General features: G+C 45.4%; 1 pseudogene; it reads left to right on the top strand.

Annotated features, from left to right (window-relative positions):
• Positions 1-7,861: 7,861 nt before the first annotated feature.
• Positions 7,862-66,530, top strand: LOC121005309 (annotated as a pseudogene).
• Positions 66,531-144,179: the final 77,649 nt, after the last annotated feature.

The raw sequence follows: 144,179 nt of genomic DNA on the forward strand, positions 1-144,179 counted from the left end.
GATCACTCTTCATAACATTCTGGAGTATATGCAAATTGGTGAGGCTGCCCCAGAAGCTAATAAGTCCTTCATCTTGAATCCAAAGGTCCTTAGAGCCTGAATAAATGGCTGTTGTCCTTTGTGTCCATATCCTATCTGTTTCCCTTGAGTTGCCTTTGTAACATCCTGAAGTATGTCACTAAAACTTCTGATCCCTGCTACAATAATGTCAGGTGAATATGTGTATTTCCATCTAGTGTAATCTAACTGTGCATTGCCATGATATGTATTTCCAGGTCTGTATTATATATTTGCTGTAATTTCAATGTACACCAGCAGGTGGCAGCAGTATGTAACAGGATCTTAGCCAGTTTAGTATTGCTAGATTGGAATAGTTCATTCCAACCTAGCTCCCCCCTCTTTGAGGAGGAGTGGAATGTTCCCACATCCTGCCTCATGGGGAGGAAGGAAAGTTCTAGTTAGAGTGTAACCAGCCCCCCTGCTGGGGAAGGCTGTGTTAGTAGGAGCTCCCAGAAACAGGGATCCCAACCCTAGGATCCAAGCCTCGGCTGAGGCCCAAGTTCAACTTTCCCAGCCTGAGTCCCTTACCTCAGCTGGTGGAAAAAGAAAGCAGCCATATACAGCACTATAGATCTCCAGGAAGACAACACCATTCCCTGCGAGCAGTTCTGTAAGTACAGATCCTAAGACAAAGAGAAGATAAGTACCTCTTCAGCTAGTCAGACCCATATTAAGCAGACTAAAGACAGAGCAGAAGATAGATACCTGCCAGATTCTACTAGGCGTATGTACAAGAAGCAGAATATATATAAATTCCTGCCACATATTGCCACTACCTGCTGGGAATCTAGACTATTGCTGTACACTGTATGGATCAAAGCTGCATAACGCCAAGTAAAGACAAGTTGGACCCTATTATCTGTGTGGATTTCCATCATTCCTCAATTACTCCTATTAACAACACTCATTTTGTTGCATGTGAGCCGGGATACAGGAGTCCAGCTGTACCAAGGTAGGAGACACCGTTGACACTACCATATCTGCTAGACAGAGACATTATCCCCCTCCGGCATTCCTCACCTGGTACGTGAGTTATAACATCTTAAAGGGCCCTGCTACAGTACCTGCACAAGCTGCAACTGGCGTCACGAACTTATACACATATAAACTGACCCACTGCATAGCATCCCCACTGACCCAGTGTCCTGCTCATTGCACCTTGCATTAAAAACAGCTAACAGCTGCACTCACTCCTTCACCTCCTACTTCTCCTCTTAACTGACTCAATCCCTAACTAGGCCTGAACTGCCCTATTTATACTGTGGTGCTACTCCCACCTAGTGGTGTGATGTATGTGGTGCACCTGACAGCCTGGTAAAAAGGGATTTCACATGGTAATACAATGCAGCATGAAATCACAGAAGATGACAAAAAGCTTTTGCAGTTCCCACATAAGCTAGTGGGACGCTGCAGAACTATCAGGGCCAGTTCACATGACTGATTTTGAAAAACACACTTAAAGAATCAGTGTGGAATCCACATGTTTAGTTTTTTTTTCAGCACAAAAAATGTGGTTTTTGTGCATATTTTTCTGTGCTTTTGATGTGTTTTTTTTCTGCATCTTTTTTTTTAACCAATGGATGTTCACTTCAATTCAAAGCTGCATTTTCAGCTTGAGGTTTTTGACACGGATCTGCAACAAAAAACGCATGGACTTGGAGCTGTTTTTTTTCTGCTTCCTATTCCTGTACTTATTCTGCCCCAAGATAGGACATGCTGCTTCTTTTTTCCACCTTTTTTTTTAACAAGTGTAAAAAAAACAAAAAAACTAATGAAATGAAATGAATAGGAGGCTGTTGTAAGGCCTCTTTCACACGACCGTTTTTTTTTTTTCCGTTTATGGGACTTTTTTTGCGTTCCGTGTACGGAACCATTCATTTCAATGGTTCCTCAAAAAAAAACGGAATGTACTCCGTATGCATTTCGTTTCCGTATTTCTGTTCCGTTGAAAGATAGAACATATCCTATTATTGCCCGCAAATCAGGTTCAGTGGCTCCATTCATGTCAATGGGTCCGCAAAAAAAAGGAACACATACGGATTAGCATCCGTATGTCTTTCGTATCCGTTCCGCTTTTGCGGACCCATCTATTGAAAATTTTATGTCCAGCCCAGTTTTGTCTATGTAATTACTGTATACTGTATATGCCATATGGAAAAACGGAACGGAAAAACGGAACAGAAACGGAAACACAACAGAAACAAAAAACAAAACAACGGATCCATGAAAAATGGGGAGCAGTCTGTGTTACAGAGGAGGTATGGGGAGCAGTCTGTGTTACAGGAGGTATGGGGAGCAGTCTGTGTTACAGGAGGTATGGGGAGCAGTCCGTGTCACAGAGGAGGTAGGGGGAGCAGTCTGTGTTACAGGAGGTATGGGGAGCAGTCTGTGTCACAGAGGAGGTATGGGGAGCAGTCTGTGTTACAGGAGGTATGGGGAGCAGTCTGTGTCACAGAGGAGGTATGGGGAGCAGTCTGTGTTACAGAGGAGGTATAGGGAGCAGTCTGTGTTACAGAGGAGGTATGGGGAGCAGTTTGTGTCACAGGAGGTATGGGGAGCAGTCTGTGTCACAGGGGAGGTATGGGGAGCAGTCTGTGTTACAGAGGAGGTATGGGGAGCAGTCTGTGTCACAGGAGGTATGGGGAGCAGTCTGTGTCACAGGGGAGGTATGGAGAGCAGTCTGTGTCAAAGAGGAAGTATGGGGAGTGGTCTGTGAGAAAGACAGGGGCATAGAGAGCAGTCTGTTAACACAGGGGAACATGGGAACCAGTCATTAAAGTGGTTGTCTCACCTCAGACACTGGGGGCATATCACTAGGATATGTCCCCAATGTCTAATATGTGCAGATCCCAGAGGTGGGAACCTATCTTTAGAACAGAGCCTGCAATGTGAAGAAGGGCATACCACGCATACGTGGCTGCCCTCTATTAATTCCTAAGGGAGAGCCGCCAGCCCCATAGAAGTCAATGGAGTGGTGGGTGCGCTTGCCATTCATTTCAATGAGACTGCAGAAAATAGTCGAGCGCACCACTCAGCTATTTTCGGTGCTCCCATACGAAATAATGTAGGGCGGCCGCGCATGCATGGTGCACCATCCTTGACTTTGCGGGCTCCGTTCTAAAGATAGGTGTGGGTCCCAGAGGTAGGATCTGCACCTATCAAACATTGGGGGCATATCCTAGCGATATGTCCCCAATGTCTGAGGTGAGACTACCCCTCATGCACACGGCCGTTGTTTTTGTCCGCATCCGAGCCGTTTTGGCGGCTCGGATGTGGACCCATTCACTTCAATATGGCCGCAAAAGATGCGGACAGCACTCCGTGAGTGGGCCATATGTCCCGGAGCGGCATACATCGTGCGCACGGGAGCGCACAGCATCATAGGTTACTATGATACTGTGCACATCGGGCTGCCTGCGGGACTATTGTCCTGCACTCATATGATCTTATGAGTGCAAGACAGTAGTCCCGCAGGCGGCCCGATGCGCACAGTATCATAGTAACCTATGATGCTGTGCGCTCCCGTGCGCACGATGTATGCCGCTCCGGGACATATGGCTCGCTCATGGACCGTATGTCTTGGCAGGCATACGGTCATGTGCATGAGCCCTTATGGTAACACCCCTGGGGTTTAGGGCAGAGAAGAAATTTAAAGGGGTTGTCTCACTTCAGCAAATAGCATTATGTAGAGGAAGTTAATACAATTCACTTACTATTGTATTGTGATTGTCCATATTGCTTCCTTGCTGGCCTCTTTGGTGGCCAGGACATGGGAGTGCACGCTGGATTTCAGGGCAGTTGTAACCAGTGTATAATGTGATGGAAAAATGAATCCAGCCAGCAAAGGAGGCAATATGGACAATAACAATACATTAGTAAGGGGCTTGCATTAACTTTCTCTACATGATAAATGCGACTTGCTGAAGTGAGACAACCCCTTTAAAGATGCATTGAGTTTATCAAACATCCTGTGACATTGGATAAATTTGGCTACAGCTACATTGATTCCTACAAAAATTCCCTTCATGATAATGCATAAATTGCTGAGTCGATTGTAAAATCTGCTGAACTCATATTTATAGGAGCAGTACTGACATCTTCTGGGGAAATTCGATACTACTACATCCTGGTTCCGCGAAACTGAATAGGATCTATATACTAAACAATAACAAAAAACTTTTTGAACCTTCAAGGCTCCTGTACTTGTACTCCAGCTTTGTATCCACTTACTATAATCTATAATATAGGCCTCCATACACATAAGAGTATTGTTGGCTGAACTTGCTATTTTCAGCACAGTTTTGGTGGGGCTGGCTGACAATCTGTATGTGTATATGCAGCTGCTAGAGATGAGCGAATTTCATGTTGCGAATTTCATGTTTTGAACTTCGTTTGGTGGTAAAAGGTGAATTGCGTTATGGATGCCGTTACCACGGACCATAACGCAATTCTATGACGGAATGCATAACGGAATGCCTTTAGAGGCATTCCGTTATTCATTCCGTCATAATCAAAGTCTATGGGCTGCAAAACGGATCTGTCCCGTTTCCGTTATACAGGTAGCAGAAAACAGCACTGAATAAGCTAGCCAGGAAGAAAGCTTAAAGCTGACCTGAAGTACAAAAAAAAATTTAAAAAAAATTGCAGAATGGCTGTGCTTCTATGTACAATAATGACTGATAGTGTGAGATGGGTAAACATCTCTCATTGTGTAAACACTCTGTGTAAATGAAGTTGAATGATCTGGACTGACATTCTGCTGTTTGGTCACAAGATGCTGCTGTTTCCTAAGCATTTCATGTGATATTCAACACTCTCAAAGGTGGAGCTAAACAACAAACCTGGAAAGGAAGTGGATGATCCTCCATCTTAGAATGAAGCGGAGAGAGAGAGACTGAAGACCGACGTGAGGAGAGGATCCATCGACATCCAGGTGTGGGAACATCCTTCAGTGACCAGAGCTGCAGCCAAGAGAAGCTGATCGTGTACAAGACCCTGATCCTGTCCAGAGGAAGGAGGATCGCTGCCAGAAATGCCGATGAGACCTGAGGAGCAAAGCAACATACACTGCGGTACCGTATGCTTGTTGGAGAAGCCTTTGTTCGATTCACAGTCACCAGCTAATGCAGAGCAGACCCGGGTCAGTAAGACTGATCGTGCACACACCTCATTAAAGTGCTGGTGCCTAGAATACTAGAGACTGAGACCAGGCCTGTAGTTAGTTAGTTAGGGTTTCTGTTTGTGTCAGGCCACAAGGATTGTTAACCGTTCATTACAAGGACAGCACAATTAAAATTACAATTCATACCGGTTAGCTGATAAGCTTCACAACAAATTCAAGCCAGGCTGGCGTTTACTCAGAAGAAACACTAAGGCACGTGCTACATGACCAGTTATTGGAGGGGGAATACTATAGAGTATAACAAGATTGTAAGCTGTTGTGCTGTACCATAAGCTAGCCCGCACCATGCACCCAAACAGTTGTTCCTGATTTTTAGGGTAATAACAGGTAAGGCGTGGCTGTTTTAGTTGAGCCCGCCAGTAAGTAAATTACCGCTCTTACCTCCAGCATCCACCGGAGGGTGCTGCGCTGTGCAGCACAAGGGTCTCAGCCGTTTGGCTGGGTGTATGTAAATGTACTTGTGTGTTACCAGCATTTGTGGTTGTGCTCATTACTACGCTTAAGTAAAATACTGTTTTGGCAAAAGCTGGTTTGGAGTTGCTTTCCTCGTTTCTGACTTTGCTGTATCCTAGGGGGCCCACCCCGGTACACAGCTTACAAAGGAACAGGTCTTTTTTGGACTTCTATAATGTCTCTTTGAGCTATACTGTTGCCTGTTTCAGCTGCACAGCTAGATGCATTTCACTCAGAAGCAGGGGTGTATACCTTCTGTGAAATATGCTAGTACTGTTGTGCTGTGATGTCCTCTGCCTTACTTCACAGGACACATAAGAACGGAGGGATCACATTTACAGACACAAAGGCGGATCCTGTGATCTTCAAAAGTTGTGTAGAAGCAGTTTTTGTTATCAGGCTCAGGATCTCAGCTAGCTCTGACATGCTCCATTTCCTGTGAGCCATCTTCTTTGTCTTTGTTACTAGGAACAGATCTTGCCGGACAACAGGCAATGTACTGCAAATTAGGTGGAAGTGAGACACCTAGTGGCCATGACTTTATAGCTTTTTTCAGTGGATGTAGGCATATTTTTTAAATGAAGTGATATACAAATTTTCTGTGAAATGAAAGGAAATTGTGTGAAAGTACAGCGACTCTTTAAAACCAGCCAAAGTGGAGAAAAGAGTAGAAGATTGAGGAGCATTCTAGTGTTAAAGCGAACCTTTCACCTGGATTTCACTTATTAAACTATCACCAGTACCTTATAGATTATCCTCATTGTGTTTTCATACAGTCTTTTCCGGCTTTTCTGCGATGTATATTCATGAAAAAAACGACTTATAAAGTAATTTTCTCCAGCTCCAGAAGTCACGCTAGAAGTCACTAGGTGGCGTCTTCAGGGGAATGGAGCCACTGTACAACTGTACAGACCAAGAAGTGGCACCAATTATTTGGCTTAGTGGCCAATTATTTGGCTTAGATCAAAAAATGTTTAAAAACATGTGTAACATAAAAACATGATTTAAACAATGGGCCATTTTCTGATGACACTTTCCCTTTAAGAACATCTCAGCGATAGCCTCCCCCATAATCATGTTCAGAAAATAAAATAACCTGCAATCAGAAAATAAAAACTGATTCAAATTGCCTGCAGGGTCTTCTGGCAAGGAAGGCTGAGTAACACGTTAAGGCCTCATGCACATGACCGTTTTTCGGGTCCGCATCCGAGCCGCAGTTTTGGCGGCTCGGATGCGGACCCATTCACTTCAATGGGGCCGCAAAATATGCGGACAGCACTCCTTGTGCTGTCCGCATCCGTTGCTCCGTTCCGAGGCCCCGCAAAAAAAATATAGCATGTCCTATTCTTGTCCGTTTTGCGGACAAGAATAGGCATGTCTACAATGGGCCTTCCGTTCCGCAAATTGCGGAAGGCACACGGGCGGCTTCCGTTTTTTGCGGATCCGCGGTTTGCGGACCGCAAAAAAAAACGGCATGGTTGTTTGCATGAGGCCTGAGGCTACGTTTACACTAGCGGCAGCTGTTCACCCGCCGGATCCGTGCTGCCGCTAGTGCAGACGTGCCGCCGGAGGTCCGCTCCGGCCCCATTTACTATAGTCAATGGGGGCGCTGGCCGGAGTTCCGGCGGCAGCACGGCAAACATGCTGAGAGGCGTCCGGAATAAAACTACATATTATAGTCAATGGGGCTGGAGCGGACCTCCAGCAGCACGCGTGCACTAGCAGCAGCACGGATCCGGCAGGCTATTCACCCGCCGGAACAGCCTACCGGAGAAGGCTGCCGCTTAAAGTAGCCTTAGGGCGCTCTCATAAACACTTGGGTTTATTAAAAACTGTTGAAGGAGAGGATGTTCTTGACATATGGGGGGTGTGGGTGGGGGGGCTTAAATTTGACCAGAGTAGCATAGGAGGGGATATTTGACCTGGACTGGACTAATGGTGGGTGAGCTTAGCTGCAGATGTGTTCTGGTGGGATGTTAAGATAAAAGCTAAAAGTCACCATGCAATAAAATCATTATGTAGCTGAATGCAATCACAGCACAATCACAATGACTTTGCAGAAGTTTTTGCTGGTCAAAGGTGTGGTTTTCCTAGTGAAAATCTAAGATTACAGTTGAAAAGATCCAGCCCCTCACTCACCATTTGTTATCCTTTCTGCTAAGAATTTGAATGCCTGCAAAACAATGACATAACTAGCAAGAAGGGGCTGAGGCACACCCTAAATACAGAATATATAGGGAGCTGAACGAGAGTGTCTAAGACGTGCAACACCCAAGACAAAGATGGAGCTCCGACAAGATTCCTATGTCACACTCAATGATGGACATAAAATGCCAGTAGTTGGTTTTGGCACCTATGCCCCACAGAAGGTGAGTGAGGGTGGGACAAAGATATTGCATAGAGCTGAGCTGTGCATGTAAATGTTATGGAAGAAATGGTTAATTTAGCTGCTCCACTCACTGGCGTGACTAGGGTGTTTGGGACCTGGGGTGGGTCCTTTCTCTGGCACCCCCCCTAATACTTTACAAAAATGGTGCCACCTCACGATAGCATTGTCCTCATTGTATAACCTTCACAGTTGTTATATCCAGATATGTGCCCCCTAATAATATCCACATTGTGCTCCCTCATAGTAATGCCCATATTGTGCCCCCTTAAAGTACTTATACCTTCATTGTGCCCCTTTCACAGTAATAATGCCCTATCTGTGCCCCCTTCACAGTGGTAATACTGTCTCTGTGCCCCCTCACAGTAGTTGTGTCCTCTTTGTGCCTACTTCACAGTAGTAATGCACTCTGTGCCCCCCACACAGTAGTAATGCCCGTTTTGCCCCTTCACAGTAGTAATGCCCACTCTGTGTCACCATAATAGTTATGCCCCCTCACAGTAGTTATGCCCTCTCTGTGTACCCTTCACATTAGTAATGGACTCAGGCCCCCCTTAACAGTAGTAATGCCCATTGTGCCGCCTTCATAGTAGTAATGACACTGTGCCCCCTTCACAGTAGAAATGCCCATTGTACCCCCTTCACAGTAGTAATGCCCTCTGTGCCCCCTTCATAGTAGTAATGCTCTGTGCCCCTTCACAGTAATAATGCCTATTGTGCCCCTTCGTAGTAATAATGCCTATTGTGCCCCTTCATAATAGTAATCCCCACTGTGCCCCCTTCATAGTAGTAAAGCCCATTGTGCCCCCTTTATAGTAGTAATGCCATCTGTGCCACCTTTATGGTAGTAATGCCCTCTGTGACCCCTTTATGGTAGTAAAGCCCTATGTGCCCACTTTGTGGTAGTAATGCCCTCTGTGCCCCCTTTGTGGAAGTAATGCCCTCTGTGCCCCCTTTATGGTAGCAATGCCGCCTGTGCTCCCTCCATGGTAGAAATGCCCTCTGTGCCCCCTTTGTAGTAGTAATGCCCTCTGTGCCCCCTTTGTAGTAGTACATTCCCTCTGGGTCCCCTTTATGGTAGTAATGCCGCCTGTGTTCCCTCCATGGTAGAAATGCCCTCTGTGCTCCCTTTTTAGTAGTACATGCTCCCTCTATGTTAAAAAGAAAAAAACACAGTACCTACTGACCTTGTCCCATTCCTGAAGCTCTCATCCAGCTCTACGCTGCAGGCACAGATCGCTCTGCAGCATTGTGTGGGAGGAGCTTAGGCAGATTCCCTGGCTGCAGGGTCCTCCCACTCAAGCCGGCAGTGGGATCTGTGTCTGTAGGCTTAATGGTAGAGCAGGGAGAAGTCTTCCTGCTTCACCATTCAGCGCTGGAGAGACAGAGCGCGGGGAGCTGAGTGACAGGACCACAGCTAACAGCGCTCCAGCATTAAGCGCTCATTGCTTCTGGGCTCCGGCACCCCTTTCAGAGCGGGCACCCGGGGAGGACCACCACTTCTAAAACTAATTCCACTTCTAAAACCAAGAGCTTCACTGAGTACAGCTTCTGGAACATGATGGGCAATACACTGCGTGCAGAATTATTAGGCAAATTAGTATTTTGACCATATCATCCTCTTTATGCATGTTGTCTTACTCCAAGCTGTATAGGCTCGAAAGCCTACTACCAATTAAGCATATTAGGTGATGTGCATTTCTGTAATGAGAAGGGGTGTGGTCTAATGACATCAACACCCTATATTAGGTGTGCATAATTATTAGGCAACTTCCTTTCCTTTGGCAAAATGGGTCAAAAGAAGGACTTGACAGGCTCAGAAAAGTCAAAAATAGTGAGATATCTTGCAGAGGGATGCAGCACTCTTAAAATTGCAAAGCTTCTGAAGCGTGATCATCGAACAATCAAGCGTTTCATTCAAAATAGTCAACAGGGTCGCAAGAAGCGTGTGGAAAAACAAAGGCGCAAAATAACTGCCCATGAACTGAGAAAAGTCAAGCGTGCAGCTGCCAAGATGCCACTTGCCACCAGTTTGGCCATATTTCAGAGCTGCAACATCACTGGAGTGCCCAAAAGCACAAGGTGTGCAATACTTAGAGACATGGCCAAGGTAAGAAAGGCTGAAAGACGACCACCACTGAACAAGACACACAAGCTGAAACGTCAAGACTGGGCCAAGAAATATCTCAAGACTGATTTTTCTAAGGTTTTATGGACTGATGAAATGAGAGTGAGTCTTGATGGGCCAGATGGATGGGCCCGTGGCTGGATTGGTAAAGGGCAGAGAGCTCCAGTCCGACTCAGACGCCAGCAAGGTGGAGGTGGAGTACTGGTTTGGGCTGGTATCATCAAAGATGAGCTTGTGGGGCCTTTTCGGGTTGAGGATGGAGTCAAGCTCAACTCCCAGTCCTACTGCCAGTTTCTGGAAGACACCTTCTTCAAGCAGTGGTACAGGAAGAAGTCTGCATCCTTCAAGAAAAACATGATTTTCATGCAGGACAATGCTCCATTACACGCGTCCAAGTACTCCACAGCGTGGCTGGCAAGAAAGGGTATAAAAGAAGAAAATCTAATGACATGGCCTCCTTGTTCACCTGATCTGAACCCCATTGAGAACCTGTGGTCCATCATCAAATGTGAGATTTACAAGGAGGGAAAACAGTACACCTCTCTGAACAGTGTCTGGGAGGCTGTGGTTGCTGCTGCACGCAATGTTGATGGTGAACAGATCAAAACACTGACAGAATCCATGGATGGCAGGCTTTTGAGTGTCCTTGCAAAGAAAGGTGGCTATATTGGTCACTGATTTGTTTTTGTTTTGTTTTTGAATGTCAGAAATGTATATTTGTGAATGTTGAGATGTTATATTGGTTTCACTGGTAAAAATAAATAATTGAAATGGGTATATATTTGTTTTTTGTTAAGTTGCCTAATAATTATGCATTGTAATAGTCACCTGCACACACAGATATCCCCCTAAAATAGCTAAAACTAAAAACAAACTAAAAACTACTTCCAAAAATATTCAGCTTTGATATTAATGAGTTTTTTGGGTTCATTGAGAACATGGTTGTTGTTCAATAATAAAATTAATCCTCAAAAATACAACTTGCCTAATAATTCTGCACTCCCTGTAATGTCCTTTCAAATCTATGTCTGCTATGATGTCATCATGAACTGTGTGCAGTAGGTTGCTTTTTTTAAGTGGGCATTTATACAATAGCTTTCCCCATAGTACCCAGGACCTCCAGCAAAAACATACCGCATACAATGGTCTGAGATACATTTTGACATAAAGAGAATTCATATAATATTTATACAGCCTCACAAAGCCATCACTGTAACTATTTGCAGCTTAGGCTACTTTCTCACATATGCCTTTATGCTGTCCTGTTCTGAGATCTGGCAGGGTATCTCAAAACCACAGCAAAACACATCTGTTCAAATAATAAAATCGGCTGCATCCGTTCAGTATGGGTTTTTCGTGTTCATAAAAACCGTATCCAGCATCATTGACTTACATGCAGCCACCAGTTGAGTTTGCCTGACACAAGTACTACCTGTACTGTCCTAATGGCAGCACTGATGGTACCGGTCAGTTATGAGGGCTTCCAGCAGCAGGACCCTATAGGAACATCAAGAGGATGGGCGGTGGTTGTTTGAAATGAAAGTTGAGTTGCCACCCATTAACATACTTATCTTAGCAAAGACTTGTAGTCTTCAGAGTTTTAAAGTATAACGAAGGCCGTACATGAGCACTTCCGGCTGCTCAATCTACTGGATAGATATCAAGCTGACATATCACCTGTAGACATGCGGGATGGAGAATGTACTGGGCTCCTGGAGTGGGAGATTGAGACATTAAGGCCTCTTTCACACGAGCATGTCTGGATGCGTTGTGGAAAACCCGCGCGAGTAGGTACCCAATTGCAGTCAGTTTTGACTGCGATTGCGTTCCATTGTTCAGTTTTTATCGCACGGTTGCAATGTGTTTTGCACGCGCGTGATAAAAAACTGAATGTGGTACCCAGACTCGAACTTCTTCACAGAAGTTCTGGTTTGGGTTCAAGCTTGTGTAGATTGTATTATTTTCCCTTATAACATGGTTATAAGGGAAAATAATAGCATTCTGAATACAGAATGCATAGTACAATAGGGCTGGAGGGGTTAAAAAAATAATAATAATAATTTAACTCACCTTAATCCACTTGTTCGCGCAGCCGGCATCTTCTTTGAGGAATAGGACCTTTGATGACGTCACTGCGCTCATCACATGGCCCATCACATGATCTTTTACCATGGTGATGGATCATGTGATGGACCATGTGATGAGCACAGTGACGTCATCAAAGGTCCTATTCCTCAAAGAAGAAGACAGAAGAGATGCCGGCTGCGCGAACAAGTGGATTAAGGTGAGTTAAATTATTATTATTATTTTTTTAACCCCTCCAGCCCTATTGTACTATGCATTCTGTATTCAGAATGCTACTATTTTCCCTTATAACCATGTTATAAGGGAAAATAATAAAGATCGGGTCCCCATCCCGATCGTCTCCTAGCAACCGTGCGCGAAAATCGCACCGCATCCGCACTTGCTTGCGATTTTCACGCAGCCCCCTCACTTCTATGGGGCCTGCGTTGTGTGAAAAACGCACAATATAGAACATGCTGCGATTTTCACGTAACGCAAAAGTGATGTGTGAAAATCACCGCTCATGTGCATAGCCCCATAGAAATGAATGGGTCCGGATTCAGTGCGGGTGCAATGCGTTCACCTCACGCATTGCACCCGCGCGGAAATCTCGCCCGTGTGAAAGAGGCCTAAGTGTTAAGTATTTCTCCAGTGGAGTCATGTACAAGGTAAGAAGGGCAAAAAGCTTTTTTTAAAAACTGCCTCTTTAAAAAAAGCTATACATTTGATATCTTCCAGTATTTTCTGATCAATTCTATAAGGACGTTTATTGCACTTGAACATGGTTTGGATTCTATATAAAATTCTACCTAAAAAGCCTGAAGATTCAATCTTAAATATCATTAATGTATAACTGTTGGCTGAACCATTATAAAGAGGGGGAAGGAAAAAGATCCAAAAAAAGAGTGTTAATCAAAGAGTTATTTGGATGGAACTCCAAAAAGATCCTAGAGTAACGGCAGGGCGCCAAAGGAAGGAAAGATAATCACGATAGAAATGGGCGGTAGGAGGCTGCCGGTAGTGGCTATATATGTAGAGAACACTGCTACATACATAAACACAGTAACAGAAAAAGAAACCAAAAAGAAAAAACAGCCACAAGAGAAGGCGCCAACCCAATATTGGTAACTCTGATCGGTGGTTTGAAGTATGCGCATATGTATAATCATAAAATATATCGCCACCTCAAATAAATAGGAACATTTTTACATAATAAAATCAAAGTAATAAAAATGTTGTAAGAACTGACATTGTGAACAAATAACTCACTTCACCAGGGAGGTGGTTTGTGGGATAAACTCAAGACACCCACAAACTTGACCTCCCTCGCCTGGATCGCTTGTAGTATCTTTGGAAGAACGGCAGTCCCACTAACGCAAGTCCCCAAACCGGAAGTATGACAACGGAGCGAGGCGCAGACGTAGCGCAGTGGAAATTGACTGGAAGGGGGAAGTGTCCAGGCAGGTTAGGGTTAATGTGGTTAGGAAAGGGTGGAGTGTTTCTGGGGAGGGTCTGTGGGGGTGGCAGGGGGTTCGCGCGCCGTATATAGGCTAGGGTTAGGGGCGGGATCGGCATCAGTGTCCGTTGCGCCTAGGCGAGTTGTGTGCGGGATAGTGTAGCGTTATGGCGTCTCTGGAGGTTTTGATGGCGGCGGTGCGGGCAGCGGCCGAACAACATGGTTCGGCTTGGCTGGTGAGTAGTTTGCAGGCTGCAGCGAGGGCTCCTAGCGTGCCTCCAGTTGCGGCAGGGGGGAGGTTGAGGGCTAGGAGATCAGTGCCGCCTGAACGTCTGAGCCCGGAGGCGTTTTAGGAGCCCTCCTGGGGACCCTCCGCTGCGATCGGCTGGGGTGGCAAGTGTTTCTGCCAGCCGGCGCAGCGGGAGGAATTCTGCGCAGCGTAGTGCGCTTGCGGTGGAGGCGAGAGTCAGTGCCCAGCGGGTGTCCCGTTCCCGGCGGGGGGGGGAGGGCGCGGGGCGGTTCTGTGTCTCGGCGCGGTGTGCGGGGGGGCGGCCGGGCTGATATTGAGTCCGGTAGCGGCAGCGATGGAGGAGGCCGGCCTGATGCGGCTTCACTGGTGTCTGGTGGGGGCCTTGTGGTCGGCGGATCTGGCATGGAACAGCGGGCAGCGCAGCGGTCTGTAAGTGTGACCGGCGGCAGCAGCAGAGAGGGCAGACATGCGGACGCGGCCTCACTTACCTCCGGTGGTGGCCTGGCAGCTGGGGGCGATTCCAGGAGAAGGCGAGCAGCGTCACAGTCCAGGTCTGAGGGACGGCGGCAGTCTTCTGAAGTGCAGTCTCGTCTGGATGGTTCGGGATCGGCGCCACCTGCTGGTAGGTCTGTGGTATCATGCAGCAGTGAGGGGAATGAGGAGATGTTGCCACCTGCTGGTCGGTCCTCGACACCAGGCAGAGGGCTGAGGAGAGCTTCTATGTCGCCACCTGCTGGTCGATCCTTAGTACCAGGCAGTGGTCTAAGGAGTGATGCAATGCTGCCACCTGCTGGTCGGTCCTCTGTACCAGGCAGAAGTTTGCTGAGTGATGCGCTGGCCGGGGGACTGGACTTTGTTTCGCCCACGGTGCAGCAAGCTAACGATTTTTCCACAGGATCGCAAGTTGCGGCTCGCAGCGGACAGGCTGCGGAGCTTGGGCGGGATGTCCTGGGATCGAGAGTTTTGCAGCGGCCACTTGACGGTGGGTCGGCACGCAGGGAATTGGCGCCTACGCAGCCACGCCACGTGGATTCTGGCGGGGGTTTCTCGGCCGATCAGTCTTTGGAGGAAGGAGAAGTCAGCCAGGAAGCGTGGGAGATCGGAGGTCGGATGGATGATGCGGACGGCGCGGGTCCCTCGACGTCCAGGTCTTCGGCTGGGTCGTCGCAGAGAGGAACATCGGTGAGGTCGGCGGCTGCTGGGAGGATGCCCCAGGGACAGCCAGGTGAGAGGACGTCGTGTCAGGTTCCTGGTGGGGGGGTGGGACTTCGTTGCCAGGGGAGGAGGGGTTGGCTCACGAATTGTTGACGGGTATGTGGTTGTTATTGTCGCGGTGGAAGACCGGGGCGGTGTCGTCTCCAGCCGCCGTTTGGGCTGCTGCGCCGGCGGTTGGGGAGGGGGTGCGTTTAAGTGGGGCTGGAGTTGGTGACACCCCTGTCATGGGGGCAGAGTCGGCGGTGATTGAGGCCGCCGGGAGTGGAGGCGGTAAAGGGGCTGCCGTGGACGAGGTTCAGTTGGCGGATGCTGCAAAAGGGGAGGTATATGTGTGCTTTGAGGGGCCATTAGGGGCTCATTTGAAGAGTGAGGTCAGGGAGAAGATTTGGAAGGACGAATATGTCGAGATATTCTCGTTACTTCCGTTGGACAAATTTAATTTGGATAGGGGAAAGCCGGATGAGAGTAAAAAGGAGGAGGAGGAGAAGCGGAGGTACAGGTTGATTCCGCGTACTTTTTTAATTGGCTGCAGGCTTTTGCTATTTTCGCCAGTGTGGTGGGGGAAAAGGCGCCTGAACACTGTTCGGCCCTTTTTTGCTATATGGACGCCATAGGGGAGGCGTATCGGACATATGGTGGGGTGGCGTGGCTCAGGTACGATTAGCAGTTTCGCCAGAGGAAGGCGGTTAGGCCTAGTATTCGTTGGGACCATAAGGACATTGGTCTGTGGATGCGGTTGATGGCGGCGCCAAAAGGGGTTAGCCAGCCCTTTCGTGGAGCGGCCGGGGGTCCCTCGGCGTCCGATGCGGCTGGAGGGAGCAAAAGGGGATGTTGCTGGCAGTTCAATGAGGGACACTGCAAGTATCTTTCGGAGTGCCGTTTCAAGCATGAGTGTTCCGGTTGTGGGGGAGCCCATAGTTTTGCTCAGTGTTTCAAGCGCGGTAGGGGGAGGGGATTGGAGGTTACGCAGAAGAGGGGTGACCCCGGTGAGGGTGGACGTGATGGAGCCGTTTCTAGAGAACTATTCAAATAGGGAGGCGGCGGCAGTGTTATTGGCCGGTTTTCGGGACGGTTTTCGGATTCCGTGCACAGCAGTGGGTTCGGTGGTTGCGGCGCGTAATTTGGCTTCCGCGTTGCAGCGTCCTGAGGTTGTGTCTGATAAGATTGCGAAAGAGGTGGCTGCTGGTAGGGTGGTAGGCCCCTTTGCGGAGTGTCTATTGCCGGATTTGTGGGTTTCGCCTTTGGGATTAGTTCCTAAGAAGGAACCTAACAAATTTCGGCTCATTCACAACTTGTCTTACCCGGCTGGGGGTTCCGTGAATGACGGCATTGATGAGGTTTTGTGCTCCGTGTCGTATACGTCGTTTGACGAGGCGATTAGGTGGGTGCGGCGTTTTGGGCAAGGGACATTGTTAGCTAAGACGGATATTGAGGCAGCGTTTCGCCTGTTGCCAATTCATCCAGATAGTTTTCGTTTACTGGGTTTTAAGTGGGAAGGCGTTTTTTTGTGGATTGTTGCTTACCCATGGGGTGTGCGATTTCGTGTTCGTTGTTTGAAATGTTTAGTTCTTTTTTGGAGTGGGTAGTGCGGCGAGAGGCGGGATGGAGTTCTGTGTTGCATTACCTGGACGACTTTCTGTTTTTGGGCCCAGCTGGGTCAAGGGTGTGCTCAGTGTTGTTGCATACCATGGAGCGGGTGGCGGGGAGATTTGGGGTTCCGTTAGCGAAGGAGAAGACGGAGGGTCCATCTACAACTGTGAAGTTTTTGGGGATCGTGATTGATAGCGTGGCTATGGAGTGTAGGCTGCCCGAGGATAAGGTGGTTGATTTGTGTAGTGAGGTGGGTTTTTTGCGTAAGACGAGGAAGGTGCAGCTCAGGCGGGTACAGTCGGTTTTGGGTAAATTGAACTTTGCCTGTAGGATTTTGCCCATGGGGCGAGTTTTTTGTAGGCGTCTGTCCAGAGCCACGGCGGATGTGAAAGCTCCCTTTCATTTTGTGCGGTTGGGAGGTGAGGTGCGTGCGGATTTGGAAGTGTGGGAGCGTTTTTTGAAGGAATTTAATGGTCGTTCTGTTTGGATGGAGGCGCCCATTTCTAATGTAGATTTGGAATTGTTCACGGACGCGTCAGGGTCATGTGGTTATGGTGCTTTTTGTCAGGGGCAATGGAGTGCGGGGGCTTGGCCTGAGGAATGGAGGGTCGCTGGCTTGCTTGGGAACCTGGCTTTGTTGGAGTTGTTCCCTATAGTTTTGGCCACTGAGTTGTGGGGTGAGTTGTTGAGGAACAAACGGGTGCGTTTTTGTTGTGACAATTTGGGGGTGGTGCAGGCGGTGAATAGTCAGTCGGCCAATTCCCCACCAGTGGTGCGGTTGCTTCGGCACCTGGTTCTGAACGGTTTGAGGTTGAATGCGTGTTTTGTGGCTGTGCATGTTCCAGGTGTTGATAATTGCATAGCTGACGCTCTTTCTCGTTTCCAGTGGGATCGTTTTCGCAGTCTGGTTCCGGGCGCGGAAGTGACGGGTCTGCCGTGTCCTCAGTGGCTCTGGAGCGTGGCCTTGGGGTCTCGTTAGACCTGATTCAGCGGTCCGTGAGTAGCAGTACGTGGTCGGCTTATTCTTCTGTGTGGTCTCAGTGGGAACGTTTGATAGAGCAGGTGGGGGGGTGCGAAGGGGTTGAGGATTTTCATTCGTTGTTGGTGTATTTTGTGGGTGTGTCGTTTAGTGCAGGTTTGTCGTTCTCGGCGGCGGCAAAAAGGGTGGCGGCGGTGGCCTTTTGGTTAAAGTTGCGGGGTTTGGCGGATGTTTCCAGAAGTTTTTTGGTGCGGCAGGCTTTGAAGGGGTATCGTCGTAGTGGGGTTCGAAAAGATGTCCGTCGCCCGGTTTCTTTTCAGGTGTTGCAGTCGTTGTGGGACCGGGCGGAGGCGGTGTGCAAGTCCTGGTATGAGGTGTGTTTGTTTCGGGCGGCGTTTTCTTTGGCTTTCTTTGGGGCTTTTCGGGTCTCGGAGCTGGTGGCTAACAGTCGAGTGAGTGGCGGTGGTTTGCTGCGGGAGGATGTGAGTGTTGGTGAGGATGGATTGCGGTGTAGGTTGCGTAGGTCCAAGACGGACCAGGTGGGTAAAGGGGTGTGCGTTTGGTTGCGGCCTCTGCTGGGGTCAGTGTTGTGCCCTGTGCGGTGTTTGGAGGTTTTTCTGGCGGTCCGGCCGGAAGGGCCGGCTTCGTTGCTGGTTCATATGGACGGTTCGGCTTTGTCTCGTTATCAATTTGTTGCGGTTTTTCGGAAATGTTTGACAGCAGCGGGTTATGCGGCAAGTGAGTTTGCGTCTCATTCATTTCGTATTGGGGCGGCAACTGAAGCCGCCAGATGGGGTTTGGGGGACGAGGCCATTAGGAGGATTGGCAGGTGGGAGTCCGCTTGCTTTTGTTCCTATATTCGTCCTCATATGTTATAAGGTCGGTGGGTGGAGTGTGTATGTTAATTTTATTTAATTTATTATTGTAGGTTGGGGTGCTAATTTCTTTTGTTTGTTTTCAGGATCGCCTTCTTCTTGTTTGGCCTGGATTTTAGGCCATTCTTATGTGTATTGGGGAGCGTTGAGAGCAGACGTGCGGAGGAATGGACGGCAGTTAGGTTTCCGGCCGGAGGACTTGCAGGTCCGGTGGATTGGCGTGCGGGGTATGCTGTGGGGGCGTGTTTTACCTGTATTCCATGAATATGCTTCCCTGGACAGGTGTCCTGACATTGTGGTTCTGCATGTGGGCGGGAACGATTTGGGGGTTCGTCGCTCGAGGGATGTCATTCGTGATGTTAAGTTGGATTTGCTGCGTTTGACTGAGGAGTTCCCGGATTTGTTGGTAGTTTGGTCTGATGTGGTGGCGAGGAGTGCTTGGCGTTTTGCGAGGTCGGTAGAGCGTATCAACAAGGCACGTTGTGAAGGTGAACAAGGAGGTGGGGCGCTTTGTGCGGCGGCAGGGCGGTTTTGTGGTACGTCACCGGGAATTGGAGGTTGCGTCACCTCAATTCCTCAGGGCTGATGGGGTTCATCTTAACGAGATTGGGATGGACTTGTGGGCGCTGGGGCTTCAGGAGGGTTTGGAGACAGCGTTCAGGGTTTGGCGGGACGTCCATAGGTGAGGTGTCTCCTATGTGCGTCGATGGCAGGTTAACGGGGGGTCCTGGAAGGCAATTCTACGTTTTATTAGGTGCATGACACGTTGGAGTGTGCATCTTATGTGGTTTGGTAAGCTGAAAGCTGGGGGGCTCCTGTTGGGCTAAAAGGCCTACAGGGGTAGAGGAATATATGGATTCTGGAGGATTCGGTGCCCTTGGGTCGGAGAGTGCGGCCGAGGGTAAAAGGATAAGATGTGAGGAGTGAAGATAGCAGCTTGCTTGGGTTGCCTTCTAGGATCCTTCCGCAAAGTGATTGTTGGGACATTGTACTGTTGATGTTTGCATATATGTATATCTCATGTTTGCATTATAATAATGTTGGATAAAAATATTGTTATTTAATAAACGGCTGCTATGGCCTTTCCACCAAGAATTCAGGTTTTGTGTGCTTACTGGGGGTAGGGGGAAGTGGTTGGTGGGAAGGGTCTGGAAATGATCTTACCTCCTTAAGTCAGTGACATTTTTTCACTGTCCTTTTGAAGGAAAAGGCGGGAAAACATGCTCCTACCATTTAAAAACCCAATACACAATATGTACTTTTAGGATTCCATGATTTTACTATTTTTATTACTTCTATACAAGTTGTGATTTCTCCTGATGAAGGGGGTATGAGGCAACACCCCCGAAATGCGTTGAGCCGACTTGCGATATCAATAAAGGAATTTGCTAGAAGTTCCACTTGTGGGACTGCCGTTCTTCCTAAGATACTACAAGCGATCCAGGCGAGGGAGGCCAAGTTTGTGGGTGTCTTGAGTTTATCCCACAAACCACCTCCCTGGTGAAGTGAGTTATTTGTTCACAATTTCAGTTCTTACAACATTTTTATTACTTTGATTTTATTATGTAAATTATTAGTGTTGATCGAGCATGCTCGGCCGAACACCAGTTCGGCTCGAGCATCTCGATGCTCGGCACATGGCGTATTCGGCCGAACACGCATGTGCTCGAGCGCAATGCTCAAGTCTCCTCCCCGGATGTTTCTTTCCTGCTACGCAGTCACTGTCTGCCCTCACTGTAATGCCGAAGCCATGTTGGTTACTGGCATTACAGTGATTGGCTGGCCGGAACACGTCATCGGGTGCTATATAGCACCCAATGGCGCGTGTTCGGCTCAGGCTTAGTCATGGAGAGCTGTGCTGAGGATTGAGGAAGGGACAGACAGTGTAGGGAGTGATCCTGCGCTAAATTGCATGCAATAGTTAGGCTACTGCATTAGCTGCGCCACATTTCTTGTGTAAAGTGTGCGCATCCAAAATATATCTGTGACATACAGTGTACTTTTTCAATAGACTTTATCCGCTTCTGACAGTGACATTATCAGTGCCACATCTGTAGTGTAAGGTGTGCGCTGAAAAAATTTATCTGTAACATACAGTGTACTTTTTTTCGTAGATGCTGTGGACAGTGACATTACCGGTGGTACCTCTCCTGTATAACATTTCCTCATCCCAATTACCTGTGACATTCCCTGTAATTTTTTATTAGCCGCTGGTGACAGCATTGACATTATCTGCGGGATATCTCCTGTGTGACGTTTCCACATCCCAAATACCTTTTTACATTTGTTTGCGCATACACTTCCAAATCCTACGCTACTGTACGTGTGACAGACTTTCAAGCATATATAACATTTAATATGAAGAAGGCGAGCAGTAAGGGAAGGGGCAGTGGCCGTGATGCTGATGGTGCACGCAGAGGCCGTGGCCCTGGAGTGCGGTGAAACTGTGCCTGCTATCGGAGCACAATAAAAACAATCATCCACGATACCTAGATTCATGTCCCAGTTTGCAGGACACCACTTTTGAAGTCAGACCAGTGCGACCGGGTGGTTGGTTGGATTGCAGCAGATAATGCTTCCAGTCGCTTAAGCACCACCCTGTCTTCCACCAAGTCCAGTCTCAGTAGCCAAGTCTGCTCAACATAATCCTCACCCTGATCCTCCTTCCTCCCACCATGGAGAGTCTGGGCAAACAAGTTATCCCCCACTCGGATATTCCAAGGAGCTCTTTTCAGCGCCATTCCTTGTTTTGGCCCTCTCGCCAAGCACGCTTAAAAAGGGACAGATCTTGTGCCCTGATTCCCAAACTCTTGAGCATCCACAGTCACAAGAAGATGACAGTGGGGAACAGCAATTACTGTTTAATGAGGTGGATGATGATGAGACACAGTTGACAATAAGTTAACGGCAATCACTTTCTCAAGAAGTTGATGAAGAGGATGAGACACAGTTGTCAATCACTGAGGTTGTGGTTAGGTTAACAAGTCATGAGGATGAGCAGAGTGAGGAAGTGGAAGAGGAGGTGGTGGACGATGAAGTCACTGACCCAACCTGGGAAGGTGGAAAGCCGAGCGAGGACAGCAATACAGAGGGGGAGGGATATTCTGCACCGCAACAGGCTGGGAGAGGCAGTGGAGTGGCAAAAGGGAGAAGGCGGGCCACACCAAACAGGTCCGCAACTGTTCCCCGGAGCATCCCCTTGCGGAAATCTCCCTTGCCAAGAGGTAGATGTTCCACAGTATGGCACTTTTTGGAGGAAAGTGCGGACGACAAAAGAATAGTAGTTTGCAACCTGTGCCATACCAAAATGAGCCGGGGCGTGAACACTAGCAACCTCACCACTACCAGCATGATCCGCCACATGGCATCCAAGCACCGTTATAAGTGGGACAAATGCCTGGGTCCACAATCTGTGTCTGCGGTCCTTACCCCAGGCATTTGAACGCAAGCGCAAATACCCAGCAACCCACCCACAGGCCATAGCACTAAATGCGCAACTTTCCAAATTACTGGCCCTGGAAATGTTACCATTTAGGCTTGTGGACACTGAGGCTTTCCGCAGCCTGATGTCGGCAGCCGCCCCGCGTTACGCAGTCCCCAGCCGCCACTATTTTGCACGGTGTGCCGTGCCTGCCTTACACCAACATATGTCCCGTAACATCACACGTGCCCTGACCAACGCAGTTACTGTGAAGGTCCACTTAACCATGGACACATGGACAAGTGCATTCGGCCAGGGATGCTACTAGTGATGAGCGGCGTAGGCAATATTCAAATTCACGATATTTCACAAATTTTTGGCCGAGTATTCGCCATAAAGTCGCAAATTTGAGAATTTGTGATCTCGTCATTATTTACTTGATTGCAAAAATCGGCAATGTACTATATTCGTGATAAAAATTTGCGATTAGAATATTCGCGATCAACACTAAAGGGTAGGCAAATTTCTTATTGGTTGCTAGGGATGTTGCTAAGTGCTGATATTCTCGATAAATTCGCGATAAATTCACGATTAGAATATTCGCGATCAACACTATTCTTAAATACGAATATATTGCACTATATTCTAAATATTCGCTATTTCTCAAAGTGGAGATATTCACTATTAAAATTCGCGATTTGAATATTCACGCTCAACACTAGATGCTACATTTCCCTTATGGCACACTGGGTAAACGTTGTGGATGCTGGGAGCGAGTCATACCCTGGGATGACACAGGTGCTACCGACGCCAAAGATTGCGGGCCCTACGTCGATCAGGGTTTCCGCCAGCACCTACGTTAGTGGCTCCAACCCCCACTTCTCCTCTTCTGCCTCTTCCTCAACTTCCACCTCCGATATATCCGCGTGCAGCACCAGTCAGTCATCAGTCGGTAGCTGGAAGCAGTGTAGAACTGCAGTGGGGAAGCGGCAACAGGCCGTGCTGAAGCTGATATGCTTAGGGGGCAAACAACACACCGCCGCAGAGCTGTGGCAGGGGATAAGAGACCAGATTGAGCTGCCAATCCTAGAACTAGGCATGGTTGTGTCTGATAATGGCCGTAACTTGGTGGTGGCTTTGGAGCTTGGCAGGCTCAGACACATCACATGCCTAGCCCACGTCTTAAAGTTAGTGGTTCAGCGGTTTCTCAAAACCTACCCCAATTTGCCTGAGCTACTGGTGAAGGTGCGCCGCTTGTGTGCACATTTCCGCAAGTCATCGACAGCTTCAGCCGGTCTGTCAACGCTGCAGCAGCACTGGAAATTGCCAGCTCACAAGCTGCTGTGCGACGTGAGCACGCGCTGGAACTCGATGTTCCACATGTTGGCCAGGCTTTGTGAGCAGCAGAGGGCAGTAGTGGAAAACCAGCTGCAACATGGTCGTCGCCTTTCCAGTCAGGTTCCACTCTTCACAAGCGAGGAGTGGGCATGGATGTCTGACCTCTGTAAGGTTTTAGGAAACTTTGAGGAATCCACACAGATGGTGAGCGGTATTTTGGATGAGGAAACGTTATACAGGAGAGGCCCTGCTGCCGCTTTGTTGACTCTAGATAACTTCTGCCTCATCACACGTCCCCGTGACATCCACGATCCATTAAGATATCTTCCCTATCAACTTTCGATGTTCTTCTATGCACCTAACATGGTGACCACCGGTAACGGGGAATCATTGTTTGATTTCGGAGAGGGAGCCTGATAAACGGCTACTACTTCAAAGCAAAGCAGCATGAGTTGCGGGCCTGCATGTGAGCTGACCCTGTAAAAGATTTAATTTGTGGGCCTGCATGTGAGCTGAGCCAGTAAAAGATTTTAAGAAAGGCAGTTGTCGAGGCTCACCTGGTCCCAAGTTGCAATGGAAGCACGGATATTCGCCAGGAACTAAGCGATGGTAGAAATATAAATGAAGGAGATCCAGCTTCCAGACAACATGTAGATGCTTTAATAAAAAGGTGCTAAAATCCAGACATGTACATCAGGTCTTCGCATTTCAGATTAATAAATTCAGATCCTTACTCATGACAACAAGATAGTGTGAGACACTGGCCTTAAATAAGGGGCAGCTCAAACATATCAGGTGGACGCAATAAGCAGATAGCTCCACCTCTAAGACATAAAAGTATATACTAAAAAAGAAGAAAACTTCAAAGGAAACAATAAAGTACCAGGGTCAATAATGCAGTATGCGATCATGCCTGCGATTGACACCCATTGGTAAACAGGTATCCATGGTGAAGATCCAATAAGATTCTCTGTTTAAAAGCACTCTCCTATGATCACCTCCACGTTTAGAGAATTTGACTCGTTCCACCCCCTGCACAACAAGGCCACTAGTATCACCTGCATGACAAGCCGCATAATGTGAACTGACCGCAGAGACATTCCTGGTCAGCGCATGCGGAATGTCAAAAATATGCCTGCGAATCCTAGTTTTAAGGCTGTTAAAGATGTACAGCCTATATACTGTAGGCGGCATATCATGCAGGTGATACAATACGCCACAAAACTAGTATTACAGTTAATATACTGTTTCAAAGTGAAAGTTTTTTGGTTGGACACAGAGACAACAGTTTGGCCAGTTGATAAATGCTTGCAACAAGTGCAAATGCGATGTCCGCATTTGTAATTTCCTTTGAAACGTAACAAACTCTGCTGTGTCTGGGAATCGTCTAAGAACAAACTAGGCTGACACGTTAGCGCAAAGTGGGGGCTCGACGAGCAATACATTTGATATTAGAGCTGAGAACGTCAGACCACTGTCCATCCATGCGCAACAAGGACAGATGTTTTCTGATTATGTGGCAGATCTTGCTGTATTCGACACTGTAACTTGTGGAAAAAACTGGTTAGAATTAAAGCGTTTGCTGTACTTGTTTTTTGGAAAAACTAAGTCTGCCCGTGATTTGAGTTTGACTTGTGCCGCGGCCTGTGACAGACTGCTGTTGCTGTATCCACGGGCAACAAGACGCTCAGCAACTGAATTGAGCTCTTCCTTGAAGCTCGCATCACTGGAGCAATTCCGTCTGAGGAGTATGAATTCACCTTTGGGAATATTGCAAACAACATGGGCAGGATGACATGAGGACGCAAAGAGAGTGCTGTTTCCTGCAGTCTCCTTGCGGTAAGTGCGGGTGACTATATTGGATTCAGTGACATTACCCACCAAAGTCAAGTCCAAAAATGCGATGAATGTACAATTGAAATTGATAGTAAATTTCAGATTAAATGTGTTACTATTTAGGAACTCCTCAAACAGTGGTATGGCGGTATGGTCACCTGACCAGAGGAACAACAAGTCATCAATATAACGGCCATACCACTGTAATGAGGGGGCCCAAATATTGTGATCTGAAAAAAGATAACATTGTTCCCACCACGCCATGTAGATGTTGGCCATGGAGGGCGAAAATTTTGCCCCCATGGCAACGCCAGTGCGTTGTAGGAAAAAGTGGTGGTTAAACATGAATACATTATGTTTAAGCAGAAAATGGACAACATCACATATGTAGTCCTGAAATTCCACGCTGTAATTAGCATAAGTATTCAAGAACCATCGTAAAGAAGCAATGGCTGAAGCGTGAGGAATGACAGTATATAAAGATGCTACATCTGCAGTTATCCAGGCATACTCCGGCTTCCAAGGAAATTTATAAAAGGACTGGAGTACAGTTCTAGTATCTAAAAGGAAACCTGGAATAGTCTGGACAAGCGGCTTCAGCAAACTGTCAACCCACGCTGACAACCGCTCCGTAAACTATCCTATACTGGCCACAATGGGCCGCATGGATGGAGGGAAACCTGGCTTGTGGATCTTGGGTAAAGAGTGGAATATGGGAATAATAGGATGTAAGACATATATAAAATCAGCTTGTTTCTGATCCATGAAGCCACTCTTAACTGCCAAAGACAACAAGGAAAGTAGACCACTTTGAAACTGGGGGGTGGGGTCATGTGACATCTCCAGATATGTGTCCGAATCTCCTAACATGAGAAGATTTTGGGAAGCATATATGGAGCGGTCCATGACCACCACCGACCCCCCTTTATCCGCCTGTTTAATAATGATAACCATCATATTCTCAAGCTCTTTTAGAGCCGTTTTTTCAGCAATGGACAGATCTCGCTCCACTGATTCCTGAAAAAAGATAAAAGATTTTAGGTGCGGGCTTGCTGGTGAGCTGAGGTGGAATTGACAAACCCAACTTGATTTTGATGGCTGCATTAATCTGCAGGTGACCGTGATACAGCTCCACAGATTGTTTCCATCTGCATCTTTCTAAGCAATCTGTGCCCTTAGTCTTTTAACCAGACTCACTCATTGTGCCACTATGTGGCCTCCTCATGCTGCCATCTACACACCATGTCACCTTGCCACTCATTTTTACCACCATGCTGCTGCTGCTGATGCTGCTAAAAAGGCCTTAAACTGATCACCAGGCCCACAATTTAATTAAGGTTTTGTAATCGATAAACCCAACTTGCATTTGTGGGCTGCAGCAGTGGCATAGCTAGAAATGACTGGGCCCCACAGCAAATTTTTGAATGGGGCTCCATCCCACAGTAATTTTTTAGCGACCCCCTTCCTTTGGCTAGTAAAGATTGCTCTCTCAGACCAGGGCCGCCAGCTGTTCCATCAGTTTTATACACTGTCTATTCTGTCACTGTATATAATTTCATTGTGTAATACTGTTGAGGGGCCCCTGACCAAATCCTTTAGTCCTACTCCTCCTGGATGGGCCCCTTCTGGGTCAGGGCCCCAAAGCTGCAGGTGACCGCTTATACAGCTCCACAGATGGTTTCCATCTGCATCTTTCTAAACAATCTGTAGCCTCAGTCTTTGATCCAGACTCTGTTATTGTGCCACTATATGGCCTCCTCATGATACCATCTCCACGCCATGTCACCTTGCAACAGATTTTTATCACAATGCTGCTGATGCAGTTTAAAATGGCTTAAAGTGATCACCAGGCCCACAAATTTATTTTATAGGAAAAATTTATTGAAAACATTCTTTCCTGTATATTTACTTGTATATAACGTGCAAGCCCTGCCAAAAATTACAATGCAGAGGCATTCCGATACAACCTGTATATACATAAAGGAGGGCTTCATTCACATTGAGTTGCGGGCCTGCAGGTGAGCTGACCCTGTAAAAGATTATATTCGAGGGCCTGCTGCTGAGCTGACCCTGTAAAACATTAGGGGCGAGGGCCTGCTGGTGAGCTGACGCTCTAAAACATTATATGTAAGGGCCTGCTGCTGAGCTGACTCTCTAAAACATTAGGGACGAGGGCCTGCTGCTAAGCTGACCCTCTAAAACATTAGGGGGAGGGCCTGCTGCAATGCTGACCCTCTAAAAAAATTAGGGGCAAGGGCCTGCTGCTGAACTGACCCTCTAAAACATTAGGGGCGAGGGCCTGCTGCTGATCTGACCCTCTAAAACCTTATGGGCGAGGGCCTGCTGCTGAGCTGACCCTATAAAAAAAATGTGAGTTGAGGGCCTGCAGTTGAGCTGGAGGAGAGGATAAGATTCAACCATGGGAATACACTACAATAGATTGAGTACATTATGAGGCCTATTTCACACGAACGTGTGTGATCCGTGGCCGTATTGCGGCCCGCAAATTGCGGGCCGCAATACACGACCACAGTTCCGTGTGCATTCCGCATCACGGATGCGGACCCATTCACTTTAATGGGTCCGCAAATCCGGAATAGCGGAACGGCCGCACGGAACGGGAGCCCTCGGAAGCACTACGGAGTGCTTCCGTGGGGTTGCATCCCGTACTTCCGTTCCGCAAAAAGATAGAACATGTCCTATCTTTTTGCGGAACGGGCGGATCGCGGACCCATTAAAGTGAATGGGTCCGCGATCCGATGCGGCTGACCTACGGCCGGAGATCGTGCATTGCGGCCCGCAGCACGTGTGAACTCGGCCTAAATGATAGATTGAAATTGCCTTTATGCTCATCATCAGCTTAGGACTCCTCCGGAGTTGAGAAGTCAGGGGCAATCCAGGCCTTGTTCATTTTTATCTGGGTCAACCTGTCAGCATTGCCAGTGGACAAGTGGATACGCTTATCTGTTATAATGCCACCAGCAGCACTAAATACACGCTCAGACAAAACGCTGGCGGCAGGGCAGGCCAGCACCTCCAAGGCTTGGAGTGCAAGTTCGTGCCACGTGTCCAGCTTGGACACCCAGTAGTTGTAAGGCACTGAGGGATCATTTGGGATGCTGACATGGTCTGCTATGTATTCCTTCACCATCTTCCAAAACTATTCCCACCTTGTACCACTAGGCCGCGCTTCAGGGTGAGGTTGCTGGAGGGGTCTCATGAAAGTGTCCCATGCCTTGGAGAGTGTTGCCCTGCCTTTGTTGGAACTGCTGTGTGTTCCCCTTTTCTCCCTTCCTCGGTTGCCTAAGGAAGTACGTACTCCTGCCGCTGTCAGATGGAAAATTTTGGAGCAATTTTCCAACAAGGATCTTCTGGTATTGCACCATTTTGCTCGTCCTCTCCACGAGAGGTATGAGAGATGAGAAGTTCCCTTTGTAGCGGGGGTCGAGAAGGACACCCAATAATCCGTGTTATCTAAAATGTGTATAACGCGAGGGTCGCTGGAAAGGCAGTCTAACATGTAGTCAGCCATGTGTGCCAGAGTACCAACAGGCAAGACGTCAATGTCGACATCAGGATGACTCTCCATCTCCTCATCCTATTCTGCCCATCCACGCAGAACAGATGGAATTAAAGTTCCATGGGTACTACCCTCTGTAGAAGAGGCAACTGTCTCCAGATCCTCCTCCTCCTCATGGTCTAATTCGCACTGAGAAGACGAACTGAGGGTGGACTGGCTATCACCCTGTGCAATGTCCTCCCCATTTCCTCATCTGCCACATTCAGAGAGTCATCCTTAATTGTGAGCAGCGATTCGTTTGAGTAGACACAGCAGTGGGATGGTTACGCTGATAATAGCGTTATCGCCACTAACTATCTGTGTGGATTCATCAAAGTTTTTTTAAAACCTCACAGAGGTCTGACATCAATGCCCACTGCTCGCTTGTGAATAGTGGCAGTTGACTCGAAAGGCGATGACCGTGGTGCAGCTGGTATTCCACAACTGCCCTCTGCTGCTCACAAAGCCTGGCCAACATGTGGAACATAGAGTTGCAGCGCGTGCTCACATCGCACATAACAGTCGGTGAGCTGGAAGCCGCAGCGTTGACAGACCAGCTGAAGCTGTGGACGACTTGCGAAAATGGGCACACACGCGGCGCACCTTCACTAGTAGCTATGGAAAATTGGGGTAGGTTTTGATAAACTGCTGAACCACTAAGTTTAAGACGTGGGCTACGCATGGGATGTGTGTCAGGTTGCCGAGCTCGAAAGCTGCCACCAAGTTACGGCCATTGTCAGACACAACCATGCCTGGTTGTAGGTTGAGTAGCGAGAGCCACAGCTCGGTTTGGTCCCTTATACCCTGCCACAGCTCTGCGGCGGTGTGCTGTTTGTCCCCTAAACAGATCAACATCAGCACGTCCTGTTGACGCTTACCCACAGAAGTGCTACTTCCAGCTAGCGACTGATGGCTGACTGCTCCTGGAGGTGGAAGTGGAGGAGGCGGCGGAGGAGGAGAAGTGGGGGAAGTGGGGGTTGGAGACAGTAATATAGCTGCTGGCGGAGACCCTGATTGACGTAGGGCCTGCAATACTGGGTGTGGGTAGCATCTGTGCCATCCCAGGGTACGACTCACTCCCGGCCTCCACAGCATTCACCCAGTGTACGGTCAGGGAAATGTAGCGTCCCTGGCCACCAGCACTTGTCCATGTGTCCGTGGTTAAGTGGACGTTCCCAGTAACTGCGTTGGTCAGGGCACGGGTGATGTTCTGTGACACATGCTGGTGTAAGGCGGGCACGGCCCACTGTGAAAAATAGTGGCGGCTGGGGACTGTATACCGAGGGACGTCCGCCGACATCAGGCTGCGGAAGGCCTCAGTGTCCACAAGCCTAGATGGCAACATTTCAAGGGCCAGTAATTTCGAAAGTTGCACATTTAGTGCTATGGCCTGTTATATTTGCGCTTACGTTCAAATGACTGTGTTATGGACATTTGGACGCTGCGCTGGGACAGGGAAGTGGATGTTGTTGCTGATGGTTCATGCGAAGGTCCAGGTGCTGGGCGAGGAGCATCCGGGCCTGCGCCTTTGACAGGGGATTGGCCAGCAGTGCGTAACACAGGGGAAGAGGAGGCAGTGGTGTGACCCGGAGACCCAGATTGTGGACCGAGGTGTTCGACCCACTTGTTAGGGTGCTTGGATGCCATGTGGCAGATCATGCTGGTGGTGGTGAGGTTGCTAGTGTTCACGCCACGGCTCATTTTGGTACGGCACAGGTTGCAAACTACCACTCTTTTTTCGTCTGCACTTTCCTAAAAAAACTGCGGAACACCTACCCCTTGGCAAGGTAGATTTACACATGGGGATGCTCAGTGTAACGGTTGCGGGCCTGTTTGGTGTGGGCCGACTTCTCGCTTTTGCAACCCCACTGCCTCTTCCAGTCTGTTGCGGTGCTGCGGATCCCTCCCACTCTGTACTGCTGTCCTCGCTCGGCTTTTCACCTTCCCATGTTGGGTCAGTGACTTCATTGTCAACCACCTCCATTTCCACTTCCTGACTCTGCTCATCCTCCTGACTTGACCTAACCACAACCTCAGTGATTGGTAACTGTGTCTCATCATCATCCACCTCGTGAACGAATGATTGCCGTTCACCACCGTCATCTTCTTGAGACTGTGAAGACTCAAGAGGTTGGGAATCAGGGCACAATATCTCAGGTCCCTAATAGTGGCGCTGGATAGAGCTCCTCTAAATATCACTCGTTTGGCAAGCCTCTCCATGGTGGGAGGAAGGATGATCAGAGAGAGCATTCGGTTGACCAGACTCTTGGCTACAGAGACTGGACTTGGTGGAAGAGAGCGTGGTGCTTAACCGACTGGAAGCATTATCTTCAGCAATCCAACCGACCAACTGTTCGCACTGGTCCGACTTGGACAGTGTTGTCCTGCGCCACCCAGCTAAGTTGGACATGAAGCTGGGTACGGTGGATGTTTTTTTTCTTTCTGGTGCACTGGCAGCAGGCACAGTTTCACGGCCTCTGCGTGCACCATCAGCATCAAGCCCACTTCCCCGTCCCTTAGTGCAGCCAGCCAGAACCGCAGGGGCAACACGTGAGCTGCACGGTGGGCCGATCAGGGGCCAAATAACAACACAGTTCATCAGTTTACTCACGGTTAGCAAAAAGCCTCCCTGGGCTGGCAGCACAGTGTTGAGGATGATAGCACGGAATCCTCCAGGGCACGCTCTGTGGTAGGGAAGCATCAGCCAAGATGGAGGTTGAGGTGCCCTTGATGTCAGGGGTGCTTAGGGTGCTTGTTGCGGCTGAGTCCCTTGATGGTATTTGTCGTGACGCCAGTACCGTTAATGGTGGTACAACCAATGGTAAGAATGAAGTAGACAGTGGTAGGATACAACTCACAGCTTTTACTGATGTTGGTTCCAGTCGCAATAGGCACATCAAACCGAATACAGTCTTTTGCAGTTTAAAAGGAATCCTGTTAATCCACTGTTAATAGGTTTGGCTGGGTTTAGCTTAGCTTGAAGGTTCTGTATCAGTAGTTCTGGTAAGTGACTCTGCTTCAGGTCCCTTGTAAACCAGAGTAATTTGGTGAGGCTGCCGGTGGCTATAATACCCTTCACCTGGATTCCGAAAGGTCTTTAATGCCTAGATTGTGGCTTTTTATCCTTTGGATTTTTAAGTCCTTTCTTTCTTTTGTCCCCTTCTGGACTAGACTTTAGCGGAGCAGAAGTGCTAGATCTGCACTCTCTCAAACTCAGCAGACTGACTACTAATCAACAAACACTGAACTGACCTGTCTAATCTCTCTCATCTGACCCACTAGACCTGACCTAGGTATATACAGTACAGACCAAAAGTTTGGACACACCTTCTCATTCAAAGAGTTTTCTTTATTTTCATGACTATGAAGGCATCAAAACTATGAATTAACACATGTGGAATTATATACATAACAAACAAGTGTGAAACAACTGAAAATATGTCATATTCTAGGTTCTTCAAAGTAGCCACCTTTTGCTTTGATTACTGCTTTGCACACTCTTGGCATTCTCTTGATGAGCTTCAAGAGGTAGACCCCTGAAATGATTTTCACTTCACAGGTGTGCCCTGTCAGTTTTAATAAGTGGGATTTCTTGCCTTATAAATGGGGTTGGGACCATCAGTGGCGTTGAGGAGAAGTCAGGTGGATACACAGCTGATAGTCCTACTGAATAGACTGTTAGAATTTGTATTATGGCAAGAAAAAAGCAGCTAAGTAAAGAAAAACAAGTGGCCATCATTACTTTAAGAAATGAAGGTCAGTCAGTCAGCCGAAAAATTGGGAAAACTTTGAAAGTAAGGGCTATTTGAACATGAAGGAGAGTGATGGGGTACTGCCAGATGACCTGGCCTCCACAGTCACCGGACCTGAACCCAATCGAGATGGTTTGGGGTGAGCTGGACCGCTGAGTGAAGGCAAAAGGGCCAACAAGTGCTAAGCATCTCTGGGAACTCCTTCAAGACTGTTGGAAGACCATTTCAGGGGACTACCTCTTGAAGCTCATCAAGAGAATGCCAAGAGTGTGCAAAGCAGTAATCAAAGCAAAAGGTGGCTACTTTGAAGAACCTAGAATATGACATATTTTCAGTTGTTTCACACTTGTTTGTTATGTATATAATTCCACATGTGTTAATTCATAGTTTTGATGCCTTCATAGTCATGAAAATAAAGAAAACTCTTTGAATGAGAAGGTGTGTCCAAACTTTTGGTCTGTACTGTATATGACCTAAGTACTATCCCCATCTAGTGGTGGGATGTATAAATTACACCAGACCAGCCTATGAACAGGGACACAACAGGTGTTGCAATACAAAATGACATGCAGTAGGATAATGCAGTTTTAAAGCTATTTTGCAGTTCCCACGTGTCCTGAGTGAGACGCTGCATTAGTGCTCGCCTTCTTCATATTAATGGTTTTGTCACTAGATGTGGCGCAGATTGTTTTACAGTTCGCTAAAGACACAGTTTTCTGATGCAGGACAGTATATGTCACAGAAACACACATAACATGGACACTAGATTAGGCACAGATTATTGGAATTTGCCCTAAAAAAACTGTTTTTGGTTGCAGGACAGTACATGTCACAGAAACACACAGAATATGGACATTAGCTTAGGTTGAGATATTTGGAATTTGCAATAAAAACTCAGTTTTTGTATGCAGGACAGTATATGTCACAGAAAAAAAATACAAAAAAACTTTATCCAGCTCACCTTCCTGATTGGGCAATAGTCCCGACTCCAGAAACCTTAGGGGAGTGTCCCCACAGCAGGCTGCAAGTAATTTGGAAGGAAAGGTCTCGGAAGCATTGGAAATCCTCTTAAAAGCTTCTTCTTTTATTGAACATACAAAACAGCAGACATGGCCACTAGGTACACGGAATACAAAACGTTGACGCGTTTCGGGTGCTAGACCCTTAGTCGTAACGGTGTTTCATAGTGTGACCCCACAATTTAAAGGAGTATGATGTCCAACCCTCCAAAATTCTGAGAGACAAGACACCCGCTCCATTGGTTGTCCCACTATGTATCACACCTTTCTTACAACCTGCTAATCACATATAAGATGGGTTGCACACTGTGCGGGAGTGTTCCTTCTGAGTTAACCCTTATGGAACCAAATCCCATGTTCCAAACCCATACAGGGAAAGGACAAAAACCGCACAGTGTGAACAGCATACTCCATATAACAACTTGTAAAAACATATGAATAACAAAACCAATATGGCACTATGCACTGCCGTGGAGTGCAGATCCTGAAGATTACATACATGTACAGTTTATTACGCAAGAAAACAAAATAAAATAAAATAAAATACAAATGAAAAGTCAGTCAAAGGCAGACTCTGTTTTCTCAGCTGAGGATCTAGCTGGTTCCAGTGACCTGGATCTAAAAAGCAAAATGAATAGTCGGCTTCTGGGCCAGGAAACTCGTGTCTGGTGGGATTGCACCACACTTACCAAATATTTGGAAAAGAATATGATTCCACGTGGACTGCGGATTAAGAAGATACCCACTACAGTTTTTTCGGAGGACTTTGTTTGCAAATGGAATAGTATCCTGTCTGACTGTTCATTGAAATTAATGAAACTTATTATTGATTCTGAAAATGATAAATTATTTGGTCTGCAGCAGGACATTTTACTCTGCAAAGAATCGCTGGTAAAGTTCAGTACAAACACAGATTATGTATCCATGGAGGAACAAATGACGGCTTCTATCAACAAGTTAGAGGACACTATTATGGAGTATAAACATGTAAAATACCAGCGTGACCTGTATGATTATACTAATAACCAGGTTTATGAATGGGGGAGACGGGATAATATTTATTCCACGCCGAAGTCAATCCTCAAAAACCGCAAGAAAGCGAAATTGCATAAAAGAGTATCTAGGGTTAGCTTTTCCTCTGATACAGAGGTGTCTGATTATTCACATACAGCCGGGACGTTGGAGCTGGGGTCTGGTGCTTCCGCTCTGCCTCTCTCACCTGAAGAGGGGGGAATTAAAGCCTCCTACTATAAGAAATCCAAATCTGAGAAGGACAGGAGAGATGCGTCTAATATTACAAAAAACGCAGAGCTAGGGCCGGACGGAGGCACCGGACAGCAGCATCCAAGGTCCACACGGCTTCAGACAAAACGGAAGTAAGTAGTGACCAGCTAAATGTTGTGAATTTATCTAGTATTATGTTGAGCAAAGACCAAGAATATGTATTGTCCCTTGGCCTAAATTTTGCGCCTTCTACACATTTTGATATATTTTCAACCTTGCTAGATATTAACAAATTTGTGCGCAACATCACGGTATCTCTGCATTTCCAGGAGGTCCTGGAAAAGGAGTTAGGGAGAATTCTAAAAGACAGCAAGGACGCTAGAAGTCCTGATAATCCTACCCACTCTCAGGTCCGGGCCCTCCAGGAGCTGCACCAGTGCGACAATATTATTATCAAAATGGCGGACAAGGGGGGGCGGTGGTCATCATGGATAAGGAGGCATATGGTAACCAGATGCGGGATATGTTGGCCGACGCATCCACGTACAGGAGACTACAGAGAGACCCATTGAGGGAATATAAAGATGGCTATATGTCATTAATACAAAAAGGTAGAGATATGGGTATATTTAATGAAACGGAATATAGGTACCTGTGCGTGGATGCGCCTGTCACCCCTATTATGCATGCCCTACCTAAAATCCATAAGGGTGTCAACCCCCCCCCCTCCCCCTCCGCCCCATAGTCTCTGGTATAAGGTCCCTCACTGAGCGCCTGGGTAGTTGGCTGGACAACATCCTCCAGCCACTAGTCAGGCGGACACCGGGGTTCCTTAAGGATACAACGGTCGTTCTGCGCGCCATGTTCAGCTTCAAATGGGACATTAATTTTAAATGGATAGCGGCAGACGTCATTGCACTGTATCCTTCCATCCCCCATGGGGTCGCCCTGCTGGCTATGGAATATCATCTCCATAGGCACACGGGATTTAGTTCCAGCTATATTGATTATGCTTGTGAGGTCACTGCATATTTATTGACCCACAATTATTTTATGTTCGATTGTGTGCACTACTTGCAGACCCGTGGAGTGTCAATGGGGGCCAAATTCTCGCCTTCATTGGCGAATTTGACCATGGCATACTGGGAAGAGAAATACATTTACAGTCTGGACAATCCATTTGGGCCTGGATTGGTCTGGTACGGCAGATACATCGATGACCTGCTCATGATTTGGGCGGGCGATGTGTCTGCCGTCCCAGACCTCCAGGCCTATCTCAATGGTAATGATTATAATCTCCGCTTTAAGTGTACTGTGAATGAATCCCATATTAATTTTCTCGACTTGACACTCCACGGCAGTCCAGGGGAGGTGGTGCACACACGAACCTATCGAAAAGATATAGCTGGAAACTCGATCCTGAATGCTACAAGTCATCACCCCCTACATACCATCAGGGCGATTCCCGTGGGGGAATACATTCGGACTGCAAGAAATTGCAGTTCACCAGAGCTATTAGCAGAGGAATTCAGCAGGGTAGATAAAAGGCTCAAAGCTAGAAACTATCCTGACTGGATGTTACAAAGAGGCCAAAATATTGCACTACGCAAAAATAGACAAGAAATGCTTTTTGGAAAATCAAAGGATTGTAAGGTATCCAAAATTTCTGTGGGGAGTGGGAGGGTGCATGGAGACAGTGACCAGGACAACACCCCTACTTTATCTCTGACATATAGTAGAGAATTTAATCAAATCAGTTCTACAATTAAACGATGCCTCCCCATCCTATATGATGATGAGATTCTATATAAAGCTTTAAAATCAGGCTGTAGAATTGTTTCCAGGAGGGCTACCACGTTGTCCTGCTCGCTGTCTCCATCCCTCTTCTCTTCCAACAGAAAGGAAGCCAACATTAAATCCAGTTGGCTTATTTACAGGGGTTTCTCCAGATGTGGGGGCCACCCCTGTAAAAGCTGCAATTACGTGATCCCCTTACAGTCATTTGATAAATCTGACCATTCCTGCAGTTTTCCCATCCAAAGTTACATTAATTGCAACACTGAGGGAGTGGTCTATATCATAAGGTGCACTGATTGTGACTTGATGTATGTCGGGAGTACGATCCGTAAATTTAGGAATCGACTCCTGGAGCATCTCAATTACATCCAAAACCCGAATGCCCTAAATGTCTCCAATGCAGCGAGACATTTTATACAAATACATGCACGTCAGGTTAAAACATTCAAAGCCTTTGCAATTGAGAGGGTTTTTGCACCTAGGAGGGGGGGGGATCATTGTAAAAAACTTCGCCTACGAGAAGCCTTCTGGATTTTCAGACTCAATACCAGAGTTCCCAATGGCTTGAATCTGAAAAGAGAACTAATGTATGTATATCAGTAATTATGATAGATGCCAGAACCAGAATGACCAATGCTGCGAATGCAGCAATTTTCTGCTATTTAGTATATGCTATCCCCTTATATATGCAGTTTCTGGGGAGCGATGTGACCATCCTGGTTTTGCCATCTAGTAGTTTTCTCACTTAATATATATCATTTTATTTACATGCATGCTTCTAGTGCTAATGCGTAGTGCCTCATTCACACTGTGCGGTTACTCAGTCTTTTTTGCATATGCCTGGGAAGCCGGGAGCACGGTTCCCAAGGACTTAATTTTGATGGAGTTCCCACAGTGTGTATAACAAATCAGGTATGCATTCAACCAATACACATTCACCAACCACGCAAAACTAAATTACCCAGACAAATTATTTTCATTTGTATTTTATTTTATTTTATTTTGTTTTCTTGCGTAATAAACTGTACATGTATGTAATCTTCAGGATCTGCACTCCACGGCAGTGCATAGTGCCTTATTGGTTTTGTTATTCATATGTTTTTACAAGTTGTTATATGGAGTATGCTGTTCACACTGTGCGGTTTTTGTCCTTTCCCTGTATGGGTTTGGAACATGGGATTTGGTTCCATAAGGGTTAACTCAGAAGGAACACTCCCGCACAGTGTGCAACCCATCTTATATGTGATTAGCAGGTTGTAAGAAAGGTGTGATACATAGTGGGACAACCAATGGAGCGGGTGTCTTGTCTCTCAGAATTTTGGAGGGTTGGACATCATGCTCCTTTAAATTGTGGGGTAACACTATGAAACACCGTTACGACTAAGGGTCTAGCACCCGAAACGCGTCAACGTTTTGTATTCCGTGTACCTAGTGGCCATGTCTGCTGTTTTGTATGTGTTTTCTGTATTATAATTTTTTGCCTATATCTGGGCCTGACAACCACACAATGTATTGAGGCGCAGATCACACAATTCACGGATTACACTGTTGACAGCAAAAATGTGGATTATGGGAAATGTTTTTATTATTTTCACTAATATTCTTCCTATCTCTGACACACAGAAGGTATTCCTGCACAGATGTCACAAGTCACTGCAGACACCTTCTACATAGCAAAATAATCGCTATTTTGAAAAGTATAAAAAAATATTTGAGTACAACTTAGAAACATAGAAACATAGAATGTGTCGGCAGATAAGAACCATTTGGCCCATCTAGTCTTTCCAATATACTGAATACTATGGATAGTCCCTGGCCCTATCTTATATGAAGGATGGCCTTATGCCTATCCCATGCATGCTTAAACCCCTTCACTGTATTTGCAGGTACCACTTCTGCAGGAAGGCTATTCCATGCATCCACTACTCTCTCAGTAAAGTAATACTTCCTTATATTACTTTTAAACCTTTGCCCCTCTAATTTAAAACTGTGTCCTCTTGTGGTAGTTTTTCTTCTTTTAAATATGCTCTCTTCCTTTAACTTGTGGGTCTTTGAAACGTTTTTCTATCGAATATATTGTGATCACACTCTCTACACTATCTGTCCCTTCCTAACCGGCACCTCTCTCTGACTCGCAATGAGCCGAACCCACGTCATCGGGTGCTATATAGCACCCGATGACGCGTTCCGGTCAGCCAATCACTGTAATGACAGCAGCCAACATGGCTACTGGCATTACAGTGATGGCAGTATTTACCTGCACGTTTATTGGCTGCTTAGCAGCCGCGAAATGTGGGGGGAGGAGTCTCAAGCATGGCGCTCGAGCACATGTAGTACTCAGTCGAGTACCGCCATGTGCCGAGCATAGCGATGCTCGAGAAGAACAAGTATTCGGCCGAGCATGCTCGCTCATCACTATTTATTATGAATGATTAAAATCCATGACACAAGTATCACACACAGCGGGATTATGCGTTTATGCAAACAGTTTTGTCATGGGTTTTAATCATGTAATGGCAGCACTGATGGTACCGGTCAGTTCTGAGGGCTTCCAGCACCAGGACCCCATAGGAACATCAAGGGAATGGGCGGTGGTTGTTTGAAATGAAAGTTGAGTTGACTACCTATTTACATACTTATCTTAGCAAAGACTTGGCCGTACATGAGCACTTCCGGCTGCTCAATCTACTGGATAGATATCAAGCTGACATATCACCTGTAGACATGCGGGAAGGAGAATGTACCGGGCTCCCGGAGTGGGAGATTGAGACACTAAGTGTTAAGTATTTCTCCAGTGGAGTCATGTACGAGGTAAGAAGGGCAAATAGCTTATTTTTTTAGAAACTGCCTCTTCTTTAAAAAAATGGCCATACATTTGATATCTTCCAGTATTTTCTGATCAATTCTATAAGGATGTTTATTGCACTTGAACATGGTTTGGATTCTATATAAAATTCTACCTAAAAAACCTGAAGAGTCAATCTTAAATATCATTAATGTATAACTGCTGGCTGAACCATCAGCCATCTTTCTGTACTGTACCTCCTTCACTATCATGCCGCATCAACTTGATGAAATTGATGTGTTATTTCTACAGAAAGAGGGAGCTCAGTGTCCACAATCAGTAGTAGTCGGCAGACTCCACGCCAGCAGCAGCCTCACATGCACGGACCCTGGGAAGTCAGTACAAACAAATAGGCAAATAGATACCCAACAGCCAGTGAGTCCACAGTAAAATCTCAAAGCTTTATTATGAATGATTAAAATCCATGACACAAGTATCACACACAGCGGGATTTACACGTTTATGCAAACAGTTGTGTCATGGGTTTTAATCATTCATAGTAAAGCTTCAATATTTTACAGTGGACTCACTAGCTGCTGGATATTTAATTGCCTGTTTGGATCTCAGTGTCTGAAGGTTATAAAAATCCAACCTTTCCAATCCATTGCACTGAGCCCGTATACCAGGGGTGGGGAGCCTGTTTTGCTGCCGAGGGCCATTTGAATATTTATAACATCATTGGCGGGCCATACTAAATTCTCAACTTAAAAATTTGACTGCTATATTTGGTCAAACATATAATTGACTTAGGGGTAAGTTACAGAAATTGTGCTTCTGTTGAAAAAAATACAGAGAGCTGTATTCTTGCAGCACAAAATGGCACTTATATATATTTTTCATTTGGCATTAATGGAAGCCAAGCTCATCCCATAGAGGGGTTCACCCAGCTTCCACTCTCCCTACCTCTGCCTTCGCAACTGTCCCTGTCTCTGTCCCTTTCTCAATCTCAAATTAGCCCTGCCACCTCCATCAGCCTCATATCAGCCTCCCATTAGACCCCCAGCCTACATCAGCCTCAGATCAACCCCCATCAAACCCCTCCCCAGTCTCCATCAGCCTCACATCATTTCCTATCAGACTCCTTACCCCAACCTCCAATCAGCTCCCAGCATCCAATAAGACCCCCCAACCTGCACTATCTTCAGATCGGACCCCCATAATGGAAGTGGTCATTAGCATTCAGACTATATGCTCTGGCAGGGAGCCGGGGGCCACATGAAATGGATCCCGTGGGCTATAAACCTTCAGATGGTGTGTAGTCTTCCACCTTCCAATGTGTAACTACAATGAAGGGCATTTAATTTCCCTGCGGCCACCATATGTCTAAGGTTGATAAGTTTCAGACTCACTCTCAGTTTTCAGTTGAATGATTTGGTGGTGTAGATATTACCTAGGGTTGACTAAAGGAATGTTTATATACATTAAAATAAAGGACCATATCATTATCCTTAGTTTGACAAGAACTTGGCAGAAAATGGAGTAAAGGTGGCCCTGGAAGTTGGGTATCGTCACATTGACTCTGCTTTCATCTACGGGAATGAGGTTGAGGTTGGGCGAGCTATAAATGAGAAGATTTCAGATGGAACAGTGAAGAGAGAAGACATATTCTACACTGGGAAGGTAATGAAAAGCATCAACATACAAGTTGAAACTCCTTAATACAGTGCCCATATGGGTTGTTAGCTGGCTTTCCTTAAAACTGAAATCTCCATGGTTAGGTTAAACATAAATGGTTATATTTTGCATATATTACTATTACATATAAATTATATAAATTCATTCAACTTTACAATTTATCGTTCTGGGGAAGGTGAAACCTGCAGAAACCTCCTCCATCCTCAAAAAACTGATATGGAGTAACACAATAAGTAGGGAAGGGGGTGGGAGGGGGGTGGGAGGGATGTGGAACTGCAGCTTCTCAATGTTTTAGTGAAACAACCCAATGAGAGAGCTGTAAGTATTGTCTGACTTCTTTGTTCTCTTTCAGCTCTGGTCCTCTTTTCATGCCCCAGAGAGAGTTCGACCCGCTCTTGAGAAATCTCTAAAAGATCTTCAGCTGGATTACATAGATTTATTTATCATTCATATGCCCATCGAAGTCAAGGTAAGTTACCAGGGAAAGGATTCCAGAAAGAAAAATAGAACTAAGTACCATATTTCATCTAGTACAAATTTATCTAGTTCAAAAGTGTAGAGAGGAAAACTGCACCACTATGACTGCCGAGAAATGTAAACCTTTGCCCCAACCTAGCATACCGCAGCTAACTTGAGAGTTGGTCACAGCTTTATTTAACTATTGATTTTCAACACCAACTTTTCGATCTCCAAAATATATATAAAAAAACACGGAGTAACAAGAAGCAGTATGCCCCATGGAATCCCTCGGTGGGCAAGTCAGCCTTCTTCTCCATCTTCTTTTATTCGCACCGACCTCCACTGATGAGCCCGTGTACCCCTACACGGCACTCCGAACCCCACCCAACAAGAACAATGCTTGCGCCACACTATCTTGTAAACCTGACAATAAGATAGCTAGGCCGATATCATTCAGGTGTACACCATCCGGCCTCAAAAGCCGTATATTGTCACCTTCCAGCTGGCGATGCCGTACAACTACCCCCGCCCTGGAACCAATAAATCGGGAAATCCTGGCATTGAAAGTTCTCCTAGCGCTCTCTATTGCCTGCGAATCCCTAGCTCCTTGCCACGGGACTCTTGGAATAATTTCCGACCACACCATTACCACTTCATGAAAGAAAGCAGGGATGCGTTCTAAATCTGCTCTGATGAGGGTAATGAGCTTTGCTATTTTTTAATAGGCAAAGGTCATTACCCCCTACGTGAATGATCAAGATAATAGGGGAGCGAACTGTCCTACTGAGCTCCACTGCCTCTGGATGGACCTGTGACCAGCGCAGACCCCATACACCTCATTCCTGAAACTGAGGCTACGGCTGCCTGGCCTGCATTCCGCTCTTTGTCCTGCCCAGAAAATGTAGGAGTGTCCGATGAAGCAGATGGTGGGCTGGCTGTAATCTGAAATAAATTAAATCAATAAGTGTGGGCGGATATAGGAGGAAAAAAACACAGATCTCCATCTGCCAATACGTTGCACTTCTGATTCCTGCAAACTGGCCCTTGCTGCTTCTGTAGCCGCACCTATGCGGAAGGAATGTGTGCCAAACTCCGACACTGGGAGATCTAACGCCTAGAGACAGCGTGGAAAATTGCTTTGAATTGAAAACACGTTAGAATCTGTGTGTAGCAGGAAAGCACGGCTCGGAGCACGGATCCGCAACCACTCTGAATCCACCGCATGGGGGCAAATCGGGTCCTCCAATTTATGTAAAGGAAGCTAAGAGCCGTGTGCCAGTAAGTCTATCTTGGAGCGAGGTATGAATAGCCTGAGGGAGGATTCAGTGAGGAAAACATTGCCTGCACCTAAACCGCCTAAACGGGAGCAGGATGGGCAAACGAGTTCACCAATCCTAAGTGCAGCAAAAAATGCTAAACAAAACGCGCCCTTGAACAGTATGGTTTAATAAGCAGAAGAGCAAACGACGGGCAATACATTGCAAAGGCGTATTAAGAGGGAGTAAGATACTGGGCACCTGCGCTCACAACGCGTATGTTCTTTACGCCAGCCCTTAATGGCTTGACGAATTAAGAAATGTTTTGTAACATCATGCCAACTGCACAGCTTGAGGTAAAAACTTACTACTGCTAGCCAACGCTGCGCTACCACAGCGGAAACCCCTTGATCTCTTAACTGTAATAGGTAAGAGATCGTCACCTGCAAACTATCCGCCGGCAATGTACCTATGGTTGTAATCCTCGCCCGCGTACACCATTCAGCCCATGCCTTACCATGTCCTGATCAAGTCGCTGGCGTTACTGTCGCCCTCACCAGTGACATCAGATGTTCGTCAGCAAGTCCCATAGCAGCGGCGGACAGGTGAGGCCTTCCCTGATTTCTCCCAGTAAGATGCTCCGGAACTCCTGCCAGTGAAAATGGGAAAGTGCATCAGCGGCAGAATTATGTACGCCTGGTACATGGCGAGCACGGAACCAGATGTTTAGCTCTAAACAGCACAGGACGAAATGCCAGAGTAGTGCTTGTACAGGAGGGGAGGAAGAGGTTAGCTTATTTATACTAAAAACCACTGCCATGTTGTCTGTCCAAAAACATACGCACTGATTTGCGAATTTGTGTCACCATAAGTTGACTGCAACTATGATTGGAAACACTTCAAGGAGGGTAACATTGGAGCAGAACCCAGAGGCATGCCAATCCTCCGGCCACGGAGCAGAGCACTGGGGGGTTGGGCAGCAGCCCTATAGAAGAAGGGAGCACTACTTAACTGATCTATTCAGCAGAGGAGTGTTCACTATGGCGATTATCCATGCTGGCTGCAGAGAGCAGTTGCGCGCTGTGAAGGAGTTTGCGCTTCTCCTGTACAGCTGCGACAACTGCAGAGTTGAAAAAACTCAACCCATGGGCATAATTCTGCAAGCCAAAACTAGTAGGCCCAACAGGGTCTGCATTTGTCGCAACGTGACTGATTTTGAGGCGCGGAAACCTTGTATTAAGCCAACAAATTTTTTGCAATTTATCCTGAAGGAGACGAAAACCCTTTGAGATAGTATCAATTTTAATGCCTAGGAATGTAATAGTAGTCGTGGGTCCGCAAGTTTTTTCTTCCGATAGGGGTACACCAAACTTTGACATAAAGAAACGGAATATGTTGAGGAGGTATTGGCATTGGTTTGTATTACCCGGAGACACAAATAGAAAATCATCCAGGTAGTGTGTTATAGACAGCGAACCAGTCTCATAGTTAATAACCCATTCCAGAAAGGTACTAAATAGCTTAAAAAAAAATACATGAGATGGAGCAACCCATCGGCAGGCAAGTGTCGTAATAGTATACATTTTCTACCATGCAACCCAGTAGGTGATAACAGTCTGGGTGCACTGGGATTAAGCGAAACGCCGCCTCAATGTCTGCCTTTGCTAGAAGCGCCCCTTGGCCCGCACTTCTGACCAAAATCACCGCTCTATCGAAAGGCACATAGAACACGGAAGAATCATCCTTTGAAATGCCGTTGTTAACCGACATGCCCTTGGGGAAGGACAAGTGGTGGATCAGCCTGAATTTTCCTGGTTCTTTTTTTGGAATAAGGCCTAATGGTGAAATACGAATGTTATAAAAGGGGGGTGAGGAAAATGGTCCCACTATCCTGCCTAAGGAAACCTCCTTTAAAAAAAATCCGCAACAGGCGCGGATTGTCTAACGTTGACTTTAAATTATTAGAAAACGTAGGTAACCTCGAGTGGGTAAAGGGAATAAAAAACCCGAAACTAAAACCGAAACGGATTTGGGCCTCCGCTTCTTTAATGGGGTAACTATTTAGCCAATGTGACATCGCGGAGACGCTCACCAGGGTCTTTCCCGCCAGTGGCGGCTGTGGCTTTGAGAACAAGGGGGTTACGCAGGCAACGGGTGGCTGAGTGGGGTCCTCCACAAACTGAGCACTCATGCTTGTATCTGCACAAGGCAAAAAATTTACATTGCCCTTCATTATAAAGCCAACAGGCTCCGGGTCTGCAAACGGCCACTGGCCCCTGCACAGTTGCTGAGGAGCCAGCGGCTGCGGAAGCAAAGGGATGAGATTTCTGCGCCAGCATGAGACAAAGCCACAGGTCAGTAGATTTTACACCCCAACCTATCTCTGGGTGCAAAGCTAACTGTCGGCTGAACTCTTCATCTTAGCGCCACCATGCTGAACCTCCATGTGACTTGAATGTCCATATAGATGAAAAGCTCCGCCGACCGCTCAGGATGGCATAGAGCCATAGTGTAACCTAAAACAGAGAAGGCTTGTAGCCAATTACCTATAGTATGAGCCACTTTCGGTTTACGGTCTACAAAACGGTCTGAATTCAGTCTCCTTTCCCTATCTATTGTATGCTGGTCTATTGACACTAAGGACCATATATCAACATTTTGACCATATTTTAATTTTCGTCTCTTCCTCTAGGTGGGCACCTAACGGGCTAAGACCACAAAATAAAGATTCTTTATGGTCGCTACCTCGGGCCTTATCAGGTTGCACCACAGGGGGAGGGGGGAGATTCAAGAGCAGGAGTAGCCTCTAACTGTGCTAACAAAGCCCGCAGTGCTGGCACCAGGCCTTTACCTACCTTATCGGCGCCCCACGCCCCTGTGAAATTAAACTCCCCATGTGTAGATGACTATGAAGATGCAGCTTGAGCGACCTGAGGAACTGCACTCGGAACCGCGCTGGCTGGATCAGCTCCTTGGGACGACTGGCTGGCCGCCTTTCTATGATCACGCCTCCTACCGGTTCTTGACCTGCCGGAACTGGATCTGCAGGAGCTCAAATCCGATGAAGACGGCGACCTCCACCTAGAGGACCTGGAGCGGGTTGCTCTCCGACTCCGTCGGAATGCTCTGGACCCGTGGCGAGTACGGCGGTGATGACGTGATACCGACTTGCGCCTGTCTCGGCGGTCGGGGACTGCAACAGGTGACTGAGACCTAGCCGTAGAGCGGCAGGTAGGAGCTTGTAATGGTGGGTCAGAAGATGGCAGCTCTGATATATGAGCCTGGGGCTCGAGCACATTAAGCTGTGAGGAAGTGGAGGGGTTAATTTTGGGGGGGTCAGGTGCAGCGTACTCAAGTTAGGTGTAGAAATGTTCCTGGGTGTTGTAGTGCAATTGTGACACTTTTAGGGACACTTTTGGTATGTTTTTCAGTCCACAAAGTCCACTTTAATAAAACAGGCAATATGTCACTTTGGTCACAGGGCAACTGTATAAGGCACAAAGTTCACGCTTCTTGCACTGGAAAGTGTGCGTATCCTGTTCGTGACACCAAAAGAGAGGTGCAGCGTACTCAAGTTAGGTGTAGAAATGTTCCTGGGTGTTGTAGTGCAATTGTGACACTAACCTGAGACAGCTGACTCTCTGCAAGGGCAGGTGAGGATAAGTAATGTTCGTGACGCCAGTGCCAATTAAACGGTGGCACGCCGTTTGCTGATAGCAGGAATAACTGAGGAACCACGTGATGTTAAAACAGTACTCAAACTTTAGAGTCATCATGCATGGACATAGATGGAAGCGCAGTTCCTTTGCAGACAGTTGGTTGCAGTACATTTGATGCAGGCAATATATATAGCAAGGTGACTTCAGAGTGTTAAACACAGGACTTGCAGTACAGGCGGCTTGCACTCTATTCCCGACTGATCCTGGAACATAGAAACTCTTCTCCAAGGCCCAATACCCTAGCTCTGGCTTATATCCTTGGTTTTATAATTATCAAGTACCTCCTCTGTTGTCTTTAGTACCTCTTGCTTTCCTGGACTTGCCTCTGTCTCTCCCAGCACTGACTCTGGAAACTTCTGAACTCTCTTCCTAGGCTAGGCCCTAGCCTATTTATACTAACCAGGGGGCTCCCTCTGCTGGCTGAAATATGAATTGCCTGCTGCAGGCCTAACTTTCTTAAAGGGAAATACACGTTATGATATAGCAGTGTCGGGTAACCTACCCGTATGCTGCACACCCCCAGACTTTAACGTGAGTAAGGCCTCGTACTCACACACCTTCCTGAACCGGCATAAAATGGTACATAATTTAAGCATTACATCATAAATAGGATAAATAATTATTTAACATTTGTAACTCCATGAACAAATGACACAAGGGAAAGGGGCGTCTTCTTGCTTCTTAGGCACGGCCGCTGACCTGGCACAGCGGACTTAGGGTGAACCAGGTTAGTCCATTTTCTTTGGTGGCAGTATAATAACAGAACTACCCAGGGGTCTCCTGTGGGTGTATCACAGGCAAGGGCTCACGTGGAGGAGTCCATTCTTGCGCACAAATGTCAAGTAAAGTATTACCAGTAGCAACTGCTCGAGAGGAGACACCACCAGCATAGTCAAAGTCTCCTAAACGGACTGGCGGACGTCCCCTGGTCATCCGGGTAGACCTTCTCAACACAGGGGTCTCCTCCTCCCTTAGCAACGAGGTATTAGAGAGAGGAGCAACAGGAGGGTCTCCATCAGTGAGACCTTGGTCAGGAACAACAGGAACAACTAGATCCACTAGAGGGGAAACTGGATCCGGGGCATCTTGAACCGGCTCTTCTGGAGGTGAAGATACAGTAGGTGCCGGAGCAGGCACCAGCAAGTTCAACCATGGTGTCAGAAGCCAATGCATGGGATCAGCGTCATACCTTAGATTACTGACAGCCTGCATAGGATCCTCGGGCTGTATTGATGACTCTGACACAGGGGGTTCAGATCTAGAACTCTCGGCACTGGGTTCTGGTGTCAGGCAGAGTTTTAACCGGTTTCTGTGTACAATTTGGGATCCCTTGCCTTCCCGGGTGATCTCATAAGTATGAGTCCCAACATTTGGGATTGCAGTGACAACATAGGGACTTTGTTCCCATTTACTGTCCAGTTTACTTGTACGACGGTTATTTTTTAACCATACCACAGCCCCTATTGTCAAGGGTTCTGCATGGGCTGCTTGATCATAGTCTTTCTGCTGTCGGTCCCTAGCATAGTCCATACGTTCCTGAACAATGGCTTTGGCTGTATTCAATCGCCTTTGATGTTCAGCAACCCAGTCGGTGTTAGGTAATGGGTTAATGCAATCAGGTACGTGTATGTCCAATGAATGATCAGCAGGCAATGTCCCTTGGCGCCCAAACATCAAATAAAAGGGGGTATACCCGGTGGAACAATGTATGGTATGATTGTATGTGAACATAAGCTGTGGCAACAGATTAGGCCAATCTCCTCTGGTTTCAGGAGGCACGGCCCTCAGCATCTCTATCAAGGTCTGATTCATTTTTTCACATAATCCATTACCTTGAGGATGGTAGGCCGTTGTCCGGATCTTCTTACAGTTGTGTAAGCGGCACAGTTCATGGAACAGATGGGACTCAAAAGTAGGTCCTTGATCGGTGAGGATCTTTTCTGGACATCCGTAGGGCAGGAGGAAGTGCTTCCAGAACAGTTCGGCTGTAGTCTTGGCTGTCTGGTCTCTCACAGGCACCGCTACAACAAACTTAGTGAAATGGTCAATAACAGTCATGGCATAAGTATACCCTGAGCGACTAGGCTCCAGTTTCACATGGTCGATGGCGACAAGTTCAAGAGGACGAGTACTTACAATGGGTCTCAGTGGTGCCCTCTGATCATGGTGCTCACTTCGTTTTAAGGCACAGGCTACACACTCCCGACACCACTTATCAATGTCTTCTCTCATGCCCACCCAGTAAAACCGCTGGCGGATAGTAGCCTCAGTCTTTTGGACCCAGAAGTGACCGGATTGATTGTGGTACATCTCCAACACCATACCTGCATCTCGTCGGGGTATGAGAATCTGGTGCACTCTCTCGTTGGACACTGGGTCTAGGCTTCTCCGTAGCAATAGGCCCTTTTGTATGAAGAGTTGATGGCGCTGTCTCCACAGTTTGATGAGCTCAGGATCTGCACTCTTACGACGAATCCTCTCAGGGGCTCTGCCACTAGTAATGAAGTCCAACAACTCACCCAGCACTCTACTTTCAGACTGTAGTTTCACCCACCTTTCTTCTTTAGGATCAGGCCTACTGGAGGGTGAAGGAACTGCAGCTCTGTCATTGGTAGCTCGAGCCTGATCCTGTTAAGCAAATTTGTTATAGAAAGCCGGCATCTCTACATCTTCCCAAGCATCTCGCACATCATCAGGAGCTGTCTCTGTGGGAAGCCTGGATAAAGCATCAGCATTATCATTAGTACGTCCAGCACGATATTTTACAGAGAAATCATAGTTGGCGAGGCGAGAGGCCCATCTCTGCTCCAAGGCCCCTAATTTAGCTGTATTTAGATGTGCCAGAGGGTTATTGTCAGTGAATGCAATGAACGGGGTGGCGGCTAGATAATCTTTGAATTTTTCCGTCACTGCCCACACTAATGCCAGGAACTCTAGTTTGAAGGAACTATAATTCTGGTCATTTTTCTCAGCTCCTTTCAGGGAGCGGCTTGCATATGCTATCACTCTCTCTTTTCCCTCTTGGATTTGGGCTAACACAGCTCCCAGGCCTCGCTTGCTAGCATCGGTATAAAGATGGAAAGGCTTGCTATAATCTGGATAACCTAACACAGGAGGCTCGGTCAGTTTCTTTTTTAACACTTGGAACGCTATCTCTCTTTCCTCATTCCACTCAATGGGCACAGGAGTTCTAGGACTTTTCTTGGGTTGCCCCCTCAGGAGTTCCTGGATAGGATCAGCTATTTGAGCAAAATGGGGGATAAAACGTCTATAGTAGCCTGCAAAACCAAGGAAACCCCTCACTTCCTTGACGGTAGTAGGAACCGGCCAATTACGGACAGCCGCTAGCTTATCAGGGTCAGGTTGCACGCCCTCTCCGCTTACCACATGCCCCAGGTATTTTACTGCAGGTTTGAGCAAGTGACACTTGGATGGCTTTACCTTCAAGCCATATTTGATAAGGATTTCAAATACTTCTGCCAAATGTTTCAGATGGTCTTCATATGTTTTTGAGTACACAATGACGTCATCTAGATACAGCAGCACTGTTTCGAAGTTTTTGTGACCCAAACACCGCTCCATTAGTCTCTGGAAAGTTCCTGGGGCATTACATAACCCGAACGGCATACAATTGAATTCCAACAGGCCCATGGGAGTGGTGAAAGCAGTCTTTTCCCTATCTGCAGGGGCCATGGGTACTTGCCAGTAGCCACTGGTCAAGTCCAATGTGGAGAAATAGGCAGAGGAGCCCAGAGCAGTTAGTGACTCCTCAATGCGGGGCAGTGGGTATGCATCTTTGTGGGTTATTTGATTAATTTTCCTATAATCCACACAGAAACGGATACCACCATCCTTCTTCTTTACAAGGACCAGGGGTGCCGCCCACGGTCTACGACTGTCCCGGATTACATTAGAGTCTTTCATCTCTTGGATCATTTCTTTTACAGTCTGATATGAAGTAGGCGGTAAGGGTCTGTATCTCTCCTTGATAGGAGGATGAGAGCCAGTAGGTATGGTGTGTTGTATGGCACTAACCTCTCCATAATCAGTAGCATGTTTACTGAAGGCCTGGTGGTGCTCTTTGACAAGCTGTAGAATCCCTTCTTGTTGTTGTTGGGGGGTAGTCTCGTCCCCGACATGGAGCTCTTCCCACCAGGGCACCTGTGGCTGGGTCACCGGCGAACATCCACTGACTGCTGCTGGCGGCTTTTCTGTCACTGGAAGACGAATGATGTCTTGGAAGGACACCTGGGACAGCTGGGCAACACGGCAATGCTTAGTAAGCGCAACAGGGTGATCACTCAGGTTAATCAGACGGACAGGTACTTTACCTTGGGAGACGTTCACCAGGCACTTGGCAGCTCTCACATAAGGGTAATCCTCCATCTGGATTGGTTCCACCAGGGCTGGATAATCTCGGCCTTGGACTCCCAGGACAGCACGACACCATAAAAGAGTTTGAGAATTAGGAGGCAAAGTCACAGGCTTAATATCACTAATCCTGGCAGTACAAATTTCTCCTTTCCCATTAGCAAACCTCTGCTGGGCACTTAACACAGTAATAGTCTTTTGAATTACCCTCTTGGATGCAGAGGAAGCAGTGGGCAAAGTCTGATGTAATACGGCAAGTATTTCTGAATAACAGTTTTTGAAGACATTGGTGCCTAGAATGACAGGATGTCCTCCTCTGTCGCCGGCCTGTACTACTATCACCCCCTGTTGAGGCAAGGTTACTTCTCCCACCTGCAGGGTGGGTTCCCAGTATCCGTGAATCTTTACTGGTTTGCCATTGCTGGCGATAATCTCTACCCAGGATTCAGGCGGCTGGGTTAATTGGTCGGTGTCCCAGAACTTTTCAAATGCAGGCAGCTGAATGGTAGTGACCTGAGACCCAGTATCCTCTGGACCTAGTGTTCTACCTCCCGAGGGGTGGTCCTCAGCCTCAGGGGTTGCCCGTTTAACTGCCAGCACGTGGATTCTGTGTGTCCCAGCTTTTTGCAGTATGTACACACGGGCCTCTTGCGACTTCTATTACGCCTCCCAGGATCCCTGGGGTGAGTCTCTTGGTATGGAGGTGGGAACGGCCTAAGAGGTGACAGGAACTCTTCTTCTGACATTATGGGTTTTTCCCATTCCTCTATTTTTCTGCACACTCTCTCTAGACTTTTAGTGAGGTGATTTACTTGCTCTGTCAGCATGGCGATAGTATCGGTAGCTGAAGCTTGAACAGCTTGACCGGCCTGAGCTTGGTTAGTGATAAGCGGTTTTGGCCTGCAGGCTGGTGACTCAGGTAGGGTGCTCAACTCCGGAGATACTGCTGACCCCAGAATTTTTATAGCCAGTTCTTTAAAGTCCAGAAAGGTACTGTTAGGGTGCTGGGCGGACAGCATCTTTATTTGGGTCCTTATTTGCTCACTAGACACCCCGTTGATAAATTGTTCCCTCAAGGTCTGGTCCTGATTATCAGCCTCTCTGGGATCTATCTGAATTACAGCCCTTAAAGCCTCCTGAAGTGATAGGGCATAGTCACGGAGGGACTCACCGGGCTTCTGTTTCTTGCCAAAGAAGTGCATCTTTATCTCTGAGGCAGTCCTGGTTTCAAAAGTGGCCCTGAGGCGGGTGAATATCTGTTCTAGAGTACTCCGCTCAGTAGCAGGCCAGGATAATACCTCCCTGCGGGCAGCTCCCTCCAGTTGCGCTAGCAGGATTTCCATTTGCTGATCGGCATTTATGGGGTACAGTTTGAATAATGCCAGCAACTTTTCTTTAAAGTCTCTTAGGGTATGGGTCTCTCCTTTATAGCGGGGACACCATGGGGCCCCGAAATAGTAAGGCATGGTAAAGGGCATCATGCTGGGGGCTATAGGATGATTAGGAGCCGCAAGCTCTCCCGGGGCCGGCTGCTCGGGAACTCCCGGTTCTGACATGTTAGCTTATTACGATGTGGCCGCTGGCGACTAAAGGGGCCGGAACAATCCCCTTCCCTCCGGTTACAAGTTGCGCAGGCCAAGTCTCGAGAGATTCCGGACGTCCTGAGTACGCGATGACGTAGAAGAAACCGGGCCGCGGCGGTGCGATGATGACGAGGGGCGGGATTTTCTGTGTCTTTGAAGGGATCCGCCCACGAAGGTCCTCAGCAGCGCGGGAAACTTTACTCCAGGCGGCCGGTGGCCATCTTTTAGCAAGAAACGCTGTCTATTCACTGACAGCAAGCAGGATGGTAAAAAGTCCATAAAACCACACTCCGATGTGGCGATTTCTTTCCTCTTGATAGCGCAACACTGCACAGCGCTTTTTGAAGGTTTTAGGGACACTTTTGGTATGTTTTTCAGTCCACAAAGTCCACTTTAATAAAACAGGCAATATGTCACTTTGGTCACAGGGCAACTGTATAAGGCACAAAGTTCACGCTTCTTGCACTGGAAAGCGTGCGTATCCTGTTCGTGACGCCAAAAGAGAGGTGCAGCGTACTCAAGTTAGGTGTAGAAATGTTCCTGGGTGTTGTAGTGCAATTGTGACACTAACCTGAGACAGCTGACTCTCTGCAAGGGCAGGTGAGGATAAGTAATGTTCGTGACGCCAGTGCCAATTAAACGGTGGCACGCCGTTTGCTGATAGCAGGAATAACTGAGGAACCACATGATGTTAAAACAGTACTCAAACTTTAGTAGTCATCATGCATGGACATAGATGGAAGCGCAGTTCCTTTGCAGACAGTTGGTTGCATTTGATGCAGGCAATATATATAGCAAGGTGACTTCAGAGTGTTAAACACAGGACTTGCAGTACAGGCGGCTTGCACTCTATTCCCGACTGATCCTGGAACATAGAAACTCTTCTCCAAGGCCCAATACCCTAGCTCTGGCTTATATCCTTGGTTTTATAATTATCAAGTACCTCCTCTGTTGTCTTTAGTACCTCTTGCTTTCCTGGACTTGCCTCTGTCTCTCCCAGCACTGACTCTGGAAACTTCTGAACTCTCTTCCTAGGCTAGGCCCTAGCCTATTTATACTAACCAGGGGGCTCCCTCTGCTGGCTGAAATATGAATTGCCTGCTGCAGGCCTAACTTTCTTAAAGGGAAATACACGTTATGATATAGCAGTGTCGGGTAACCTACCCGTATGCTGCACAGGCACTATAGGTGGGGGGTTGGGCAGCAGCCCTATAGAAGAAGGGAGCACTACTTAACTGATCTCCTCAGCAGAGGAGTGTTCACTAGGGTGATTATCCATGCTGGCTGTAGAGAGCAGTTGTGCGCTGTGAAGGAGTTCGCGCTTCTCCTGTACAGCTGCGGCAACTGCAGGGACGGGGGGGCGTGGCTACGAGACGCACAGCCGAAAGCGCTGAGGCTTGTCCTGCAGGTGCTCTAGCTGTTGCTCTCCCCCGTCTATTTCTGCCCTGCGAATGCACAGGTAAGGGAGGGGGGACATACTTGCGTGGACATACTTGCGTAGCTGTAAAGCTGCTTCAGGTGCCGGAGAAAGAGGCAGGGCAAAAGGCTATGGCCCTTTTAATAACACTGGCCAAAACCAACTAACTGCGGCCAATCATAGCTAAGGGAGAATACTGGGGGGGGGGGGGGGGTTATACAGCTGACCCTGTCTTCCACCATAGATACAGGTGCAGCCAGCCAGAACCACAGGGGCAACACATGAGGTGCACGGTGGGCCGATGAGGGGCCAAATAATAACACAGTTCATCGGTTTACTCACGGTTAGCAGAAAGCCTCCCTGGGCTGGCAGCACAGTGTTGAGGAAGACAGCTCTGTGGTAGGGAAGCACCAGCCTAGATGGAGATTGAGGTGCCCTGGATGGCAGTGGTGTTTAGGGTGCTTGTGGCGGCTGGGTCCCTTGGTGTTATTTGTCGTGACGCCAGTACCGTTAATGGTGGTACAACCAGTGGTAAGAATGAAGTAGACAGTGGTAGGATACAACTCACAACTTTTACTGATGTTGGTTCCAGTTGCAGCATATACATCCAGACAGAATACAGTCTTTTGCAATTTAGAGGAATTCTGTTGATCCACTGTTGATAGGTTTGGCTGGGGTTTCACTTAGCTTGTGGTTCTGTATAAGTATTTCTAATAGGTGACTTTGCTTCAGGTCCCTTGTAAACCAGAGTAATTTGGTGAGGTTGCCTGTAATGCTTATTGGTATGCTTAGTCCTATTACTTATGTTTCTTCCAAGCCCTTAAACAGGTAGCTAATCTATATTCTTCAATGTATGGTGAGGCTGCCTGTAGCTAGATTGTCCTCCACCATGTGCAAAGGTGCCCATTAAGCCTTAAGTAATGGCTGTTATCACCGATGTCTCTCTTTAGCTTGGCTTTCTTCTTCCAGGGACGAAAACGCTATCCTCTGGTTGTAGGATGTAGGAACTAAGAGGATCACAGAAGGAAAACGCTCTCCTGCGCCTCATACCTTGGCTCTACCTCATTTCTGCAGCTGGCTTCACCCACTACTCCGTGGTGTGTAGCCTCAGCTTAACCACTGACTCTGTTCTTCACTAAGGCCTCTTTCACACTTGCGTTGTCCGGATCCGGCGTGTACTCCACTTGCCGGAATTGCACCCCGGATCCGGAAAAACGCAAGTGTACTGAAAGCATTTGAAGACGGATGCGTCTTCAAAATGCATTCAGTGTTACTATGGCAGCCAGGACGCTATTAAAGTCCTGGCTGCCATAGTAGTAGTGGGGAGCGGGGGAACAGTATACTTACAGTCCGTGCGGCTCCCGGGGCGCTCCAGAAGGACGTCAGAGCGCCCCATGCGCATGGATGACGTGCCATGCGATCACGTGATCCATGCGCTTGGGGCGCCCTGACGTCACTATGGAGCGCCCCGAGAGCTGCACGGACGGTAAGTATGCTAGTCCCCCGCTCCCCGCTACACTTTACCATGGCTGCCAGGACTTTAGCGTCCCGGCAGCCATGGTAACCATTCAGAAAAAGCTAAACGTCGGATCCGGCAATGCGCCGAAACGACGTTTAGCTTAAGGCCGGATCCGGATCAATGCCTTTCAATGGGCATTAATTCCGGATCCGGCCTTGCGGCAAGTCTTCAGGATTTTTGGCCGGAGCAAAAAGCGCAGCATGCTGCGGTATTTTCTCCGGCCAAAAAACGTTCCGTTCCGGAACTGAAGACATCCTGATGCATCCTGAACGGATTTTACTCCATTCAGAATGCATTAGGATAAAACTGATCAGGATTCTTCCGGTATAGAGCCCCGACGACGGAACTCTATGCTGGAAGAAAAGAACGCAAGTGTGAAAGAGCCCTTACTCTCCCACTTTACTTCTCCCTTTCTCACTACCATGTCTTCTCTCCTTTTCACTAGGCCTGACCTAAGTATTTATATGACCTAAGTGCTATCCCCATCTAGTGGTGGGATGTATAAATGACACCAGACCAGCCTATGAACAGGGACACAACAGGTGTTGTAATACAAAATGACATGCAATATGATAATGCCGTTTCACAGTAATTTTGCAGTTCCCACGTGTCCTGAGTGGGACCATTACCTCCTAGCTGCTATTTCTTAATTAACCTTATACTCCCCGTACTTCTCAGCAGTCAAAGATGCCGTCGTTTATCCTTGGCGTCAAATAAATTAGCTATGCATGGCAATATCCACAGACTAGCACCACACAACATGTGACAACTTTGGTTTTCTTGGTGTGATTACCACATATATGGTTTTATAGGATATCTCTACTGATTAATTCCTTTAATTCACCTTAATGGGATCATAATTGTTGAGGGTTTTCGGAAGTGCTGGATTTTCAGATCTTCCATATTAATGAAAAAGTTTTTAATTCTAAATCTGCCTGACTGTACCTTCATATCAACAGATTAGAGCTACTGTTTTCTCTTTCAGCATTTGTGGGGCATGGGCCCCTATGGCCAGGAGCCTGGTTGTCTGTTTTGCACAATTGCTTTTTACCATGATTGTCCACCTTTCAGTATCGTGACATATTTAAGTCCAGAATTGCTGAGTAATGTTATAGCAGTTAGAGCGCTATTCTTCTGGTATAGAGCTCCAATTTGAGTGTAGCCATAGATATAAATGAAAATAATCTGGACTGCAGTCACCACTAGGTGGAGCTGATGAGCTTACTGTTTTATTCAGTTTAATGCTTCGACAGTATGCAGTATTTTTCTCACAGTCTACACTGAACTTTGAATTATACTGGAAAGTAAACGGAGTTCTGGTTGACAATAATTTCTGTGTAAATGTGATTTCAGCCAGGAGATGATCCTTTCCCCAAGGATGAAAATGGAAAATTAATTTATCACAACACAGACATTCGGGACACTTGGAAGGTGCAGTATTCAGTATATTTACTGTTCGCATACTTTCTGCTATTCACTCCATGGTCATACATTTACATCATACACCAGTAGCATGGCCCACTAATTCTTGCACATTTTGTAGGCTCTGGAGGAGTGTAAAGATGCCGGGTTGGTTCGATCCATAGGAGTTTCCAATTTCAATAAGAGACAACTAGAGATAATCCTGAACAATCCAGAACTAAAGTACAAACCCAGTCTGCAACCAGGTAACTGATGTGACTTATCAAATTTTACGTATACCGGGTGGAGTTTGTTTTTCTGATATAGAGCTCCAAACATTTTACTTTTTTTTTAATTAGAGTTAGGATCTTACTGTATAAAATTTTGAGGAGTTTATATCCTCTGTCATTGCTGTTACACCACTGTCCCATGCCCCTGTTGTGCCTTTTCATAGGTAAATACATTCATATCCAATTCATTATTGTCAAGATGGATTTTCATTGCCTTTAAGAGCCATGCTCGACTATAGTTACAATTTTGTATGTCTTGAGTAGGCCAAATTAGGTCACACAAAGCTTAATGTTATTCTTCTCATGAATATACCAGTCTGAGAAGAATGCCTGTCCTTGTTTACTTTTAAATTTATGACGGGCAATAAAGATAAGCTCTGTGCAGCTGGTGATAATTACCTATACAATTAGGCATTTATTAATGAAGCAAAATATATAATATGTATGTATTCATTTATTGAGCCTTAGTTAGTCCTTAGCATAAGACAATCAGTAGGACATATATATATTTGTTTATATTATATTGTTATATGTTACGAAGACAACATGTATCCAGTATATTGTATATATTTCTCATTAGAAGAGTGTCTGTGAAGATGTGTGTTTTGTAAGAATTAATCACATCTTTGGTATGACAGAGGAGGTACTGATATCTCTGTGAGAAAACAAGCCATTTACGATCCATAAATTAAATGTGAGAAACCTTCAGAGAGACGCCTAGAGGTCTGTCTCTAATTGCTACGAGTGTCAGAATTAATCCCTATAGCTTTGAATTAAAGCTTCTAAGGTCAAAATGTATATTCAGACCTACATAAGTTACCCTTTATACTATGATGCAGATAGCTTATACAAGCAGTGCCACCTAGGTATCAGTAGGTGACATTACAACAGTAGCAAAAGTGCATTCTGGGTAAGGTTTTGATGTCACATTTTTATCAATGGTCACGCCCATCCAACAATGATTGTAAAGCTCCAAACTAGGAAGGTGTGTCTAACTGATAAGTTTGTGATCATAAGCATACACAGATGGTGAAAGTGAAAAAAGAGAAGGAGAAAGAGAGGAGAGAAGAAGTTGAGGTCTATCAAGATGAAAGTCATGGTGAGATGCACTATGATGGACCACCCAGCTTTCCTAGGAGCAGAAGTGAGATTCCTACTAGGACTTGGTAAGAGACACAGAAAATGATATTTCCTTTTATTAAGACTAATTTGAATAGTGTGGGTGAAATTATACCATCTAGATTGGCGAATAAATAAATGATTAATTAATTGATCATCTCCATATTGAGATGTAGTTTTAGGATATTGTGAGGCTTCATTCTACCTGCAGAAGAATCTAGACTCATATCTAGCAAAAGCATTAAATGATTGCTTAATATATATATATTGATAGAACATTCTTCGCTAAGCTAAGTGATGGATTCCCACGGGAAAGTACGTCAAATCCTTTCCATTTAAGATCCTAGATCCCTGTTATTTGTCTTAATAGTCTTACCAAAGTATATATATTGAAAATAGTCCAGGATGGGGTGGAAGGATACAGTTATTTCTTCTAAGTTATATCCTTGGATGGATTTGCCCATGGCCTGAAGTCATGTGATGTGTAGTTGGTTAGGGGGGGCAGAATGTATTTAGCATTCTATATTGATGTCTAGGATTAGACATGCCCATCTTGATATCATGAGGTTTTCTCTGAACAGAAGTAATATATATAACTTATGTTCCTACTTTGATATCCTAACCTAATAATAGCTTGGTTATAATGTGACAAGTTATTTCCACTCACATGTATTGTTAAGCTTGTAATGCTTTATATTAACGCTATATATATTCATTTGCATGTATCATTGTGTTTATTTACTTATATATGTTTATAACCTTGTATCAATAAATCTGCATATTTTATAATACCTGTGTATTATTGTATATGTAGAACTACATTTTATCATTAACGTCATCTCACGTCAAAAAGAACTTATTTATCTGAGGAAATAGTCGGACTCAGATGTGAATTGTATCAATTAGGTTGTCTACAATTCACCAGGTCATGATTTTAAGAATTTATGACAAATTTTATAAATTTAATTTTTTTATTGATTAATAATTTTTATGACCATAATTAATAATTCTTAATTGAATTATTACCCACCGACATAAATGGAGGCCCCAGCGAGATTGATTGATGAGATGACATATTAATGATAAATTGTCATGTATATGGTTGCTGGCATTAGAATGTTACAGCCCGATCACGTTTACAACCCTTAGAAGGGCGTGGTATATACAGTCAATATGAATGTCCTGGTACTGAAGGGGTTAAGCCCATACCAGAACGCAGATGAGTTGTTGCAGTAAAGTGTTATTACACGAATGCAACCAGTGCATGACATGTAAATCAACTCAGGAGTTGTTTGTCTATGCTAAACATAATTGATGTTTTTGTATCGCCAGAAATTAATAGTAAATTGTCCCAAGATAGGGAACAGATGTAGGTCTCATTAGCCTAGGCGGTACAGGGTCCGGTTCTAGTCCTTTGTTTGACTCAGGAACCTTCCTATTAATTCCTGGCCAGTTAACTCCCATAGTTGGAGATTTACCCCCATATACAGGGAGGTTGAGTTTAGTAGCTCAGGGCGTTACAGGATAATAGAGGAACTTTATACATAAAGTCTGACCCAATGTTATTGATAAATAGAATCTATAAGAGAATAGTTTTAAACAGGTTAATTGCTATGTATGCTAATGTAACCATGCTTTCTTATAGGATCCTAATGTACAATTTGAAATTGCCGCAGATATGATAATCCCCTAAGGGGGGGAATTGTTTTTATATCATCTCTGATTAATCGTTTCAGATTTTTTAGTTTTATTTGTTTGTGATATATATATTTTTAAGCAGAGCATCTAAAACCTGCTAAGTTGTTTTAATAGTGAAAAGCGCAAAACTGTATTTAAATAGCTCTGTTAACTAACCTAATTGCCTTAAAAAGTCTCCTAAGGGAGGGGTGAGGAGTAATTCCTTAAGTCTAGATACATGTCAGTGAAAAGGTCAGAGGTCGCAGAGCTGCGCTGCGAGCTGTTTCTTAAGTCAGCCTAATGGAAAGGAAGAGTAAGATTCTCCAACTCCATTGAATGTAAATTCTTTATCTCATGAAGTAAATAAAGAGTAAAGGAAAAGTTGTTTAATACTTCGCTGACATAGGAATGTCCAGTAAACGAAGCAAACTGGCTTCATTAAATTCATAATTATAACAAGTCAATAAATGATTAAATGATATTGATTACTAATCAATTGTTTTTCCAACGGATCATTAACATAATGTTTGTGTAGAGTTTTTCTTTCAGTGCTAAAAACGCCAAGAGATGAACTGAGATTGAAAATCAAAAATTTGAAGATGGAGGACACATCATAAATTTCATATGATTGGTGGTGGTATCGTATGACTGAAAAGATACTGAACAGTTATACTAACCATTTGTTTGTCTATCAATTGTGACTACTTGTCGTCCACTGTATTCCATGCAGATATATGGACGCATATATATTACTCTGTTTCGAGGTAGTCTCAAAGTATTGATTGGGTTATTATGCCTAAAAGGCAAAACCCTAAGGCTGCATTAGCCTAGCAGAGGAAGAATAGTTATATCTATTCATGATACCCTGTAGTTTGTTTTTCTTTAAAAAAAAACAAAAACAAAAAGTCCTCAACTTGCTGCTGGCTAAAGTATGGCATAAGTCAAAGGCCTAAAATAGGCAGGTATATGTTTGATAAAGTTTTTGCTGCGTTGTTACTCATACTGTCTGTTGTTTTCTTAAGTTTAGATGATGGCCCAAGATGGGATCACGTGTTGATGGAAGGACAGATGGCGGAATCCTAAAAGTCTTTATATCCGGAACCAAGAGAACCTGAGGTCAAGGCTATCCGTGACGCAAGAGACGTCCAGTCGGAGCCAACCCAGATGTATCCAAGATGTATCCAGGAGGGACAAGTGGGCAGAGCCCCAGGAGATTCGACAGCCGCTGCAAAAGTACATCACACCAGTGCAACATGACAAAGTATTTGAGATCGCAGACATGAAGATATGATGCCAAGCACCGCTCGCTAATTCGAGTTGCCAAGTTGCCGACAAGCCAGGAAGCTATTACTTCCAGTTTTTCATTTTAGCAGCAACGTTATTAAGTTAGAGGACCAAAGAAAGATCTTAACTAGAGACACGTTTCCAGAAAGTCCAGAAAATGACCGAAACGTCTTTCTCTCTACAGTGGTCATAAAAGAAAAAAAGAACAAAACAATTGTATAATATGCGTTCTATAAACCGGCATGTTTATCACTAATACAAGAAACATAACATACTTGTAGTTAAACTAATCATAAAGTTTGTGCGTTAGACTTGTGTCGTAAAAGTACACACAAAGTTGGGATAAATTTATTCCAAGGTAAAACTTGTGTTCCCCAATCCATAATGATTTGGAGCATTTAGCCCTTTATTGCATTTCAGCCTATTCAACCTTCTAATAACGAAATTGAATATGCTGAAAAGGGGGGATTTGTTGTGCCTTTTCATAGGTAAATACATTCATATCCAATTCATTATTGTCAAGATGGATTTTCATTGCCTTTAAGAGCCATGCTCGACTATAGTTACAATTTTGTATGTCTTGAGTAGGCCAAATTAAGGTCACACAAAGCTTAATGTTATTCTTCTCATGAATATACCAGTCTGAGAAGAATGCCTGTCCTTGTTTACTTTTAAATTTATGACGGGCGATAAAGATAAGCTCTGTGCAGCTGGTGATAATTACCTATACAATTAGGCATTTATTAATGAAGCAAAATATATAATATGTATGTATTCATTTATTGAGCCTTAGTTAGTCCTTAGCATAAGACAATCAGTAGGACATATATATATTTGTTTATATTATATTGTTATATGTTACGAAGACAACATGTATCCAGTATATTGTATATATTTCTCATTAGAAGAGTGTCTGTGAAGATGTGTGTTTTGTAAGAATTAATCACATCTTTGGTATGACAGAGGAGGTACTGATATCTCTGTGAGAAAACAAGCCATTTACGATCCATAAATTAAATGTGAGAAACCTTCAGAGAGACGCCTAGAGGTCTGTCTCTAATTGCTACGAGTGTCAGAATTAATCCCTATAGCTTTGAATTAAAGCTTCTAAGGTCAAAATGTATATTCAGACCTACATAAGTTAACCCTTTATACTATGATGCAGATAGCTTATACAGCAGTGCCACCTAGGTATCAGTAGGTGACATTACAACAGTAGCAAAAGTGCATTCTGGGTAAGGTTATGATGTCACATTTTTATCAATGGTCACGCCCATCCAACAATGATTGGAAAGCTCCAAACTAGGAAGGTGTGTCTAACTGATAAGTTTGTGATCATAAGCCATACACAGATGGTGAAAGTGAAAAAAGAGAAGGAGAAAGAGAGGAGAGAAGAAGTTGAGGTCTATCAAGATGAAAGTCATGGTGAGATGCACTATGATGGACCACCCAGCTTTCCTAGGAGCAGAAGTGAGATTCCTACTAGGACTTGGTAAGAGACACAGAAAATGATATTTCATTTTATTAAGACTAATTTGATAGTGTGGGTGAAATTATACCATCTAGATTGGCGAATAAATAAATGATTAAATTAATTGATCATCTCCATATTGAGATGTAGTTTTAGGATATTGTGAGGCTTCATTCTACCTGCAGAAGAATCTAGACTCATAATCTAGCAAAGCATTAAATGATTGCTTATATATATATATATTGATAGAACATTCTTCGCTAAGCTAAGTGATGGATTCCCACGGGAAAGACGTCAAATCCTTTCCATTTAAGATCCTAGATCCCTGTTATTTGTCTTAATAGTCTTACCAAAGTTATATATATTGAAAATAGTCCAGGATGGGGTGGAAGGATACAGTTATTTCTTCTAAGTTATATCCTTGGATGGATTTGCCCATGCCTGAAGTCATGTGATGTGTAGTTGGTTAGGGGGGCAGAATGTATTTAGCATTCTATATTGATGTCTAGGATTAGACATGCCCATCTTGATATCATGAGGTTTTCTCTGAACAGAAGTAATATATATAACTTATGTTCCTACTTTGATATCCTAACCTAATAATAGCTTGGTTATAATGTGACAAGTTATTTCCACTCACATGTATTGTTAAGCTTGTAATGCTTTATATTAACGCTATATATATTCATTTGCATGTATCATTGTGTTTATTTACTTATATATGTTTATAACCTTGTAATCAATAAATCTGCATATTTTTATAATACCTGTGTATTATTGTATAATGTAGAACTACATTTTATCATTAACGTCATCTCACGTCAAAAAGAACTTATTTATCTGAGGAAATAGTCGGACTCAGATGTGAATTGTATCAATTAGGTTGTCTACAATTCACCAGGTCATGATTTTAAGAATTTATGACAAATTTTATAAATTTAATTTTTTTATGATTAATAATTTTTATGACCATAATTAATAATTCTTAATTGAATTATTACCCACCGACACCCCGCTGCTATGCACTCCCAGTATGAGCTCAATACAGCTTCAAATCCTATGGAAGGCCCACACAGCCAATAACTGCTAAAGCCAGTGATTGCCACATGGGGATATATCTGAGGCCAGTAAATGGCTGCAGTGGAGCATGGTCAGAAGTTAGAACTTTACAGGTCAAGGACTGGAAGGATCAATGAGCAGAGCCTTGGTGATGGAGACAGCAGGGGACACATGTAAGCCAAATGAAAAAATGGGTGCAGGACTGAAAAACCCCTTTAAAGGACTTCTGACACCAGAGTCATCGTAGTGAAACCTGGGCAGGTTAGCAGAAGCTAGCAGTATTGGTCTCATGTCCATCTGTGGCTTTATTTCTGAGAAACTGAACTTTTAATATATGCAAATCAGCCTCTAGGAGCAACAGGGGCGTTGCTATTACTCCTAGAGGCTCTGTTCTCCCTGCTGCTGTCACGCCTGGCCCTGAATTCTTCTAGGCTTGCTCCTTTGCCATGTACCCGCCAAAGTCCAGGGAGCCTGCAGCAGCGCAGAAAATGGAACTTCTAGGAGTAATATCAAAGTCCATGTTGGTCCTACATGCTTTTTTGCATATATTAAAAGTTCAGTTTTCTCAGAAATAACGCCACAGATGGGGATGACTTCTAGCACATGTCACAGGTCAGCCTGTTTCTACAATGATTCTCGTGACTCAAGGTTAAGTTTAGGATTAGGGGTGATGGTAAGGTTATGGGGCTAAGATTGTAAATTTAGTTGTTTCTGAATCATCTTAACCTGTAATTTTCTTTTTTTTAAGGTGGAATGTCACATTTACCTAAATCAAAGTAAACTTCTGGAGTTCCTCAAGTCACATGGTATTGTGCTGGTGGCGTACAGCGTATTGGGCTCAAGCAGGGATGAGACATGGTAGGATGTAGAGCATCCTGATGGATTGCTGCAAAGCCGAATTTCTTCCTACTTCGTGGTAGTGAATACATTTTTCCTACAATGGTGGCTGAAAATGATACTCACCTCATCCACTTGATTACAGAGAGGCCGTCTGCTCCCATCTTGATTGAAGAAAACCTGCCAAAGGACCTGCGTGAAGATGTTACCATGCAGGTCCTCTAGCGGGTCATCTTCAATCTAGATGGGAGAGAATGGCGTCTCTGTGATCAAGTGGATGAGGGGAGTATAATGTATTTTTTATTAACCCCCTGAGCACCTGAATATACTGTAGGTCTCAAATGCCATGATCAGCATTCCATGTGGCATCTGAGGCATTAAGTGACGGGGACAACGAGCCCTCTCCATACAATGAAAGGCGATTTATGACAAAGTAATTTGTTATGAATCAAATTTCTTGACAAAGTTCGACAAAGCTGCTAAATTTCGCTAATCAATAGTCCTAATTTATAGCGCCTCCAGACAACTTTGCACTGGTCAATGACCATAAGGTAATACTGCACATTATATTTCCCCATACAGAAATGTGCCCATTCCCTGTTCCAAAAAGCCAATAATAGGAAGCCAAAGTTTTGTTATGAGAATAACTATGCCACCACATAATCATATAATGTCTCACAGGATAGACCAGAATTCTCCAGTTCTATTAGAAGATCCAGTGCTAAATGCCGTAGCTGAAAAGCTTGGCCGGACCCCTGCCCAAGTGGCAATGAGATACCTGCTGCAGAGGGGCATTGTTGTCCTAGCAAAGAGCTTCACCCCAGCCAGGATCAAGCAGAACTTTCAGGTGAGTGGACATCTGCCTTCATTGTGACACTCAAAAACAAGGACCTCCAGAAAAAGGAAGAAATTCATGACCCTTGAAGAGGTTATAAATGCTGTAGACATACTGTAGCAGCCTATCTGGTTGCTCTGCTTCAGGAGGCACAGCTGTGATCTGTGACTCCAGCTTAGCTACATTGTTGGATATGTACCTTATTCTTCTTCAGAAGCTCTGCCCCCATGCTTTACACTACAGCCCTGCTTGTTTAGACTGTCAATACAATAAATTCTACACATATTTCAGGTCTTTGACTTCCTGTTAAGCGATGAAGAAATGAAGACTCTGGATGGAATAAACAAAAATATGCGTTATTCAAGTACTCCCGAGTAAGTTTCATAGAAAATCATTAAATTGAAGCAGGTAAAGCAGATTTAGTTACAGTACCTCATTGAGCTTCCCATATCTATACCCATTCACCAGGAGATCAGATTTCCACCTTACCCCCTATTAACATATGTACACTGTACATATGCTGTAAATATACGTATGGGTTACATACATGGTTATTGGTGAGGTGATAGATGGCAGTGATTTGATGCATTGGGACATTATCTTGCCAAAGATGGAGATCAAGTGAAAATCTGCCCTTGATTAGCTTGGCAGTCTTTGGTTCACTTTTTGAGTTCCCAGAGAATAAAATACGGCTTTAGTTGACATCCATTATTCTAATTATGTGTTTTGCATTCGTTTTTAAACACTGGTGTCCTGCGAGTGACTGAGCCGAGGGATTGAGTGCTTCTTAAATAACCCCTGCAGTCCAGCTCACTGAAAAAAATAAAATAAAAAATCAATTGATAGCTCTGTCAAATGTATTACATCTTTATTAAAAGTTAATACCCACCATTCATTTTCTAGACTAACCTCTGGATAGGTTAGTCAGGAAGTAGTTTACTGTTTTCCAAAAGAAGTTGCATGTATATATCAACCCTTGGCAATTTGGTTTCTAATGAGTCTTTTATATTCTGCAGATGGCAGGATCATCCAAAGTACCCCTTCCATGATGAATATTAAAAGAATATGGGCACATTTTTTATGCAAGAAGCCGTGGACCTTACATCAGATTATTCTTCATGGGAAGCCACAATATGTTACATAGTAGTAAATTAATAAAAAGTACAGATCATTTACTATGGACTTTTCTTGTTTAGAAAATATGTAACCTATTTAGGTCCATCTAATCACTAAGTTGACACTGAGCATAAAGCATTGCAGAAGCGCACTACACTTTAGGTCTGCATCAACATGAGTGAAAGCTTAAAGGGATTGTTCAGGATTTTTATATTAATAGCCTATGCTTAGGGTAGGCCGTCAATATCAGACTGGCTGGTGTTGGATACCTCACATCCCAGCTAATCAACTTTTATCTTGTAGCTCCAGTGCTGGAACTACACAGATCTGTCTATTGAGTAGCGGACAGAGCTGGTAACTGCACCCTGTTCCCACTGAAGTGAATGTTGTTACCAGCTCCATCCACTACAGGGTACAGAGTGTGTATGGTAGCTCCTGTGCTAACTTCTCAAGGTGATGACCACTGCCAGTCTGATATTGATGGCTTATACTGGTGTAAATGATGGATGAACTCTACACCAACTATGAGTTGTCATAGATTTCATGACAGTCGCATGGACTGAAGGACAGAGCACTTCATTTGTGAAGAGGCATGTGTTGCACATATGCTGAAAGTATGGTCAATAATTCTAATGTGCAAAGGGAGCGGGCTGGGTGAAGACAGAAGTGATTTTATTGAACATGTTCTGGAATGGACAAACACATCACCTTTAAGGGAACCTGTCACCTGGATTTTGGGTATAGAGCTGAGGACATGGGTTGCTAGATCACCGCTAGCACATCCGCAATATCCAGTCCCCATAGCTCTATGTGCTTTTATTGTGTATAAAAAACGATTTGTTACATATGAAAATTAACCTGAGATGAGTCAGAGCTTGAAAATATGACTCTTCTCTGGTCACACAAGTAAGATATGACTCTTTTATGTTAATTTGCATATGTATCAAATCGGTTTTTATACACAATAAAAGCACACAGAGCTATGGGGACTGGGTATTGCGGATGTGCTAGCGGCCATCTAGCAACCCATGTCCTCAGCTCTATACCCAAAATCCTGGTGACAGGTTCCCTTTAAGTATGGGGATACAGGAAATGTAGCAGTAAATCCTGTCCTCCCATAAACCTGCGTTATTCAGTTCCCCTTTGCTGTTTGTAGCTCTGCTATTCAAGCTTTCTCTCTGCTGCCATCTACTGGTGGTTAATAGCAATGTCATGAATTTAATATAATGCAGTCATACTTGTGGATTGTTGAAGCTAGAAATGATATAGATATTAGTTTATTCTTATATCTCTTACACATGCACGAGAGAACACATCCTCTGGCAGCTCGGAGGATATCAAGATCACATAGCAAATGCCAGTCTTTGGAAATCTCCAAACACATTGGGGCTCATTTATCAAAGTATCATGAGAGAGTTGACAACCACAAACTATTGGTTTTAGTGCATTGTTTCTGGGGTAATATTTGATGCTTGATAGTTTCTATATACTTTTGTAATATTGACTCACCAGTAGTGATGGACAAACATTGGCCGGGACGGTTCATGAACGCGATCAAATGTTCGCGGCGGGCCCCATTCACTTTAATGGCAGGCGAACGTGAAAAAACTTCAGCTCATATTTGCAGCCACCAAATACTTAGTAGAAGTGTACAAATAGTCCCACAACATGGACAGTGACATACTAGAGGGGAATCAATGACAAAAATTCCAACAAAAAATTTGTATCTTAATCAGGGGACAATTTAATGCCTAGAAAAAAATTATTTTAGGCCACGGGCGTACGGGCCTTAAATATTAGGCATTTACCTGACATAAAAGAAATTCTGATTATATGGCTCAAGGTACTTTATGTGGTCAATGGATAAAAATCTTACTGTAGGCCACTGGACTACAGGCCCAAAACATTAGGCATTCACTGGACAGAAAAGATCAGGTGATTTTGGAGGTATATTACACGGTCAATGGATATCAATTTTACTGCAGGCCAGTACAAATACAGGTCAAATACATATGTTTAAAAGAACTAAAAATATAAAAATGGAATAAAAACATGGCTAACGAAATCCCCTTTCTTGAAAAAAACCCTAATGATAAAAGTTGATATTCGATAACACATGGTCGTCACTGGTGTTGAATTCCTCAGAGGCCCCAAAAATTATGTATTCAGCAGAAAGACAAGAACAACTAAGTGTGTGGCTGTAGGTAGATTACACGGTAATTGGATATCAATTTTACTGCAGGCCAGTACAAATACAGGTCAAATACATATGTTTAAAAGAACTAAAAATATAAAATTGGAATAAAAACATGGCTAACGAAATCCCCTTTCTTGAAAAAAAACCCTAATGATAAAAGTTGATATTCGATAACACGTGGTCGTCACTGGTGTTGAATTCCTCCGAGGCCCCAAAAATTATGCATTCAGCAGAAAGACAAGAACAAGTGTGTGGCTGTAGGTAGATTACACGGTAATTGGATATCAATTTTACAGCAGGCCAGTGGACTACAGGGAACTGCCTCGCGCGCGAGCGGAGGGGAGGAGTCTGGGTCCGCATAAAACTCATGCAGGACACCAGAGTAACCAAGATGCCATACGCACCTCTAACTTCTGCTAGTGACACCAGGCGAATCTATGTCTGGTGCCGGTTTCTTAGTGTCCTGTTCTCACAACATGTACCCCCGGGGTCTATATGCAGTTCAACAGGCAGATATCACCATTCTACTAGTTAATAAGATGAGACTTGTTTCTGTAGTCTGTGGTTTTTATTAACCGGCCAGTAGATAAGGTAAAACTATAAGAAAATGAACATACAAGAACTGAATATACAGCACAATGTACACAAAACTTATGCAAAAACATTAATTAATCCCTTACCGACGATGCTTTAGTAAGAGACACACAATGTGCAGCTGCTCCTTCCATGAGGTAAAGGGAAAAGGAAGAAGGTGCCTGTCTCTTTCCCAGAAAGCACTGTGAGCAGGAAGTCAGGTGACCTAATGAATATGCATAGTTTAGCAAGGCAGAAGATGCACTTACAGCTAAAGGTCACTAGGTGGTGCTGAAGGCACACATATGAACACACACATTAACAACTATGCAATAGTTAGTGAAGAGAAGACAGTACACTCCCCGCTTGACATCAGCCGATGTCACTATTAGAGTCCTCAACAGATAACAGTAGGATTAGTTCAGAAGTAGGTCTGATAAACAGTTTGATCTCATTTTGTTTGAAAACCTTGACCTCAACTTTACGGACATGTCCGTCTTCACTTGGGAACGCTTTAGTAATGAGGCCCAAAGGCCAATGATTTCTTTGAGCCTGAGAGTTTTTAACAAGAACAATGTAATCCGGTTTCAGGTTGGGCTTAACTGTGTGCCATTTGGTTCTTGTCTGTAAGGTGGGAAGATATTGCTTCTTCCACCTATTCCAGAAAGTATCGGCAAGGCCTTGCACTTGTCTCCATTGGCGTTTGTAGAGATCTTTGGTGCCAAACTCTCCAGAAGGAGCACTCACTATACCAGTCTTTTGGGTAAGTAGAGAGGCAGGCGTAAGCAGTATTGAATCTCCTGGGTCATTTGATATCGGAGCCAAGGGTCTGGCATTGATAATGGCTGAGACTTCGGCCATAAAGGTTGTAAAGCATTCATGAGGGAGTCTAGCATTGCCACTTGCAGGAAGATAGCTCGCACAAGTGACTTCCAGGCGGAAAACCTGATGAAACGGTGACTACCGAGCTGATTGTAGGAAAAATTTACAGTAAGTAGCACAGATACCTGGGGGCGGATTTCTTGATCAGAATCTGCATCTAACAGCTCATATGAGTCACAGGCAGAAGAATGTTCTGAGTTGTATAGAAAAGCAGGACCAGTGAACCAAACTGTGTCCTTAAGGTGACTGGCAGCAACTGACCTGGTTGCTAAGTCTGCTGGGTTATGGTCAGTAGGTACAAAGTGCCATTGCTTTGGAAAAGTGGACCTCCTGATTCATAACACTCGGTTGTTAACGTAAACGTAAAAACGCCTAGTTTGGTTGTAAATGTAGCCCAGGACCACTTTACTGTCTGTATAAAACTCGGTGTCTCGAATCTCTAGGTTTATCTTTGATGTAATTAATTCAGCTAGTTCAACGGCTAGTACAGCGGCACAGAGTTCTAGCCTGGGTATTGTATGTTCGAGAAGTGGTGCGAGTTTCCCTTTGCCCATGACAAACCCTGCGTGGCATTGACCTTTGTTGTCTACAGTTTTAAGATAAGCTACAGTGGCAATTGCTTTGACGGACGCGTCAGAGAATACGTAAAGTCTTTGTGTTTTTACTTCTGTGGATGGCACAGGAGCGTAAGAACATGGAACATGGAGGCTAGATAAAGTCTTTAGGGAGTTTCTCCACTCTATCCATAGGTTTATTTTTTCAGGGGAAAGTGGAAGATCCCAATCCAATGTCTCCTGAGTTAAGTCTCTAAGTAGTGTTTTACCCTGGATTGTAACGGGGGCCGTGAATCCTAAGGGATCATAAAGACTGTTTATGGCAGACAGGACACCTCTACGGGTAAAGGGCTTCTCTTCCTGGCTGACTTGGAAAGTAAACGTATCTGATTTTAGATCCCAGAGGAGACCAAGGCTACGTTGTATAGGAAGGGAGTCAGTCCCTAAGTCTAAGTTCTGTAGGTCATTTGAGTGGTCTTGAGAGGGAAATGCTTCTATCAGCTGCTTACTATTGGAGGCTATTTTGTGGAGACTCAGGTTCGAGCATGCAAGCATTTCTTGAGCTCTCTTAAGCAGACTTATTGCACCCTCAACAGTGGGTAGTGATTTTAGACAGTCATCTACATAAAAGTCTCTTTCTATGAATTGTCTGACGTCTGACCCATACTATAGTTCGCCTTCCTGAGCAGAGTGTCTGAGACCATAAGTTGCAACTGCAGAGGAGGGGCTGTTACCAAAGATATGTACCCGCATACGGTACTCCGCGATATCTTTTGTGGGGTCATTGTCGATAAACCAAAGAAATCTTAAGAAGTTTTTGTGTTCCTCTTTAACAAGAAAGCAATGAAACATCTGCTGAATGTCCGCCATGAAGGCAACAGAGTCTTTGCGAAAACGAAGCAGTACTCCAAGGAGTCTGTTGTTAAGATCTGGACCTGAGAGCAGGACGTCGTTTAAGGAGACGCCTTCATATTTTGCCCTAGAGTCAAACACTACTCTAATTTGACCTGGTTTCTTTGGGTGGTAAACCCCGAATATGGGTAAATACCAACATTCTTCTGAGTTTTTAAGGGTGGGAGCTACCTCCGCATGACCATTCTCAAATATTTTCCTCATGAAAGTAAAGAAGTGATCTTTCATTTCTGGCTTCTTGTGGAAGCTACGTCTTAGAGAGACAAAATGTCTGTAGACTTGCTCTCTGTTGTTAGGCAAACGTTGTCTTTGAGGCCTGAAGGGAAGGGGTGCGACCCAACTATTTGTTTCATCCTTACTAATTTCAATTTGCATGGTCTCTAAAAACAATCTGTCTTCATGGGACATTGCTATCTGATTGTCCTCCTTGGTCCTTTGGAACACGGAGCAACCTAGCTGGTCTTTGTCACTGTCACAAGCTATGTCGTGGTCTACAGAGTCTACGAAAGAACAAGGTAGTTGAGTACTATGTGGCAATTCCTTTATGAGGAAGTTGTTTTTACATGGTTGGAAGATAGAGGGTCGTCCATTATCTAATGTGCTTGTAAGCATGCTATTAATGGAAGTTGGTTTGTGTATGCTTCCTAAGCAGACATCTCCTACTATGACCCATCCTAGGTCATGCCTTTGGGCATAAGTAGCATGATGAGGGTCATTAATCTGTTCTCTAGTTTTATGAACTTGTAAGATATCTCTCCCTAGGAGTAGGATTATCTGAGCGTTAGGATCAAGTTTTGGTAAGAGATGGGCTATACGCTGTAAATGGGGTTGATGTATGGCTACCTCTGGTGTAGGGATCTCGTGTCTATTATCAGGGATTTGGTTACATTCAGTAATAGTTGGTAAGGAAAGACACGTTTTACCATCTATGGACTCAATTAGGTAGCCACTAGCTCTCCTCCCCGCTGTTTTTACAGTACCTGCACAAGTCTTTAGAGAATAAGGAGTGTTGGGCCCTTTGATGTTGAAAATGTCAAAGAAAGTAGATTTGGCTAGGGACGCATTACTTTGGTCATCTAGGATGGCATAAACATTGATGGCTTTGTCTCTTCAGCCCTTTGGGTATACTTTTGTTAGGCAGATTTTTGAGCAGGACCTGCCGCCTATGAGTCCTTTACAGACTTCAGTGCATTGTGAAGTAACTGCTGGTAAGTTAGCTTCAGAGTTACTTGGGCTCGGTGATGGGAGGCCAGGTGCCTTCTTAAGACGGTCGTCCCTAGGTGAGTGTTGGGCTTACCGCGACTTATGCGTTTACAGCACAGGTGCAGAAGCCAACACTATTTTCAGCAGCGGACACGTTAAAGAAAGCCCACACTTCGGTGCCATGTGCCAGCATCCTGGGAGCGCCAGATGTGACCATGCATGGTGGATGGCTCATTCCAGATACATTAGCAGTCTGCTTTTTTCCTCCGGTGCACTGTAAGTTCTGACTGTTTCTCCACCTTCTCCTCCCTATCTGCTGCTCCGTCTCTTCCTCTGAACTCCCCTCCTCTTCCTCACTTGTGGGCACCCACGTGACTTCCATCGACACGTCATTATCATCACCTTCACCACCACTGACATTAGAAATCTCTGAGTAGGCAGCAACAGCGGGGACCACCCTCCTTGTGCTGATTTGGGTACTGTCGTCAGACTGCTGGGTGGTGACCCTTGATACCTCCTCTTCCTGGTCCGATGCCAAGAATGGCTGCGCATCGGTAAGGTCTTGGAATGGATGGGAAAATAATTAATCTGACTCGAGCGGTGGGGATATGGTGGTGGTGGTGTCTTTGGGAGTGCACACAGCAGAGAGTAAAGAGGGTGCAGATAGAGAGGATGAGGAGGGTGCAGAAGCGGAAGGCTGAGTGAGCCATTCAACCAACTCTGGTGCGTCCTTTGACGTAATCGCATGCACCTTCTGCAACTTCCCAATTAGGCTCCGGCCTGGTGCACCTGTCCGACTCCTACCACCCCTGTGGAATGGCCTGCCTCTTCCTCTGCCTGTCATTTACAAAATGACCCTGTGACAAAGTCCCTATAGAAGAGCAGTATTTCTGGAAGAAGGTATATCACACCCCTGCCTCAATCAGTTTTTTTGTGGGGCAACTGGTATATCACACCGGTTGAAATTATTATCAAACCGCAAACAAATGCTGCACTACCCAGATGCACTATATAGAAAGTATATTATTGGTATATGGACTTTTTATTACAAACAAAGAAAAAGGAAGCCTGGAACCAAAGGAAATAAGAAATAAAGCAAGAAAACCTGCTTGAATTCAAGAGCTGGAAGAGCAGTCGCCAAACAGTGACGTCATTAAAGCGTCTATCCGGTCCCCTGGACAACCAGGTCACGTGGGACGCCACCACGTGGGACGCTGTGAGTGCACGGCCGCCTGGATACAACGCTGCGGAGAGCAGTGAAGAGGGGTAAGACCGGGCTCATATGAGCATTATAGGACATATGAAGAAATTATAAGTTATGCAAACATCAGTCTCACTGTGAAGTGAATATTGTTCGCCTGAATACTTTGGCTTCATTGACATTCGGCACCAATTGTGTCTCTTGCACGCCACTGAATCTAGTGCAACACAAACATTGTTCACTGTGGTTTCGGCCATACAAGTAGTATCTACGCTTATCAGTAGGACCTATTGGGATACCGCCGGCACGCTGGTACATATTTAAATTGGACATTAACACGCCCACAGCGATTCCTTTCCCATCACAGTCCTTCAATATTTCTATAGATTTGTATAGGTTATATGTGTGCCTACATGTATGATTTTATAATATATTTTTTAGGGGTATGTTTTTAGACTAATAAAGTTCATTATTCTTTGCTACCATTGTGTTTCCCTTCAGAGGGTTTTTTCACCCCAGTAAGCAAAAAGCCGTATTTCTGGCCTAAATGTGACACTCACTCATGCATTTCTGATCCCAGATGTGCAGTATATCACAGGGTTTTTTCACCCCAGTAAGCAAAAAGCTGTATTTCTGGCCTAAAATTCACAGTCACTCATGCATTTCTGATCCCAGATGTGCAGTATATCACAGGGTTTTTTCACCCCAGTAAGCAAAAAGCTGTATTTCTGGCCTAAATGTGACACTCACTTATGTACGTCTAATCCTACATATGCAGTATATCAGAGGGTTTTTTCACCCCAGTAAGCAAAAAGCCGTATTTGTGACCTACATTTCACAGTCACTTATGCACGTCTAATCCCAGATGTGCAGTATATCAGAGGGTTTTTTCACCCCAGTAAGCACAAAGTCGAATTTCTGGCCTAAATGTAACACTCACTTATGCACGTCTAATCCCAGATGTGCACTATATGAAACAGATGTATTTTTTTCACCCCAGTAAGCACAAAGCCGTATTTCTGGCCTAAATGTGTTACTCACTTATGCACGTCTAATCCCAGATGTGCAGTATATCAGAGGGTTTTTTCACCCCAGTAAGCACAAAGCCGTATTTCTGGCCTAAATGTGACACTCACTTATGCATGTCTAATCCGAGATGAGCACTATATCAGAGGGTTTTTTCACCCCAGTAAGCACAAAGCCGTATTACTGGCCTAAATGTGAGACTCAATTATGCACGTCTAATCCCAGATATGCAGTATATCAGAGGGTTTTTTCACCCCAGTAAGCAAAAAGCCATATTTCTGGCCTAAATGTGACACTCACTTGTGCATGTCTGATCCCAGATGTGCAGTATATCAGAGGTTTTTTTCATCCCAGTAAGCAAAAAGCCGTATTTGTGGCCTAAAATCAGTCACTTATGCCCGTCTAATCCCAGATTTACACTATATGAAACAGATGTATTTTTTTCACCCCAGTAAGCACAAAGCCATATTTCTGGCCAAAATGTGACACTCACTTATGCATGTCTAATCCCAGATGTGCAGTATATCAGAGGGTTTTTTCACCCCAGTAAGCAAAAAGCCGTATTTGTGGCCTACAATTCACAGTCACTTATGCACGTCTAATCCCAGATGTGCATATATCAGAGGGTTTTTTCACTCCAGTAAACACAAAGCCGTATTTCTGGCCTAAATGTGACACTCACTTATGCACGTCTAATCCCAGATGTGCACTATATGAAACAGATATTTTTTTTTCACCCCAGTAAGCACAAAGCCGTATTTCTGGCCTAAATGTGTTACTCACTTATGCACGTCTAATCCCAGATGTGCAGTATATCAGAGGGTTTTTTCACCCCAGTAAGCACAAAGCCATATTTCTGGCCTAAATGTGACACTCACTTATGCACGTCTGATCCCAGATGTGCAGTATATCAGAGGGTTTTTTCACCCTAGTAAGCAAAAAGCCGTATTTGTGGCCTAAATTCATAGTCACTTATGCACGTCTAATCCCAGATGTGCAATATATCAGAAGGTTTTTTTCACCCCAGTAAGCAAAAAGCTGTATTTCTGGCCTAAATGTGACACTCACTTATGCATGTCTATTCCTAGATGTGCACTATATGAAACAGATGTTTTTTTTTAACCCAGTAAGCGAAAAGCTGTATTTCTGGCCTAAATGTGACACTCACTTATGCACGTCTAATCCTAGATGTGCAGTATATCTGGTTCATATAGTGCACATCTAGGATTAGACGTGCATAAGTGAGTGTCACATTTAGGCCAGAAATACGGCTTTGTGCTTACTGGGTTGAAAAAAATATATCTGTATCATATAGTGCACATCTACGATTAGACGTGCATAAGTGAGTGTCACATTTAGGCCAGAAATACAGCTTTTTGCTTACTGGGGTGAAAAAACCCTCTGATATACTGCACATCTGGGATTAGACGTGCATAAGTGACTGTGAAATTTAGGCCACAAATACGGCTTTTTGCTTGCTGGGGTGAAAAAACCCTCTGATATACTGCACATCTAGGATTAGACGTGCATAAGTGAGTGTCACATTTAGGCCAGAAATATGGCTTTGTGCTTACTGGGGTGAAAAAATATATATCTGTTTCATATAGTGCACATCTGGGATTAGACGTGCATAAGTGAGTGTCACAATTAGGCCAGAAATACAGCTTTTTGCTTACAGTATAAAAAAAAACATCTGTTTCATATAGTGCACATTTAGGATTAGACGTGCATAAGTGAGTGTCACATTTTGGCCAGAAATACAGCTTTTTGCTTACAGAATGAAAAAAAAAAACATCTGTTTCATATAGTGCACATCTAGGATTAAACGTGCATAAGTGAGTGTCACATTTTGGCCAGAAATACGGCTTTGTGCTTACTGGGGTGAATAAAATACATCTGTTTCATATAGTGCACATCTGGGATTAGACGTGCATAAGTGAGTGTCACATTTAGGCCAGAAATACAGCTTTTTGCTTACAGGATGAAAAAAAAACATCTGTTTCATATAGTGCACATTTAGGATTAGACGTGCATAAGCGAGTGTCACATTTAGGCCAGAAATACAGCTTTTTGCTTACTGGGGTGGAAAAAAAAAAGCATCTGTTTCATATAGTGCACATCTAGGATTAAATGTGCATAAGTGAGTGTCACATTTTGGCCAGAAATACGGCTTTGTGCTTACTGGGGTGAATAAAATACATCTGTTTCATATAGTGCACATCTGGGATTAGACGTGCATAAGTGAGTGTCACATTTTGGCCAGAAATACAGCTTTTTGGCAAGGTGACATAGTGTGGAAATGGCAGCATCAGTAGGCCACAGAGTGGCAAGGTGACATAATGTTGAGGTGGGTGGCAATACTAATACTTGCTGAAGATGGTGGGTGAAAGAAGGAGCACTTGGCATCAGATGTTTGGCATCAGGCGGGTAACAGCATCAGAATAGTAGCTGAGGCAGGTAGCCAGAAGAAAACTGTCTCTTTTGTCAAAATGTTGGTGTGGCACCATGGATGATCTAGTCTGATGCATCAGGCATTGGTGTGTTGAAATCCTGGCTGATCCACACCTGATTCATCTTGATGCAGTGTCCCACTATGTGCTATATGTGGGCACTTTAAACTCTTGATAATAATGCGATTCGTTACCACGAAGCGTGAGGAAATTCGCATTAGTTCAGAATATAAAAATTTTCCTGAAATTCGGAACGAATTCGACTTCGTCAGCTTCGATTCACTCATCTCTAATCACAACAGTTGCAATTAGTTGTTCCAATAGCGTTTGTCCCTCTGTATAGCTGCGGTATCTCAGCAGAACCGCACACAACTGCTGCACAATTCAAATGCACTATATAGAAATTATATTATAGGTATATCACACCCCTGCTTCAATCAGTTTTTTGGGGGGGCAACTGGTAAATCACACCAGTAGAAATGATTGGTTCCAATAGCGTTTGTCACTCTGTGTAGATGCGGTAACGCAGCAAAACCGCAAACATGCTGCACTACCTAAATGCACTATACAGAAAGTATAATATTGGTATATAACACCCCTGCCTCAATCAGTTTTTTTGGGGGGGCAACTGGTAAATCACACCAGTAGAAATGATTTGCCCCAATAACGTTTGCCACTATGTGTGGCTACAGTATCGCAGCAGAACTGCACACAACTGCTGCACAATACAATTGCACTATAATATACTTTCTACAAACCGGATTCCAAAAAAGTTGGGACACTAAACAAATTGTGAATAAAAACTGAATGCAATGATGTGGAGATGGCAAATGTCAATATTTTATTTGTAATAGAACGTAGATGACAGATCAAACGTTTAATCCGAGTAAATGTATCATTTTAAAGGAAAAATACGTTGATTCCAATTTTCACGGTGTCAACAAATCCCCAAAAAGTTGCAATAAGAGGCTGGAAAAAGAAAATTTGAGCATAACGAAGAGCTGAAAGACCAATTAACACTAATTAGGTCAATTGGCAACATGATTGGGTATAAAAAGAGCTTCTCAGAGTGGCAGTGTCTCTCAGAAGCCAAGATGGGTAGAGGATCACCAATTCCCACAATGTTGCGCAGAAAGATAGTGGAGCAATATCAGAAAGGTGTTACCCAGCGAAAAATTGCAAAGACTTTGCATCTATCATCATCAACTGTGCATAACATCATCCGAAGATTCAGAGAATCTGGAACAATCTCTGTGCGTAAGGGTCAAGGCTGTAAAACCATACTGGATGCCCGTGATCTCCGGGCCCTTAAACGACACTGCACCACAAACAGGAATGCTACTGTAAAGGAAATCACAGAATGGGCTCAGGAATACTTCCAGAAACCATTGTCAGTGAACACAATCCACCGTGCCATCCGCCGTTGCCAGCTGAAACTCTACAGTGCAAAGAAGAAGCCATTTCTAAGCAAGATCCACAAGCTCAGGCGTTTTCACTGGGCCAGGGATCATTTAAAATGGAGTGTGGCAAAATGGAAGACTGTTCTGTGGTCAGACGAGTCACGATTCGAAGTTCTTTTTGGAAATCTGGGACGCCATGTCATCCGGACCAAAGAGGACAAGGACAACCCAAGTTGTTATCAACGCTCAGTTCAGAAGCCTGCATCTCTGATGGTATGGGGTTGCATGAGTGCGTGTGGCATGGGCAGCTTGCATGTCTGGAAAGGCACCATCAATGCAGAAAAATATATTCAGGTTCTAGAACAACATATGCTCCCATCCAGACGTCATCTCTTTCAGGGAAGACCCTGCATTTTTCAACAAGATAATGCCAGACCACATTCTGCATCAATCACAACATCATGGCTGCATAGGAGAAGGATCCGGGTACTGAAATGGCCAGTCTGCAGTCCAGATCTTTCACCTATAGAGAACATTTGGCGCATCATAAAGAGGAAGGTGCAACAAAGAAGGCCCAAGACGATTGAACAGTTAGAGGCTTGTATTAGACAAGAATGGGAGAGCATTCCTATTTCTAAACTTGAGAAACTGGTCTCCTCGGTCCCCAGACGTCTGTTGAGTGTTGTAAGAAGAAGGGGAGATGCTACACAGTGGTGAAAATGGCCTTGTCCCAACTTTTTGGGGATTTGTTGACACCATGAAATTCTGATTCAACATATTTTTCCCTAAAAAGGGTAAATTTTCTCAGTTTAAACTTTTGTTCCGTGATTTATGTTTTATTCTGAATAAAATATTAGAAGTTGGCACCTCCACATCATTGCATTCAGTTTTTATTCACGATTTGTATAGTGTCCCAACTTTTTTGGAATCCGGTTTGTATGTTAGAAAGTATATTATAAGTATATTACACCCCTAGTATGTCACACCTATCGATAGCACACCTATACCAGTCCTTAAAAGGACTTTTGTGGCCCTATTAGGTAGCAATTTGTGTCCATAACAGTCTGTCCCTGCTCCACACAGCAACCTCTTCCTACACTGGCAAAAGACTGAATGTAAAATGGCGGTTTATTTATAAGGTAGGGGGTATGTCCATGTGCTGAAACGTCTCAATTGGCTGTCCTGTACCACCTGATGGATGTGTCATGGGTCAAAGTTCTTCACAATGTAAAATAATATGGCGGGCGCGAATATCGCCATATGTTCGCCCGTTTGGCGAATAGCGAACGAGCAAAGTTTGCCGCGGGGCGAACTGCAAGGCCATCTCTATTGATTACCAGTGACCATATATATTTTGTATGTTTTTAATACATTTTGTATGTTTTTTAATAAATTTGCCACATTTACTTCACCTACTCATATCGTATGAATCTATCTATAACCAGATAATCAAGTGCCCCTCTCTCCTATTTTCTTTTTTAAAATTTTGACATATACGACAAAGGGTGTGTCGTGGGGAGTGCACCGTCCCACCCTTGGTTATAATAGTTTGAGCCACAAATATCTTTTCGTTTGAACATTACAAAAAATACAATTTTGAACCTTACCTCCACGTTAAGGCAATGGCTGGACAGGGGCGGAGCCCTTAAGGGGAGGCCAACATGACGAGGGGTTTGGTTTAGGGAGCCCCGTTTTTTTTTTGGATTGGTGAGCTGGGAAGGGGGGTGGGTTAAAGGGAAAGGGGGGGGGGATGCAGGGATACGGATTAGTTCAGTTGAAGTAGGGGGGAGGAGCGAAAGGGTTACGTTATCAGGGAGGCGGAAGACGGTAGCCATTTTGGTTACCCAAGAGAAGCTGAGAGAAGCTAGTACCTGTGTGGAGAGATGGAGCAGCTAGGAGCAGCGATTCGTCAGTTGCATGCAGCAGCATAGGTGCGTGGCTCAGCATGGGCCCAGGAGCAAGTAGAGATGCTGCTGAAGGGGGGAGGCCGTGAGGAGGAAGATAGCAGCACGCCCCCGGTGCTGAGTGTGATGAGAAACCCCGCCCCCTGCGGTACCGAAAATGAGGAGGTTAACCGGGTGTCCCTGGCCTGAGTGTGGTCAGGACACAGGGCGAAGTGAGAAGATCTGAGAAAGAGTCCTACCTTACCTCCGGTCCCAGCTCTGCCAAGAGAGAGTGAAGATAGAAGCTTCGCCCCGCGGGATCCGGTCGGGGACATGTTCAACTTCTGCGTCCCTGGTCCTAGCGGTTCCAGGGGACAGGATGAAGTTTCAGTAGCTGCGGCACCCGTCGATCTACCCTTGATGAGAGGACATCTGGAGTCAGGAGTCGCGGCTGATGGGAACACAGCACCTCGGCAGCCAGGTGAGATTGCTTGGGGACCGTTAGCTCAGGTAGTGCAGGGCTTAGGGGACAGGGGGGGGGGGGTGGGGTAGTGGGCCCCAATTGGATTTAAGCAGTGGTCTGGGGCAGTTTTTGGGGGATTTGGCGGGGTTGGTGGCTAGCTGGGGAATGGGAGGATAACCTTTACAGGCGTGGGGGATGCAAGGTTCACCTGGAGATTCTGGGTCATTGGGGGAGCCTCAGCGGAGGTTACCGGGTGTCGGGGTGTCAGTGCAGACGCAGGCGGGGGGGGGGGGGAGAAGCAGACAGGGAGAATGTGCGGGTGGATGATAAGGCCAAAGGGGAAGTTTATGTTTGTTTTGAGGGGTCTTTGGGGGCTCATTTGAGTATGTGGAGATATTTTCTCTACTTCCCCTGGAAAGATTTAATTTGGATAGGACGCGTAAGGACAAAGGGAGAAAAAAAGATGAGGAAAAGTGCCTTTTTCTGTTAATGCCACGAACGTTTGCCAACTGGTTGCAGGCGTTCGCGATATTAGCAAGTGTGATTGGGGAGAGGGCACTGGAGAACTGTTCAGCACTGTTTTGCTATCTGGACGCTATAGGTGAGGCGTATCAGGTATTCGGGGGAGTTGCTTGGCTGCGTTATGACGGGCAATTCCGGCAGCGGAAAGCGGTGCGTCCGGAGATGAGGTGGTACCATAAGGAAATCGCCTTGTGATTGAAAATGACGGCACCTGTTCGATCGGGGCAGCCCTTTCGGGAGGAGGCGGGCAGTGGGGGTTCATTTAACACGGCAACAGCATCAGCAAAGGGCTTGTGCTTTGCTTTTAACGAAGGAAGTTGTTGATTCGGGGTTAAATGTGCTGTTCTTTACAAATTTAATTCATACACTGTATTATTATCTCTTCTTTTACCTAGGTTGTTTCTATGTATTGTTCTCTGCTGCCATCTGCTGTCCGGTATTTGTATGCCGCACGCCTTGTTCTTGTTATTAAAGTTTTTCTCTCCTGGGCGTGGTTTTAGGCAGCCTTGGTCCTTGTCACTTCCTGCAGCCATCTTCAGTGCTGCATTGCTGTGTGACTGGAGATACACACCTTGGCTTGTGAAGGCATCATTTTTTGACCAGCAGTTAGCCTCAGGAAAGACATCTACGCGACAGCATCTACTCTACTACTGCATTACAGTATTGCATCATCGTATGTCGCTGTTTTGGATCAAATAAACCCACGTTTGATTGCATCCTCATGTCTACGTTTGGGTCCATCTAACCTGAGCATCTGCCGGTCCGGTCTGCTCCACTGCTTGGATACGAAGGTAGGACAGTCACACAGTCATTATCAGTTATACCTTCATTCGCCTTCATGTGGGGACAGAACATTAAATGCAAATTTGAACACGAATGCTCAGGGTGTGGGGGGAACCATAGTGTGGCGAGATGTTTTAGAGGTGGAAAGCAAAAAGGGGGAGGCTAATAGCAAAGGGGGTGACGCCGGTGTGGCTGGGAACGATGGAGCCTTATCTTGCTAGGTACCCCAATAGGGAAGCAGCGGCTTTGATTTGGGAGGGGGGGTTTCTGAGGGTTTCAAGATTCCGTACGTTCCGTGGGGCGCCTTGTTATTAACCACTTAAGGACCACAGGTTTATACCCCCCTAAAGACCAGGCCCTTTTTTACAAATCGGCACTCCACAACTTTAGCGGTTTATTGCTCGGTCATGCAACTTACCACCCAAATGAATTTTACCTCCTTTTCTTCTCACTAATAGAGCTTTCATTTGGTGGTATTTCATTGCTGCTGACATTTTTACTTTTTTTGTTATTAATCGAAATTGAACGATTTTTTTGCAAAAAAATTACATTTTTCACTTTCAGTTGTAAAATTTTGCAAAAAGAACAACATCCATATATAAATTTTGCTCTAAATTTATTGTTCTACATGTCTTTGATAAAAAAAAAATGTTTGGGTAAAAAAAAAATGGTTTGGGTAAAAGTTATAGCGTTTACAAACTATGGTACAAAAATGGGAATTTCCGCTTTTTGAAGCAGCTCTGACTTTCTGAGAACCTGTCATGTTTCCTGAGGTTCTACAATGGCCAGACAGTACAAACACCCCACAAATGACCCCATTTCGGAAAGTAGACACCCTAAGGTATTCGCTGATGGGCATAGTGAGTTCATAGAACTTTTTATTTTTTGTCACAAGTTAGTGGAAAATGATGTTAGTGGATATGAAAGTCTCATTTTCCACTAACTTGTGACAAAAAATAAAAACTTCTATGAACTCACTATGCCCATCAGCGAATACCTTGGGGTGTCTTCTTTCCAAAATGGGGTCACTTGTGGGGTAGTTATACTGCCCTGGCATTCTAGGGGCCCAAATGTGTGGTAAGTAGTTTGAAATCAAAATGTGTAAAAAATGACCGGTGAAATCCGAAAGGTGCTCTTTGGAATGTGGGCCCCTTTGCCCACCTAGGCTGCAAAAAAGTGCCACACATGTGGTATCACCGTACTCAGGAGAAGTTGGGGAATGTGTTTTGGGGTGTCATTTTACATATACCCATGCTGGGTGAGATAAATATCTTGGTCAAATGCCAACTTTGTGTAAAAAATCTTTTGCCAAGATATTTCTCTCACCCAGCATGGGTATATGTAAAATGACACCCCAAAAAAAAAAAAATATAAAAAATCTTCATTTTCCGCTAACTTGTGACAAAAAATATAAAATTCTAGGAACTCGCCATGCCCCTCACGGAATACCTTGGGGTGTCTTCTTTACAAAATGGGGTCACTTGTGGGGTAGTTATACTGCCCTGGCATTTTCCAGGGGCCCTAATGTGTGGTAAGTAGGTAAATGACCTGTGAAATCCGAAAGGTGCTCTTTGGAATGTGGGCCCCTTTGCCCACCTAGGCTGCAAAAAAGTGCCACACATGTGGTATCGCCGTACTAAGGAGAAGTTGGGGAATGTGTTATGGGGTGTCATTTTACATATACCCATGCTGGGTGAGATAAATATCTTGGTCAAATGCCAACTTTGTATAATAAAAATGGGAAAAGTTGTCTTTTGCCAAGATATTTCTCTCACCCAGCATGGGTATATGTAAAATGACACCCCAAAACACATTTCCCAACTTCTCCTGAGTACGGAGATACCACATGTGTGACACTTTTTTGCAGCCTAGGTGCGCAAAGGGGCCCACATTCCAAAGAGCACCTTTCGGATTTCACCGGCCATTTTTTACAGATTTTGATTTCAAACCACTTCTCACGCATTCGGCCCCTAAAATGCCAGGGCAGTATAACTACCCCACAAGTGACCCCATTTTGGAAAGAAGACACCCCAAGGTATTTCGTGATGGGCATAGTGAGTTCATGGAAGTTTTTATTTTTTGTCACAAGTTAGTGGAATATGAGACTTTGTACGGAAAAAATAAATAAAAAATAAATCATCATTTTCCGCTAACTTGTGACAAAAAATATAAAATTCTAGGAACTCGCCATGCCCCTCACGGAATACCTTGGGGTGTCTTCTTTCCAAAATGGGGTCACTTGTGGGGTAGTTATACTGCCCTGGCATTTTCCAGGGGCCCTAATGTGTGGTAAGTAGGTAAATGACCTGTGAAATCCTAAAGGTGCTCTTTGGAATGTGGGCCCCTTTGCCCACCTAGGCTGCAAAAAAGTGTCACACATGTGGTATCGCCGTATTCAGGAGAAGTTGGGCAATGTGTTTTGGGGTGTCTTTTTACATATACTCATGCTGGGTGAGAGAAATATCTCGGCAAAAGACAACTTTTCCCATTTTTTTATACAAAGTTGGCATTTGACCAAGATATTTATCTCACCCAGCATGGGTATATGTAAAATGACACCCCAAAACACATTGCCCAACTTCTCCTGAGTACGGCGATACCAGATGTGTGACACTTTTTTGCAGCCTAGATGCGCAAAGGGGCCCACATTCCTTTTATGAGGGCATTTTTAGACATTTGGATCCCAGACTTCTTCTCACGCTTTAGGGCCCCTAAAATGCCAGGGCAGTATAAATACCCCACATGTGACCCCATTTTGGAAAGAAGACACCCCAAGGTATTCAATGAGGGGCATGGCGAGTTCATAGAATTTTTTTTTTTTGGCACAAGTTAGCGGAAATTGATTTTATTTATTTTTTTCTCACAAAGTCTCCCTTTCCGCTAACTTGGGACAAAAATTTCAATCTTTCATGGACTCAATATGCCCCTCACGGAATACCTGGGGGTGTCTTCTTTCCGAAATGGGGTCACATGTGGGGTATTTATACTGCCCTGGCATTCTAGGGGCCCTAAAGCGTGAGAAGTCTGAAATATAAATGTCTAAAAATGTTTACGCATTTGGATTCCGTGAGGGGTAGGGTGACTTCATGTGAGATTTAATTTTTTGACACAAGTTAGTGGAATATGAGACTTTGTAAGAAAAAAATAATAATTTCCGCTAACTTGGGCCAAAAAAATGTCTGAATGGAGCCTTACAGAGGGGGGTGATCAATGACAGGGGGGTGATCAGGGAGTCTATATGGGGTGATCACCCCCCTGTCATTGATCAATGACAGGGGGGTGATCAATGACAGGGGGGTGATCAGGGAGTCTATATGGGGTGATCACCCCCCTGTCATTGATCACCCCCCTATAAGGCTCCATTCAGATGTCCGTATGTGTTTTGCGGATCCGATCCATGTATCCGTGGATCCGTAAAAATCATACGGACATCTGAATGCAGCCTGACAGGGGGGGTGATCAATGACAGGGGGGGTGATCAATGACAGGGGGGTGATCTGGGAGTCTATATGGGGTGATCACCCCCCCTGGAAGGCTCCAGGGAGACGCCTGTATGTGTTTTGCGGATCCAATCCATCTATCAATGGATCCGTAAAAATCATGCGGACGTCTGAATGGAGCTTTACAGGGGGGTGATCAATGACAGGGGGGTAATCAATGACAGGGGGGTGATCAGGGAGTCTATATGGGGTGATCACCACAGTCATTGATCACGCCCCTGTAAGGCTCCATTCAGACGTCCATATGCGTTTTGCGGATCCGATCCATCTATCAGTGGATCCGTAAAAATCATGCGGACATCTGAATGGAGCTTTACAGGGGGGTGATCAATGACAGGGGGGGTGATCAGGGAGTCTATATGGGGTGATCACCACAGTCATTGATCACGCCCCTGTAAGGCTCCATTCAGACGTCCGTATGCGTTTTGCGGATCCGATCCATCTATCAGTGCATCCGTAAAAATCATGCGGACATCTGAATAGAGCTTTACAGGGGGGTGATCAATGACAGGGGGGTAATCAATGACAGGGGGGTGATCAGGGAGTCTATATGGGGTGATCACCACAGTCATTGATCACGCCCCTGTAAGGCTCCATTCAGACATCCGTATGCGTTTTGCGGATCCGATCCATCTATCAGTGGATCCGTAAAAATCATGCGGACATCTGAATGGAGCTTTAGAGGGGGGTGATCAATGACGGGGGTAATCAATGACAGGGGGGTGAACAGGGAGTCTATATGGGGTGATCACCACAGTCATTGATCACACCCCTGTAAGGCTCCATTCAGACGTCCGTATGCGTTTTGCGGATCCGATCCATCTATCAGTGGATCCGTAAAAATCATGCGGACATCTGAATGGAGCTTTACAGGGGGGTGATCAATGACAGGGGGGTAATCAATGACAGGGGGGTGATCAGGGAGTCTATATGGGGTGATCACCACAGTCATTGATCACGCCCCTGTAAGGCTCCATTCAGACGTCCGTATGCGTTTTGCGGATCCGATCCATCTATCAGTGGATCCGTAAAAATCATGCGGACATCTGAATGGAGCTTTACAGGGGGGTGATCAATGACAGGGGGGTGATCAATGACAGGGGGGTGATCAGGGAGTCTATATGGGGTGATCAGGGGTGATCAAGGGTGAATAAGGGGTTAATAAGTGACAGGGGGGGTGGTGTAGTGTAGTGGTGCTTGGTGCAACATATTACTGAGCTACCTGTGTCCTCTGGTGGTCGATCCAAACAAAGGGGACCACCAGAGGACCAGGTAGCAGGTATATTAGACGCTGTTATCAAAACAGCGTCTAATATACCTGTTAGGGGTTAAAAAAATCACATCTCCAGCCTGCCAGCGAACGATCGCCGCTGGCAGGCTGGAGATCCACTCTCTTACCTTCCGTTCCTGTGAGCGCGCGCGCCTGTGTGCGTGCCTTCTCAGGAAATCTCGGCTCACGCGAGATGACGCCAATCGGCGTTAGCGTAGCCTGGGGTAGCCGCCGCGATGACGCCTTTCGGCGTTACAGTTGCGGCAAGTGGTTAAGAAAGAATTTGCTTTCGGTAAGGGAACATCCGGAGGTGGTGACAGATAATCTAAACAAGAGAGTGTCGCTGGGGTGGATGGCGGGCCCGTTTCAGGAGCTGCCTTTTTCAGATTTACGGGTGTCATCGCTGGTAGTTGTCCCCAAGAAAGAGGCGAATAACACCCGGAGTGTCAACATTTGTTGGGTTGTTTTTGGGAGGGGGGGTTTTTGTTGATCGTTGTTTGCCCATGGGGTGTTCTTTGTCATGCGCCTATTTTGAAACGTTATGTTCGTTTTTGGAATGGGCTGTCGTGGACTCGTCAGGTTGTGCATCTCTGATTCATTACCTGGATGATTTTTTGTGTATTGGTCCCCCTGGGTCACGGGTTTGTGCATTGTTGTTAGAAACATTAAGTTCGCTTTTTGATCTGTTCGGGGTTCCATTGACGGCGGAGAAAACAGTGGGTCCAGTAACGGATTTGAGTTTTTTAGGGATTGTGATTGATTCAGAGAAGGCTTCCAGGAGCCCTAGCATTTTTAATTATTACTTTAACATAGCAATGTGAGCACTTGATTTCTGTAGGACAAGTTGTGTTTTCTCACTGCACCAATTAATATTGTATATGATGTAGTGGTGAGCTGGAAAAAATGGGGTGGAATTGGAAATAAATTACAGCATTCTCTATACGCTAAAAATGGCTAGGTAATTACCGTAATTCGTTTTTCTTGTGCTTTAGTAATAATCTTTTATTCTTTGCATCGCTATATTTTGACCCCCATAATTTTTTTATATTCCTTTCTACGGAGCTGTGTAAGAACTAATTCTTTGCAGAGTGATTTGTATTTTTCATTAATACCATTTTGTTATTTTCTTTTATCACTCTTTTTTTTCAATTTTAATTTGGGAGGTGAAGCAATCAAAAAACTGTAAATTGGCCACTTTGAATTCTTTGTGTTATGCTGTTCACTGTACAAAATAATTATTTTGGGAAACGGCAATACTAATGATGATTTGTATTATTAATTTTTATTTTCAAAATGGGGGAAAGGGGGGGTAATTTTAATTTTTATACCTTTATATTTTTTTAAACTTTTTTCATACTTATTTTTAGTCCACTAGATCGCTTCTCCCATAGACTGCAATTATTTACCATTGCAGTCTATGGGAGAATTAAAGTGCAAACAGGGCTTGATAGAACTTTGCTATGACAGGCTTTCAAAAGCGTAGTGCTCCCGGTAATTGACCACTCAGATACCATGGTCAGAATTGACCACTGCATCTGAGGTGGTTAAAAGTCTGTGATCAGTATTATCACAGACTCTGCCAAAGGGTGCCTGCTGCATAAAAGACCCAGCATCTGCCGTACATGTACAGCAGATGTTGGGAAGGGGTTAATGAGCTTACAAATACATATTAACCTCTTCAGGATAAGATTAATTTTAGCTTTAAGGACAAATATTTTTTGTTGATCACCTGTAAAAAAAAATTCGCTGAGTTTATTGGGCGGCACACAGACGGTGGTTATAGCTGCTGCCACTAGGAGGTGGATACTAAACCAAAATATTTAGGTCCTGCACACACTGGGGAAGATTTACTACTCCTGTAGAAGGTGTATGCTTAGACCGGCTGTCCAGACCTGCAGCGGATTTATCACAGGAACTCAGGCTGGATGATAAATGTGGTGAACAGCTAGACACTTTTGTCTAACCCTGTACCAACTATTGGTTGGCTTAATTTGAGGAAGAATTGTACACCAGAATTGTGTCACAATTTTTAAGCAAAATTATGCATCTTCAACCCCACCCATTACATGTGAAGCCCTGCCCCTTCCCACTAAGCCACACCCTCTCTTTGAGCAAGTTGAAAAGTTGTAGAAACCATAGTTGTTTCAGTTATGCCACTTTTTAGACTGGTGCCACTCAGCTACTCACATGCAGCTAGGAGGCCAGTAAAGTTTATAAACCTATAAAAAAAAACTGATGGGTCAGAACCAAATGCAGGAGGATGGGACAAAAAAACAATAACATGAGCAGTCATCTAGACACGTGCAGAACCCTGCAACTAAAGCCTTATTCACACGTCGGTATTCGGTCAGTGATTTCCATCAGTGATTGTGAGCCAAAACCAGGTGCGGCTCTAAACACAGAACAGGAGCACATCTTTCCCTTAATCCTTATGTCTGTGGAGGCTCCACTCCTAGTTTTGGCTCACAATCATTGATGGAAATCACTGACCAAAAAACTGATGTGTGAATAAGCATCACGGATTCTGACCCATTCACTTGAATGGGTCCGCAATCCGGAGCTGCAGTGCAGAACAGAGGCACGGAACTCCACGGAAGCACTACGGAGTGCTTCCGTGGTGTTTCTGTCCGTGCCTCCGCACTGCAAAAAAATAGAACATGTTGCGGTTCCCAATACACGGAACGACCGCAAAACGGCTGTGTGCATGAGGCCTTAAGAGAAGCATCTGCGAATGCAAAAGTATACACCCTGTAGAACTTTGTAGAGGTTGTTAGTCCAGATAGTGTGATCTTAACAGAGCTTGGCCTGGTCATTTTTGTTTTTGGGTTGCATTGGGGACTGCTGAGCTGTTATGGCTGGCCCTCTGTGATGTTTATGCAGCCAACCAGTCGCAGGGGCAACACGTGAGGTGCACGGTGGACCGATGAGGGGTCAAATAGTATAACACACAGTTCATCAGTTTACTCACAGTTAGCAGATAGCCTCCTTGGGCTGGCAGCACAGTGTTGAGGTTGACAGCATGAAATCCTCCGGGGCACGCTCTGTGGTAGGAAGCATCAGCCAAGATGGTGGTTGAGGTGCCCTTGATGTTAGGGGTGCTTAGGGTGCTTGTTGCGGCTGAGTCCCTTGATGGTTTTTGTTGTGAAGCCATTACTGTTAATGGTGGTACAACCATAGGTAGTAATAATGAGGTAGACAATGGTAAGATGCAACTCACAACTTTTACTGTTGTTGACTTTGATGGTAGCAGTACAATATATAGTCTCTGGTTGGTATGAGAGTTGGTCTGCGAATCCACTGTTTCTAGGCTTTTTAGGTTTGATTTGAAGCTGTGGGTAAGGTGTACCTTGTTCCTGTTGATGTGCTCAGTCCTATTCCTTGCCCTTTCCCTACAAGCTGAACATTGGGACAGGTAAAATCATCTGTTTCCCAGAGTTAGGGTCCATTCACACGTCCGTAATTTGGGTCCGCATTTGTTCCGCAATTTGCGGACCCATTCACTTTCAATGGGGCTGGAACGGATGCAAATCCACATTTCCTGGATCCGCATCAGTTTTTTCGGGATCCGCATCCGTTTTTCGGGATTCGTTTTTTCGGGATCCGCAATTTCGTTCCTGGAAAAAATAGAACATGTCCTATTCTTGTCCGCAATTGCGGACCAGAAAAAGCATTTTTTTTTATTATAGTGTCTGTGATGTGCGGATCCGCATAACACTTACGGACGTGTGAATGGACCCTTACGGTGTGGCTGCCAGAAGCTATAAGTCCTCCACCATGCAAAGGTGTCTATGGCCCTAAATAATGGCTCTTATCACCGATTAATCTATAGGAAGCTTGTTTCTATTCCAGGGAGGCAAACTCTCTCCTACTGGTCAGGGATGCAAGTGTATAGTCCGGCCACAGAAGGAAAATGCTCTTCTGCGCCTCACACCTTGGTACTACCTCATAGCGAAGTTGGTTCCACTCACTAATATGTGTCATGGAGTCTTCACTCTACATTCTCTCCCACTCATCTAATCTGATCTCCTCAGATCTGCTCTAGACTCTAGTCTGTTCTTCATCCTCATCTGATCTCCACCCTGATCTCAACTGTCTAACTAGGCCTGACCTAGATATATATATAACCTGTGTCATCCCCATCTAGTGGTGGGATGTATAAATTACACCTAATCTGCCTGGTAACAGGGATTTTGCAGATACATTAATACAAAGTCACATAATACAGCATAATACAGTTTTAAGGTAAAAAGTGCTTTTAAGCAGTGCCCACACACACGTAGTGGGACGCTGCATTTAGTTTAAGAAATTTGGGTATGGCGAGGAATGAGGATATTTCCTGGTTTGGCTGTTGATATGGGACAGTTTACATAACAATCTTTTCTGAATCTTTTAAGCTGGCAGCTGAAAGGATGTGTGCTTTCTGCTGCAGATCTCTCCCTGTAATGGCTGTTGCTGCAGACTGCAAATAGCGTTTGTGGACGCCGACCCATTCACTTGAATTCAGTCCACACTGCAAAAAAAGAACATGTTCTATGTTTTGTTGATGTGGAGGCACGGACCGAAATCCCACGGAAGCTTCTACTACATATCCTGTGGATTGCGTACCCATTCAAATTGAATGGGTCCGCAAACGTGATACAGAGCGCACGTGGCCAGTGCTCGTATACTGCGGACCTGCTGTTTGTGGGCCGCAATAGGGGCACTGGGTGCACATGTTCATGAACCCTAACGGTCACACCTTCTATTAGAAGATAAGGTTGGAGGCACTGGAAGCGCTACAAACACTTCAGTGAGGCGTAGAATGTCATGCCTCATGTTTCATGGTTTAAATGCACTGTCTAATTGCTGCTATTACAATGTGTTTGCAGTTTTACTGTTGAACTTTGTCCCTGCTGTCTTCCTGTAGCCAGGCTCCCTTCTTTCCGTGCCTGGCTGCCGCTTTACATTCAGTATATACTGTTACTGTGAACATGTTCTTTGAACCCAGAAAAATAATCATCTTTTTACCTACTGTTTGTGCATAGTTACAAGGATTTAGTCAACGCCGAGGATAAACAATGGCTTTTTGGACTGCAGAGGAGTAAGGGGAGTAAAGAGTCAATATAAAGAGCAGCTATAGGGAATGGTGTGTGGGCTGTGTGTCATCTAGGGCTGAATAAAGAGGTGATTTGAGCTGTATTTTTCCCTGATTGGCCCTTAGGGGTGGTTCTGCCTGAGGTTATGTATGGGGCGGCAGGAGCCTGCTCGGTCTCTTTCTCCTGGCACCTGTGCAGCTTCCCACCCTCCCTCCCTGTTGTGGTTTTCTCGTTGTTATGTTGTATTTTGCAGATCATTCATACAGAAGTCACAGCTGAGGTCGGTGATTCTATGGAGATGAAGAAGAAGGCGGACTTGCCCACGGAGGGATTCCGTGGGGCATACTGCTTCTTATGACTCCAAGTGTTTTGTTATACGCAGGGCTTTTTTTCTCAGAGAAAAGGTGGTGGAACTCACCCCCCCTCCCCTGGCCACGCCCCTACCCAACCCTAGGACCGCCCCCCCTACCCGCCCCTAAGACCGCCCCCTACCCACCCCTAGGACCGCCCCCTCTACCCAACCCTAGGACCGCAAGTAAAATTTGGGGGGGGGAAGGCTATAAAAGTCCAGCCCAGCAAAGAAACCCCCCAGATGGGGATGGCACTGGATCTGGGGATGGCACTGTTAATGGGGGGATCTGAGGATGGCACTGTTATGGGGTGGAGGATCTGGGGATGGCATCCACAGATCCCCCATCCTATAACAGTGCCATCCACAGACCCCCCCCCCCCATCCTATAACAGTGCCATCCACAGACCCCCCCACCCCATAACAGTGCCATCCACAGACCCCCCACCCCATAACAGTGCCATCCACAGACCCCCCCCACCCCATAACAGTGCCATCCACACACCCCCCCACACCCCATAACAGTGCCATCCACACACACCCCCACCCCATAACAGTGCCATCCACAAACCCCCCCCACCCCATAACAGTGCCATCACAAACCCCCCCACCCCATAACAGTGCCATCCACAGACCCCCCCCACCCCATAACAGTGCCATCCAGAGACCCCCCCACCCCATAACAGTGCCATCCACAGACACCCCCACCCCATATCAGTGCCATCCAGAGGACCCCCCCACCCCATAACAGTGCCATCCACAAACCCCCCACCCCATAACAGTGCCATCCACCAGACCCCCCCACCCCATAACAGTGCCATCCACAGACCCCCCCACCCCATAACAGTGCCATCCACAGACCCCCCCACCCCATAACAGTGCCATCCAGAGACCCCCCCCACCCATAACAGTGCCATCCCACAAACATCCCACCCCATAACAGTGCCATCCACAGACACCCCCACCCCATAACAGTGCCATCCACAGACCCCCCCACCCCATAACAGTGCCATCCCAGAGACCCCCCACCCCATAACAGTGCCATCCACAAACCCCCCCACCCCATAACAGTGCCATCCACAGACACCCCCACCCCATAACAGTGCCATCCACAGACCCCCCCACCCCATAACAGTGCCATCCATAGACCCCCCCCACCCCATAACAGTGCCATCACAGGACCCCGCCCCCACCCCTTAACAGTGCCATTCACAGACCCCCCCCACCCCATAACAGTGCCATCCATATACCCCCCCCCCCACCCCATAACAGTGTCATCCACAGACCCCCCATTGCCGCTCCAGTACAGTTATACAATGTATAATGAAATGAATAATGATTCCTGCTGCCCCTCAGTAGTATAACATTCAATGTATTTGTACTCACAGCCGGCTACTGACATCGTAATCCAGGCAGGCCGGGCAGACGAGCGGCAGCGTCACTGACTGACGTCACGTGAGTGCGCCGCCTACTTTATGAATGAAGCAGGCGGCCCAGGCAGGTGACGTCAGTCAGTGACGCTGCCGCTCGTCTACCCGGCCGGCCTGGATTACGATGTCAGTAGCCGGCTGTGAGTACAAATACATTGAAAGTTATCTTACTGAGGGGCAGCAGGAATCATTATTCATTTAATTAAACATTTTATAAGTCTCTACTGGAGCTGCGGGGCCGGAGCACAGTGAACGCACCGGCCCCCAGCTCCTCCTCCCAGTCCCTCCCCGCTGATACATCGCAGCTTGCGATGTCAAAAGGTGGCGGAACGCCGTTCCGGTGCGTTCCGCCAGAAAAAAAGCCCTGGTTATACGGTTGAATTTAAAAGTTGGTTGGAAAATATCAATAGGAAAATAAAAGCTGTGACCGACTCTCACCCAACAAAGAAAGTGTTGCGTGGTTTTTACGTAGCTGCGATAAGATGGGTTGGGGGGTAGGTTCAGCTTTCTCGGCAGTCCAGCCTGGAAATAAACTTTCTCATACATGCCAGTGATAAATGACTGAGGAGCATTGTAGCACAGACAACCATAGCCATATTGTCTCATGAATAGGGTTGCCACCTTTCCCAACAAAAAATACCAGCCAAGTTAAGCCATACCCCAAAGGGGGTGAGGGTGTGGGGGGTGGCTTAACACAGGGTGTTAAGTCGCTGTCATATATGGCTCCTAGTAATATTAATGCATCCAATGGTGCTGCCCCCAGAATTAATAATGCCGCGATTAGTGCCCCCAGCATTAATAATGCCCCCAGCATTACTAATGCCCCCATTAGTGCCCCATTAATAGTAATGCCACTATTAACGCCCCCTAGAATTAATAATGTCCCCATTAGTGCCCCCAGTAATATTAATGCCCCCATTAGTGCACCCCAGAGTAATTGGCCCATTAGTGCCCCCAGTAAGAATAATGCCCCTATTAGTGCTCTCCTGTGAGAATAATGCCCCCATTAGTTCCTCCCAGTAAGAATAATGTCCCACATTTGTGCCCCCAGGAAGAATAATGCCCCCATTAGTGCCACCAGTACGAATATTGCCCCAATTATTTCCCCCTAGTAAGAATAATGACCCCATTAGTGCCCCCCAGGAAGAATAATGCCCCCATTAGTGCCCCCCGTAAGAATAATGCCACCCATTTGTGCCCCCAGAAAGAATAATGCCCCGCATTAGTGCCCCCCTGGAAAAATAATGCCCCATTAGTGCCCCCAGGAAGAATAATGCCACCCATTAGTGCCCCCAGTAAGAAAAATGCCCCTCATTAGTGTCCCTAGTAAGAAAATAGCCCCCCCCCCCATTTGTACCCCCTTCTCTGCTTCTGCAAAAAAAAAAGCACTCACCTCATTCATTTGCTCGCGCTGTGGTGAACGATCACTGCTGACTGGAAGCTCAGGATAGGACCTGCTCTCCAGCGTGATGACGTCTCACATGTCTTGTTCTGGGCCTCCAATCATCAGAGCGAGCAATTGGGGGGGGGGGGGGCAAAGCCTGCACTAATGAGTGCCCCACAATGGAAGCGCTCATTAGTAGCAGTACTTGTAGGAAAATACCGGCAATTAACATCATTCGGGTGGTCTGAATGAGCCCTAAGAAAAAGAACAAACAGCAGATGGCGCTATACACATAAATTTCTGTGAATAACTCATTGGCTGTATTACTTTTTTAATTACATGGAAATATAAAAGTATTCAGATCCAGGTGCTGGTTTGAAAAATGTAGACTTTTTTTTGCAGGAAAACCCCTTTAAGTTAAGTGGCGATTTTCACATGTACATTCAGTGTTTAAAGGAGTTGTCTGACAATGTAAAAATGTGCTTAACAACAAGGAATAAAAAAAATAAAAAAAACATGTTAAATCCCCTGTTGCTCCACCATTGACACTACAGTGGCTCACACCAGTGTATGCTTATGCTGCTGCTGCGGTGATGTGCCCATGATACACGATTGCTGCAGCCAATCACCGGCGGGCTCATGCCATACGTAGATACTAGAATCATTGCTGAGGCCAGTGCTGCTGAGGCTGCAGCAAAGTAAAAAATACCACTGGGATTTAACAGGTGAGTGTTGGTTCTTTTTTTTTTTATTCACATTCTATTACATTCTTTGCCTTTAGACAATTGTTTTTTTGATTCTGGATAACCGCTTTTCATTTTGAATAAACCACTTTTGTCCTATTTACTTCCAAGAAATAGAGTATGATATATTTGTTCAGAGGCTGATGAACGGGGGGTTGCATGATATAGGTGTGTGCATATGAGCAAGGATGCCCATGCGACAGTCAATACATTCTGGGGTCATTTATCAAACTGGTGTAAAGTAAACTGGCTTAGTTGCCCAGAATTCTCCTTTCATTTTTTGCACAGCTCCTTTGGAAAATGAAAGGAGGAATCTGATTAGTTGCTATGGGCAACTAAGCCAGTTTTACTTTACAGCTTTTGATAAATGTGCCCCTCTGATCATACCCCAATGTCTGTGCTGGCACCCACAAGCACAGGGATGAGGAGCGGTGAGTATCTAGTCAGGACACAGCACCCAGGAGGCTTGGCTACAATGAGTAGGGAAGTATGCATTAAAGGCTATGCACATCTTCGCAGCAGATTTTTTAATAGTCCCAATGTATTTAAAATATGAAATGTATTTTGTATGTACAGTCGTGGCCAAAAGTTTTGAGAATGACACAAATATTAGTTTTCACAAAGTTTGCTGCTAAACTGCTTTTAGATCTTTGTTTCAGTTGTTTCTGTGATGTAGTGAAATATAATTACACGCACTTCATACGTTTCAAAGGCTTTTATCGACAATCTGGGCCGGTGCAAGGATTTTTGCCTACACAAGCGAAGCTACATTTTGGCGCCCCCCCCCCCCCCCCCCTCGCAGCTCACCTAGCGCTGGTCCCGTCTGCAGCAGCTGGCTTCTCCTTTGTGTGGTTCTGGTATCTTCTCTCTGCTTCCGACAATTTCTGGTTTGAGGACCGTATTTATCGCCCTCTAAGACGCACCTAGGTTTTAGAGGAGGAGGATAATAAGAAAAAAAATATTTTCCATTACACCTCAGGTCAGACTAGCAATCAGACCCCCAATTTTAATCAGACCTCAGATCAGACCCCCATGTCAGACATCAGCCCCCATCCATCAGCCCCCCATGTCAGCCATCATGCCCCCATGTCATCCATTAGCCCCCATGTCAGCTATTAGCCCCACATGTCAGCCATAAGCCCCCATCCATCAGCCCCCCATGTAAGCCATCATGCCCCCATGTCAGTGTCACCGCCAGCTCTCTGAGAAGCTGTGGCAGACGTTCTTCTGTACCTCTTGCATGATGTTCTTTGTTTTGGTTTCACTTTGTCATCTCTTTTCCTTCTCCCAGCTGTCATCTATTTACACTGATTGCCTCCCTTTATATTCCCTCCCATACTGCCTCACTTTGCGGTTTATACTACTTCCTGGATTGTGTTCACTGCAAGAGGCTGCAACTGCTGGTTCCTCAGATAAGTCTTTTCCTTTATTTGTGTTTCCGTTCTGGCTTGATTCTAGGTGACCCTGACTCCCTCCGTATTAAGTGCAGGGAGACGGTGGTCATGTCCCCTCACTATTATAGGGTTTTCAGGTGTCACTCAGTCTAGGTACGAGGGCATGCAATTTTCTATCATAAAGATCTTTGCATGGGCAAAGCAGTCAGGGAGAGCTCTAGGGGTTTTATAGGGCTAAATCATATGATCCTTAGTTTGGAATCAAGTCAGTAGGATGTTTATTTATAACTTCCAGTTTTCTGCAACACCATCCGTGACAGTCAGCCATCAGCCCCCCATGTCACATTTCTTCCCATCCTTGTCAAATCACCCCCCTATGTCACATCAGCCCTCCGTGTCACATTTCTCCCCCTCCATGTAACATTTCCCCCCTACATGTCACATTTCTCCCCCTCCTTTTTACATAATCCTCTCTGTCACATCACCTCAATGTCACATTTTTCCCCCTCCATGTCAAATCATCTATGTCACATCAGCCCTCAATGTCACATTTCTCCCCCTCCATCCATGTCACATTTCTCCCCCTCCATCCATGTCACATTTCTCCCCCTCCAAACCATGTCACATCACCCCTTTCGTGTCACATCATGATCACATCATTACCTCCTATTGTGTCACATCATCCCCCCCCCATCCGGCCCTAGCTCCATCCCCATGTTACAGACTACAGACATTGTCCCTCCTCCCATCATGTCACGGTCACCATCCCCCCCTCCATTTATGATTGTTGTTTGTGTAATAATTTTTTTTAAACACATTTATGCCGTGCACTCTGGCACTAGTGCGCTCATCAGTGATCACCTACCCACCTGTCCTGCTGCTACGGCAATCTGGCTGTGTGTGAGTCAGACTCACAGACACAGTCAGTCGCCAGTCACACCCCCCTGGCCTGACCCCATGACCGTGTTGCCGGGCCCGTGCTGCTCTGTGAGCGAGGGCCGGGGCCGCAAGGCACACGCAGGCTGGGGCGGGAGACCGGCCGCGCTGCGGTGCAACTCATAAGTAAGTGATTTAAAAATAAAAAAAAATAAGGTTCATTTTTCCGCCCTCTCCCAGGGTGCGCCCTAAGGCAGCCGCTTGGTCTGCCTTATGGTAGCACCGGCCCTGTCGACAATTACATGACATTTATGCAAAGAGTCAGTATTTGCAGTGTTGGCCCTTCTTTTTCAGGACCTCTGCAATTCGACTGGGCATGCTCTCAATCAACTTCTGGGCCAATTACTAACTGATAGCAACCCATTCTTTCATAATCACTTCTTGGAGTTTGTCAGAATTAGTGCGTTTTTGTTTGTCCACCCGCCTCTTGAGGATTGACCACAAGTTCTCAATGGGATTAAGATCTGGGGAGTTTCCAGGCCATGGACCCAAAATGTCAACGTTTTGGTCCCCGAACCACTTAGTTATCACTTTTGCCTTATGGCACGGTGCTCCATCGTGCTGGAAAATGCATTGTTCTCCACCAAACTGTTGTTGGATTGTTGGAAGAAGTTGCTGTTGGAGGTTGTTTTGGTACCATTCTTTATTCATGGCTGCGTTTTTGGGCAAAATTGTGAGTGAGCCCACTCCCTTGGATGAGAAGCAACCCCACACATGAATGGTCTCAGGATGCTTTACTGTTGGCATGACACAGGACTGATGGTAGTGCTCACCTTTTCTTCTCGGGCAAGCCTTTTTCCAGATGCCCCAAACAATCGGAAAGAGGCTTCATAGGAGGATATGACTTTGCCCCAGTCCTCAGTAGTCCATTCACCATACTTTCTGCAGAAGATCAATCTGTCCCTGATGTTTTTTTTGGAGAGAATTGGCTTCTTTGCTGCCCTTCTTGACACCAGACCATCTTCCAAAAGTCTTCGCCTCACTGTGCGTGCAGATGCGCTCACACCTGCCTGCTGCCATTACTGAGCGAGCTCTGCACTGGTGGCACTCAGATCACGCAGCTGAATCCTCTTTAGGAGACGATCCTGGCGCTTGCTGGACTTTCTTGGACGCCCTGAAGCCTTCTTAACAAGAATTTAACCTCTTTCCTTGAAGTTCTTGATGATCCTATAAATTGTTGATTGAGGTGCAATCTTAGTAGCCACAATATCCTTGCCTGTGAAGCCATTTTTATGCAACGCAATGATGGCTGCACGCGTTTCTTTGCAGGTCACCATGGTTAACAATGGAAGAACAATGATTTCAAGCATCACCCTCCTTTTAACAAGTCTGTCAAGTCTGCCCTTTTAACCCAATTAGCCTGACATAATGATCTCCAGCCTTGTGCTCGTTAACATTCTCACCTGAGTTAACAAGACGATTACTGAAATGATCTAAGCAGGTCCTTTAATGACAGCAATGAAATGCAGTGGAAAGTTTTTTTGGGGATTAAGTTAATTTTCATGGCAAAGAAGGACTATGCAATTCATCTGATCACTCTTCATAACATTCTGGAGTATATGCAAATTGCTATTATAAAAACTTAAGCAGCAACTTTTCCAATTTCCAATATTTATGTAATTCTCTAAACTTTTGGCCACGACTGTACATGTATTTGTATGTAAAATGTATTTTGTTTCTAAAACTCCTATTCGGGCCTATACAACACCATGACAACAGACAAATGTACCCTGTGTATTCTGATGGGAACAGCTGTGCTTGTCTGCCTATGGAGGCTGGCGCTTTTTCCATAGTGTGCCAGCACGATCACCACTTGCCATCCCCAATGGAGTTCTCTATCAGTATGTCTTTGGAGTGTGACAGTAAACCGGAGAACCCGGAGGAAACCCATGCAAACACGGGGAGAACATACAAACTCCAGGCAGATGTCCTTGGTTGGATTTGAACCTAGGACCCCAGCACAGCAAGACCCCAATGTTAACCATGGTTGCAGTTGTGACCGTTTTTCAGCTTTTTTTTTCAATGCAGTCACCGTTAATCATTTCAGTATACTCTAAAGCAGTGATCTCCTACATGTGACTCTTCAACTGTGGTGATACTACAACTCCTAGCATGCGCTGACATAGTATATCACAGCATGCTGGAATTTGACGTTTCATCACAACTGGAGAGTCACAGGTTGGTCTCAACTACCCTAAAGGATTACTGATTTATCAGTGGCAAAAGATGAGCTATTGGAAAATGATAAGTGCCTATATAGTTAGAAGTATCTAGTAGGTGAAAAGTGAAGGGTGAGGCAATGACTGTGCAAGAACTATCACAGCAAGGTATGTATAGTTATATCAGGCTTGGCACATGAATACTACTATACATATTATATACACACACTATATACTGTATTATTATACTCTAGTCACATTCAAAGCTAAACAAAAAGGGGCTGTCTCACTTCAGCAAATAACTTTCTCTACATAATAAATGCTAACACAAGGCGGTTACTAATGTATTGTGATTGCCCATATTGCTTCCTTTGCTGGCTAGATTCATTTTTCCATCACATTATACACTGCTCATTCCCATGGTTACGACCACCCTGCAATCCATCTATTGCTTGTATATATAAAAAAGCACTAGCTTATGTGCGCTCCCCCTATCCCGGCCACCAGAGAGGCTGGCATTTTTTCCTACAGTGTGCAAACATGACCACTGCTGCTGCATTGCAGAGTGGTTGTAACCATGGAAATGAGCAGTGTATAATTTAATGGAAAAATGAATCTAGCTACCAAAGGAAGCAATATGAGTAATAACAATATATTAGAAAATGGCTTGTATCAACTTTCTCTACATGATAAATGCCACTTGCTGAAGTGAGACAACCCCTTTAATGTCCCATAGGACAATATTACAGCAGATAGCCTGGAAGGAAGTTTGCCTTCCAGACAGTCTGCAGATCGCTGGTGGAGGAGACCTCCAGAGAATGGGGAGAAGTGATCGCTAATGCCTGTAGCTGGCCAGCTAAGACCTGTCCTAGGTTACTAATATAGCTTATATGTTTATACAGCTAAATCTGCCAATAACCTTAATACAGTTCTTATGTTTGTGTGTTAAAGACAAAAGCAGAGTTATTTACAGTGACTTCATGTTTCAATGTCATATAACTGTTATATATATTGTGTTCACGGAAGCAGAAAAGATAATAAGCCTTTTAGATTCATTATATAATGTAAGGTAAGCTCAATGACACAGCAGAAACAACAGAAAGCAGAGATTTAAACTGTGGTTGCTGGGCAGGAGTCTTGACCAATCACAGCCAGACTCACACATAGCAAGAGTTTTGACCAATCACAGCCAGCCTCACACACAGCCTGTGTGGGAAATTCCCCTAGCAGGAGCTGCTAGAATCATTACACTAGAGGAGAGAAGCTAAACAGACATTCTCTCCACTAAGAGCTGTGTTTTATGGAAGCAAGAGGTATTTAAAACAGTTATATAATTTTCCTACTGTTATAATATAGTGATTAGAACTGTATACTGAACTGGTTATATGTATGTTTACTTACAGTTCCACCAATTGCAAACTACAAAGTTTACAATTGCAACCATTAAAATTCCATATTGCAATCCAAATTGCATACAACCATAACAGATCATACTCAACCAATCTGCAAATAGTTACTGCTAACAGCATACTGCAAATTGCGACCAAATTTAGCAAGTAGAACTAATCACAGCCAGCCTCACACACAGCCTGTGTGGAAAATTCCCCTAGCAGAAGCTGCTAGAATCATTACACCAGAGGAGAGAAGCTAAACAGACATTCTCTCCACTAAGAGCTGTGTTTTATGGAAGCAAGAGGTATTTAAAACAGTTATATAATGTTCCTACTGTTATAATATAGTGATTATAACTGTATACTGAACTGGTTATATGTATGTTTACTTACAGTTCCACCAATTGCAAACTACAAAGTTTACAATTGCAACCATTAAAATTCCATATTGCAATCCAAATTGCATACAACCATAACAGATCATACTCAACCAATCTGCAAATACACTACGTGCAGAATTATTAGGCAAATGAGTATTTTGACCACATCATCCTCTTTATGCATGTTGTCTTACTCCAAGCTGTATAGGCTCGAAAGCCTACTACCAATTAAGCATATTAGGTGATGTGCATCTCTGTAATGAGAAGGGGTGTGGTCTAATGACATCAACACCCTATATCAGGTGTGCATAATTATTAGGCAACTTCCTTTCCTTTGGCAAAATGGGTCATAAGAAGGACTTGACAGGCTCAGAAAAGTCAAAAATAGTGAGATATCTTGCAGAGGGATGCAGCACTCTTAAAATTGCAAAGCTTCTGAAGCGTGATCATCGAACAATCAAGCGTTTCATTCAAAATAGTAAACAGGGTCGCAAGAAGCGTGTGGAAAAACCAAGGCGCAAAATAACTGCCCATGAACTGAGAAAAGTCAAGCGTGCAGCTGCCAAGATGCCACTTGCCACCAGTTTGGCCATATTTCAGAGCTGCAACATCACTGGAGTGCCCAAAAGCACAAGGTGTGCAATACTCAGAGACATGGCCAAGGTAAGAAAGGCTGAAAGACGACCACCACTGAACAAGACACACAAGCTGAAACGTCAAGACTGGGCCAAGAAATATCTCAAGACTGATTTTTCTAAGGTTTTATGGCCAGATGGATGGGCCCGTGGCTGGATTGGTAAAGGGCAGAGAGCTCCAGTCCGACTCAGACGCCAGCAAGGTGGAGGTGGAGTACTGGTTTGGGCTGGTATCATCAAAGATGAGCTTGTGGGGCCTTTTCGGGTTGAGGATGGAGTCAAGCTCAACTCCCAGTCCTACTGCCAGTTTCTGGAAGACACCTTCTTCAAGCAGTGGTACAGGAAGAAGTCTGCATCCTTCAAGAAAAACATGATTTTCATGCAGGACAATGCTCCATCACACGCGTCCAAGTACTCCACAACGTGGCTGGCAAGAAAGGGTATAAAAGAAGAAAATCTAATGACATGGCGTCCTTGTTCACCTGATCTGAACCCCATTGAGAACCTGTGGTCCATCATCAAATGTGAGATTTACAAGGAGGGAAAACAGTACACCTCTCTGAACAGTGTCTGGGAGGCTGTGGTTGCTGCTGCATGCAATGTTGATGGTGAACAGATCAAAACACTGACAGAATCCATGGATGGCAGGCTTTTGAGTGTCCTTGCAAAGAAAGGTGGCTATATTGGTCACTGATTTGTTTTTGTTTTGTTTTTGAATGTCAGAAATGTATATTTGTGAATGTTGAGATGTTATATTGGTTTCACTGGTAAAAATAAATAATTGAAATGGGTATATATTTGTTTTTTGTTAAGTTGCCTAATAATTATGCACAGTAATAGTCACCTGCACACACAGATATCCCCCTAAAATAGCTAAAACTAAAAACAAACTAAAAACTACTTCCAAAAATATTCAGCTTTGATATTAATGAGTTTTTTGGGTTCATTGAAAACATGGTTGTTGTTCAATAATAAAATTAATCCTCAAAAATACAACTTGCCTAATAATTCTGCACTCCCTGTAGTTACTGCTAACAGCATACTGCAAATTGCGACCAAATTCAGCAAGTAGAACTATAAGTTAGACCTCAGATATACCTCTCAGAGAGATCACAAAGTGCTTAAATAACTTAAAGTGAGAGTACAGATACTCAAGAGAGAAATATATCCACCATTCTATGTTGAATGACAAGATTGAACAGTTGAACCACCATATTATGCATACCGCCATTTTGTGATATCTTTTCAACACGTGTTTTATTCATAGACTATCTGCTGCGGAGGCGGCAGTGTTATATGAAGAAAAGTTGAAGTTAATAAAGAAGTTATTTCAAGCATTTGGTGTGCTCTCTAAACCTACTGTTTCCATAGAACAGCGCTAGAGGAATTACAGAGTAACAGACAGTCTGGTTAGACTAAAAGTCAGAGATATCAAAATTCTTCTAATGCCACAGCGCAAAAGGCACTTCATAGTGCTGCACCTGCCACAATGCCATTGCTCTTCCCTATGCTGATTCGTTTGCCGGCAGGATATCATGTTTACACAGCACAATCTGCTGCCAGTAAACTATCATTTTTGCGTGCGCACAAATGATCTGATTACCCGATGAACAAGCATGTTGCTTGTTTATCGGTTAATCTGCGGCACATTTACACTGCCCGATCATCGCTAATGATCGTTACTATGAACGACCATTAGCAATAATCTGTACAATTATTGGCCCATTTAAAGGACCCTTTAGAATTCTTCTGGTTCCCTTGAAACAGACTAATAATTTAATTAGAATGCAGTTTTAGATTGTTAGATGTTACTGGAGTGTGAGGATTGTGCATTTCAAGCTGATCAATGCTAAATATCTGGCATGCTTGCCTATATAATCACCAAGCACCATCTTGCTACTTCTTGTGCTATATGCCAGGAAAGGCCTTCTTAGCCAATAAGATGCTAAGGTTGGGTCACTGCTAAGGCCAGTGACTGGCTGAGTGGTGCTATCCTGGCATTTCCAACATGTGGAGCTTGACCAGGTAGTAAAGTGCAGAAGAGACGAAAGCAGCATTAAAGGATTGGTAAAGGTGAGTAATGATTCTTTTTTAAACCCTTCGGACCCATTATATTAAGACAAAAAATTCTCCTAGCAGATGTGTTTGGAAAATCCACAGTAAACCATGCCTTGGATAAACATATATCAATCCTAAGCTAAATAAAAAGGCAATATGAGCTATTACATGCTGCAGTGTCTCTGCAACGACCGCCGAGTTGCCCACATTCTAACTTGTGCTGATTACTGGGTGGCAACGCTGCTGGATCCCCATTACAAGGACAACGTACCGTCCTTAATTCCGTCAGATGCGCGAGTACAAGCGCTCGCTGGTAGACGCACTGCTGGTGGCATTCCCACCTGACAGCAGGGGCACAGAGGAAGCACAAGGCGAATGCAGAGGACGAGGAAGAGGTTGCCAACGCAGCTGGGGTACCGCCAGCACCTCAGAAGGCAGGGTTACCATGGCCGAAATGTGGAAAAGCTTTGTCAATTTACAGCAAGGCAGCTTTTACAGTAATTGAGATTAGTTCCCAAATGTTGGATAAGGGGCAGTTTTCTATGACAATCAATCTTTCTCCCTTATTTTCTACAGGCTGGAGGGATGGACTATTTCTACTCTACTGTATAATCATATACCTCTGTATCCTCTCTAGGAATACTATATTCTGACAAATGGCCTTTCTGTCCTTGGTTATGGTGGGCAGCTTGCCGCTTAGAATCTCTCCACCTCATGCAAAGGAGACTAGAGCCTGATAAACGACAGTTACCTTCCTTTGCCAACATTCTCACTCCCTCTCTGAGTTGCCTGGTTCTTCTGTAATCTTTTCCTTCTATGTGCTGGCACATGGAACTAACTATTAAGTTTTTATAACTCTCTAAAATGATGGCTGATGTGCAGTTTTTCCTCAGATATCACACACACACTCTGACCTTCTTTCTCCTTCATCTCTGTACTGTGTGTAGGCCAGAGTTAGCCCTGGGAGTCTGGTTAGAACCTCCCCCTCCCTATGCAACTTTATTGGAACTCCTATACAAGCACAATTTACATGAAACACAATCACATTATTAAGCAGTGTGTTTCAGGACGCTGCATCCCCCCTGCTTTAATGTAAGTCATCATCGACGCACTCTTGTCACGATGATGCATCACCTGAAAAATATAAAAAGAGCATGCATGCATATACACAATACCATTATCCCATTCTTGTGGTTTCTCTTCTTTGGCTGCAAGAGAATTGGGTTAGGAATATATATCAAGAGCATCACAATATAGCATGGGTGACTAGGGCCGTAGTTTCTCTTGTAACTGGGGATCTGGGGGCGCTGACCTGGCACAGCGAACAGTAAAGACAAGGATAGTCCATAATATAAACAGAAAGGAAACTTCTCAGGAGGCTCACAGGGTACGAGTTCGTTCCCTGAGCATAAGGCATGATGGTTGTAGATCACGGAGGGCTCTAGTGCGTCAAAGTCCATCTCTGGGCACATGACGCGAACGGCGAACGCAAATTTCCGCAAATGTTCGCGAACGGGCGAACCGCCATAGACTTCAATAGGCAGGCGAATTTTAAAACCCACAGGGACTGTTTCTGGCCACAATAGTGATGGAAAAGTTGTTTCAAGGGGACTAACACCTGGACTGTGGCATGCCGGAGGGGGATCCATGGCAAAACTCCCATGGAAAATTACGTAGTTGACGTAGAGTGTGGTAAGTTGAATTCGCAATGCGATTAATATAACCTGCATTAATCAAATTGCGAATTCAACTTAGAGCTAAGTTCCTAATGGTTGTATTGCTAGAATTGACGAATATAACGAATATAGCACTATATTCTCAATCTTCGTTATATTCTAGCAATACAACCATTAGGAACCCAGCTCTAAGTTGAATTCGCAATGCGATTAATATAACCTGTATTAATCGCATTGCGATTACAACTTAGATCTGAGTTCCTAATGGTTGTATTGCTAGAATTGACGAATATAACGAATATAGGACTATATTCTCAATCTTCGTTATTTTCTAGCAATACAACCATTAGGAACCCAGCTCTAAATTGAATTCGCAATGCGATTAATATAACCTGTATTAGGCTGAGTTCACACGAGCGTGTCCGGATAAGGTCCGGATGCGTTGCGGCAAACCCGTGCGAGTAGGTACCCAATTGCAGTCAGTTTTGACTGCGATTGCGTTCCGTTGTTTAGTTTTTATCGCGCGGGTGGAATGCGTTTTGCACGCGCGTGATAAAAAACTGACTGTGGTACCCAGACCCGAACTTCTTCACAGAAGTTCAGGTTTGGGTTCGGTGTTGTGTAGATGTTATTATTTTCCCTTATAACATGTTATAAGGGAAAATAATAGCATTCTTTAATACAGAATGCTTAGTAGGTGGTCAATTGAGGGTTAAAAGATAATTAACTCACCTTCTCCTCTTGATCGCGTAGCTGCCGGTCTCTTCTTACTTCTTTAATCATGAGCTGCCGGCTAAAGGACCTGTGGTGACGTCAGATCACATGGTCCAATCACATGGTCCATCACCATGTTGCTCTATAGGCCTTGGTTCAAGATAACTTGGTACATATTGAGCATCTGAGGGTCCTTCACGAGGTAGTTCTTCTGGCTGAAGTGGGGCTGCATTAGTCTTTGCAGGAACAAAAGTGTTAAGCCATGGAGTAAGGAACCACTGAAGGGGATCTGAGTCTAATAGTAATTTTCGAATAGACTGTGTTGGTTCCTCTGGATCAGGTGGCTTTTCAGACAATTGTTCTGTGGATGGAGTTTCTTCTTGGACAATTTCTTTCAAACACAACTTGAGACGGTTGCGGTGCACTATTTGTGGTACTCTGTTCTCTTTGGTAATTTCGTAGATGTCAATCACTTTCACTTTCCCATTTACTCTCTCTGTCTCCCTGGGGCTGCAGTGAGCCATGTACAGCACACATCACTGCTCGCATACAAATCACTCCTCCTGCCTGTGTCCACTGTGCTAAAGCCTGACACAGCCCATCCCCCACATCCTAACCCCTTTGCTACCAGTGCCATTTTTTCATCACTTCTCTCACCCCCAAAAAATTAATAAAATGTGATTAAAAATTACACATTTCAAAATGGTATCAATAAAAACTACAGTTCATCCCGCAAAAAATTAGCCCCACACCACTCAGTAGATATAACTATAAAAAAGTTATGGGGGTCAGAATATGGTGATGTCAAAAAGTAAATAAAACATTTTTATCAATGTGTTAATGTATTTTTACACTATTTAGACCAGGGGTGCACAACCTGCGGCCCGAGGGCCGCATGCGGCCCACGGAGCCAAGGTTTGCGGCCCCCGTCCTGCTGGACAGAAACACAGCTGATCATGCGATCAGCTGTGTTTCTTCCTGGAGCGCCACACAGGGAAGGATGACCGCTCCTGCCCCTGTACTATAGCAGGAGTCTGGAGCAGGACGGGTCCCTGGCTATTGGTGAGAGTGGGGGAGCCGAGGAGAAGGCAGGTGCAGTTTATCAGCACTTCTGCCTTCTTCTCAAGGAGCGCTCTGCAGCAGTGGGATACTAAGGGAGAGGCGTGGGGGGCAGTCCGCCCCGGGTATCGCTCTCAGGTGGGGGCCAGAAGCAATGAGCGCTTCCATCAATACAGATGGAAGCGCTCATTGCTGGAGCACAGGGAGCTGCAGTTCTGTCACTCACTGCTCCGCGCTCCTCCTCTCCTTCAGGCCGGCGGTGCTCTGAATGGTGAAGCAGGAAGACTTCTCCCCGCTCCAACATTCAGCCTGCAGACATGGATCGCGCTGCCAGCATGTGTGGGCGGAACCTGCAGCCCGGGAATCTTCATAAGCTCCACCCACACAGTGCTGCAGAGCGATCTGTGCCGGCAGAGAAGAGAAGTATGTGAGCTTCCGGAACGGGACAAGGTGAGTAGGTACTGTGTTTGCATGTTTTTTTGTTTTTTGTTTTTAAAGGGGGCACAATGGTCATTGCTAATGTGAAGGGGGCACAATGGTCATTGCTAATGTGAAGGCGGCACAATGGGCATTTTTACTTTGGAGGGTGGACAATGGGCATTGCTAATGTGAAGGGAACACAATGGGCATTTCTACTATGGAGGGGGCACAGTGCACAGAGGGCATTACTACTATGAAGGGGGCACAGAGGGCATTATTACTGTGAAGGGGGCACAATTGGCATTACTAACACAGAGGGCATTACTACTATTAAGGGGGCACAATGGGGATTTCTACTATGGAGGGGACACAGAGGGCATTATTACTGTGATGGGACACAATGGGCATTATTACTGTAAAAGGGGACAATGGGCATTATTACTGTGAAGGAGGCACAAAGAGGGCATTACAACTGTGAAGGGGCACAGATAGGGTATTACTACTGTGAAAGGGGCACAGAGAGGGCATAACTACTGTGAGAGGGGCACAATGAGGGCATAACTACTATAAAGGGGGCACAATGTTGGCACACATCTGTACAAAACAATGAGGGCAATACTACTCTGTGAGGGGTTACGATTTTCTTAAAGTATGGGGGGAGGGGGGGTGTGCCAAAGAAAGGACCCGCCCCGGGTGCCAAACAGCCTAGGCACGCCACTGCTGCTGATCAGCTGATAAACAAGCGATCATTCGTTTGTCGGCTGATTTGCATGTTTTATCAGGATGAAAGACGTACAATTATTGTCACCGTGCATATCTCACCGTGTAATCAGGAATTTGCTGCCAATAATCAACAGAACTGAATGAGGGAGCAGTGACTGTGGTAGTGATCATTCCTCCCCATTTACTTTGCATCAGCCTGTGTAATAGGCTGATGCAAACAAGTGCTGATTAACTTTTTTTTTTTGCGGCCTTGAAATAGAGCAATGTGACAATGCGGCCCCGAGACCAAAAAAGGTTGTGCACCCCTGATTTAGACATAAAAACCTATACATACAGTATGTGGTATCATTCTAATCGTACTGACCCAGAGAATGAAGGGCACAGGTCAGTTTTTCCGCAAAGGAAATGGCGTAGGAACAAAATCCATAAAAAGGTGGGAAAATTGTGGTGTATTTTTTTTCCAAATTCAAACCTCCAGTATTCTAAGGGTTAAAGGGGCTATCTCACCCCTATTATGCCCTCCAAAACTCCCAGGCACCGCATACAGATAATACTTATGCCCAATGGTGGGGTGCAGCCAATAGCAGGCTGCATCGGAAATGAGCCTCGCTAGCGTCACCCGCGATGCTAGGGAGGCTCGTTCCCATTGTGGCCTGCTATTGGATGCACCCCCCTATGTCGCTGGATGTATTCATCTGCGTGACGGGAGGAAGGCAGTGACGGCTGTGCAGGCATCAAGAGCAATGCGGGTGCCGGTGGAATGAGGTAAATAAGGTGCCCGGCCCGGGTATTTTGGGGGTCATTATAGGGGTTGGATAATCCCTTTAACTCCTTGCTGCTGATGCTGAGCGTGCACATAGTCACCAATCATATTCCCCCCCCCCCCCCCCCCCCCCCCCTGCAAGGTGACTGATGTGCTGGGGAAGCCCTGTAGGCTCATAGAGGACTCAGGAGGACAGTGTGCTTCCCCCCTTTTCCCCCCGGGGAGTGGGGGGGGGGGGAGTTGGAGGAAAGCACACTGTCCTCCTGAGTCCTCTATGATCCTACAGGGCCCCCTTCCCCCCAAACCCCACTGCTTGCTGCTGCCCTCCCCCCATCAAGAATACCCATATCCAACCAGTACCATATATGAGCTTTATATTAAGTCTGCTGCTGTCCTCTTACTGTGGCACACTTCTGTGTTCACTGACTGGTCCTTCAGTATGGGCCAGGGGTGGGGGCAGATGGCGGGCAGCATGTGAGCGCAGAGAGGTTAACTCTGCCACGCTGGGTGCACGCTTCTATTAGGGTGGCCAGATGTCCGGTTTTTAGACTCGTGGTCCTCCGTCCAGCACAAGGCCAGGATGGACGGCCAGAAGTCCTCCTTTTTTGTGGTCATCGGCGACTATAGACTCGGCGAGCACGGGGCACTTTAAGGATCACTCACATCACAACGCAGAGCGCACTGACGTCACATCGTGCGTCCGGCAGCGCCTGCATTGCGCAAGTCAAATCTGGTTTGTGCAGGCGCGGCCACGCGGAAAGTGAAGGAACAGACTCTGAGGAGCGCAGCTGCGCTGAGGTACTCACTGGTCTGTGATGTCAGCTGCCGGTGATTGCTCAAAGGGGGATTAGGGCAGGCGCTGGTAATTTTGAAAGGGGTTAATAATAACTACTGTGTGGGTCCTGGGGACAGCTGAAAGGGGGGAATAAATAAGTGTGAAGAGGGGACTGAAAGGGGTTAATAAATACTGTGAATGAGGGGCTGCTGAAAAGGGTTAATGTGAAGGCCCTTCAATAGTAGTTATTAACCCTTTTAAGCAGTCCTCCATTCACAGTATTTATTAACCCCTCGGGGAACTGCTGAAAAGGGTTAATAAATACTGTGAATGGGGTACTGCTGAAAGGGGTTAATAACTACTACTGTGAAGGGGGAACTGTCTGGCTCCACACACCCCGACCCCACCAGGACACCCCCTGTTTTTACCTCTCCTCCACCATTCCACCCCCTGTCCCGGGGAGGGCAGGCAGGCGATAGTGTGTGTGTGTGTGTGCAGGCGATGGAGGCGTGGCTTCACAGAGGTGGGCGTGGTTTGTAGTTTGGGGGCGTGGTTGGTGAGGTCCGTGAAGCCAGTGGCTACCCTAGTCTCCTGCTGCCTGATACACTGGCCAATCTGCAGCAGGATCCTTGCGTTACTAAAAGCTGATTGGCCAGTGTGAAATGCAAATGCAGTTTACCTGGGAGGAAGCCGCAGCCCGAATCATGGTGGAGGTCAGACAGAAAGGGTGCGTCAGCCAAGGATAGATCATCAGTTTAAACAAAGTGCAGAACCCCTTTAACATTAGTCCTTTCTGCATGAACAGTTGCTTTCTGTGTCTCAATAGCTTGAGCAGCTTTGGATCTGCATTCTTTCTATGGATTCTTTCTGGTGTTCTTCCACTAGTGAAGAAATCTTGTAGCTCCCCTAATACTCTGCTCTCTGCTTGCAACTTTATCCATCTTTCCTTCTCAACTTGGGGTTCCGGATTACTCTGCTGTTGGAAGTTAAGGACTTCTTTATCTTCGGTGGTGGTAACTAGTGATGGACGAACATCTGCCGGGACGGTTTACGAACGCGCAAACACAATCAAATGTTCGCGAACCGCAAGTTCGCAGCGGGTCCCATTCATTTTAATGGCAGGCGAACCTGAAAAACCTTCAGCTCATATTTGCAGCCAAGAAATAATTACTAGAAGTGCACAAATAGTCCCACAACATGGACAGTGACATACCAGATGTATTATTCGAATTTGCGATCTCCATTCATTATTTTTTTAAATGCGAAATATCGGCAATATAATTTTCGCGTACGTGCATGCGCAAATGCATTATACAGTACCCAAATGCACTATAAAGAAAGTATATTGGTATATAACACCCCACTTCAATCATTTTTTTTGGGGGGCGACTGGTATATCACACCAGTAGAAATTATTTGTTCCAATAACGCTTGTCCCTCTATATACCTGCAGAACCGCACACAACTGCCGCACAATACAAATGCACTATAATATACTTTCTAACATAGAAAATATATTATAACATTGTACACGGAAGGCAATCCATTAGAATATACATAAAGATAAAACGTAACCTTTAATAATGTTACTATGAGGGTCCATTCACACGTCTGTAAGTGTTTTGCGGATCCGCAAAACACGGACACTGGCAATGTGCATTCCGCAATTTGCGGACCACACATCGCCGGCACTATAATAGAAAATGCCTAATCTTGTCTGCAATTGCAGACAAGAATAGGACATGTTCTATTTTTTTGCAGAAACGGAAGCACGGATGCGGAAGTGCGGATCCGCAAATGCGTTTGCGGACAGCACATTCCGGCCCCATTGAAAATGAATGGGGCTGCACCATTCCGCAAAATTGCAGAACGGATGCGGACCCATTTTGCAGACGTGTGAATGGAAAAGATATCTCTCAAAATGAAAATAAATTAAATTATTAAAGTTAAGCAAAAAGCATAGATGTGATAGGCAATAACAAGTGCTCGGCGGCACTAAATCAGGTGCTCGGCGGCACCAAATCAGAAACCATATGTCCTACCACAATCCGGGGGGTTCCAGTGCACATCCATGAATCCCGGAGGGAAAGCAAAAAACATCCATCCCTGGGCTAGATGATGATGTGGTATTGAAGGACAGGGTGGGCAAAGAACTGTCCCTGATATTGCCCTACAGGGGGGTGCTATTCTGGCCCTGATAGCCTAACCACAGACAACCCGACCTAATAAAAGCGACCCGTCCGGAACCTTACCCTATATAAAAATGGCCCTAGGAAGCCCCTAGCCCCTAACTTCCAGGTGATCACTATATAGATCTATGTGTTTTTGACTTATTATAAAAGTATATTATAAGTATATCGCATCACTCTCTGTATCACACCTATTGATAGCACACCTATACCAGTCCATAAAATGACTTTTGTGGCCCTATTAGCTAGCGTTTGGTGTCCCTAACAGCCTGTCCCTGCTCCACACAGCAACCTCTCCCTACACTGACAAAACACTGAATGTAAAATGGCAGCCAGATCAGGTTTATTTATAAGATAGGGGGTATGTCCATGTGCTGAAACGTCTCACCTGGCTGTCCTGTACCACCTGATGGATGTGTCATGGGTCGAAGTTCTTCACAATGTAAAAGAATATGGCAGGCGTGAATATCTCCATATGTTTGCATGTACGGCTAATAGTGAACAGGCAAAGTTCGCAGCGAAAAGACCGCCGAGCGAACCGCAAGGCCATCTCTAGTGATAACATCTTGTTGCGTAAATTGTTTGTAGAAAGCCGGCATCTCTACTTCTTCCCAAATGTCTTCCTGTTTGATAGGGTCTTCTCTGGTAGGCAGACGGGATTAGGCATCTGCATTCTCATTTGACTTGCCTGTTCTGTACTTGACCACGAAGTTGTAGTTGGCAAGACATGAGGCCCATCTTTGTTCTAAGGCTCCTAACTTGGCTGTGTTGAGGTGCGCCAGTGGGTTGTTATCAGTATAGGCCACAAATGGGGTTGCTTCGAGGTAATTTTTCAGTCTCAGCCCACACAAGTGCGAGGAATTCCAGCTTGAAGGAACTGTAGTTCTGATCATTTCTCTCGGCACCTCTAAGAGATCTGCTAGCATAAGCAATTACTCTTACCTTCTTGCATTTGAGACAGAACAGCTCCCAGGTCTTTCTTACTGGTATCAGTGTAGAGATGGAATGGATGTTGGTAATCTGGATAGCCTAAGACAGTTTGTTCGGTCAACCTCTTCTTCAGGAGTTGGAAAGCGATATCTCTCTTCATTCCATTCTATTGGTATCTGGGCTTTCTGGTACTTCTTGGGATGTCCTCTCAGGAGTTATTGTATCGGCTCAGCAATCTGGGCGAAGTGAGGGATGAAATGTCTGTAGTATCCTGCAAAACTAAGAAAACTTCTCACTTCTTTTACTGTGGTAGGAGTAGGCCAATTCTGGACTGAAGCTATCTTCTCTGGATCTGTCTTGACACCTTCCGAACTAACAACATGTCCCAGGTACTTGACTTCTGGTTTTAGTAGGTAGCACTTACATGGTTTGATCTTGAGTCTGTGCTTGATGAGGACTTGAAAAACTTCTGCAAGATGTTTTAAGTGGTCTTAATAGGATTTAGAGTATATGATGACATCATCTAGGTATAACAAGACAGTTTCAAAGTGCTTGTGGCCTAAACAGCATTCCATTAGTCTTTGGAAAGTTCCAGGTGCATTACAAAGTACAAAAGGCATGTAGTTAAATTCAAATAGGCCCATAGGAGTAGTAAATGCAGTTTTTTTCACGGTTTTCAGGAGCCACGGGTACTTGCCAGTACCCAGTGGCTAAATCCAGAGTAGAAAAGTAAGCCGAGGATCCTAATGCTGTCAAGGACTCCTCGATTCTTGGTAAAGGATAGGCATCCTTGTGGGTAATTTGATTAATCTTCCTGTAGTCCACACAGAATCGAATGTTACCATCTTTCTTTCGGACAAGGACGAGAGGTGCAGCCCATGGACTATGGCTGTCTTCTATGATTTTTTAATCTTTTATCTGCTGGATCATCTTTTTCACAGATTGGTACATAGTTGATGGTGTAGACCGGTGCCTGTCTTTGATTGGAGGGTGTGAACCCGTAGGGATGGTGTGCTTGATTACACTGACCTCTCCATAATCTGAAGGATGTTTACTGAAGGCTTGATGATGTTCCTTCATGACTTTTAAAACTCCTTCAATTTGTTCCTCAGGTGTAGAAGTATCTCCCACATTGAATTCTTTCCATCATAAAGTATCTGGAGTATGATCTTGAGTATTAAGCTTCCGAGTAGACTGTTCAGTCATAGCTACAGGTACACTTGAAAAGTGACTTGTAACAACTGAGCAACAGGGCAGTGCTGTTTTTTACTGCTACTACTTACATTCAGGAGACGTATTGGCACTTTACCTTGAGAAACGGTCACTAAGCCTCTTGATGCGAGCACAGCAAATCTCTCCTTTCTCATTAGCAAATTTCTGTTGTGCACTTAATACACGGATGGTCTGTTGTATCACCTTTTTGGAGGTGGGTGAAGCGGTAGACATAGACTTGTGTAAAACTTCAAGCATTTCAGTATAACAGTTCCTAAGGACTACTGGAGGGTTGTTATCTTCCCTGACTTGCACAACAATGATACCTTTTTGAGATTGCGTGGTTCCTCCCACCTGAAGAGTTGGCTCCCAGTATCCATTTACTCGCACGGGTTTGCCGTTGGTGGCAACAATGTTCAACCAGGATTCTGGTGGCTGTGTCAGCTGGTTGTGGTCCCAGTATTTCTCAAATGCAGTCTGCTGGATAGTTGTGACTTGAGATCTGGTGTCCAATAAGGCAACAAAGGGAACCCCATTGATTCTGAGAACCACTTCTGGATGGGATCCTATATATCTGGGCATCAGCTTGGATTATCTGGACCTACTGCTTTACCTCCCGAGGGGCGGTCCTTGGACTCGTGGGTTGACCTTTTAACTGCCAGCACATCATTTTTGTATGGACTGGCTTGTGACAGTATCTACAAATGGGTCGCTTTTGCTCTTTAAAGCGGTCAGTGGGGCGTCGACCAGAGTTTCTGGGATAAGTCTCTTTATAATCAGGAGGGTAATGTTTCCTTGGTGACGGTGTCTCATCCTCCAGCAATAAGGGTTTCTCCCACTGTTCTAGATTTTGGCATACTTTCTCCAGAATTTTGGTTAGGAAATTGACTTGATCCTGAACTGCATCAGGAATTGGAGCTTGTGCTTCCTGACTGACTATAGAGTGACATTTTGGAGATATAGCTGGCTTATTCACAGACACTTAAGCAGGCCTAGCAGGCTCTGGTTGTGGGTCTTTCCCCAGAATACTGATAGATAGCTCTTGGCAAAGGCTGGACTGGGGCAGAGCCCATAAGGGGAGACCAACATGATGGGGGGTTTGGTTCAGGGATCCCGGGGGGGGGGGGGTCTTGGATTGGTGAGCTGGGAAGGGGGGTTGGTTATAGGGAAGGGGGGGGGGTGCAGGTGTAACACCCCAGAGTTTGGTTACTAAACGCTTTTACCCCGCTACAACCTGTTAAAGGGCTTCTGTCACCCCCAAAAGTCATTTTTCATTTGACTCTGAGAGAAGGACGCTTGCTTCCTCAGCACTCCCTCAGTGCGCCTGCGCCGATGACGTCACCTCTAAACTCGAAAGAGAAGACATCATCGGTGCAGGTGCACTGAGGAAGTGCTGAGGAAGCGAGCGTCCTTCTCTCAGAGCGCCTGCGCCGAATGAAGACACGTAAGGCGCAGACAGGGCCAGCCGGAGGAGGAGAGTGCTCGCTGGCCCTGTCAATCAACAGGAGGAGGGGGCGTTTTTTTTAAAGGAGGATGCGGCGGCTACCAGCAAGTAACCGCCCAACTTGCTGGTAGCGAGGTAATTAACATATTATAAAAGTGCGGTTTTTAAAGAAACTAAGGCACAGAAAAAGGTAGGAGCGCTATATATTGAATAATCGCACTGTAAGGATTTTAATTAGCCTAAAAATGAAAAATGACTTTTGAGGGGTGACAGAAGCCCTTTAAGGGCATTAGCTTTGTCATCTAATGTAATTTCACATCATATTCTCACATATGTGCATTCTAAGCCTTGTAAATGTATTTTGTTGTCATTCTTTATGTTCACCAGCAGGTGGCAGCAATGTTAGCAGGGACTTAAGCCAGTTTAGTGTTTCTAGACTGGAATAGTTCTTTCCAGTTTAGCTCCCCCCTCTGTGAGCAGAAATGGGCAGCGCCCATATCCTGCCTCATGGGGAGGGAAGGAAGTTAGAGGTTAGTGTGCCAGACTCCCCTACTAGGGGAAGGCTGTGCGTGTAGGAGCTCCCAGACATACGGATCCAAAGCCAGGATCTTGTCTCGGCTGAGACATTGATCATCATCCCCAGCCTGAGCCTTGCAGCCCCAGCTGGAAGGAAGCAAGCAGACAACTCCAGTCCCAGGAAGAACCATACCCTGTGAAGATAGCTGTGAGTACCGTTCAGAGACCCCAGGAGAAGCCATATTCCTCCTCAGCTAGTCAGTCCCCACACAGCAGAAGATAGTAAGCGCCGAAGCCAAATTCCTGCCACATTACAGAGCTAACAAGCAGACGTCCTTTTCCTGCAAGCTCCAGGCACATAATAGACCAGAAGATATATTCCTGCCACACATTGCCAATACATGCTGGGACCAAAGACTATTGCTGTACCTTGTTCGGATGAAAGCTACTACCAGTAAAGACAAGTTTGAACTTTACTTAAGGTCTGGATCTCAATTACTGCTGCAAATTCCTCTATTACTCCTACTAGCAACACACTCATTTTATTGCAAGTGAGCCAGGATCCAGGACTCCAGCCGTACCCAGGTAGGATAATAAAGTAGTAAATCCCAGCAGCTGTGTCTAGACCTATATATAGTTTGATATCTTTTGTTGGATGCACCTGTTGAGAAAGGCTTGCATGCCGAAAGGCGTCCTGGTTATAGGACTTTTCTTTTGATGAAATAAAAAGAAACCTATTTATAAAAGATACAGCTGCTGGGATTTACTACTTCATTATCCGTTGGAGGTTGCTCCTCTCCCGTGCAGCGTGCAATTGAAAGGTGAAGTGCTGACCTGTTTCCCTCTTCGATTATTCAGATTCTTCTGGTACGTGCACCGCCAATTCCAAATGAGTACTACGAATATTACTCTCAGCTTTGATAATACGGGTGCCGAACAGATTTTATCGCAAGTGACGTCTGGTTCGCATTTCTTGATTTCTTGAATATTCCTACAAGTGAATATAAAAAGCGGCACTTGGAGAGAGAACTAAGGAGACTTACTTCCTATGAATTGCATGTGGCTACTTTAGCCGAATATCACAAGGTCGGTAGGATACAGAGAGGTCTAAGGGTACACCTACGTCCGACCTTTTCCCTGAGGACACAGAATATTGCAGGCATTTCGAACATATCATCAACAAATGTTCGTATGACCTCATACTTCTAACCATTAAGCGCATACAGAAAGCGATTGTCGAAATAAAAGAACAAGTCACCAGCACTGAACAACAGCTGCGCGATTCTCTTTCCTCTGACGATTTCAAAAAGCTGAAAGAAGCCGTTAACATTCAAATTGCGGCTTATAAACAAGAAACCGAGGAAAAGAAAAGATCAAAATTTTTGCGCGACAGCGAGGACTATTACCTTAATCGAGTCTACAGATGGCAGGACGCTGGTTTGCAATCGCAGCTTGGATATAGAAAACCCGCGAGATATGGTTCTCAGAGCTCAAGTTCCGGCAACGAGTCAGTTGGTTCTCGCGATACTCGTCCATTTTTTTGGAGAGGCGGCCGGCGTCCGCGTGGAGGAGGAGGCGAGCGGGGCGGAAGCAACACCGGCGGAACATCAGGGGCGACGCAGAGCCAGACGATACAAACCAGGTCGCAGGTAAGACTCCATCTTTAGTCATAAACCTGTCGTCTCGGTGTCTGGACTCTGAACAGATCTCTGCTCTTCAGAGAGGCCTGTCATTTAGCCCCACAGCAGAGTTTGACAGCTTTCAAATGGATTTCGATTTGCAGCATTTCTTCAGAAAAGTCAGACCTAACTCCTTAAGGACACAGCCTTATTTCACCTCAAGGACCAGGCCATTTTTTGCAAATCTGACCAGTGTCACTTTAAGTGGTGATAACTTTAAAACGCTTTGACTTATCCAGGCCGTTCTGAGATTGTTTTTTCGTCACATATTGTACTTCATGACAGTGGTAAAATGAAGTAAAAAAAAAAATCATTTTTATTTATAAAAAAATACCAAATTTACCAAAAATTTGAAAAAAAAATGCTGATTTCCAAGTTTCAATTTCTCTACTTCTATAATACATAGTAATACCTCCAAACATAGTTATTACTTTACATTCCCCATATGTCTACTTCATGTTTGCATCATTTTGGGAATGATATTTTATATTTTGGGGATATTACAATGCTTAGAAGTTTGTAAGCGAATCTTGAAATTTTTCAGAGATTTTCAATAACCCAATTTTTAGGGACCAATTCAGGTCTGAAGTCACTTTGTGAGGCTTATATAATAGAAACCACTCAAAAATGATCCCATTCTAGAAACTACACCCCTCAAGGTATTTAAAACTGATTTTACAAACTTTGTTAACCCTTTAGGTGTTGCACAAGAGTTATTGGCAAATGGGGATGAAATTTTAAACTTTTATTTTTTTGCCTAATTTTCCATTTTAACCCATTTTTTCTACTAACAAAGCAAGGGTTAACAGCCAAACAAGACTGTATCTTTATTGCCCTGACTCTGCCGTTTATAGAAACACCCCATATGTGGCCGTACACTACTGTACGGCCACACAGCGGGGAGTAGAGGGAAAGGTGCGCCGTTTGGTTTTTGGAGGGCTAATTTTTATGGACCGGTTTATTTTCAGTGTCAACCCCCCTGATGCACCCCTGGAGTAGAAACTCCCTAAAAGTGACCCCATTTTGGAAACTACGGGATAAGGTGGCGGTTTTGTTGGGATTATTTTTAGGGTACATATGATTTTTGTTTGCTCTATATTACATTTTTGTGAGGCAAGGTTACCAAAAATTGAAATTCTGAAATTTCATCTCCATTTGCCATTAACTGTTGAGGAACACCTAAAGGGTTAATAAAGTTTGTAAAATCAGTTTTGAATACCTTGAGGGGTGTAGTTTCTTATATGGGTCACTTTTGTGGAGTTTTTACTCTAGGGGGGCATCAGGGGGGCTTCAAAAGGGACATGGTGTCAATAAAAAAGGCCATCAAAATCGGCCTTCCAGAAACCATGTCGGTCCTTTCCTTTTGCGCCCTGCCTTTTACTGATACAGCAGTTTACGACCACAAATGTGGCGTTTCTGTAAACTGCAGTATCAGGGTAATAAATATTAAGTTTTGTTTGGTTGTTAAAGCGAACCTTTCACCTGCATTTCACTTAATAAACTATCAAAAGTACCTTATAGATCATCCTCATTGTGTTAGCACACGGTCTTGTCCCACTTTTCTGTGATGTATATGCATGGAAAAATCGCTTTATAAAGTACTCTTCTCCAGCTCCACAAGTCACGGTAGACGTCAAGGGGGTAGCCCTTCCCTCACTCCAGACTATAACTCCCCTGCCCTAACCCCGCCTCTATGCAGTCTAATTGACACCCGGCTCAGTCGCCGGGACCGCGCTTGTACAGGCGGCGCATGCGCCGTCGGACTCAAGCGCGATCCTGTAACTGAATCGCGCGTGAGGAAGAGAAGACAGGCAGGCATCGGGGACGGCGCATGCGCGATTCAGTTACAGGATCGCGCTTGAGTCCGACGGCGCATGCGCCGCCTGTACAAGCGCGGTCCCGGCGACTGAGCCGGGTGTCAATTAGACTGCATAGAGGCGGGGTTAGGGCAGGGGAGTTACAGCCTGGAGTGAGGGAAGGGCTACCCCCTTGACTTCTACCGTGACTTGTGGAGCTGGAGAAGAGTACTTCATAAAGCGATTTTTCCATGCATATACATGGCAGAAAAGCGGGACAAGACCGTGTGCTAACACAATGAGGATGATCTATAAGGTACTTGCTATTAACATTTTTGTTGTGTAAGGTGACAAAAAAAGTTCTTTTTTTTTTTTTTTTGGACCATGTTAATCTGTGGGGTTAGGTCATGGGGTATTTTTATAGAGGAGCTTATTACCGACGCAGCGATACCTAAGTTGTATACCTTTTTTAAATTATTTTAAAGTCTGAGAACCAGTTTTTTTATCCGCTGTCAGTGGCTAAATTGGGATATAAATTTAGTACTCCATGGAAGAGTGATACTCCCTGAACAACCGTCAATGCAGAGGCCCGGATGATCGGGGCACGTGTCGCACTGAGTAGTGGTGTCCTTCCGTATCCCCCTCCTGCGACACACTCTGCACTTTTTTTGGGTTCGTCCCTTCTTTCCAGTATGGGGGACCACACCTGGAAAGTGTTGGCCAGGGACGATCCGGGCGCCTCTAGTTCCCGAAAAGATCAGGGCCTTCAGGACTGCCTCATAGAACTGAAGGAATGTCCCTGTGTTGCCAGCACTTCGGGATAGTACAAAAGAGTTGTACAAGGCAACCTGCACCAAGTAGACCGCAACTTTTTTGTACCATGCCCGGGTTTTGCGCATGGCATTATATGGCTTGAGGACTTGATCAGAGTGATCAACTCCTCCCATATACTGATTGTAGTCGACGATACAATCGGGCTTGAGGACCGTTGCCGTGGTACCTCGCACAGGGACAGGGGTGATGCCATTACCATGAATTGTGGACAGTACAAGGACATCCCTCTTGTCCTTATATCTGACCAGCAACAGGTTTCCAGTGGTAAGGGCACGGGTCGCACCCCTGGGGATAGGTACCTGGAGGGGTGGGCAGGGAGGCCGCGTTGATTTTTCCGCACGGTCCCACAAGCGGACGTGGATCTGGCGGCAAGGGACTGGAACAAGGGGATACTAGTATAAAAGTTATCCACGTAAAGGTGGTAACCCTTATCTAGCAGTGGGTACATAAGGTCCCACACAAGTTTCCCGCTAACACCCAGAGTGGGGGGACATTCTGGGGGTTGAATACGGGAATCTCGCCCCTTGTATACACGAAACTTGTAAGTGTACCCTGAGGTACTCTCACAAAGTTTGTATAGCTTCACGCCATACCTCGCCCGCTTGGAGGGCACATACTGGCGGAAAATGAGTCTCCCCTTGAATGCAATGAGAGACTCATCAACCGCGACCTCCCTTCCAGGTACATAGGCCTGTACAAATTTGTGCCCAAAATGATCGATGACAAGCCGTATCTTATACAGACGGTCATAGGCAGGATCACCTTGGGAAGGACATGCTGCATTATCTGAATAATGCAGACATTTCCGGATGGCCTCAAAGCGGGAGCGTGTCATGGCCGTACTGTAAAGTGGGGCCTGGTAGAGGACGTCCCCACTCCAGTAATGCCTGACACTAGGTTTCTTGACCAGGCCCATATGCAGCACGAGGCCCCAAAATGTCCTCATTTTGGCTGCACTGACCGGCGTCCAGCCACCGGGCCTGGCCAAAAAGGAGCCCGGGTGTTGAGCAACGAACTGTTGGGCGTACAGGTTCGTCTGCTCCACCATCAGATTTACCAGTGGGTCACTGAAAAAATGACAAAAAAAGTCATATTCAGTGTAGCCCACTGTGGAAATCTGGATTCCTGATTGGCCTACAAAATCAGGAATCACGGGCTCGTATCGCTCTGGGCTACACCAGACTAGTTCACCGGCAGGGTGCTCCGGTGGATTTAACTGGTGGGCCAGGAAAACTAGTACGAGCCCCAGAGCTGCTCGTACTAGGCTGGGCCACAGGGTCCCTAACATGGCGGTCCCCTTGCTCCGCCTGGCGGCGTCTCCGCCGCCTCGGGGGCTCATCATCATCGCTAGATGATGAGGAGGACGCGGATGACAACAGGAACGTGGGGTCATCCTCGTCCTCACTGGGACTCTCGGAGTCAGAGGTAAGCTGGGCGTATGCCTCCTCGGCCGAGAACGTCCGGCGGGCCATAGGGGAGTGTGTGTCTGCATGTGTATGTGCGTGTGTGTAAATCTTTATTTGGCGTGCGTGTGTGTGGGGGCACAGGTGTTCGCGGACTTATCCCTAAAACTAACAGAAAAAAAAAAAGACTAACTAAAAAAAGGGGGAAAAATGTGATAAAAAAGTAAAAAAATAAATCAAAACTGCTGATCAACCATCCGAAGTTGATCAGCGGTGGGGTGTGCGATGCGCTAACAGTGGCCGGACGCTAACAGTGCCGGCCACAATCAGCGTATGCACAAAAAAATTAATAAATAAATGCCTGCGCCCCAAAAAAGTTGTGGGGGGGAGGGGGATGCAACAAAACTTTTTTTTACCACTAACTTTCCCTTTTATATCCTTGCCCAACCTTTCCCTATACTTTCCCTAATTACCTGGTGCTAAAGATGGGGGTGCTGGGGCACAGATCGGGTCCTGGGGGCAAGGATGGGTGCTGGGGCACAGATCAGACACGTGCAGGCAGCGCTCCTCTCTCCTCGGGCTCCGGACACAAAAGGAGGAGGAGAGGAGCGCTGCTATCATTTGAAACTGGCGCCGGCCCGCCCACCAACCAATCAGAAGCGATCCTGAGAGGTGATGTCACCATCCCCACTCAGGATCGCAGGATGGTGATTGGTGGGGTAAAATCACACCACCGATCACCATCCTGTTCCGGGTTATCGGGTCCTCAGAGACCCGAATAACCCGGAAACGTAGTTTTAACCCGGAAATCGTAGTTTTCTGCGATCGCATACACGGGGGGGTCACAGGACCCCCCCGGCGCATTTGCCCCAGGTGCCTGCTAAATGATTTGAGCAGGCACCCAGTTCCGATCACCGCCCGCCGCGCGGCGGTGATCGAAAATACACAGGGCATACAGGTACGCCCTGTGTCCTTAAGTACCAGGACATAAGGGCGTACCTGTACGCCCTATGTCCGGAAGAGGTTAAAGTATAACTGTCGTATTTTTTTTTTTTTGGAGTATTGGATTGTGGTGATTAATATCTCCTTGGTGGCCCTATTTAAAATTTTCACTGTGTATTCAATTACCCCTTAACCACCTCAGCCCCCAGTGCTTAAACACCCTGAAAGACCAGGCCACTTTTTACACTTCTGACCTACACTACTTTCACCATTTATTGCTCGGTCATGCAACTTACCACCCAAATGAATTTTACCTCCTTTTCTTCTCACTGATAGAGCTTTCATTTGGTGGTATTTCATTGCTGCTGACATTTTTACTTTTTTTGTTATTAATCGAAATTTAACGATTTTTTTGCAAAAAAATGACATTTTTCACTTTCAGTTGTAAAATTTTGCAAAAAAAAACGACATCCATATAGAAATTTTGCTCTAAATTTATAGTTCTACATGTCTTTGATAAAAAAAAAATGTTTGGGTAAAAAAAAAATGGTTTGGGGAAAAGTTATAGCGTTTACAAACTATGGTACAAAAATGTGAATTTCCGCTTTTTGAAGCAGCTCTGACTTTCTGAGCACCTGTCATGTTTCCTGAGGTTCTACAATGCCCAGACAGTACAAACACCCCACAAATGACCCCATTTCTGAAAGTACACACCCTAAGGTATTCGCTGATGGGCATAGTGAGTTCATAGAACTTTTTATTTTTTGTCACAAGTTAGCGGAAAATGATGATTTTTTTTTTTTTTTTTTTTTTTTTTTCTTACAAAGTCTCATATTCCACTAACTTGTGACAAAAAATAAAAAGTTCTATGAACTCACTATGCCCATCAGCGAATACCTTGGGGTCTCTTCTTTCCAAAATGGGGTCACTTGTGGGGTAGTTATACTGCCCTGGCATTCTAGGGGCCCAAATGTGTGGTAAAGAGTTTGAAATCAAATTCAGTAAAAAATGACGAGTGAAATCCGAAAGGTGCTCTTTGGAATATGGGCCCCTTTGCCCACCTAGGCTGCAAAAAAGTGTCACACATCTGGTATCCCCGTACTCAGGAGAAGTTGAGGAATGTGTTTTGGGGTGTCTTTTTACATATACCCATGCTGGGTGAGATAAATATCTTGGTCAAATGACAACTTTGTATAAAAAAATGGGAAAAGTTGTCTTTTGCCAAGATATTTCTCTCACCCAGCATGGGTATATATAAAATGACACCCCAAAACACATTCCCCACCTTCTCCTGAGTACGGAGATACCAGATGTGTGACACTTTTTTGCAGCCTAGGTGGGCAAAGGGGCCCATATTCCAAAGAGCACCTTTCGGATTTCACTCATCATTTTTTACAGAATTTGATTTCTAACTCCTTACCACACATTTGGGCCCCTAGAATGCCAGGGCAGTATAACTACCCCACAAGTGACCCCATTTTGGAAAGAAGACACCCCAAGCTATTCCGTGAGGGGCATGGCGAGTTCCTAGAATTTTTTATTTTTTGTCACAAGTTAGTGGAAAATGATGATTTTTTTTTTTTTTTTTTTTTTTTCATACAAAGTCTCATATTCCACTAACTTGTGACAAAAAATAAAAACTTCCATGAACTCACTATGCCCATCAGCGAATACCTTGGGGTCTCTTCTTTCCAAAATGGGGTCACTTGTGGGGTAGTTATACTGCCCTGGAATTCTAGGGGCCCAAATGTGTGGTAAGGAGTTTGAAATCAAATTCTGTAAAAAATGACGAGTGAAATCCGAAAGGTGCTCTTTGGAATATGGGCCCCTTTGCCCACCTAGGCTGCAAAAAAGTGTCACACATCTGGTATCCCCGTACTCAGGAGAAGTTGAGGAATGTGTTTTGGGGTGTCTTTTTACATATACCCATGCTGGGTGAGATAAATATCTTGGTCAAATGACAACTTTGTATAAAAAAATGGGAAAAGTTGTCTTTTGCCAAGATATTTCTCTCACCCAGCATGGGTATATGTAAAATGACACCCCAAAACACATTCCCCACCTTCTCCTGAGTACGGAGATACCAGATGTGTGACACTTTTTTGCAGCCTAGGTGGGCAAAGGGGCCCATATTCCAAAGAGCACCTTTCGGATTTCACTCGTCATTTTTAACAGAATTTGATTTCAAACTCCTTACCACACATTTGGGCCCCTAGAATGCCAGGGCAGTATAACTACCCCACAAGTGACCCCATTTTGGAAAGAAGACACCCCAAGCTATTCCGTGAGGGGCATGGCGAGTTCCTAGAATTTTTTATTTTTTGTCACAAGTTAGTGGAAAATGATGATTTTTTTTTTTTTTTTTTTTTTCATACAAAGTCTCATATTCCACTAACTTGTGACAAAAAATAAAAACTTCCATGAACTCACTATGCCCATCAGCGAATACCTTGGGGTCTCTTCTTTCCAAAATGGGGTCACTTGTGGGGTAGTTATACTGCCCTGGCATTCTAGGGGCCCAAATGTGTGGTAAGGAGTTTGAAATCAAATTCAGTAAAAAATGACGAGTGAAATCCGAAAGGTGCTCTTTGGAATATGGGCCCCTTTGCCCACCTAGGCTGCATAAAAGTGTCACACATGTGGTATTGCCGTACTCAGGAGAAGTTGAGGAATGTGTTTTGGGGTGTCTTTTTACATATACCCATGCTGGGTGAGATAAATATCTTGGTCAAATGACAACTTTGTATAAAAAAATGGGAAAAGTTGTCTTTTGCCAAGATATTTCTCTCACCCAGCATGGGTATATATAAAATGACACCCCAAAACACATTCCCCACCTTCTCCTGAGTACGGAGATACCAGATGTGTGACACTTTTTTGCAGCCTAGGTGGGCAAAGGGGCCCATATTCCAAAGAGCACCTTTTGGATTTCACAGGTCATTTTTTACTGAATTTGATTTCAAACTCCTTACCACACATTTGGGCCCCTAGAATGCCAGGGCAGTATAACTACCCCACAAGTGACCCCATTTTGGAAAGAAGAGACCCCAAGGTATTCGCTGATGGGCATAGTGAGTTCATGGAAATTTTTTTTTTTTGTCACAAGTTAGTGGAATAGGAGACTTTGTATGAAAAAAAAAAAAAAAAAAAAAATCATCATTTTCCACTAACTTGTGACAAAAAATAAAAAATTCTAGGAACTTGCCATGCCCCTCACGGAATACCTTGGGGTGTCTTCTTTCCAAAATGGGGTCACTTGTGGGGCAGTTATACTGCCCTGGCATTTTCCAGGGGCCCTAATGTCTGGTAAGTAGGTAAATGACCTGTGAAATCTGAAAGGTGCTCTTTGGAATGTGGGCCCCTTTGCCCAGCTAGGCTGCAAAAAAGTGTCACACATCTGGTATCTCCGTACTCAGGAGAAGGTAAGGAATGTGTTTTGGGGTGTCATTTTACATATACCCATGCTGGGTGAGAGAAATATCTTGGCAAAAGACAACTTTTCCCATTTTTTTTATACAAAGTTGGCATTTGACCAAGATATTTATCTCACCCAGCATGGGTATATGTAAAATGACACCCCAAAACATATTCCCCAACTTCTGCTGAATACGGAGATACCACATGTGTGACACTTTTTTGCAGCCTAGGTGGGCAAAGGGGCCCAAATTCCTTTTAGGAGGGCATTTTTAGACATTTGGATACCAGACTTCTTCTCACGCTTTGGGGCCCCTAAAATGCCAGGGCAGTATAAATACCCCACATGTGACCCCATTTTGGAAAGAAGACACCCCAAGGTATTCAATGAGGGGCATGGCGAGTTCATTGAAAAAAAAAATTTTTGGCACAAGTTAGCGGAAATTGATTTTTTGGATTTTGTTCTCACAAAGTCTCCCTTTCCGCTAACTTGGGACAAAAATTTCAATCTTTCATGGACTCAATATGCCCCTCAGCAAATACCTTGGGGTGTCTTCTTTCCAAAATGGTGTTATTTGTGGGGTGTTTGTACTGCCCTGGCATTTGAGGGTCTCCGCAATCATTACATGTATGCCCAGCATTAGGAGTTTCTGCTATTCTCCTTATATTGAGCATACGGGTAATGAGATTTTTTTTTTCCGTTCAGCCTCTGGGCTGAAAGAAAAAAATGAACGGCACAGATTTCTTCATTCGCATCGATCAATGTGGATGAAAAAATCTCTGCCAAAAAAAGAAAAAGGAGGGGAAAGGCGTCTGCCAGGACATAGGAGCTCCGCCCAACATCCATACCCACTTCAGCTCGTATGCCCTGGCAAACCAGATTTCTCCATTCACATCAATCGATGTGGATGAATAAATCATTGCCGGGATTTTTTTTTTTATATATACAAAGTGTTTGCCAAAGTATATGAACACCGCCACCTCCTCAGCTCATATGCCTCGGCAAACATATCTTTTACTGCAGAGGAGAAATCTCGTCTTGCAGCGCCGCATACACCGACTTGCGTGTAATCTGACAGCAGCACAATGCTTCTGTCCGAATGCACATCAGTGCTGCAGCTGGTCGATCGGTTGGTCCACCTGGAAGGTAAAAAAAACAAAACAAAAAAGAAAAAACCAGGCCGCAAAGCAATAACTTTATTAACTTTAGAACAGAACATATTAACTTTTTTAAACTTTTTTAACTTTTTTACTTACCGGTAATTTTTTTTTTGTTTAGTTTTTTTTACCTTTATAGAACAAACCTCTCCTTCCCCATGGGACAATGTGCAAAGCGCAAATCGCCCAAAGATGTGGCGAAGTACGTTATGCACTTTATCCCAGGTGAAAGGAGAGGTTTGCAGCAGCTGAGAGTAAAAGGGCCCTAATAGCCCTGTGTGCCTGTCCTGTGAGATGCAATCCCTATGCTAGGTGTACCTGTGTGTGGTACTTCCGGAAACACTCTCCATAGCATAGGGCAGGGTGGTCAGCACAGTCAGGACAGAAATAGCGGGTGTCACGCCTTATTCCACTCCTGCTACAGACACGACATCTTTTTCGGGGTGACGGTTGGGTTGAGGTACCAGGAACGACACTGGGGAAATGTCGCTCGTGTAGACGGCTAACTACACTGGGGGATGGGGCCACGGAACCTCCTGGGTAAAGGAGGTTCTCGATGATCTCTTCCTGGAATTTGAGGAAAGATCGTGTTCTCCCAGCCTTACTGTAGAGAACAAAACTATTGTACAGCGCCAATTGAATTAAATATACAGACACCTTCTTATACCAGCGTCTGGTTCTGCGGGAAACTAAATACGGAGACAACATCTGGTCATTGAAGTCCACCCCTCCCATGAGCGCATTATAGTCGTGGACACAGAGGGGCTTTTCAATGACACGGGTTGCTCGCTCAATTTGGATTGTCGTGTCTGCGTGAATGGAGGAGAGCATGTAAACGTCACGCTTGTCTCTCCATTTCACCGCGAGCAGTTCTTCGTTACACAAGGCAGCCCTCTGCCCCCTTGCAAGACGGGTGGTTACAAGCCGTTGGGGGAAGCCCACGCGACTAGTTCGCGCGGTGCCACAGGCGCAAATCCGTTCTAGAAACAAATGCCTAAAGAGGGCCACACTTGTGTAGAAATTGTCCACATAAAGATGGTACCCCTTGCCGAATAAGGGTGACACCAAGTCCCAGACTGTCTTCCCACTGCTCCCCAGGTAGTCAGGGCAACCGACCGGCTCCAGGGTCTGATCTTTTCCCTCATAGACACGAAATTTGTGGGTATAGCCTGTGGCCCTTTCACAGAGCTTATACAATTTGACCCCATACCGGGCACGCTTGCTTGGGATGTACTGTTTGAAGCCAAGGCGCCCGGTAAAATGTATTAGGGACTCGTCTACGCAGATGTTTTGCTCGGGGGTATACAAATCTGCAAATTTCTGGTTGAAATGGTCTATGAGGGGCCGAATTTTGTGGAGCCGGTCAAAAGCTGGGTGGCCTCTGGGACGGGAGGTGGTGTTGTCGCTAAAATGCAGGAAACGGAGGATGGCCTCAAATCGTGCCCTGGACATAGCAGCAGAGAACATGGGCATGTGATGAATCGGGTGCGTTGACCAATATGACCGCAATTCATGCTTTTTTGTCAGGCCCATGTTGAGGAGAAGGCCCAAAAAAATTTTAATTTCGGAAACTTGGACTGGTTTCCACCGGAAAGGCTGGGCATAAAAGCTTCCCGGGTTGGCGGATATAAATTGTGTGGCATACTGGTTGGTCTCTGCCACGACTAAGTCCAAGAGCTCCGCAGTCAAGAACAGCTCAAAAAATCCCAGGGCCGAACCGATTTGAGCCGTCTCAACCCGAACTCCAGACTGGGCGGTGAAAGGGGGAACTACAGGTGCGGCTGAAGTTGGTGACTGCCAATCAGGGTTTGCCAGCACCTCAGGGATTCTAGGGGCTCTACGGGCCTGTCTTTGCGGTGGCTGCGACGGGGTAACTAGTGCACGTGCCACCGTACCAGCTTCAACTGCCCTTCTGGTGCTCGCCACGTCACCATGTTGTACGGCAGTGCTGGTACTAGGTCCAGGGAGGGCTGCGCTGCTGGTGTATGCCTCACCACGTGATCCGGCAGCGACAGCCCCACTCTGCTGCTCTTGAAGCGGATCCTGCATAACCTGTGGTCTAGCGACATGGGGCCGGGTACGCCTGGTGCTGCCAGGGACCTCCATCTCCTCGTCCGAACTTTGGGTCAGAGAGCCACTGCTTTCCACAGGTTCATATTCTGACCCGCTAGATTCATCAGATGAGGGTTCCCACTCCTCATCCGACTGGGTCAGAATCCTGTAGGCCTCTTCAGAAGAATACCCCCTGTTTGACATTTTGGACTACTAAATTTAGGGGTATTCCCTGAGACTACCCAAGAAAAAAAGCAAACCTGTCTTACAAAGGGGAGGCTAGCGAAGTACCGGAGGCCGCTGCGGTTGATAAAAAATATCAAAACTGATTTTTTTATCGCCGCAGTGCGTGTAAAATGAATGTGCAGTGATCAAAAAATATATATTTTTTGTCACTGCGGTGGGGCGGGCGTGGGTGAACGCACGTGTGGGTGACCGATCAGGCCTGATCGGGCAAACACTGCGTTTTGGGTGGAGGGCGAACTAAAGTGACACTAATACTATTATAGATCTGACCGTGATCAGTTTTGATCACTTACAGATACTATAAAAGTACAAATGCTGATTAGCGATACGCTATTCAGCGAATATAAGTGACTGCGGTGCGGTGGGGTGGGCGCTAACTGACGCTAACTACCTAACCAAGGGGCCTAAACTATCCCTAAAACCTAACAGCCAATACTAGTGAAAAAAAAAAAGTGACAGTTTACACTGATCACTTTTTTTCCTTTCACTGGTGATTGACAGGGGCGATCAAAGGGGTGATCAAAGGGTTAATTGGGGTGCAGGGGGGTGATCTGGGGCTAAGGTGTAGTGTTGGTGTACTCACAGTTCAGTCTGCTCCTGTGCTGGATCCAACCGACGAAAAGGACCAGCACAGGAGCAGAGAAGCCATATAACAGATCATATTTACTAATATGATCTGTTATATGGCTTGTGATTGGATTTTTTAAAAATCGCCAGCCTGCCAGCCAATGATCGTTGCTGGCAGGCTGGTGACTAACTTGTTCTTTAACTTTTGCCGGCCCGCGATGCGCATGCGCGGGCCGGCTTGGAGCGAAATCTCGCGTCTCGCGAGATGACGCGTATATGCGTGACTGTGCGCAGCGCTGCCACCTCCGGAACGCGAATCTGCGTTAGGCGGTCCGGAGGTGGTTAATTCCACATTTTTGTTCCCTGTACTGCCTACTTTTCAGATTACTGGCAGCCAGGGACTGTAAGTAAATGATTAAAGCCAGGTCCTCCCCAGCAGCTGATAACAGTGCCTGGGCTGTGTGCACTTCTCCCTGTCCCTGCGCTTGGCAGACGCTCCCTCACTCAGCAGAGCTGGAGAATGCAGAGTTGAAGCAGCGCAGACCAGGGAAGGGAGATCTGCCATCTGCTCAGTGTATAAATGAAAGCAACATGTGGTAAGAGGACCCCTTTGTGCTGCAGGAGATTAACCCTTTAGGGGGGAGGGCTCTGGTTACTGACACTTTTGGAGGGCTATTGTTACTGGCTAGTGAGGGCAGGCGGGATTAGCCTCAGGGTGAGGGCAGTGGCGGCCATCTTAACTGAATAGTGAGATTGCAGTTTTATGCAGACTGGTTGCTAAGGGCTGAATCTTATTAAATATGGGGTAAGTCAGTCTAATAGTAACTGATTCTGGAATATCATGTTATTAGTAACTACATATATGAAAATTGAAATTAGGGTCTAAATGTGACAGTTATCCTTTAAAGCTCATTTTTCTGGACCTGCTGGGGAGCAGTGGAACACAGAGCGTGTAGAAGCACAATCTGGCCTACGTTTAGTTGACTTAGGTCTGAAAAACAAATCCACATTTATGCCCCCGAAGACCTATCACCCTGTAGAAACTTATGTACAATTAGTTACTAGGGAGGTGCGGGAACAGTTAGACTCTATTAAGAGGGGTGAATTACATTTAACCCCTTAAGGACACAGCCTTATTTCACCTTAAGGACCAGGCCATTTTTTGCAAATCTGACCAGTGTCACTTTAAGTGCTGATAACTTTAAAACACTTTGACTTATCTAGGCCATTCTGAGATTGTTTTTTCATCACATATTGTACTTCATGACACTGGTAAAATTAAGTAAAAAAATACCTAATTTACCAAAAATTTTGAAAAATTAGCATTTTTCAAAGTTTCAGTTTCTCTACTTCTGTAATACATAGTAATACCCCCAAAAATTGTGATGACTTTACATTCCCCAAATGTCTACTTCATGTTTGAATTATTTTGGGAATGATATTTTATTTTTTGGGGATGTTACAATGCTTAGAAGTTTAGAAGCAAATCTTGAAATTTTTCAGAAATCCAATTTTTAGGGACCACTACAGGTCTGAAGTTACTTTGCGAGGCTTACATAATAGAAACCACCCAAAAATGACCCCATTCTATAAACTACACCCCTCAAGGTATTCAAAACTGATTTTACAAACTTTGTTAACCCTTTAGGTGTTGCACAAGAGTTATTGGCAAATGGGGATGAAATTTGTGAATTTCATTTTTTTGCCTAATTTTCCATTTAACCCATTTTTTACACTAACAAAGCAAGGGTTAACAGCCAAACAAGACTGTATCTTTATTGCCCTGACTCTTCCGTTTACAGAAACACCCCATATGTGGCCGTAAACTACTGTACGGACACACAGCGGGGCGTAGAGTGAAAGGTGCGCCGTTTGGTTTTTGGAAGGCAGATTTTGCTGGACTGGTTTATTTACACCATGTCCCATTTGAAGCCCCCCTGATGCACCCCTAGAGTAGAAACTCAATAAAAGTGACCCCATCTAAGAAACTACACCCGTCAAGGTATTTAAAACTGATTTTACAAACTTTGTTAACCCTTTAGGTTTTGCACAAGATTTAATGGAAAATAGAGATACAATTTCCAAATTTCACTTTTTTTGGCAGATTTTCCATTTTAATATTTTTTTCCCAGTTATAAAGCAAGGGTTAACAGCCAAACAAAACTCATTATTTATGGCCCTGATTCTGTAGTTTACAGAAACACCCCATATGTGGTCGTAAACAGCTGTACGGTCACACGGCAGGGCGCAGAAGGAAAGGAATGCCATACAGTTTTTGGAAGGCAGATTTTGCTGGACTGGTTTTTTTGACACCATGTCCCATTTGAAGCCCCCCTGATGCACCCCTAGAGTAGAAACTCCAAAAAAGTGACCCCATTTTAGAAACTACGGGATATGGTGGCAGTTTTGTTGGTACTAGTTTAGGGTACATATGATTTTTGGTTGCTTTATATTACACTTTTTGTGCGGCAAGGTAACAAGAAATAGCTTTTTTGGCACAGTTTTTTTTTTTTGTTATTTACAACATTCATCTGACAGGTTAGATCATGTGGTATTTTTATAGAGCAGGTTGTCACGGAAGCGGCGATACCTAATATGTATACAATTTTTTTATTTATGTAAGTTTTACACAATGATTTCATTTTTAAAACAAAAAAAAGTTTTAGTGTCTCTATAGTCTAAGAGCCATAGTTTTTTCAGTTTTTGGGCGATTATCTTAAGTAGGGTCTCATTTTTTGCGGGATGAGATGACGGTTTGATTGGCACTATTTTGGGGTGCATATGACTTTTTGATCGCTTGCTATTACACTTTTTGTGACATAAGATGACAAAAAATTAATTTTTTTACACCGTTTTTATTTTTATTTTTTTATGGTGGTCACCTGAGGGTTTAGGTCATGTGATATTTTTATAGAGCCGGTCGATACGGACGCGGCGATACCTAATATGTATACTTTTTTTAATTTATGTAAGTTTTACACAATGATTTCATTTTTTTTTTTCTTTAAATCATGTTTTAGTGTTTCCATAGTTTAAGAGCCATAGTTTTTGGGCAATTATCTTGGGTAGGGTATTATTTTTGCGGGATGAGATGACGGTTTGATTGTTACAATTTATGCGTACATGCGACTTTTTTGATCACTTTTATTACCATTTTTTGGGAAGTAAGGTGGGCAAAATTTCAATTTTATCATAGTTTTTTATTTTTATGGCGTTCACCGTTTGGGTAAATTAACATGACCGTTTTATAGATCAGGTCGTTACGGACGCGGCGATACCAAACATGTGTAGAAAATTTAATTTTTTTCATTTTTAATCAGTGATAAATATGTTTTTTGATTTTTCCTTTTTATTCACTTTTTTTTCCTTTTTTTTTTTTGACCCAGACCCACTTGGTTCTTGAAGATCCAGTGGGTCTGATGTCTGTATAATACAGTACAGTACCCTATATAGGGTACTGCACTGTATTTTACTTACACTTTGTCTGAACAGATCTCTGCCTTTAGCACAGATCTGTTCAGCACCATGGACAGCAGGATGCCTGAGAAAGCATCCGCATCCTGTTGCCATGGGAACCTTCCCCGTCTGCCACAACTTCGCAGACGGGGAAGTGTAAGGACGGGTCTGTCGGGGGGGCTGTCTGGGGGCTCTCTCAATCTCCATCGGGGGGCTGCAAAGGCACAGTAGCCCCCCGATGGGAGAGGGAGGGAGCTCCCTGCGCTGTTAACCTTTTCCATACAGCGGTCCGTACGGACCGCGGTATGGAAAGGGTTATACGGCTGACATCGCAGCACAGATGTCAGCCGTTTATACCGGGGTGCCAGCAATGTGCTGGCACCCTGGTATACCCACTAGCCACCAACGATTATTCAAGGGGAGGCGGGCTGAGGATCGCGATCCCGCCTGCCGCACCGCCCGCACCGCCCGCAACCCTCCCCCTGCACCTCCCACCGGGCTAAAATCATTCAGGGGTGCAGGGGAGGTGAAATATATATATTTTGGGCATTATAAAGTTTCTGATCCCCGCAGTCAGGGACCGCAGGGATCAGAAACTGCAAAAAGCGCATCAAACCGCAGGTCTGAATTGACCTGCGGTTTGTTGCGATCGCCGACATGGGGGGTCACGGGACCCCCCCGTGCATTTAGCCTAGGTGCCTGCTCAATGATTTGAGCAGGCACCTTGTTCCGATCACCGCCGGGCTGGCAGCAGTGATCGGAACAACACATGATGTACCGGTACGTCATGTGTCCTTAAGGACTCGGGAAACATGCCGTACCGATACGTCATGTGTTGTTCCGATCACTGCCGCCAGCCCGGCGGTGATCGCAACAAGGTGCCTGCTCAAATCATTGAGCAGGCACCTAGGCTAAATGTCCTTGAAAAACATTGTGAACGAAGTATGCTGCCATGGAGAGCGGCGCCTGGAGATCTCACTGCACTTACTATTATCCCCGGGCTCCGCTCCGTTCTCCCGTTATGCCCTCCGGGCTGTGCGCTGCGATTGGCCAGCGCTGCAGCCTAGGAGAAGGAGACGCCCGCAGAACAAGGGCAGAAACCGCCTACTATAACTTAGAGTGAACATACAGGAGGGCATAACGGGAGAACGGAGCGGAGCCCGGGGATAATAGTAAGTGCAGTGAGATCCCCGGGCGCCGCTCTCCATGGCAGCATACTTCATTCACAATGTTTTTCAAGGTAAAAGGTCCTCTTTAACACACAATGTCACAGTTAGGGTACTTTCACACTTGCGTTTTTCTTTTCCGGCATAGGCCTCTTTCACACTTGCGTTGTTGGGATCCGGCATGCACTTCCGTTGCCGGAGGTGCCTGCCGGATCCGGAAAAACGCGAGTGTACTGAAAGCATTTGAAGACTGAACCGTCTTCCAAATGCTTTCAGTGTTACTATGGCACCCAGGACGCTATTAAAGTCCTGGTTGCCATAGTAGGAGCGGGGAGCGGTATACTTACAGTCCGTGCGGCTCCCGGGGCGCTCCAGAATGACGTCAGAGCGCCCCATGCGCATGGATGACGTGATCACATGGATCACGTGATCCATGCGCTTGGGGCGCCCTGACGTCACTCTGGAGCGCCCGGGGAGCCGCATGGACAGTAAGTAGACTGCTCCCCCGCTCCCCACTACACTTACCATGGCTGTCAGGACTTTAGCGTCCCGGCAGCCATGGTAACCACTCTGAAAAAGCTAAATGTCGGCTCCGGCAATGCGCCGAAACGACGTTTAGCTTAAGGCCGGATCCGGATCAATGCCTTCCAATGGGCATTAATTCCGGATCCGGCCTTGCGGCAAGTGTTCCGGATTTTTGGCCGGAGCAAAAAGCGCAGCATGCTGCGGTATTTTCTCCGGCCAACAAACGTTCCGTACCGGAACTGAAGACATCCTGATGCATCCTGAACGGATTACTCTCCATTCAGAATGCATTAGGATAATCCTGATCAGGATTCTTCCGGCATAGAGCCCCGACGACGGAACTCTATGCCGGAAGACAATAACGCAGGTGTGAAAGAGCCCATAGAGTTCCGTCACAGGGGCTCTATACCGGAAAATAACTGATCAGGTATGTCCCCATGCATTCTGAATGGAGAGTAATCCGTTCAGTTTGCATCAGGATGTCTTCAGTTCAGTCGTTTTGACTGATCAGGCAAAAGAGAAAACCGTAGCAGGCTAAAAAAAACTGAAGACTTGCCTGAATGCCGGATCCGGCATTTTTTCCCATAGGAATGTATTAGTGCCGGATCCGGCATTCAGAATACCGGAATGCCGGATCCGTCCTTCCGGTATGCGCATGCGCAGACTGAAAAAAAGGTGAAAAAATAAATGCCGGATCCGTTTTTGCCAGATGACACCGGAAAGACGGATCTGGCATTTCAATGCATTTTTTCGCCTGATCAGGCATTTTTAAGACTGATCAGGATCCTTATCAGTCTTACTAATGCCATCAGTTAGCATACATTTTGCCTGATCCGGCAGGCAGTTCCGGCGACGGAACTGCTTGCCGGATCTCTCTGCCGCAAGTGTGAAAGTAGCCTTAGTGAGAAGAGAGCCATCAAAATGTTAATGGAGGATAAGAATTTGGTAATAAAACCGGCGGATAAAGTAATAATGGATAAAACCAAATATATTCAGGAAGTGATGCGACAATTATCAGATCAATCCACGTATCAACCATTAAATGGAGACCCCCTATTTGAAATAAAAAATAAGATTATGGGGATAGTGGAACACTATTCGAGATTAGGTGTAATTGACCAACACCTCTGTAAGTTCCTGGTAAATCACACTCCTAGGACCCCAGTCCTATATATGTTACCAAAAGTCCACAAAACTTTGTTCAATCCCCCAGGACGCCCTATAGTGTCCTCAGTGGGATCTATTTTATCCCCTCCAGCCAGCGGCGGACTGAGAACCCTCAGGGCCCCCGGGCAAAATAAATCAAGGGCCCCCTTACAGGCCCCACCCATGTTCTTCTGCAAGCCCCACCCTTGTCCCGCCTCCATGCCCCGCCTCCAGCCACACCCTACACAATCTTAAATGTGGATGACACACTGTTATAGGGGATCTGTGGATGACACACTTTTATGGGGGATCTGTGGATGACACACTTTTATGGGGGATCTGTGGATGGCACACTTATGGGGGATCTGTGGATGACACACTTATGGGGGATCTGTGGTTGACACACTGTTATGGGGGGATCTGTGGATGACACACTGTTATGGGGGGATCTGTGGGTGACACACTTTTATGGGGGATCTGTGGGTGACACACTGTTATGGGGGATCTGTGGATGACACACTTTTATGGGGGATCTGTGGATGACACACCTTTTATGGGGGATCTGTAGATGACACACTTTTATGGGGGATCTGTGGATGACACACTTTTATGGGGGATCTGTGGATGACACACTTTTATGGGGGATCTGTGGATGACACACTTTTATGGGGGATCTGTGGATGACACACTTTTATGGGGGATCTGTGGATGACGCTCAACCACTCTCAAACCCAACTGGTCAAACTTGTTAAATGGATCCCAAACACAATAATAACACCCCCACCCCCTCCCTCACTTCATTAACCCCTTCATGGCCTAAACTTTTTTTACAAAGCAGAACCCACAGCTAAATGGGGCTGGGTGGGCTGGCAAGGGAGAGATTACTTTGCTGGTCTTTGCTCGGGGGTAAAATGCAAAGCTGTTTTCTGGATTATCCCACAGGGCCATGATCCTCCATCACTTATTGCTATTAACCCCTCCCTTGCCAGCCCCATTTAGCTGTGTGTTCTGCAGCAGATATACCATCCGCAGGTATAATACGGCAGTGTTTCCCAACCAGTGTGCCTCCAGCTGTTGCAAAACTACAACTCCCAGCATGCCCGCACAGCCAAAGGCTGTCTGGGCATGCTGGGAGTTGTAGTTTTGCAACAGCTGGAGGCACACTGGTTGGGAAACACTGTAATACGGGATTCACGGGAATCAGCGGAGCGAAGGGGTCGGGCAAGGAATAATCAATTGCCCCCCTCTAGCGACGCAATAAAGTTCAACTCAAGTGAAGTCACTGACAAATGGGAGGAAAAAATAAAATAAAAATAAATAAATAAAATTATTATTTTTTTAATTGGAACTGGCCGGGCCCCTTACTAGGGTATCGGCTGTACCCCCTGATGGTGGCCCTGGGCAATAGGCATTAAACAAGAGAAATCCTCTGCAATCCTCTCCCTCTCTGTACTCACAAACTCAGTAGCAGGCAGGCCGGGCGGCAGCGCAACTCACTGACGTCACGCGCCTGCTCCTCCCACTTTATGAATGAAGCAGGCGGAGCAGGCGCGTGACGTCAGTGAGTTACGCTGCCGCCCGGCCTGCCTGCTACTGCGTTTGTGAGTACAAAGAGGGAGAGGATCGCAGAGGATTTCTCTTGTTCACATATGAATATTAGTATTACAGTGAGTGGGGCCCGGTGCGATAGAATACAGTGAGTGCACCGGGCCTCGCTGCCATTACCAGGCCAGCATAACATTCGGAATCGGGCGCTGGGCATAACACATTGTTATTCTGCGGCGGGCCCACATCCCGGCCGGGCCCTCGGACCACGTCCGAAGTGCCCGACCGCTCAGTCCGCCCCTGCCTTCAGCAGTCATCCTAGAGAAGGTTTTAACTCCTTTGGTAAAAAACACTAAATCATTTTTATGTGATACACCACATTTTCTCAAGATGATTGCTGAATTGGGTCCTGTTCCCCCTGATAGCCTCCTAGTGACTATCGATGTTGGCAGTTTATATACCTCAATTGGTCATCAGGAGGGTTTACAAGTTGTTTCGACTATATTGAGTGAAACTAATTATACGACATCAGAACAAGAATTTTTTTGACAATTACTACATCTTGTCCTTTATGAAAATTATTTTTTATTTATGGACACGTTTTACCTCCAGAAGCGTGGTACCGCGATGGGGTCGAAACTGGCCCCACCCTATGCAAATATATTCATGTCGGCATTTGAAGAAAACTACATATACAACAACAAATTATGTTGTAAGAATTTAATTATTTGGAAAAGGTTTGTCGACGAAATTTTTTGCATATGGGTGGGGTCCCGTGAGACCCTATCAGACTTTATGAATCATCTTAACACCGTAGTTGATGGCCTACAGTTTACTGTTACCTTTGATACTATTATGGTGAGTTTCCTGGACACCAGGGTCACCAAAAACCCTGAAGGCCGTTTATTCACAGACATTCATCGTAAAGACACTGACAGAAATAGTATACTCCATTTTAAAAGTGCTCACCCACTATCCCTCAAAAAAGCCATTCCTAGATCTCAATACCAAAGAGTGAAGCGAATAGTCTCTGACCCGGTCCTACAAGATACAAGAATGACAGAAATGACAGAGAGGTTTCAGGAGAGGGGTTACCCGCAGACTATCTTAAAGAGAGCTAGAGAAGGGGTAGAAGGTGAAAGAGTCTTACAAGATAGAGGCAAGATGTCCAGGACTGCCCTCATTCACAAATTTCATCCATTCAATGTGGGTATCGACAACACGGTTAGAAAACACTGGCACCTGTTGAGTAAAGCATACCCTCAGGTTGATGAATTTAAGAGTCCACCCCTTATCTGCAACAAAAAGAATCCAAACTATTGTGACAAAATAGTACATGCAGATTTGGGTAGTACTAAAGCCATATTAAAACAGCGGATATTCACACCACGGATGGGTACATCCCCCTGCCTGCATTGTCTACAAACCGGATTCCAAAAAAGTTGGGACACTATACAAATCGTGAATAAAAACTGAATGCAATGATGTGGAGGTGCCAACTTCTAATATTTTATTCAGAATAGAACATAAATCACGGAACAAAAGTTTAAACTGAGAAAATGTTCCATTTTAAGGGAAAAATATGTTGAATCAGAATTTCATGGTGTCAACAAATCCCCAAAAAGTTGGGACAAGGCCATTTTCACCACTGTGTGGCATCTCCCCTTCTTCTTACAACACTCAACAGACGTCTGGGGACCGAGGAGACTAGTTTCTCAAGTTTAGAAATAGGAATGCTCTCCCATTCTTGTCTAATACAGGCCTCTAACTGTTCAATCGTCTTGGGCCTTCTTTGTTGCACCTTCCTCTTTATGATGCGCCAAATGTTCTCTATAGGTGAAAGATCTGGACTGCAGACTGGCCATTTCAGTACCCGGATTCTTCTCCTACGCAGCCATGATGTTGTGGTTGATGCAGAATGTGGTCTGGCATTATCTTGTTGAAAAATGCAGGGTCTTCCTTGAAAGAGATGACGTCTGGATGGGAGCATATGTTGTTCTAGAACCTGAATATATTTTTCTGCATTGATGGTGCCTTTCCAGACATGCAAGCTGCCCATGCCACACGCACTCATGCAACCCCATACCATCAGAGATGCAGGCTTCTGAACTGAGCGTTGATAACAACTTGGGTTGTCCTTGTCCTCTTTGGTCCAGATGACATGGCGTCCCAGATTTCCAAAAATAACTTTGAATCGTGACTCGTCTGACCACAGAACAGTCTTCCATTTTGCCACACTCCATTTTAAATGATCCCTGGCCCAGTGAAAACGCCTGAGCTTGTGGATCTTGCTTAGAAATGGCTTCTTCTTTGCACTGTAGCGTTTCAGCTGGCAACGGCGGATGGCACGGTGGATTGTGTTCACTGACAATGGTTTCTGGAAGTATTACTGAGCCCATTCTGTGATTTCCTTTACAGTAGCATTCCTGTTTGTGGTGCAGTGTCGTTTAAGGGCCCGGAGATCATGGGCATCCAGTATGGTTTTACGGCCTTGACCCTTACGCACAGAGATTGTTCCAGATTCTCTGAATCTTCGGATGATGTTATGCACAGTTGATGATGATAGATGCAAAGTCTTTGCAATTTTTCGCTGGGTAACACCTTTCTGATATTGCTCCACTATCTTTCTGCGCAACATTGTGGGAATTGGTGACCCTCTACCCATCTTGGCTTCTGAGAGACACTGCCACTCTGAGAAGCTCTTTTTATACCCAATCATGTTGCCAATTGACCTAATTAGTGTTAATTGGTCTTCCAGCTCTTCGTTATGCTCAAATTTACTTTTTCCAGCCTCTTATTGCTACTTGTCCCAATATTTTTGGGATTTGTTGACACCGTGAAAATTGGAATCAACGTATTTTTCCTTTAAAATGATACATTTACTCGGATTAAACGTTTGATCTGTCATCTACGTTCTATTACAAATAAAATATTGACATTTGCCATCTCCACATCATTGCATTCAGTTTTTATTCACAATTTGTTTAGTGTCCCACTGGAATCCGGTTTGTACAATGATCCCACATAATTAAAGGTCCCTCGTTCCACCATCCACATACAGGTAAAAGCTTTGGAGTAAAGGACTTTTTTTTACCTGTGACTCAGCAAACGTAGTGTATCTGATTAAATGCCCTTGTGGCCTATTATATGTGGGGGAGACAATGCAGGCAGTGAGGGATCGGATCAGTAAGCATAAATCATATATCAGAACTAAAAAACTGATGTTACCAGCTCCAAATCCCTTTGATAAATTCAAACACACTGTTGCACAACTGCGATTTCAAGTATTAGAGCAGGTGAAGAGACCAAGGAGAGGGGGTGATATCAAAAGACTTCTCCTTAAAAGAGAGGCCTTTTGGATACACACCCTTGACACATTGCACCCAAGGGGCCTGAATAGAGATTATGAGGTCATACATTTGTGATGTTTTCATATATATATAAATATAAATGTTTAATATACTTCTTATGTATCCCTTTTAGACTTCTGCCTTGTGATGAAAAGGATGTTTAGATTCTTCAACAAGGTAGAAATAATCTCTGCCATATGTCGCTTTGTTTCATTTTTCTGTTTTATTATCTGATTGATAAGTGTTTAAATACCACCCACTAAAAGGGTGGGGACGTCCTTGTGGGCAAGGTACTAGACCTATATATAGTTTGATATCTTTTGTTGGATGCACCTGTTGAGAAAGGCTTGCATGCCGAAACGCGTCCTGGTTATAGGACTTTTCTTTTGATGAAATAAAAAGAAACCTATTTATAAAAGACACAGCTGCTGGGATTTACTACTTCATTATCTGTTGGAGGTTTCTCCTCTCCCGTGCAGCATGCAATTGAAAGGTGAAGTGCTGACCTGTTTTCCTCTTCGAGTACCCAGGTAGGAGACACCGTTGACACTATTACTACTACCATACAGAGACATTACACCACCTTAAAGGGCCCTGTGACTGTACCCTGCGCACGCTGCAATTGGCGTCACAAACTAAACTATAAACTATCACCTACACCTGACCTAGCCATTGCATAATTTGGCATCAGAGTGCATACCCCGTTCCAGCTCATTGCAAAGGCGGATCCGGATTGGTTCAATTGAGGTAGGGGGGAGGAGCGAAGGGGTTAAATACATCAGGGAGGTGGAAGACGGTAGCCATTTTGGTTACTTAAGAGAAGCTGGGAGTACCTGTTTGGAGTTGTGGGCGGCAGCAGAGTGTGAGTGGAAGCCTCGCCCCCTGTGCTACCGGCAGTGAGGAGGTGAACCCGGGAATCCCTGGCCTGAGTGGGGTCAGGGGACAGGGTTAAGGGAGAAAATGCGGCAGCCGCAGCTGGGATCCTGGCTCAGGATGGGCCCAGGAACAAGTGCAGAGGCTGCTGAGGGAGGAGGCTGAGGCTCCTGTTCTGCCTCAGCCACCTGCGATCTGGCTGCGGCGCTCTATAGCACTTCTTCCTCCCCCCCTCGAGCCCTTCTCAGGACCCTTCACGTCGGGTGCCGCCAGTCCCAGCTCCCGCCGGCAGGCCCCGAAGTGGAAGGAATCCAACAAGTGGGTGGAGCCCAAGGGGTGGCCGGGCCCGGCCATCCCTTTCGACTAGCAGAGGCAG

This window comes from Bufo bufo, chromosome 1 (genome assembly GCF_905171765.1).
Source record: "Bufo bufo chromosome 1, aBufBuf1.1, whole genome shotgun sequence".
Classification (NCBI taxonomy): domain Eukaryota; kingdom Metazoa; phylum Chordata; class Amphibia; order Anura; family Bufonidae; genus Bufo; species Bufo bufo.